Source organism: Bos indicus x Bos taurus, chromosome 19 (assembly GCF_003369695.1).
Source record: "Bos indicus x Bos taurus breed Angus x Brahman F1 hybrid chromosome 19, Bos_hybrid_MaternalHap_v2.0, whole genome shotgun sequence".
Taxonomy (NCBI): domain Eukaryota; kingdom Metazoa; phylum Chordata; class Mammalia; order Artiodactyla; family Bovidae; genus Bos; species Bos indicus x Bos taurus.
The window spans coordinates 39748509-39881316 of record NC_040094.1 but is presented as its reverse complement, the minus strand read 5'-3'; the positions used below and the strand labels follow the sequence as shown (position 1 = coordinate 39881316).

Below are 132808 nucleotides of genomic sequence, written 5' to 3'. Positions count from 1 at the left end.
TGGAAAAGACTCTGATGCTGGGAGGGATTGGGGGCAGGAGGAGAAGGGGACAACAGAGGACGAGATGGCTGGATGGCATCACTGACTCGATGGACGTGAGTCTCAGTGCACTCCGGGAGACGGTGATGGACAGGGAGGGCTGGCATGCTGCAATTCATGGGGTCGCAAAGAGTCGGACACGACTGAGCGACTGATTTGATCTGAATGTGATATCACTAAATGTAGACCTGAGAAGAGATGCACATAAAATTGGTTCTCCTGAGCTGGTACTAGGGTACCAGTCAGCTTCATCACACCACTAGAGAGAGGAACAAAGGTGATGAAAATGTCCTGTATCTTGTGCTGGTTCCAACATTTGTCAAAACTTTTCAAGCCATACCCTTAAAACGGATGCACTTTATTGCTTGCAAGTTATACTTTAAAAATTGACTATAATGTTTCAAATGAAGTATCAGCAAAGACCACAATGCCCAATAAGAAAGGACTGGTCACGTTATTGTCTATCTTCCTGACAGAATATGATGCAGCCATTCAAATAATTTATCAGATTTTAGCAACATGGCAAATGCTTTGCTATGTTTAGTGAAAAAGGCAAAATAGGAATTTTATTTTTAGCTTGTGTTCGCCTATGCAAATTCTGCAGGCAGAACGCTTGGCTTTTTTTTAAGTTAGTTTCTTTTGTATTTAAAAGCAGTAGATAGCAAAATGGTTTGAGTCCAGAATCTGCAGCTGCACTGCCTGGGTAGGCAAATCCCAGATGTTACTTTGCAGGTGGGTGACCTTGAGCAATTAACCAAACTACTTTTGAGTCTTGCTTTCTTGACTGTAAAAAGGGAATAACAGTTCCTACGTCACAGGGTTGTTCTGAAGATTAAATGAGTTAATACATGTAATGATCTTAGAATACTACAAAGAGCAAAGGCTTTATATAAAGATTAGCTATTACCCTCATGAGGCAATGATACTGTTTGGACAATAAACTATATGGAATACAGGCATTTATTAGATGTCAAGGAGCAGTGGTTCACAACTGCGGGGGTAGGAGAGCAATTTTTGCTACCAGGGGACAATTAGCAAGGTCTGCAGACATTTCAAGATTTTATTTATTTATGGTTGTGCTGAGTCTTCGTTGCTGCGTCTTCTCCAGTTGCGGCAAGTGGGGGCTACTCTCTGGTTGCGCTGCTTGGGCTTCTCATTATTTTGGTTTTCTCTTGTTGTGGAACTGGGGTTCAGTAGTTGCTGCTCACGGGCTCTACAGTGCTGGCTCAGTAAATGTGGCTCATGCACCCAGTTGTCCGTCCCGTGGCATGTGGGATCCTCCAGGACCAGGATCAAACCCATGTCTCCTGTACTGACAGGTGGATTCTTTACCACTGAGTTACCGGGGAAGCCCTGGAGAGATATCTGATGGTCAGAGATGGGGACGGGGGTGCAATACTGTAAGTTAGCTAAAAGATCCTGCAGTGCACAAGACCGCACCCCCACAAGAGAATTATTTGGCCCAAAATATTAATGGCTCCAAGGTTGATAAACCTTTAGTTATAGTCTAATAGAGGACAAAAGATACTACACTCCACCCGACGCAGGGATCCTGAAAACCCTTGTTAAATCTGAAGTGCTTACATTGGGAACATTTTTTGTTCTGGATGGGCTCCTGGATGGTGACTGGTCACCAGAAAGACCAAAACATAATTAGAAGCTCGGAATTTTCAGCCCTGCCTCTTACCTTCAACTTCTCTAAATAGGGGAGAGGGGATGGAAATGGAGTTAACAGTTGATCATGTCTACGTGAAAGTTGCTCAGTTGTGTACGACTCTCTGTGATTCCACGGGCTATACAGTTCATGGAACTCTCCAGGCCAGAATACTGGAGTGGGTAGACTATCCCTTCTCCAGCGGATCTTCCTGACCCAGGAATTGAATCAGGGTCTCCTGGATTGCAGGTGGATTCTTTACCAACTGAGCTATCAGCGAAGCGCGGTCTACATGAGGAAGCCCCTATAAAAATCCTAATAGTAAGGGGTTTGGGAGCTTCCAGAGAAGTGAATACACTCTAACAGCTCCTGTGTTCAGACCCTCCCAGACCTCCCCCTATGTATGGATCTCTTAATCTGTATCCTTTAAAAAAAATTTTTTTATTTCGCTGCACTGGGTCTTAGTCGTGGCGTGTACTACCTTCAGCTGCGGCATGTGGATCTAGTTCCCTGACGCAGAGTAGAACCTGGGCCCTGCATTGGAAGCATGGAGTCTTAGTCACTGGACCACCAGGGAAGTTCCTAAAAAAATAATTTTATTTAGTTTTGGCTGTGCTGGGTCTTTGTTGTTGCATGGGCTTTTCTCTAGTTTGCAGAGAGTGAGGGCTACTCTAGGTGTGGTTGCCAGGGCTTCTCATTTCAGTGGCTTCTCTTGTTGCAGACCACAGGTTTGCAACAGAGTTGTGGTTCCCACACTCTAGATCACAGGCTCAACAGTTGTGGTGCAGGGGCTTAGGTGGGATGTAGGATGTAGGGTCTTCTGCGGCATGTGGGATCTTCCAGGATCAGGGATTGAACCTGTGAACCACTAGGGAAGCCCCATCTGTATCCTTTATCATATCCTTTAATGCACTGGTAAATTTAAGTGTTGCCCTGAGTTCTGTGAGTCTCTCCAGCAAATTTAGAGATCCCAAGGAGGGGTCATGGAAGTCTCAGATTTGTAGCCAAGTCAGAAGTTGTGGGTAACCTGGGGGCCTACTACTTATGATCGACATTTGAAGTACGAGGTGATCTCGTGAGTTGCTGTGCTGTGCTCAGTCGTGTCTTGACTCCTTGTGACCCCATGGACTGTAGCCCGCCAGGCTCCTCTGTCCGCAGAATTTCCCACTCTGCCCATGAATACTGGAGTAGATTGCCATTCCTACTCCAGGGGATTTTCCTGACCAGGCAATTGAACCCATGTCTCCTGCGTCTCCTGCAGTGACAGGCAGATTCTTTATCACTACGCCACCTGGGAAGTAGCGCACCCTTAACCTGAGGGAGCTGACTCTATCTCCAGGTAGACAGCGTCCGAACTGAGTTAAATTGACCCTCACTGTCAGAGAATTGCTGGGGGGGGGTGGGTGGGGGTAGGGAGACTCCCACACATCTGGTATCAGAAACCTGTAAGAATAAAGGAGACACACAAGACAGTTCGCCTTTTCTTAAAACAATGAAGCATATAATCAAAATTGAGTATGTACTCAACCAAATAAAGAAAAAAAGAACAGAACATTAGAAGGGTGCTGGCCCAGAACACAGGATTCCCTGTAACACCTGGCCAGGAGGAGCAGCCTCAGTGAGCCTCAGGGTTTGTGATTCACTAGGCATACTGAGTGATTTTCAATTTTTACCTTATTTTATTGGTACATTTGTAAAAAGCTTAAGTCAACATTAAAAGCCTTTACTTACCTCTCCATCTGCATTCCAAGCATGAAAACCCAATTCGAGTCAGTTCAAATATGTTTAGTTCATATACTACTTTTTAACACAATTTGACAATGATATCAAGCAATTAAAAATTCTCAGAAGTACTTTTTTGGGGGGAGGAGCAGGGTTTACAAAAATGTTACATAGTAATACTTTGATTTTCATTTAAAACTGAACTATGTTGAGAAATACGCCAATATTTCACTGGTATTATAATTTGGGATTACAGGTGATTTCTGCTTAACTCTTCATGCCTTTTCAAATTTCTCCATTGAGAAGCATGTATTATTTTGATAACTAGGAAAAGAACAAAGGAGTCTCCCCTAGTGGCTCAGCGGTAAAGAACTGCCTGCCAATGCAGGAGACCCCTGGCCTGGGAAGATCCCACAGGCTGCCGGGCAACTAAGCCTGTGCGCCACAACTATTGAGCCCGTGCTCTGGAGCCTGGGAACCGCAACTACTGAAACCCATCACCCAGAGCCCATACTCTGCAACAAGGGAAGCTACCACCATGAGAAGCCCGTGCACCGCAATGAGGAGTAGCCTCTGCTCACTGCAACTAGAGAAAGTCCCAGCACAGTCATACAGAAATAGTTATAACAAAAACAGGAAGGAAATAATGGAGGACTGAAAATGAAAGGAGAAAGCAGCTGGGGGTGCGTGGTCTGTCTCCAGGCTCGCTCTCTGGTCAGCACGGGAGAGGGCAAGGGCAAGGCTCCACTTCCTGGAGACAGTCTGCTCTACGGCCCACCATCTCTCGGAGGCCCCGGCTCAGGATCCAGGAAGCTTTTACCTCTATATTCTTGCCTTTGTTCTTCTTCCTTCTTCGTCCCCAGGATTGAATCCCTTTCTGTTGGGGGTGGAAGGGATACAATTTTTTTTTTAAATCACCTATTTTGCAGAAAATTGTTGCTAGTGGCCTGGTTGTGCCAGGCGTTCCAGGGCCCTTGCCCTTGAGCATACAAATCTTTCTTCAGACTTTCCCCCTACCCATTTTCCTTGATTTTTAAAAACTAATTTTTCATCACAAAAATAATACCTGTTCACTGAAGAAAAACTGGAATTCACAGAAATAAAAAATGAATATAAAAATCATCTGTAATCTGCCAACCAGAGTTACCCATTATTAACATATGGTTTATACAGTCTCAGTCTTTTTCCTATTCAGATACACTGGTTTAATACAGGTTTAATACACTTCTCTTCTTGGAACAAAACAGGACATCTATATAATACTTGCAGAACTTTTTTTACTGAGGTATACCATGCCTACGTTCAGTGCAAAAAATGTGTTAACTCTTAAGTGTACCTCTTGAATTTTTCACATAAATAGCTACAATATTTTTACTTGCTTTCTGTACTTAGCAATCTATTATGAACATTGCCCATATTATTAGATGACCTTTAATGGCATACTTTTTCACGGCTAACTACAGTTACAACAGTCCACCACAGTAACGTACTGTAACTTATTTAACCACTCCGTCACTGCTGGGAATTCAGGTTGTCTTCCGTTAGCCCCTGCATTAGGTTCCTATCACTGCTGTAACAAATTACAAACTTAGCGGCTTACAGCAACACAAATTCATTCTTTTCCAGTGCTGAAAGAAGGTTCAGTGAGTCAGCAGATTTGTGTTCCTGGGGCTGCTGGTGCTCGAGTGATTAACATTTCACCTGCCAGTGCAGGGGGTGGGGGAGCTCAGATCCCTCAACCCTGGCAGTCAAAAAGCCGAAAGGTAAAATAAAAGCAATACTGTGACACATTCAATAAAGACTTTTTAAAAAAGAACTGTTTTCTTTTGGGAAGCTCTAGGGAGAATCTGTTCCTTGCTTCCTCCAGCTTTCAGAGGCTGCTGACATTCCCTGGCTCACGGCCCCACATCACTCAGGCCTTTACCTCTGCCATCACATCTCCTTTTCTGACACTCATCCTCCTATCTCCTTCTTCTAAGGACTGTGATTACAGTGGGTCCACTGAGACAATCCAGTTCCCACAATTAACCACAGCTGCAAAGTACCTCCTACCAGGTAAAGTAGCATTTTCCTGGGCTCCAGGGATAGCATCTGGACATCCTTTAGAGAAGACATTCAGATCACCACAGCTAAGGACACTCCCCTCCCCATTCTTTTTCTACTTCTGCTGTTCCTTCTCTTCTCCCTCTCACATTTAGTGCCCACTAGTTTTTAACACCATTTCCAGTCCCCAGATCTCTTTATTGCTTTTGTTTCCTATGTCCTCCAAGACATAACTTATTCTTGGGAGCTCGATGATTGTTTCTGATCTATTGATTTCTAACTTATTTCCCAAGCTCCAGCCTTTCTCCCAGATCCCAATCAAGAATATACAGTCTCTGGGAATCACCTGGCGGCCCAGAGGTTAGGACTTTGTGCTTCCAATACCACAGGCCCAGGTGTGTGTGTGCGCGCTATAGAGACAGAGACAGAGACAGAAAGAAAGAGAGAGAATGTAGTTTCCCTTGGTTGTCCCCTTATGACCTTAAAGACTAAATATTTCTGAAACTGGATACATGACCCCTCCCCCATCCTCTACCCCACCTTCCTGCACCAACTTGGCTCCCATATAGGATCTTGTTTTTAAAGTGACTACTCTCAAAAATACTTAAGGCTGAAGACTGAGGATTCGCCTTGCATTCTCTCTCCTATTTAATCAGTCAGTAAATCCCATCAATTATTTTGTGACTTAGCATTCCTCTAATATTCACCTAATATCTTGGCTATTGCTAAAGTGTGTAATCACACTTTCTCCCCATCAAAACCATACTGCTTTTATGGAGGTGGATTATCCTCTCCTCCAGGAAGTCCTCTGTGACTGCTTCTTCCTGGGATACCATCTCCCCACTTCTAAAGGAAAAAGCACATAATTAAGTGTCCACTATATGCTCAGATTTTTCAACCATTTTAAAATTTAAACTTTACTTATTTAAAAATATTTATTTGGCTGCACTGGGCATGCAGGATCTTTAGTTTCTGCATATGAACTTGTGGAATCTATTAATAGCTCCATGCACTAGACTCTGAGCTCCCAGTGCTCAGTCTTAGCCACTGAATCACCAAGGAAGTCCCTAAAACTTCATCTTTAAAGTAATGTTTTTAATGTATACAAATGAGGAAACTGAGAAGCTAAGTAACTATGCAAAGTAACAAAACTAGTAGATGGTAGAAGGTGAACCCCAGCCTGACCAACTCCAGTGCCAAGCTTTTTGCCTCTACTCCACCATCACCTCCTTGGCGTTAGTGCCCATGGTTCAAAACTTGACTATTCATTAAAAGCATCTGGGAAGGGTCTTCCCTGATGGTCCAATGGTTAAGAATCCACCTTCTAATGTAGGGAGGGGACACAGGTTTGATCTTGAGTGGGGAACCAAGATCCACATGCTGCGGGTGATAAGCCTGCATGCTGTTATCTAGAGAAAAGCCCCCAAATGCCACAATTACAGAAAAGCCTGCATGCCACAAGGACGACCCAACACAGTTCCCCTTACGCTCCCCCCCAAAAAATATCACCTGGGGAACTGATTCTTAAGTCCCATACCAGAGCTACTAATAAGATTCTCTGAAGGTGGAACCCAAAAATCTATTTTTAAAAATTTCTATACTCATCATATGACATATTACTTATTACTAACTAGGTATGCTTAACATACATGCCTTATCCCATCAACTAGTGGAGGAAATACTGTCCTATTCATCTCTGTGACCCATCCAGTACCGTTATAGAACAGGCACTGGAAAGTATCTGTTGGTGGTTGGAGTCCCCTGGTGGTCCAGTAGTGAAGACCCCACAGTTCTGCTGCAGAGGGCACAGGTTTGATCCCAGATCAGGGAAGATTTCGCTCCCCCCATCCCCGCCTGCCCCCCCCCCCAAATCCCTGCTGATTATTTACTTTTAAAAATATTTACTTTACGGCTGTGCTAGGTCTTCACTGGCATGCACAGGCTTTTCTCAAATTGTGGTGAGCGGGGGGCTATTCTCCAGTTGCAGTGTGCAAGTTTCTCGATGCGACAGCTTCTCTTGTTGTCTGTTGAGAAGCACGGGTTCTATGCACATGGGCTTCAGCACTCCAGAGCCTAGGCTTGGTAGTTGTGGCACACAGGCTTAGCTGCCCCTCAGCACATGGGATCCTCCTGAACCAGGGATCAAACCAGTGTCCCCTGCATTGCAAGGCAGATTCTTAGCCACTGGACCACCAGGGAAGCCCTCTGTTGGTTATTTATATGCTAAAAAATTATAAGGTACACTGTGAGGTATATTGTTACAAGAGTTCAGAGAATAATAGTAACAGTAATAGCTAGCGCTTACTGAAACCTCATCATATGCCAGGCCCTCACTGTTCTAAGAAATTCACAAGTATTAAACTTCTTAGGACTTTCCAATAATCCTATAAAGCAAGATCAGGACACAATCTGCAGGGTCCCTCGTTAAAAAATTATTAAGAATTTCAACATGGTGACAGGGGAGCATTAAACCATAGTGAGGGGCCAACATTTCTAGGCACACGTGTGACTGTACAGGTCTCACACCCATAAGCCAACCCTGGCTAAAACTATTATCCCCATTTTACAGATGAGAAAACTGAGACACAGGCATCAAATAAGCATTTCCAAGATCACAGTTAATAAGGGAAGATATAAATGTGCACTATCTTAGAGAAGGCTTCATTGCAATCTATTTATGAAGTTCTCCAATCCTTCAAGGTTCAGCTCAAAGACCCTTTGTCTACTAAGTATTCTCATAAGCCAGAAAAAAATTCTCCTCCTCCTCTGATATTTTAGCTCCACGACCACATCTGGTTTGCACGTTTCTTATGGACATCACATCCCCATGTCACATCTGAAATAACCTGGGAGGTGCGGGGTACATCTAAGAAATTCATGTATTGGAATGAATGGTCAAAGACACAAACTTGTGCGTGACTTGAGGACTGGGAGAGATGAGGAGGGAACGCCAAGCAGGCACAGGCCTAGGACGGAGAGCACTTCTGAAGGACGAAGAGATACAGCTGCCTCGATCAGTCCAACGGTACACATGGGTGCTAGTGTGGAGAACGCTGGAAGAGAGGATGAAGTGTAACATGTTATAAAGTGCCTTTAACAAAGCTAGACCGTCACTTCTCAAGGGCCGAAAGGATATGATGCATGTGCCCCTCTGAGGTCAGCCAGCTTTGCTTAGGAGGAAAAGGCATCAGGTCACTGTCTGACAGCTTCTCCCTTCGCAGCCAGTCGCCTCACATATAAGCTCTATGGGTTAGTGGGGAGACTGAGCCTGGAGTGCCATCTGATCCCATCCATTCACCAATTCACTTGTTTAACACATGTTGGTGAACATATTCCAGGATGAGATACTTGCACCGAGCACTCCACAGCTCCCATTCATGCTCAGTCCAGCCAGTGGTGTGCCAGTCTCCCATTTCACAGGTCTAAGGAATTAAGTAACTTGCTCAAAATTAGACAGCAGGAAATGGAAGAGTAAGACTGAAATCCAGTTTCTCTCTTTCATTTCAGAATTTGTTTATTGGATATGAATATTCCTGATATTCAAAAAGTTATAGAGAATAGCCTATTAAAACCCATGTACTCCATTCAGAGCAAGAGGTACAACCTGAAGCGCCTGTGGACCTCTCCACATTCTACTAAACCACACTGCCGCCAATTCCTCCTACTTGATTAACACTGCATGTGGCATCACCACCCAGAAATCTTCAATCAGTTTCCAAGTTCAGTACCATTTCTATTTCCACTATTATTTCCACCCTTCTCCATTTTACAAGTAACATCTTGTATCAGGATTATTACAATGGCCTTCTAATTGGTTTCCTTGCATCTGCTCTTCTACATTACAATCACCAACCTTTTTAAAACCTTTGAGTAGCTGCCTTTGGTCTTAGGATATAGACAAAAGCATCTGCATGGCATTCAAGGGTCTCAGATGGTCTTCCCCTACTCTGCACACTAGCTTTGTCGCCATCCCCTGTTCCCGATGTTTTGGGCATACTGGCCTTCTTGCAGCTCCTTATAATCCCCAAGCTCCCTCCCACTACAGGGTGTTTGCACACAGAGTTCCTCCCTTCTTCATCTGAGTAACTCTCTTCCCTTTCTCAGGTGAACTTTCTTTCCTTGAGCCTCCTGGCTGGGTCATTCTTTGATATCTCTCACTTTCACAACTTTACATTTATTTATGAGATTAACTGATTAAACTAATAGGCCTTTCCTAACAGGCCAAGGACCAAGAACCACTTGCTTACTACAAAATACACACTAAATAAACAATAGCTAATCTATATATAACATATATTATGCTGGCAGTGATCCTAGGACTTACCAACCCACTAAGACCTCCCAAAAGCTCTATGAAGCAGGTACAATTATTAGCCCCATTTTACATATAAGCAAAGTAAATCACACAAGCTAAGAAGTGGCAGAGGTGGTTCATGAACTCAGGCAGTAAATGAGTGCTAAGTGCCTCAGTAAATCTGCTGAATGCATGATAGTGCTGAGTGCTTTTGACAGGGACTACATAGCACCTATCTTAGTTCAACAAAAAAATCAGCTGGTTATGTTAAGGGTCTTATGTTTGACTGGAACTTTGCTACAAAACATTTATCTTCTTGGCATTTTATTCCAGCTACCTGAAAATCCGTTTGCCCTCACTGGTAGTATCATGAATCATGACTGATGCTGAGCAGAGGGGCAAACTGGTAAAAGGCCAGGAAAAAGTCGGCGGAACAGAACTGTGGATCATTTGTAACATGGGTAATCCTCACAAAGACAACTCAAAGGTTTTCACAGATGTCATCTCACTTAACCTTCACTGATTCCTAATAAAGTTACACCCACAGGGCAGTTCTGCATCAGCTGATTGATGAAGCAAAAGGCTGAGATCAGGACTGCTAAATCATCAGAAATTAACTAGTCACAGGATGGGTAAGGGAGAGTGTCCCCATACTTCCAGTTGCAGAAATGTGTTATTTCTGGCAGAGAAAGACCTCTTCTTCATTCTTAAGGGTTAAAGGTAGCTAGCTAATTTTCCTGATTCTTTTTTGGCTGCCCTACACCGCCTGTGGAGTGTCCAGTTCTCCCGACCAGGATTGAACCCAGGCCGTGGCAGTGAAAGCATTTAATTCTAACCGCTAGGCTAGCAGGAAACGTCCTAACTCTTGGCTGGAACTTCTCAGCAAGGAAGGTGTTGCTCTTAGGTTTTCCTAGTATGGCTACAGTAGGGGAAATTATCCCACAGGCTCAAGTTACATGGTAAAGAGCTCTATAAGCTAGCTACATCCAATTAACCCTAGGCCAAAACGGTGCAAATGTAACAATTCAGGAAATTCTTCACCCAGAGCCTCAACACCAATGTAAAGGAAGTCAAGAAACTGTACGCACCTTTTCTTTATGTGCATTTTGCTAGGGAAAAGTTTTCATTAGTTTCTTTCAGGGCTGTAACTAAAAAAGGCTAAGAACTTTATGCCTGTACACACATTCTTTCTGGTTCACGGAACCAGAACTTTACAATAGGAGCACCTTCGCAGGATGAAACATTTCTATTCCTTCAAGTACCTGATAGCTATGGATGCGGATCTAGGAGGAATCCCAATATCTAATCCACGTTAAGCTTGACCTTGTAACAGCACAGGCCTCAATCTAGAAGTAGGTCTAAAGGGACGGTATTAGCATTCACCTCCTTGGAGTGGCCTGTAAGGATAAGGACAGTTCGTGCTCGAATCCAGTCCCAATCAGGCGACTAATCGGCTGAGTAACCTTGGACAGGTTGCATACCCTCTCTGGGCTTCAGTTTCCACATCAGCAAATTGCAAGTTGAACCGCACGGTCTTCAAGGTCCTTCCCAGCAGAGAGCCTGGTACCAAGTAGGCCTAGCCATTAAAGCAGCTTCCTGTGGGCGCGGTGCAGGGCTTTAACGGTCCCCCCTCCCCCGCTCGAGCCCGCGAAACCCTCAACACGCCCCTCCGAGTGACGCCGCTTTCTCAACCGCAGCCTGGACACGGCTCCGCCTCTTTCCGGGGGCGTCCCGTCGTGCCCCGCGCCAGGCTTCTAAAGCGGTGGGTCGACTCCCGCCTTTCCGCGGCCCCGACCCCTAACTCCTCTCCCCAGTTTTGTCGGGTGCCTTATCCTATCAACGTCTAGTATCCCAGCCAATCACGCGGGTCCGGAGTCTTACCTTCGGTCCATCCTCCTCCCAGCGGCCAGCCGGCCCGAGCTCAAGGCCTTTAGCAGGCCAATCCAATCAGTGGCCGGCTCTAGCCGGCCTCACCCCAATGTCCCTCCTCTCGGCCAATCCGCGCGCCCCATTCTGCTGCCCGCCCAGCCAACCCCGGGCCTTGAAACCAGCGGGCAAATGGGCGCAGGGCGGCCCTTCAACGCTGACCGCCTGGCCAATTGGGGATTCCGCGTGGCCACGGCGGCAACCAATCGACATGGAGCGCGGTGCCGCCGCGGAGAGGTCCGGCCGAATATCCCTCCGCCTTCCTCCCTCCCTCTCTCTCCCTCCCTGCGAGCCGCCGTTCACTTACCGCCTCCCTTCCCTTCTTTCTCCCTCCGCCACCCGAGCACCAGCCGCGCTCTGAGCTGCCCCCGGGGTCCCTCCCCCGCCGTCAGAGGAGCAGCTGCCGCCGCCGCCAGCAGCAAATTAGGAAGAGGGAGGAAGGAAAGGAGGAAGGAAGGGGAGCTGGAGCGACTACCAAGAGGGAGCCGGTGAATGGGCTTGTGGTGACCCCCGCCCCCCACCCCACCCTCCCTTCCCACCCGACCCCCAACCCCCATCCCCAGTTAAGAGCCGCCGCCCGAGAGGCCGGGCCGTCGTCTTAGGAGGAGTCGCTGCCGCCACCACCTTCGCCATGGAGCTGATCACCATCCTCGAGAAGACCGTGTCTCCTGGTAGGACGCGGGGGCCGGGGGTCGGGCTGAGGTGATTGGGTGGGGGGAGGGGAAACCCTGGCCCCTCTGACCCTGGCCCTTTTCCCACTTTCCTTCCCCCCAGATCGGCTGGAACTGGAAGCGGCGCAGAAGTTCCTGGAGCGTGCGGCCGTGGAGAACCTGGTGCGTGCCACCCCACGGTCCCCCATCCCGTCTCCCCATCCCCTGCGTGCGGGCCTTCCCGCCCTCCCGGAGGCCCAGGCCTCGGGAACCCACCCCGCCCCATCCCGTCCCCCTCCCCCCCCGCCCCGGTCCAACCTAACCCCGCCATCGGGAAGCCGGTGGGTGTGTCCCGCCCCGGGCCCCGGCATCTAGCCAATGGCGCGGCGCGCCGGGGTGACTGCCGCCCAATCGGCGCGCGGCCTGAGGGCGGCGGTGCAGCAGGAGGGAGAAAGAGGGAGGGAGGGGAAGTTAGGTTGCGCCGCGCTGCGTGTTCAGCAAGGGTGGGGGTGGGGGAGCCGGGCCTAGGGGCCATGTGGAAGCTCCGAGCCCCGCTGCCCGCCCTGTTCGGATCAGGACCGGCTCTCTCCTTCCTGTCCCTTGGCCCCTATGATTTTCTACGTACTTGCAGAGCTCTACCTTTCCAGTCTCCCTTGATCTATGTTCATGGCCAGGCCTGCACCTGAATGCCTCTTAACCCATTCCGGCAATGTTTCTCCCTTTCTTGACTGGTTATTCCTCTCCCAGGTCCCCCCTTCCCCTCAATCAGTAGAGACTAAATCTGCACCCAGATAACAGGCTGAGGCCCATCCTTGAGATCGGGCCTGTTTCCAGAGGAAATCACAGAGGAAAGTTCCTCGTTTATCATATTTTCGAATTTAAGGGGTACAGGGAAAAATGAATGTTAAGCCCACTAGAGACTGGACCTCTCTATAAGAATTGTTAGATGGATTGGTTGAAACAGCCTGTGTGCCAGTGTATTCCCTCCTGCTGGGGGGATGGGGAGCAGAGAAAAGGCTCAGTGATACTAGACATGGTTTAAGGTAAATAACACTGTAACCAGATGTGTTCTTTTGTGTTATCTATGTAAAATAACACAAGCAAAAACAGTGACAAGGAGTATTTATATTTTATACAAGCGAGGCTTTTTTGTGTTTTGTGGGTTCCCCCCCCTTGTGTATGCTAGTTTTTGTTGCTCATCTTTTTATCCTTAACTTTGCATAGAAAAGATTTTTATCCACTAGTATGAAACCTTTGGTATATATATTTCTGTTTTCTGGTTTTGCTAAATTTGCAAGAAGCCTTTTCTTATTTCTAACATTTATTTTGTCTTGTTCCCAACGTTTCTAACATTCTTTAATTAATGAAAGTTTTAAGAATTATCTTCCACTGTGATTAAGGAACTTGTTAGTGGTAAGAAACTGTCTGCTTTTGGGTTTTCCTGTTAACTTTTCCATTGGAGAAAGCTTTTTGTGGGGAAGAGTAATGTGTATTAAGATACTTAAACCAAAGGAGTAGTTTTGGGGACCTCTGCAGTACAAAAGGTTGAGTGGATTTAAAAATCCACTGTGTTTAAACAACTCAAGACCAAAATGAATAGGAACCTTTAGTGTGGTAACCATAAAGTCATTTTCCTTTGACATTTTTATCCTTTCAGTTGCTCCCTATTTTTAAATATTTGTTATTGCTTTTTCCTTATATATATGTTTTACATTGTTATCCTCTTGCTGAAGCACTTAAAACTAAAGATAAGCCTCCTAAGTCTATTTTAGATTTAGAAGTACTTCCCTCTCTTATGCATGCTTTCATGGGATCAAAAGCTACCCTTGAATACCATTCTTTTTGGGCTAAGGTTTTTTAAAATCTAAATTAAACAACTTTACTTTCTACCCTATCATAACATATTAAGTTAATAAGTATAATTTACTGAGGTACCAGATACTATTCTAGGCATGTAGAAGAATCCTCTGACTACCAGTTTGTCAAACTTGTTTTAATTCTGGGGGATCTAATGTGAAGATTTGGGCACTAAGCTGTAACTCCTTGTTAAGTGCTGAGTCTGTGTGAGAAGATGGATGACTTCCTTATGTACCAAGTAATGTTTTTTTAGGAATCTTGAAGTAAATATTTTGGCATTTTTCTGAGACATTATGTTATGTCCTAAAATTTTTAGGTTTTCCCCAGTTTTTTTGGTGCTATTCTCAGTTGGTGAAATTCCTAAGAGGTATTTTATTCACATCTCTTAACAGCCCACTTTCCTTGTGGAACTGTCCAGAGTGCTGGCAAATCCAGGAAACAGTCAAGTTGCCAGAGTTGCAGCTGGTCTACAAATCAAGAACTCTTTGACATCTAAAGATCCAGATATTAAGGCACAATATCAGCAGAGGTGGCTAGCTATTGATGCTAATGCTCGACGGGAAGTCAAGAATTATGTAAGTAACTTTCATCTCCCTTTGGTCATATTAGCCTAGGGAATGTGGGTTCTTTTGTCATCTACTTGGGATAGGGCTGACAGTGTAATAATTGATTGGGGGACTTAAATTTGAAGATGAAAGTTGTATTTAAGTCTTTCTCATACAGTCTTTTTCCAAGTGATTCTTCCTTAGTTAACTAGCATGGAGCTTTTCTTGAACATCTACTGTAGATAATTCTCAATGTTTGGTGGGTTAGGCATGGCACTGTGTGGTCAGGAAGGGAATTAAATGATCTCTTGGGCCTTTCAAGCCCAAAGAGTTTATGAAATAAGGTTATGACTTTAATCTTGTTTTTATCTATTTAGCAAATTATGAGAAACTTTTAGAAGTATCTGGCTTTTTGTCAGTGTTTAAAAGAGTTAGCAAATGGGTGTTTTGTTTTGTTTTGTTTTTAAGGAAAATTGAATGTCCCTTGTTGCTGTCTGTGCATTATGGGGTTCTTTTGAGTTTTTTGTTGAATTAGAAATCCATAATTCTTGCCACAGCAGAGTATCAGAATATATGTATATATATGCTTTTTAAAAATTAGATCTTTAGTGGCCTGTCTTACATGAATAAGGTGCAAAGAGTAGTAAGTCAAGAATCTGTGCAGTCAGATGGGCCCTGCTATTTGATGGGAAGCCACTGGGAGGATTCCTGCGTCTGTACTTGTGCTGGTCATGGTTCTGCATATCATATTTTCTGTTTCCTGGTTCTGGGTGTCAGCATTAGGTAAATTAGTGCCCTTTGCAGCAGTAACTTGTTTCTAATTATGTACCTCTTTCTCCAGTCTTGCATGGAGGAACTGATGACAAAAAACTGGGTTACAAAAGCCAACTTATTTTGAATCTTCTTTGGAATATGTAGAGCTATTTCTATCCACTTGAGTTTGCTTATACAATAACATTTTAATCTTCTTCTCAGTAATTTGATATCAATGAAGTTCATCCCATTAATGACTGGAAATCTTGATATTTACTATTCAATTTCTCATTCTCCTCAAATTACACAGTGGTAAATGGGAGAAGACATGATCAGAACTGTAATTGGGGGTGGGGCACATCAATCTTAACCCCAGAATTTTTTTAAAATTTTGAGTAAGAATTTCTATCAGCATTATTGAGCTTTTGTGCATGAAAGGTAATAGCAGTTATTTAGGGCTTTTTTTCCTTTTCATAGCACATCTGGTAATACTCTCAGTGCTGGTGGTTATTTCTTTTTTTGAAATCTGGGTCTTGGACAGAGTTGAGAGCTAATTTCTTACTCCTCTTATTTCTGATAATTGAGTATTACCATTAGGGTCACCCTTGGTTAAGTAACTTTTAGTACTCAAGAGTTAGACATTTAGTTTTTAAATCACCTGAGGTAATATTAATAATGGTCTTTTGGAAGCAACTTAAAGGAGAAAAGATAAACACAGAGACTGGGATTCAGTATGCGTTCCATATGTACTAGGAGCTGGTGCAATACAATGTGAAGGCACCTAATGATTTCTTAGTCTGACTTGGATTAATACCTGTTCACCCCCTGCCCTTTTGGACAGTTCATCTCATTCCTGCTCCCTACCCATGTCTTTGACACACAGATTTTGTTAAAGTCCAGTCTAGCTCTGGTAGGCCTAGAGAGCAAAACCTTCATTTACAATCAGTCAGACTGTTTCTGAGCTGATGATATACCATGTAAGGGGGAAAGATAGGAGGGAGTTCATTATTATTAGCTACAAAGCAGGATACTAAGTGACCTGACCCAGTCAGCAGAGCTGGCCTGAATGTCTGGCAGCTACTCTTTGTCCTGTGTTCATGCCAGGAACAGTTAACTGTTTGCCTTTTTGAGTGGACGGGTGAGTCTTAGTGAGTTCATTGACTGAATTAGCTGATCATGGTAATGATTAACTCTGGGTCATTGTGGCTTCATTCTTTGTCTATACTTGTGCCTTTGCTACTTTCTTACCTTGTGTTGAAAATTGAGGTGAGGTCTCTGGCTTTGGAGATTCTATTTGGAAATAGGGGGTGGTTGGTTTCATTTCTAGGCTCTGGGGCAATGCTGATGCTGCTGCTCTTGGTGTTGAGGCCAGCTTCATTCCCAGCAGTTGGCCTATGCTATGTATGCCTTTTCCTGCTTTGCTATATTAAAGATAGTTCAGAGACTGATAGAAGATGTGTGCTGGTAGGCACAATGTTTTCAATAGTATTACGAATTGATATCTTCTGTCTTTGTGTGTGTGTGCCCCCGCACAGGTTTTGCAGACTTTGGGCACAGAAACGTACCGGCCTAGTTCTGCCTCGCAGTGTGTGGCTGGTATTGCTTGTGCAGAGATCCCAGTGAACCAGTGGCCAGAACTCATTCCTCAGCTGGTGGCCAATGTCACAAACCCCAACAGCACAGAGCACATGAAAGAGTCGACATTGGAAGCTATTGGTTACATTTGCCAAGATATAGTAAGTACTGTATCTAACTTATGTACTGCTGATTCCCTCTAGTTGTAACATGCATGGTATTAGAATTATTCTTTATCATCATGAAAAAAAAAAACAAGCTACTGCAATGTGTTTTGAAAGTAGGGCTACTTTATTTGTTAGACTTCTATATTTGGATAGTTAATTTATCCTCATATTGCTAATCATGCCCTAAAGGAAAGAGACTTTTAAGGGTCACAAACTCAAGATGAAAATCCCTGTTTGGAGAGGCATAGAATCTGCTTCCTCTCCTTGACCTAATCCCTTTCTGAACATCCTCAATGTAGCAGGGATGCCGTGTTACTTTTTCGATGACTATTTTACAGAAACAGTTTGCCAGCTTTTGCTGTTACTGGTTTAACCACTGGAGCCATGACACAGTATGTTAAATGCAGCACTTCTAGGACTCTTGCTGCTGAGATTACCACTTCTGGTATCGGGTTTTTTTTGTTTTTTGTTTTTTTTTCTATTTCTTCAGATTTTATTTGGTTTAGATACTAAGTCGTGTCCGACTCTTGCGATCCCATGGGCTGTAGCCCGCCAGGCTCCTCTGTCCGTAGGATTCTCCAGGCAGGAATACTGAAGTGGGTTGCCATTTCCTTCTCCATTGGTATCAGTTTTGATATACAGATCTGATGAAGCAAAGGAGTCCACAGCACCTGACTCCGTAGATGTGCCCAGGTGTTGATCCTTGGTCCTCATGTTCTGAAGCTTTACTTCAGTTGGTACAGATGGCCTGGAAGAAACACCACACTGCCATCTCCACGTGCACAGAACGGTGGGCAGGGGGAGCCAGCATTGCCTCATGCCCAGAGTCATTATGCTAAGAAGTCAGGAGATGAAGTTGATGAGTTTAACTTGTTCCAGTTCAAGTTTGGACTATCAGACCCTGGGATATTTTGTAGGTAGTTTGTCCTTAAATGGAAATGTTTGGGGAAAGATCAGAGAAAGTCTCATGATACTCTCTTGAATAGAAGGACTGCTGATTAGTCATGAGCTCAATTATTATATTCACTGCACTTCTGCTTGTTTCAGGACCCAGAGCAGCTACAGGATAAATCCAATGAGATTCTGACTGCCATAATCCAGGGGATGAGGAAAGAAGAGCCTAGTAATAATGTGAAGCTAGCAGCTACTAATGCACTCCTGAACTCACTGGAGTTCACCAAAGCAAACTTTGACAAAGAGGTAAGTGTCTTTTGATTAAAAAGTATAGGTTCAGAGGATGAGGCAGGGGAATTAAATGAAAGTTTTGTGTTGTTTTAAGGTTATGATTCAGAAAGTACTATCTTGTTTAGAAGTATTTATTTCCAGTCTAGTTAAGATTTGTGTTTTGTGAAACATGGCCATGGAGTAGGTGTTTGCCATTTCTCTTTGGCTTTTGGGAATAATGTGATCTAAAATGTTTCTAGGCTTAGGTTTTCCCTTTTGTAGTCCAAAGTGTGAGTATGCTTGGGGTTTGTTCTTTTTTTTAATTATGGAAATTAGGCTGTTTCGTACTTCCATAGGAAGGTGCTTTTGGAAATTAATACATAAATTCTATTTTGAAGAGTTGACTCATTGGAAAAGACTCTGATGCTGGGAGGGATTGGGGGCAGGAGGAGAAGGGGACGACAGAGGATGAGATGGCTGGATGGCATCACCAACTCGATGGACGTGAGTTTGAGTGAACTCCGGGAGTTGGTGATGGGCAGGGAAGCCTGGCGTGCTGCGATTCTTGGGGTCGCAAAGAGTCGGACACGACTGAGCGACTGAACTGAACTGATTTCCCTCTATTATTTATTTTTAGTTGTGTTAAAATGTACAATAAAATTAAGTTGACCATCTTAACTGTTTTTAAATGTATAGCTCAGTAGTGTTCAGTGTGTGCACGTTGTTTTGCAGCCAATCTCCAGAACTTTTTTCATCTTTCAAAACTGAAACGTGTTAATTCCCTGTTTTCCCCTTTCCAGTCACAGGCAACCAACTTTTCTACTTTTCTGTTCCTATGAGTCTGTTTACTATAGATAATTTATATTAGCAGAGTCATACAGGATTTGATTTGTCTTTGTGACTGGCTCATTTCATTTAGCATTATGTCTTGGGCTCATTCCTATTACAGCATGTGTCAGAATATCCTTTTTAAAACTGAATAATATTCCATTGTATTTGTTTGTTGATGGGCATTTGGTTTGCTTCCTTCTGCCTTCTGGCTATTGTGAATAGTGCTGCCATGTGTATGGGTATACAAATATGTCTTTGAGAAGTTGTTTTCTGTTCTTTTGGATATATTATCCAGAAGTGGAATTGCTGGATGATATGGTCTGAAAGCATTATGTATATTTCTTAACTCTTTAGTTGGGCTTTCTGGTTTTTTGGGGGGGCCTTAGATTGGACAAAGTTGGGATGTCTAAGAAACCAAAGCAAACTGCAGTTCTAATTGCTTGGAAAACTGGGTTTTTCCTTGTAGATATCAAAAGAGGATGGTAGCAAACAAAATTCATTAGTCTTCTATATTTTACCATATTTGATCTGGGTTTGTTTAAATTAAGAATTCTCTTTTAAATGCAAGGAAAGGAATTTTCCTGATGTATGATTTTTTTTTGTTTTAACCATCTTTATTTAAATCCTGTGACCTACATTTTCTTATCTGCTTCCTTCTTCAAGTCTTGTTTTAGTGAAGATCATTTGAGGGATTAAACGATTAGGGACCTCCTTAGAGGGCAGGTCAAATAGTAGACACCAGGACAAACACTAGAGTCCTCATAGTCCCATTGCTGTGTCCAGGAAAACCTGCAAACTTCTAATTCTCTTTATTTTTGTTCTTCTGCAGTCCGAAAGGCACTTTATTATGCAGGTAGTCTGTGAAGCCACACAGTGTCCAGATACGAGGGTAAGTGTGAGGTCATGTCTTCTATCTTTCCTAGGAAATGCTCACTCTAGCATAGTAGTTTGAAATATTGGAATCTGGTGACTTCAGAAATAGCGTTTGACGAATACTTTTATTAATAAAAGAATTTTTATTCAATATGTTGGAGAAGAGGGAAGAATAGTCTTTGGAAAGCTAACATGATGGAAGTTGCCACCCTCTTAAAAAAGATTTAAGGGAGAAATGGTTTGTGATCAGCCTTGCTACTTAATTGCTGTAGGGTTCAAGGGCCCGTTTTCTGTTATAGCCTTTGAAACAGCTTTTCTACTTCAGGAACCTAAACCTTGACCCTTGAAGCAGGTGGAAGTAACATCCAGTCTGAGGGCAATAGTGAGGAGTCCTGCCAAGGGTTCCACAGACACCTTTAAAGTAAAAAAGAAGGAGAGGAAGATATTACCCAAATATGCATCAGTTGACCCTATAGATTATTGACCCACTTAAGTGAAGCAGTTACTCATTTACCTTTGTCAGATTGCATTGTTATTAAACTAAGAAGTAAACGGTTTAATTTGATGTTTGCACAGGTACGAGTGGCTGCCTTACAGAATCTGGTGAAGATAATGTCCTTATATTATCAATACATGGAGACATATATGGGTCCTGCTCTTTTTGCAGTAAGTACTTCTGTTTTATGCAGTTGACCATATAGCTAATTGCAAAAGCCCCTTATTCTTAGATGCTGTTCTGTTGGTTCTGTAATTTTTTATTTAATGTTGTGAAATCAAGGAAATTCCTTGAGTATTAGATTTGAGTTCATCAGCAGTGTGCCAAGAAAACTTGTGCTAACTTTGTACTCATAAAAAGAGTGTATTTTAAAACTCTGTTTCTTCTTCCTGCCTTTCATTTCAGACCTAGCTTTCATAAATCTACATTTTTGAAACTTGAATATCTGTGGTTGTAGGAGGGGTCGAACTTGAACCAGCACTTATTTGGAACCTGGGGTATCTTGTTTTCTCTCTTAAGATCACAATTGAAGCAATGAAAAGTGACATTGATGAGGTGGCCCTACAAGGGATAGAATTCTGGTCCAACGTCTGCGATGAGGAAATGGATTTGGCCATTGAAGCTTCAGAGGTGAGCTGAGGGTTGATGTGGTGGGAGCTGTTATTCTGACTGGGTTTTGGGACTTATCTTTTTGGTGGATGTTACTTTTCTCCTCTGGGAGAGCTTTATTCTGGCTGGGGTTAGAAGGTATCTCCATTTGTAGAGATTTTGGGTTTGTTTTTTTTCACTAGCCAAAGCCATGAGGCATCTATTTTTACCAGTTGGGATTTGTTGTAAATATTAGTCCTGTGAACACAAGGGGGCAGCAGGCAGTCATATTTTAACCAGATGCTATCTGATGCTGAATTATTTTCTTTTGGAAGTCCTAATGCAAGGATGGGATGTATAATTGATAGCTTACCAACTCTGGTGAAGAAATTAGATGTGGAGAAAGGGGTTAGTTCTGCACTTGCAAATTAAAATTCTGGCTTTGTTTCCAACGTTAATTGTCTTTATGTCCTTCAGAAAGCACCGTCTTACTTTTGGCCTCCTTATGGGAGCTTAGTGCATCTCTTTATCCAAAGGTCAATTAGTGAAAAAAGAATAATTGTTTTTTTTTTTTTTTTGAATTTATTTATTTTATTTTATTTTATTTTTAAACTTTACAATATTGTATTAGTTTTGCCAAATATTGAAATGAATCCGAAAAGAATGTAATTCTTAAGATTGCCTTGATCCTTTAAAGTCCATTCTATGTATGGCCTAAAAGAATCTCACTGAAGTAGCTAGACAAAATGAATGCCTCCAAAGACCACTCACACTGCATGTTACCATGTGCTTCACATGTCTTGGCGGGGGGATGGAGCGCACCTCAAGGCATGCAGGATCTTCCCTAACCAGGGATGGAACCCATGCCACCTACAGTGGAAGCGTGGAGCCTTAACCATTGGACCGCCAGGGCAGTCTCCGTGTCCCTGTGTCTCTGTGCAGACCCGTGGGCAGCTCTCGCTGTGTGCCTTTATATGGTACACCTTCATCGTTTGTTTGCTGCCATCCGAATTTGCTATGTTTCTCTTCAGGCAGCAGAACAAGGACGGCCCCCTGAGCACACCAGCAAATTTTATGCCAAGGGAGCACTACAGTACCTGGTTCCAATCCTCACACAGACACTAACTAAACAGGTGAGTTACCCTCCAAATCTAGTCAAGTGAACTGTGAAGCCGTGGTAGTGGTTGGTTTGCTGTGGAACAGTTGGCATGAAGGAGCTCCACAATTCTGAAACAACTTGATGTTCTGTTATCCATGACTTCAAAGAGCTGAACTGGATCTCTAAGGTCCTTTAGGCTCTGAGTAGTTTGACCAGATAAAAGTAACAAGACTTCATGAAGAATGTGGGTTTAATGAGTAAATAGAGAAATTATCTGTTTTTTAAAAAACTATTTATTTTTGGCTCTGCTGGGTCTTTGTTGCTGCGCGCAGGCTTTCTCTAGTTGTGGAGAGTGCGGCTACTCTCTAGTTTTGGTGAGCTGGCTTCTCACTGCAGTGCCTTCCCTTGTTGCGGAGCACAGGCTCTAGGGCACGTGGGCTCTAGGGTGCTGCCCTTGTTGTAGCGCATGGGCTAGGTTACCCCACAGCCCGTGGGATCTCCCCGGACCAGGGATTGAAGGGTGTCCCCTGCATTACAAGGTAGGTTCTTAACCACTGGGCCACCAGGGACGCCCTGAGAAGTTACCTTCTAAGAAGTGTTCTTAGTTTCTGGTGTTCCTTTTTGGCTTTATGGTGTTCCTTTTGTTTTGGTATGGTGTTTAGAAAGATTCTGTCACTTCACCTGTTCTGGTACATGTGAACTGTACCAAAGAGCTGGCAGTGCTCTGAGGAAATAATGCTGTAACTGAGCACTGCAAAATTTCTGTGTATACAGGAATATAATTTGTTTTTAGGGAATTTCATGACTCTTAATATAGCAGTCTCAAAAGATAAGTAGAGATATATTCCTTTGAAATGGACAGGGTGTGCCCTTAAAGTTTCATCTCATCTTTCAGTTTTACAGTTGCTATTTTTATCTTTTGATCTTAGTATTTTTGCTTTTATATATTTTTGCTGTGCTTCTCATTTGGGAACAAACCATTCTTTAGGTATGTAATTTTCCGACACTGGATAAGTATAATTGTCTTAAATTACTCTGGTGTGAATGGCCACAATAAAAAACACCTTGATTTCCAGTTTCAAGGGAGATCCAAATGTAATCTTTTTTTTTTTTTTTAATGTAATCTTTTTTTAATTTTTGAAATATAACAATTACTGGCATACCAGAAGGCTCTGCCTACCAATGCCTTCTTCCTCTTCCCTCACCTTTATCTCCATAGGTCTTGACTGATTTTGAGCTTTATATTACTAGTCATTTAGCTTTCTTCTGTTCTGCCTTTTACTCGATGTATTTGAAATTGCATCTGTATTCCATGTAGTGGGAGTTTGTTCGTCTTGTTGTATAGTCGTGAGAAATAACCTTCCCTCTGTCTGCATCTTGTTTAACAGAGGTTGTGTTGACGAGTTTTTGTGGAGGAGATAAAGATAGGAAGGTTTTCTATTTTATTTACTTCCCCAAAGCTTAAGCTGTAATGATAATTGGGAGTACTATAATCAGAGGACCTTTTGAGTTGATGAGCTTCTTTGATCAAGAACTGAACTACCGCCACATTCTTTCACCAGGATGAAAATGATGACGATGACGACTGGAACCCCTGCAAAGCCGCAGGGGTGTGCCTCATGCTTCTGGCCACCTGCTGTGAAGATGACATTGTCCCACATGTCCTTCCCTTCATCAAAGAACACATCAAGAACCCTGACTGGCGGTACCGGGATGCAGCAGTGATGGCTTTTGGCTGCATCTTGGAAGGACCAGAGCCCAATCAACTCAAACCACTAGTTATACAGGTGAAGCTGAGGGAGCGCAGGGTGGAAAATGGGACGTTTATTGTTTAACCTTTTACTTGAAGATTTGTCTTTAAGAACAAAGCTGTAAATAGTCTTCCACAAAAGTCACTTCTAGATAGCTATTTGCTGTCAGTGAGGCATAAAATGTATTTCGTACTTAACTTTTATTACAAAAACCATATGACTTGAAAAATGGAGAAAAGGCCCCCAAAAAGGTTACCTTTAATTCTCTTGCCCAAGGATAACATTATTAATGCCTTGTATTTATCCTTGAAGGTTTTTTCTATGTGTGCGTACTAGAATGGAGGTCTTAACTGTATGAATACTTTTACAACTTGTTTTTTGTTGGTTTCTTTTTTCTTCACTAAATATTATAACACAAATAATTTTCCATGGTTTTTGATGATGTGAGTATTCAGTCCTCAGGACAAAATGACATGTAATGAAAAATCTTAATGAAAGTTTTGTTATTTATTTTGCTACAGCAAGTGACACAAGAGTGCATTTTAGTTGTTTAGTATATAGAACGCAACCTTTCAGGAATAGCTAAATGCCATTTCAGCTGCATCCTGGGATCTCTGCCTGAATAATTCAGTAAAGATGGCAGAACGTATTCATACCAAAGTCTTAATAAAACTGTACTGAGATTTGATGAAGAGAGAGGGACTTTCTGTGTTTCCAGTTTTTGTTATATTGTTGAATATTTGACAAGCATATCTTATAAAATGACAAAACTGTTTTGATAACTGAGTTAAAACCCATCCATCAGTATTTCCTCTTCTGAGGTGTTGGTCAGCATGAATTTCAATCTTTGTTTTGCTTTGCCAATAACTGTTATGTTTACAGGCTATATTTGTTTTGCTTTGCCAATAACTGTTATGTTTACAGGCTATGCCCACCTTAATAGAATTAATGAAAGACCCCAGTGTGGTTGTTCGAGATACAACCGCATGGACAGTGGGCAGAATCTGTGAACTGCTCCCTGAAGCCGCCATCAATGATGTCTACTTGACTCCCCTGCTGCAGTGTCTGATTGAGGGCCTCAGTGCTGAACCCAGAGTGGCTTCAAATGTGTGCTGGGTGAGGCATTTTCTTCCTGTTGAGATAAGGAGCTTGACTAAGCCATTGGCAAGGAAGTAGGAGGTGTGGGAGAGAAATGGATCTACCTCACTAGAAGGCTCTTTTGAATAGCATCTCCTTGCTAATTTCATCAATTAAAATGTGGGGGAGATGTAAGCTGCATGACCCAGAGGGAGCTGTTGACTCATGGTGACTGGTTTAGAACAGTCATGCTAACCCAGTGGGAAAACTCTCTGGACTTGGTTTTCTTTCTTTTCTTCAGTGGCTTGGGGACAAGAAATTTTAAGGTAGAGAGTTGCTGGCTACGAAAAGTACCATTGCTGAGAAGGGGGCATGAGGGAAGGAAGGTAGGCGGCCCAAGTGCTGAGTCAGTATAGGCTGAGTATAATTCGCTAGGGAACTTTGGGATTTGGGGGAGGAAGTTCAAATAAGGAAGGAGTGGGGTTGAAAGGCTTTCTGTGAGTGGAAAGAGAAGAAATGAAGTGGCAGGCATTCATGGTAGGTGAGAATACTGTACTGTTTAGAGAATGTTTCTCCTGTGGGCAGGAGAAATAAAATATAAATATAGATACATTTATTTAATTTTAAGGATACTTATAGATGTTGTCTTGAGATGACCTTGACAGGAAGAATTAAAGATTCACTGCCATTGATTTATTCTTAAATCAGTTGAAAAGTAACACTGCCCAGGGTATTAAGGGAAAATGAGGTGATCCTGGAATGGGGTTCTTTTCGGGACTAATTTAATGTTTACTCTGTCTGGGTTTAAGGCTTTCTCCAGTCTGGCTGAAGCTGCTTATGAAGCTGCAGATGTAGCTGATGATCAGGAAGAACCAGCTACCTATTGCTTATCTTCTTCTTTTGAACTCATAGTTCAGAAGCTCTTAGAGACCACAGACAGGTAACTGATACTATACAGAAATGAGTGGTGTTTTTGCATCCAACTCCTTTAACACTCTTTTTGTGGGCTGTCTAATATAAAAACATTGCGATAGGAGAAATGAAAAGAATCCTGGAGCTTCACTGCCTGGCTTATGGGATTTTAGTTCCCCAACCAGGGATTGAACCTGAACCCTTGGCAGTGAGAGCGTGGAGTCCTAACCACTGGTCCACCAGGGAATTCCCAAGATATCTTTTTCATAGCTTTTTGTGCAAACTACTCTATTGTCCACATGGGTTCTTCAACATTTTTGACTATTTTTCATATAATTTTAGCCCCTTCCTAAAAGGGCCATTCTAATTATCAGGTCTGGAAACCATATTGAACATAATCACTGGCTCAGAGATTGAAATTTTGGTTCCAGGCTGTATTGTTTGCCAAATTCAGATCAGGTCTGCAGCCATATTGGTTTTGGGGTTATTTTCAGTGAGATAATGTCTACATAAGAATGACTCTCTGTCCTTTCTCAGTTAAGACTTTGAGGGTTTTTTGCTGTGTTCCTTATAGACCTGATGGACACCAGAACAACCTGAGGAGTTCTGCATATGAATCGCTAATGGAAATTGTGAAAAACAGTGCCAAGGATTGTTACCCTGCGGTTCAGAAAACTACTCTGGTCATCATGGAACGACTGCAACAGGTGCTCCAGATGGAGGTGAGACTGAACACCTTCCTGATGGGAAGGGTGTGGTACTTTACACATAGCTCTATTTTCAAGACTGTTCTCTTGTTTTCAGTGTTTAAGTATATACGTTGTTAGAAAGACATAAGGCTCATACAAAAAATGTTGCAACTTCCAATTGCATTGCTTGCTACAGTTTATTCATATATGTGTTACACCATATATATACATAAGTTTTTTATTTACTTTCCATTAGAACTAGTAGAGATTATTTATCCACCAAAAATGGAAACATTTTTGGGAGGGCGTTTAGAGCCTTTTAGAAGGTGTTTATTCAGAACACGATCTTCTTTTCTTTGTAGTCACATATCCAGAGCACATCTGATAGGATCCAGTTCAATGACCTTCAGTCTTTACTCTGCGCAACTCTTCAGGTATGATGGTGCCTTATCACTTCATAGCACCAGGGAAAGATTGTGTCTCAGGATGACAAGTTCACGCACACACAGAACTCTGAAGATGATGTTGTGGGTGGTGATGGTCAGAGGCGCTTCTCAAAAGACATTCGTCCGATTAGGAGAGTTTCCCATTTTCCTTTTCTTGTCTGTCCGTAAAATTTGCCTTTTGTACAATACAATGCAATTTACCTTTTGTACAATGTAGGAAAGGAAACTCCTCCCATTTGTGATGGTCCTCCCAAACATGAAGTTTTTTGTATTAACAGCCTTTCGTTTTGGTTTTCATCAGGTTGTTCAAGTAGCCTGGTCAGATTTGGTTCCCAGCTATGGTTCACTGAGCTAAAAACAGAGCCTTGTGTTTTTGCCATCATCTTTTGAAGCAACTGCTATTGGAAACTGTATTATAATTGTACTATACAGATTATAAATGTATAATTTACTGATAATCACACTAGACTTTTTTTTCTGAGGAGAGACTGGGAAAATGTTACTCCAGTGTGATGGCATGGCTGAAGAGTTACTCCCTTTTTTACCTAAGAATAGGGAAACCTTGGAACTTGTCTAGTGCTTAGGGCAGGTACTAGGTTATAGAATTGAGTGATGCTAACTAGATCATCTTACCTATGACTCCCTTCTCCTTAAGTCTCCTTATGCCAGACTTAATTTTTTAAAACATGACTGTTAACAGGTCTTTCCTGATCCAGTGACATTAGTTGAAACAAAGCGTAAGGAGGGAGGTTTGAGGAATGTTGAATTGGGAAAAATCAGATTGGCTTTATCAAGACTTTCTTGACCACAATCTGTAAATGGGTTAGGCCATAGAAAGGGTTGCTTTATTGTTTTATGAGTAGCAATTTGCATATGACATGTCCTTCAAAGCTGAAATAATTTAACTGCCATTTCAATACAGCTAAATATGGAGGCAGATTTATCACATGTGATGGAAGATCCTCTGTGTTTGTTCTGAATTGGGAAATAGATGAGTTATTTAGATGTATGTTTTCTTGCAGTTGATTTGCACTTTCAAAACTTCAGAGCAAAAAAAGCTTTTCTCCCCAAAAAAGTTCTAGAGACTTAACTGATTAAAAAAAAAAAAAAAGACACAGTATGGTGTGCTGTTTGGAGGGTTTGGAATCAACAGATTCTGAACTTTTATTCATTTTACAGAATGTTCTCCGGAAGGTGCAACATCAAGATGCTTTGCAGATCTCTGATGTGGTCATGGCCTCCCTGTTAAGGATGTTCCAAAGCACAGCTGGGTCTGGGGGAGTGCAAGAGGATGCCCTAATGGCAGTTAGCACATTGGTGGAAGGTCAGTGAGCCACAATCAGGCAAGAAAATTTCTTTAGAATGCAAGAGAGTTTCAGTAGCCGTGAAGAATTTTTGACTGCAAAAAGCATAGTCCTGTCTTTTCACTTACGTGGTATCGAGTCAGTTCAAAGTTGGATTGAACATAAGTATAAATTTGTGTATAACTGCCTTGCCACTCTCCCTGAAGTGAATGGGAGCCAATTTGCAAGTCAGGCTGGCAGCTCTTTGGTGGGTAGAGGGAACTGTTATCTACCTCATGTTCCTCGGGTTCCTTTTCCCCCTGAAACTTCACTTGCTTTATTGAGCCTTGATGCCTGTAAAGGATGGAGGAGCAAAGGTTTATGTTTTCTTTTCTGGCACTTGGTACCTTCTGGTTTGGGTTTTAATGCTTTGGATCTAGGTTGAGACAATATGGTGCCTAGTATGGAATGGAGTGAAACACTGAGTTCTAGGAATTAATTGATTCTCTGATTGTTACATATCTTAACTATTCAGAATTGCTTTGGGGAAACCATATCTGACTTCAGAAACCAGGAGTGCATCTTCAGTGGTGGTCTATAAGGTGTATTATTAAGGCAGACTCATTTCTAGCATAAGGAGCCTATGTCCAGTCCGTCTGGCCCCTTGTGACCACCCTGGCAGGGTGCAGAAGTTAATTTTTGTTCCCAGAGTAGCTGAATTGAATATGAAACCCAGACAGCTTTTCTGACTGGCTTGTTACATAAGTCCTTGATAGAATTGCTTAAAGATCCTGTTTTATTAAGCTGGCTTCTGGGAACCCCTCGTGGCCTAGTGGTTAGGATTTGGTGCTTTCACTGCCATGGCCCATGTTCAATCCTTGGTCAGGGAACTGAAATCCCACAAGCCACATGGTGAGGCCAAAAAAACAAACTGGCTTCCAAAGAGTTCATGTTACAATCAGATGAAGAAGTGGAAGTCAGTATCACTAAATCAGCCAATTCATAATTAACCTTGACATTCCTTGAGAGCCATACCACTTTGTAGTTCCAACCAGAGTGAAATCTCACTCTGGAGATTTGGCATTATCTCCAGCAGTAATGAATTTAGCTTGTCCAAGATAGCAATAATGTCTTTATGATAAAATTGCTATTTAACTTGCATTTTACCCAGCCTTTTGACTGGAGTGCGTACATTTTGGGAGCGCTAAGATGGTTATTTTTGCTCACTTCTGTGATCCTGTGGTGCTAATAGATTGGGTTTTTTTACAGTGTTGGGTGGTGAATTCCTAAAGTACATGGAGGCCTTTAAACCCTTCTTGGGCATTGGATTGAAGAATTACGCTGAGTACCAGGTAAGCTGTGCTTTTCAAAAATAATATGTTTATGTCTTCATTTATACCTAGTAGGCATTACAGTGCAGAAATCTGGATCCTGTAACCCAGGTGGCGCTTCCCCATGTGTCATCCCATGTATCAGGGTTGAGCTACTTTGTTGCCATAAGTGTCTGAACTAAAAGTAGTCAGTAAGAAACTGGATATTAGACATACCAGACTAGCACCCTCAGAAAGGGTTTGTTTTCAATAAACCACCTGTCTCTGCCACCACCATCTCTGGTGAATATTGTCTTTTTTGTCCTTTCTTAATGGTAGTTTAAATAACCCTAGTTCTCTTTCTGCCATATTGGTTGTTAAAATGAACTAAGCTCAGGGAAGAAGGGTCTTTCCTTCTTTGACTCTAGGTTCATGTGGTAAAGGATCAGTAACTAGGTAAAAATCATGCCTTACCCCTGCAGGCAGCCTTTTCTGTTTCAGAGATGATCGACTTGATTCTTTGCAGGTTTGTTTGGCGGCTGTGGGCTTAGTGGGAGACTTATGCCGTGCCCTGCAATCCAACATCTTACCTTTCTGTGATGAGGTGATGCAGCTCTTACTGGAGAACTTGGGGGTGAGTGTCTATACACACAATCTTAGAAAGATGATTAAACATCAAGATCTGTGACAGAGAGTTTGGTATGTTCCAGAATGTTGGCTGTGGGCTTATGAAGGGAGTTGTTCATTTTCACAAGATGATTTTAACCTAAGGAAATAAAGGAATGCATGCTCAATGTATGGAACCTGAGAGGCGCAGGTGGGAACCTGTTAAGTGCAAAGGAAAAGTAAATATTATAATCTCTCCCTCTATCTAGAGATGACCACTGCTGATTTTTGTGTATGTCACTTACAGGTCTATACCCAATATATTAGTTGCTTATTGTTAAAAAAAAGCTCTTTGAGTCTTTGGACAGAACTGTTTTTTTTTCCTCCTTGTCAGAATGAAAATGTCCACAGGTCTGTGAAGCCACAGATTCTGTCAGTGTTTGGTGATATTGCCCTTGCTATTGGTGGAGAGTTTAAAAAATACCTAGAGGTTGTTTTGAATACTCTTCAGCAGGCCTCCCAGGCCCAAGTGGACAAGGTAAGCTTAAAGGTCTCTCTAAATCCAGCCCTGATTGGAGGAGCGGGACTTTTGACAAATGTACAACCAAAGACCATCAAATACAGTGATTCTGTTCTTTTTCTCTTGCAGTCAGACTATGACATGGTGGATTATCTGAATGAGCTACGGGAAGGCTGCTTGGAAGCCTATACCGGAATTGTCCAGGGATTGAAGGGAGACCAGGAGAACGTACACCGTTGAGTATACATTCCAGTTGACTTAGTCTAGTGTGCAGTTAGCCAGATGGACTGTGTGTTCATTGCATGGCTTACTTGTAAACTAGCACTTACTGCTTAAAAGAAGGGGAGGAGGAACAGTGCTCTAATGAAGAGAGTAGCTTTGGGGGAGGTTATAGACTTTTAGTTCTGACCACTGCTTCCTCAGCATGCTGCCCCTCCCCCCATCCAGTCATCTGAATTGAAGGATTGGGGGATTAGATTTCCTCTGTCACCTGATGTTTTTTGTTATTGACTGGGGAAATGTTGTACTTCACACTTCTGATATCATAGGCTTAAAGGAAAGATTCCACTTGTCCTTCTACATATATGTATACATACTTGTGTTTGTTAAGGAGTATCTACCTCGTCTGTTGACTTGAAGAATGAGGAAAAATAGTTTGGTGTAACTGTGTACGACTAGTTCTCTGGACCAAAGCCTCCATGATGGGGGTAGGGTATTTGGGAATTTTGAAACAGGGTGTATGCCTGCCAGGTGGAGGGCAACCTCATTAGACCTTCTCTTTCTTTTATAGCGGATGTGATGCTGGTACAGCCCCGAGTAGAATTTATTCTGTCTTTCATTGACCACATTGCTGGAGATGAGGATCATACAGACGGAGTAGTAGCTTGTGCTGCTGGACTGATAGGGTAGGTTATACCCTGCTTCTGATAGCTGAATAGAATTTCTCACAGAAAATGAGAAGACATGTTAAAAAGAATAATTTCTCCCACCAAACTCTAAGAAGTGAGCTCTCAAAGAAGTATAGAAGCAACATCAGATCTATGTCCATCTCATATTCTGATGTTGGTCAACAAATTACCTCTGTTTGGCCTCCTCTACTGAGGGTTTCTGAGGCATCATTAGAAGACAGAACATTGGTTTTGAGGAGCTCAAAGACTTGGAGTCTAGTTCTGATTTTACCATGAATTAGCTGTGGAACCTTGGGTAAGGTCATTCTATTTTTTTTTTACATCTCATTTTTGTAATCTGTTGAGGGCAGGTATTAGACTTACTTATGTTGAAAATTTCTTCTGGCTTTAAAAAGTAGGTAAATACCAAGAAACCTATAGCTAGTTTTGGATGGTTTTAAACATGATCTTGTTGTCGGGCCAAGAGCTCATTTTTAGGTGTGTTTATTTTGCACAGGGACTTGTGTACAGCATTTGGGAAGGATGTACTGAAATTAGTAGAAGCTAGGCCAATGATCCATGAACTGTTAACTGAAGGACGGAGATCGAAGACTAACAAAGCGAAAACCCTTGCTACATGGGCAACAAAAGAACTGAGGAAACTGAAGAACCAAGCTTGGTAAGAGCTTGTTTCCACTGCCCTCTTTCTTGTGCTTTCTTGGGGAGGAGGTACATTTTCTTTAGGCTTTCCTGACAAGGACTATCTTTTGGTGTTTTGTTTTGTATTATTTCCCATATAAGTGCTTCTGAGCCAGGACTTTGTTCCTCAGCCTTGAACTAGTGGAAGGGTCAGGCAGCCCATCTTTCTTTGAGCCAAGTATTTGGTGATAAAGGACAGAATTTATATGACTAGAATTCAGTGAAGTCCCCAAATCATTTTGGAACCTTAATAAAGTCATCGATAATAGCCTTTTCCCGTAAATCTTTTTTTTTTCTGCTATTTCTTTCCTCATGTTCTTTTCTTTCTTTACTGAAGTGCTTTTAGACATGGCTTTCTTTTACAAAAGATATCCAAAGTTGGAGTTGTCTGACCTCTGCTTTGAAATATAGCTTTGTTTTTCCCTCAGATACTCAGTTATCTTACATCGCAGATCTCAGGGCTTCCCGGGTGGCACTAGTGGTAAAGAACCCACCTGCATGCAGGAGACGCTAAGGATATGGGTTCGATCCCTAAGTTGGGAAGACCCCCTGGAGGAGGGCATGGCAACCCACTCCAGTATTCTTGCCTGGAGAATTCCATGGACAGAGTAGCCTGGTGGGCTACAGTCCATGGGGTCACAGAGTCAGACACGACTGAAGTGACTTAGCACACACACACATATCTCAGTAAAATTGGCCATTTTGAGTTTTATCTTTATAGTTTCCCACCCTTTGTAAGTGCTAATGAAAGCAGGTAGATGGCATATAGGGAACTAATAAAAATATAATCAGTCCTTGAAAAGTTGACATTCACTTCAGGTCTTTGAGCACTTAACTGTAGGAATCAGTGAGATGTTTGGCTCTATTGGCTATATGCAATCTCAAAAATTGACCTTTTTTCCATCTGTTTTTAGATCTGTTACCATTGGGATGATAACCTGAGACCCCCACTGGAAATCTCCAATCTTTTGAAAAACCCGGAAGTGAGGAGTGTGCACGGATGCTGAATGTTTGGGAAATGAGAGAATGAGTGAGTGAGGCTTGAAAACACACCATATTGAAAATCCTGCCACAGCAGCAGCTGCAGCCACCAACAGCAGTGCTGTTAGTGAGCTAAGTAAGCACTGACTTCCTAGAAAACCATAACGTCGGCCATCTTGGAAAAGAGAAAAACAGTGGATTTACTTGCTTATAAAAAGGAAGCTCTCTTCCCAGGAGAGGCTAGAACTAGCTTTTCTGTCTTTTGGCCGGTGCCGAGTGGAATGACTAGTTTGGGAGAGGAGGAGGGACTGGGTTCAGCTGTGGTGCTTTGTTGTAAAAGGCAGCCTGGCCTTTGCTACTGATGAGAAAGATGGAGCCTGAGCCTCAAGCCCACCTTTGGTGTACCTTTGCCACACGGTACTGGTACTGTATGCGTGCCGGCTAAAAGGAGGGTGCGGGATTCTTTACAGTCTGAGAATGAGTGTGTGTGAATGAGGCGGTATCCACATTCTCAACTTCAAGTCATTGCAGTTTCCTTTTCCCAGAAAAAAAAAAGGGGTTAGATGTTGCATTTCATAAAACTAACTGAAGTTCGGTCTACTGATGCAGCACAAGAGATGTAAGAGAAGAAAAAAAAAGGAAAGACGCTCTTTAGGTTTTGTTTTTTGGGTTTTTTCTTTTTCTTTTTTTTTAATTTTAGGGAAAACACTGACGAATGGTCAGAGCTCCCATCCTGATCTTTTCATCAAGGCGCCTTTCCTAATAATATGGTTCAACTGTGAATGTAGAAGTGGGGGGGGGGTGGGGGGAGAAAAAACAAACTCTGGAGTTAGAGGATATAGAAAAAATAAAAATACATTGTTACAAATAAAGAATGCAGACTTCAAAAGAAAGCCACAACCCAAACAAACCAAAATTTAAATACTCAGAATTGGCAGCACAAAAGAAAAGTTCCCTCCTGACGTGTATTGTGGTAGTCTGAACGCCCCCAGAAAATTGTGCCAAAGAGTTTAGAAAACAGACTAAAAACAAAACACATACAAACAGCAAACTTCAGGTAACTATTTTGGATTGCAAACAAGGATAAATTTAATGTTTATAAACAATCTGATAAAATAACCATTTGGAAACTGCTTGGCCTTCTGTTCTCATTTATTTGATTGATTATAATGAGGTATTGGTCTCTTGCTGCACATCAAAACCAAGTGATCAAAAGAATACATATGTGTGTGTGTGTATATATACACACACACACATATATACATTAGAACTCTTGTGATGAAAATGGCACTTGAAAAGGTTATATTTTTCCACTGAAGTTGAAGATTAATAAAATGGTGTCAAAACATTACCCTGGTCACACGCTTTAATATTTTTGTTTAAAGTGTGATGTGCTATGATAATGATAAATCAGACAATTTTTTTCCCTTTTACAAAGGAACAGGGCACCTTGAATTTTGGTTTTAGCCTCTTTCAGCAATAAGGAGGGATGTCGGTGAGCTTTGATCCCCTTTTGGTTTTGCAATTATTAGGAGTTTTTGCTGGCGTTTTGAATATGCTGCTTTCAAAAGCACCAAGGAAGATTTTAAATTGCTTCCTGGTATTTGGAGGATTAAAAAATAAGACCTTAACTTCCCACTTTTACTTCCATTCTAGCAAAAAATACGGGCTTACTTTTTTTCTCTCTGCCAACTCCCTGTTCAGGCCTTCCATTCATAAGTGGGATTGGCTCAGTTTAGCCCATCCATATGGCAGCATCTCTAATAGCTCTTGTACAGGGTATCAGATATTGTGCCTTTTGGTGCCAGGTTCAAAGTCAAGTGCCGATCTATGAACCAGTGTACAAAAAAAAAAAAAAAAAATCCAGGTGTCTGAAGGAAAGATGCTCCATTGTGAATAAAAAGCTCACACCAGCTCCTAAGCCCTATGAAGAGACCTGGCCTTCTAATGCCTTGTTTAAAATTTAGTTGTTCCTTGAGGGAAAGGATGATCTACTAACCATTCCTGATAAGGGTTGGTCAGGGCTTAGGGAGGGGGCAGGAATATTGGGGAGAAAAAAAATCTGATCATTCCTCAGTGCTACCCATTTCTGTCCTGTGTGGGCTGCTTAGCTAGACAGCAGGAGAATAAAGTACACCGAGAACCATAACGAAAACAAAACCTTCCGTGTGTTTTGTCATGTTTTGTTCCAGGGAAGCAGTTGACAAGTGCTGTTACTAATGCTTTCTCCCAGATCCGTTCAGTGATGGAGAGGAGGAAAGTGGGCTGGTTGGTTTGTGGTCTTGGTGCCTCGCAGTTTTCTTTGCACTGGTTATGCATTTATTATCCTCCTCTTTTCTAGTTACCTTTGGCTAGTAGGTCTTCCCACTGGGTATTTGTCCTTAATCAACTGTAACACCTAAGGCAACTGGATGCAAAATGCATTCTGTCCACTCACTGTCTGGGCCTTCCCCACTCTAGTCTTGGCACATTCCTTCAAGAATGTCATTACTGTCTGGTAAGATGTCAGTGAAATGTGAAGAAAATGGGCATCAGACTAGGCTTTGGTTTGCCACAAGTGGCAGCTGCCTGTATCAATTACATTTATTAATTTTGCTTTTCATTTCCCCAGTTCCTCCCAGCTCCCTTCTGTTGAAATGTTGAGATTTTGGCTGTCAGAGGCAACTGCAACATTGCCTTAGGGACTTGTGGAGGAGGGGAATTGCTCAGTGTAGTAGTTTCATTTTCAGAACCAAGTAATCTAGTCACTCTTGTATAAAAGTGTGTTGGTCCAAGTTGAAGAAAAATTCAAACTCCATCAGCTTTTGATAGCATCTTGGATTTTTAGACAACTTCAATCTGTAATTGGCATTCAGAATGCCCTTGGCATGCCAGTCTGTGATGGCAGTAAAAGACCTGTTAAAACACTTGAGCCCAACTTCATTAACCAAAACTGATACCACCACCTTTATCTTCTAAATAAAGTCCGCTTTATTTTTATTTTCAACATTTTGCTGCTTCATTTTTGGTTCTAGATGGTGTCACCTTTTTGGAGGTGAAATGAGCTGTTTGAAAGAAGCTGGTATGTATGGTGATAGATGTGTGAGTTGGGGAGAGGAAGGCCACATCTAAGGACAAGCTCTACTGTAGTACACTGGGAAATGAGTGAGGAACAGTTTGCTACAAATGAGGCAGTGAGAAAGAACTACGTGGAGGAGGTTTCCTGTCCAGAGAAATCTGAAACTGCTGGAGCCTGTCCTGTCTTGTGCATACTTTTCAGGCTAATGATCTGGTCTGTCTAATGGCTTATCCAAAAGTTGGATTTTTTAGTTTGCAGCGTGTACTTAATTTCTGCTTACACTCTTTCCCCACCTCTGCCCCCCTAGACCCGAAACTTACAGAGGAAAGAACACTAACTTGAGATTAAGAAACGGTCCTTTCTTTCACCCTGCGGTTTATTGGTGCAGTGAGATGCCTGCAGGCTACTTTATGGAAAAGTGCACTTTCTTACTTTATGTTGGGCGAGTAAAATGAGGGCTGACCTTCGTTTCCTACCTTAGCCTCCACGTGGCCTTTCACCATTTCTGACCGCACACCCGTCAGTAAGAAAGTTTTGACCATGCACACCCTATGTGTTGATAGATGATATGCCTGTGCTACTGTACCTGTACATTGTGTGATCATAAGACACAAAAACATTAAAAAGCAATCATATGAAAAATAAATATAAGTAGGAGTTCTAATATTTTTTTTCTGTACCCAACTTTGGAGATTACTGGGTTTTAGAGGATAACTTGTAATTCTTACTAGACTGCATTAAATTTTGAGTGATGGCAAGAACATTTCTCCATTGAAAGTATACTTGGAGCAAAGAATGGTATCTGTTCATTATCTAATGAGGAGGAGCTGCGTCCCCGAAGGATCTTCCCAACAGTCCTCCAGATAATTCCCCATTCCTATTGAACTCCCTTCTCAACTAACACTGAGAAAGGACATAAAAGTACAAGGTTAGTTGCACCTGGCCTCGTCAAGGATTCCAGCCTGACCTCTCTGGTGTGAAAAATTGTAAACGCTGAGATTTTTTATGTTTTATTATACCTTAATTCTCACAACCTTAGCAGAATGCTGTATGGGAGAATATACAGGCTTGAGGGGCAGAAAGGGTAATTTATCAGACCAAGGTCACAATGGAGCTCGAGTTCAAACCCTGGCCAGTCAGATGCCAAAAGGCAAGCTTTTCTCTGATTTGTCCTAGACGATCCTGTCCATCTTAGTGATATAAAACAAGGACCCATACTGTATGTATTTAAGATAGGCCATCCGTTTCCTTCACAGCACTATGTAAAGGTACATCTGTTGCTTATTTATTGCCAGATTTGCCAACTATAATGAAGGCTCCCAAATCTGGTGACCTTGACTGTTTTCCTCAGCCTAGGGCAGTGTCTGAAGTATAGTAGACCTTTATAAATATTTGTTGAACTAATGACTGAGGGAGTCTCTGAAATGGCATCACTTAGCCTTTGAAGGGCAGAGGCTTGGGCTTCTGGCTCTTACCCTCATTTGCTGGATGACTTCAGGCTAGCCTCTCAACCTTGGGTTAGAGAAATGGGAGCAGGATTAGTCAATAGTTAGTCATACAGTGTTCATTTTATGCACTTAACAAGATGCCAGGCTTGTAATAAGCATCTTAAATAAACTAATACAAGTAACCGTCATCAACCCTATAACAAAGACACCATTTTAGTCCCAGTTCACAGAGGAGAAAAGAAGTGCAGAAGGGGCAAGAACCTTGCCCAAAGACTGGTAAGCGAAGCAGTGCTGACTCCCCATGCTGCGCTTGTCCCGCTGGACTGTTGCAGACTGCTGTGCGAGGCTCAAGAATAAGCAGATGAGCCACTGCTCCCAGCAAGCTTACAGGTAACAAGCAGGGAGAGACATGGATGAAGGGGTTTCGGAATTAAACGATGAAGTCATTTTGCCTTGATTCTGAGGTCCACTGTGAACCATTTGTCAACTGTCAACCTCAGCTCAAGGATGGAGGCAGGAGGTGTGTGACATACTTCCTAAAGCCAACCTTACTCCCAGCTGGAGTTTGAACCTTCTCCTTGTACTTCTCTGTTTCACTTGCCCTCTGAGATAGAAGCTTTGGGGAACCAGGGCCGGGGAGCAGGGTGGATATTGGTGCATGGTGGCCCGAAAGTGCATTCCACCTCTGAATTACCCCTGTGCCATCAGCCAATCATGGGCAGTGCAGCCTGGGTAGGAGGCCTGAGCTGTTCCCTCTCCCAAATGCTCCTAGGCCGTAAGTTCCTGAGCTTAACTCTTGGTATGGAACATACCTTCTTGTTTGAAAGCAAAGTACGTCTCAGCTTTGGAGCCGGGCCTGAGCTCTGGATGCAGAGGGGCAGCCTGTCACCATCCTGAAGAAAAGAATTAAGAAATGGCTTCCTGTGAATTAGCTCTTCATTCCAATGAGCAATGCCTCCTACTTTCTGAGCCCTGCCCTTCGAAATATTCTGTCCTTAGAGTATAACCTTGTGCAAATTCTTCTTTTCTGATCGGGAGACTCCTCGTCTGCAAAATAGGGATCCCAATGAAGGAAAATAGAAAGTTCTAAGCACAGGATCTCAACATGCATTAATTAACTGATCAATAACTATCACTGAATTATGTGCCAGGCTCCAGGGATACAGTGGTGAATGAAGCAAATAAAACCTCCTTCCCATGGAGCTCACGTCTGCTGGACAGCACATAGTATTCAAAAATTCAGTAGAGGTATACCTCCCTCAACGGTATTGTGGATTCTGTTAATAGACCGTCCTGATAAAGAGACGATCATCTTGATAAACGAAGTCATACCAATTTTTTGGTTTCCCTGTGCATAAAAGTTACATTATACTGTAGTCAATTAAGTGTGCAACAGCAATATGTCTGAAAAAGAATGTACGTACCTTCATTTAAAAATAACGCTGTGGGAAAATTGGTGCCAATACACTTGATCGATGCAGGGTTGCCACAGACTTCCAATTTGTGAAAAACAGTATCTGGGAAGTGCAATAAAATGAAGTACAATAAAACAAGGTATGCCTATAGACTAATTTTTAATTGGGAGACAGCAGAAATGCACATAGTTGTGAAAAATATGAAGCACAAAATAGTTATAAACTTTGCACCCAAACCTTGCAGATTTGATTGGAGGATGTACGTTACCTCCACAGAAACGGGGATCTGGTGAAGGAATGAGTCTTGCCACCACTGTGCAAACAAACCCCTGATATGATGGAAGACTATCAGCTACAGTTGGAATCCCAGGATGGTTCTGGAGCAAACCCTAATCTTCTAGGGTCTAGAACGGGAGGGCTAAGGTGGCAACCGAATCCAGCATTGTCACATGTGTCTAATCAATTTTTCTGCCTGCCTGATTCTATTTGAGTCATCTGCATTTTATTTTGATTCAATCTTTTTGCCAGCTGCTAACACCACCGCCTCCATTTCAGGCAAGAATGGGACAGGAAAAATAGTGTTTCTCCAGAGCAAGAGTCCTGGGAGTGGGAGACAGTCCCCACCCTGATTTCCAAGGAGAAAACATGTTGGGGTGACTTGGGCCCTGCTTCTGTCTCTCCCATCAGTAACTCAGCCATCCACCACAGTCCCGCCTTTCCTCTCACCCCCCACTTTCCCCAGGACCTTGGGTTTTACCTTTTTCTGTCTCTATCATGATGAACCCTGATAATATGGGTTCTTAGAAGGGATTCAGACCAATCACCAGTTTTCTCAGGTGAGAGAGGTAACATCCAAAGTCACACAACTTCACCCACTTATTCAACCAGGAACACTCCTTCCTACCCTTTAAAGTTTAGCTTAAACATTACCTCATCAGAGGACCTTCTCTGACTACTTTATCTAAAGCAGATTCCCACCCCCCAAAAAATTATTCTTTATTGTTGCCCCTTGTGTCTTCTTACTCTTTATCACAATTTATAATTGTTTCATTTATTAAATTTTTTTTCCCATCTGACTCCTCTACTAGAACATAAGCTCCATGAGGGTAGGAGAGACAACAGGTGTTCAAGAAATCCTTGAATAAGTGTACAGTGAGCAGGTACTATCAGGGCAGCTGGGGATAAGGACGGATAAAATGCAGTTCCTGTTCTCAATGTCTGTCCAATACAAACAACAGAGCCAGAAATGGGGGGATGCTATGAAATTAGGTCTAGATTCCAAGGAGGTATTTTGGGGGCACCTGAACCAGGCATAATATCTGTTGGGCTTTTGCTACCAACTGCTTAGAATCCCAGATAAATCACTGGGCTGGCCCTGCCACGTGACTCAGGGCTGAACCTTGACCAGCTCAGAAGCATCAGGAGCTGACAACTAATCCTGTAGAGTGTGTGCTTAGACTATACCTGGGCCCATCACCCTTTCCAGTGAGAGGTCTGCCAGTCAGTTTCAGGTCCAGCTAATGGCCCAGTGCATGGTCATTAAGACCTCAGGCAACCGACTACATTTAAGCCCAGCCTCCAGTCTTTTGCCTGGTCTTCTAAGAGTTTTGGAAGAGAACCTGTACAGTCTGGATTAGTGGGGTCCCAGCTGGGTAGCCTTCATATCTAAAGGGCAGGTAGATTGTCCCACATGGCTCAGAAAAGAGCCAGTGTTCTGGACTGTAAAAGCCTAGCAGGAGAGACTGGAAGGGAAAACAGCAGGAAAAGGAGGTAGAAAGCCAGTCAGAATCCCTTTCTTTGAAACGAAGGAGTACAGAGCCTCTGCTGGCTCTTCTGGGAGGAGTTCACCCTTCAGTCCACTCTTCTCCCTACAGTGGGGCAAAATGGGAGCTGCTGCTGCTGCTTCTCAAAGCTCACAGCAAGCAAGAAACCTTTTTTCCTGTCCTTTCCACATTCACCACCTCTTCCTCCAGTAGCCAAAAACGTAGGCTCAGGTTCCCAGCAGCCTGAACCTTCTCTCCAGATGTGAGGCTTCAAGCTAAATACTGAACCCATCCAAAGCCCCTGACTTACCCTATACCCTGCTTCCAGGGTTGGCTTGTCAGGAGTTAGCCAGAGTCCTCCAGAATTTCCCAGATCATTCCCTACTGCAGCCAGGCTGATCATGCCTCTGCCCACGTTTTTTAATCCATCAGGGAATAACCAAAAAGATTTTAACACTCGAGAGGAGACAAGTCACAGATCACCTTTAGTTCCTATCCCCATTCCTCTTCTACAGTTGTCCAGGTCAGGAATTATCGCCAATTTAATTCAGAGGGGTTAAGTAACTTGCCTAAGGTCACACAGTGGGGAAGGGACAAAAACTTGTGACTCCTGCCCAGCAGTTTGGCAGGTGCTCAAGTACTCTTTGTGGAAAGGGTGAAATCTGTTTGTTCATTTCGCTGGCCTGTGGGTGCCTCTGTGTGTTGGGGGAGGGGGTTGTGTGTGAGAGAGGGAAGCTGTTCTCCTTCCTAATAAACTTCTCTCTTCAGTTCATTCTCATTTCCAAAGTTACTGATTTAACTCTAATCTGACTGAACCCTACGGTTACTGTATTTATTATCAGAACAATGCCCCCTCCCCGAAGAGCAATGAAGAGTAGGTCTAATGTTTTCCTTCTCAAAAGAGCAAAGACCAAAACAATCCAATAAAGAATCTCACTTTCCCATAAAATATACATCCTCAAAGCAAATCCCAACGCACCACCCGAGTCCCTACGCTGTCCGCAGACGCCCCCACACACCCGCCACGCCACACTGCGTGGGGAGGCGTCGGGGAGGGGGCGCGGAGCGCGGGCCGCGCGGCAGGGAGCCGGTGGGCGCCGGGCGCGCAGCCAGGCTGGGCCGCACGGCGGGGGCCGGCCGCCCCTCGCCACGTGGTGGTGGCCGCGGCAGGGTCCGTGGCGCCTTCCCAGCCAGAGAAACCCGGAGCAGCCGGGGAGGAGGAGGCGGCGGCGGCGGCGGCGGCGGCGGCGGCGGAGGAGGAGCGGGGCGGGAGCGAGGGAGGGGGGGCTGGGGGGAGGGGTGGGGGGTGGGGAGAGACCCGGCGGCGGCGACAGGGCGAGAGCGGAGCGCGGTGCCAGGGGGGTGGGGGCACCGGTGCCCGTCTGGGGAGGGAGCAGGCGGAGGGGGTAAGCTGCGATTACCAGCAGGAACCGGCAGCAGCTGTGAGTCCCGGCAGGGCTGGGCTGGGGGGAGGGGAGCGGCGCCTAGGGTCGGCCCCCGGGGGTCGCGGGGTGGGCTGGAGAAGAGGTTGGCCCGCAGCTGGTCCAGGGTAGCAGGGAGGGGAAGGGTCCGGCGTCGGCCGTTCGCATTCTCTTTTTCCCCCCTCCTCTGCCGCTTCTCAGGCCGCACCGCTTCCGGAGCCCCTTCCCCGGCCCCGGGAGGTGGACTAGGGGCCCGGGGCTCGGCGGCAGTGGGGGAGGGGGCTGCCTGGTCTCGGCCTCTGAGAGGGGAGGGGCGACAATTTCTGTCGGCCGAGCAAAAGGGGTTTAAAGGGCGGCTCTTAAAGGGGCCGCAGAAGGGGCCCGGGCCGAGGAGGCACCCCTTCCCCATCCGCCTGTCGTCGCGCTCGCGCGGGGCCGCTGGGCCGAAGGGAGAGAATGCAGAGGAAGCAAACGCGGGTCGCGATCGCCCAGGCGGCAGAGCCCCAGCTCGTGGGGTTGGGCTCGAGGTGGCCGGCCGGGGGTCGGGGGTGTGGTGAGCGCTGGTGAGCGGAGCTGGGGGAGAGGGGATAGGCTTGGAGAGGAGAGGGTTAAAGGTGGGGCCAGCCCTACAAACACGCGCACACACTTCTTACTCAGACCCGGTCACACGCGTTTCCCTGGCACTTAATGCGGGGCGGTGTTGGGGCCTGGGCCCGAGCCCTCTCCATCCAAGGCTTTTGCTGCCCGGCTTTGGGAGGTCGCGGACCCCACTGCCTCAATTCACACCTCGGGAGCCCCCTGTCTTACGCGCACACATGCTCCGGCGCGCGCGCACACCTCGGACATTCCCATAGTGCCTCACGTGACACACGGCCCCGAACGTGCCCACCCTTCACACACGCTCACGCACGCGTGCACACACAAACACTCACGGCCTCCCGGTCACTTCTCCCAACATCCGACCCCCGCCTGCATCCCCGCTTAAGGCGCTCATTGACTATGACACACCTACACTCATTCACAGACACACACACTCCCCCCACACATGCCAGCCACAGACACACATTCATAAACAGGGCCAGGAGAAGTACACACGCCCCCCCTCGCCTACTCTTTCGGGAGCCCTGAGTCATTCCTGTCCCCTCCCAGGGCTCCCCACTTCCCTGTGTGCAGGCACAGAGGCTGGGCTTAGGAGTTCTTTGTCTGCCCTCTTCACCTGAGCCCCGAGGCCTCTCCCAGAGCCCCTTTCCCCTCTGTGTTCCCTCAGACACAGCCGAGGACTTCCTGTGGGTCCCTGGTCAGGGGTGAGGAGGGCCTGGAGGGTTGCCACAAACCCAGTGTGAGTTGGGGAGGCGCTTCCTTTTCCTGAACTCTGGGATCCTACAGGAGGAAGTTGGGCGGGGGCCCAGCAGAGGATGTGCTGACAGTGGTGGGGCTGACCCTCCCAGAAGCACCGGGCCTTCCTTAGGGAGGAGCCAGGGGTGCCTGAGGCCTGGCATGAGGAGCTTGTCAGAGAGGTATTTGGGGAAGTGAGGCCTGGGGTGGGGAGGGGGCTGAGGAGCAAGTCAAGGCAGGCCTCATCTGGGCCCCCTGTGCTGGGAAGGCAGCGCTCTCCTGTCCACAGGTCTCCCTGAGTTCCAGAAAGAGTCCTTCTCTGCTTCTGGCTTCGCTTACTTGTCCCTATTTGTCACCGCTCCCTCTGTCCCCCGCAAGTCTTACTTGATTCTGGTCCCAGCCCCTTCCCCAGGGCAGCAGAGAAGAGAAGATGGGTCTGGGAGGGAGCTGTGAGACACAGGGGCAGGACCAGGCTGCATCTCAGCTGGCCATAGAGCTCCTCAGGCCAGGACAAGGGGTGTTGGGACAAGCTCTGGGCCCCCTCCCCACCGTTGCTCCTGCTCTCCCAGGAGGCCCAGGGCGGGCTGTGGCCCAGGCCCTTGCCATGGAGTCCATGTTTGAGGATGACATCAGCATCCTGACCCAGGAGGCCCTGGGGCCCAGTGAGGTGTGGCTGGATGCCCCTGGAGACCCCTCGCTGGGAGAGGACATGTGCTCTGCCTCCCACTTTGCCCTGATCACAGCCTACGGAGACATCAAGGAGAGGCTGGGGGGCCTGGAGAGGGAGAATGCCACCCTCCGCCGCCGCCTCAAAGTCTACGAGATTAAGGTCAGAACCTGGGTGTGATGGGGGTCTGACTGTGTGTGTGGCAGGGGAGGGGGCTGCTGGAGATCCAGCAGAGACTCCAGGGATCTGAAAGAGGGGTCTTGGGCACTCGAGGATCCCTCGTGAGGGTTGTGGCTGCTCTAGATGGATGGGGACTCCGGAGAGCCCAGCACCAATCAGGAAGGGATCGGGAGGGATCCTCTTAGGAGCGCTAGACCTTAGATCTAAAAAAGATCTGGTTGGTGGGAACCGCTTCCTGGGCCATGGGAATTAGGATGAACAGATCCCACTGGAACTGGGAGGGAGAGGCTAGAACTCTGAGTCAGGTTATGGGATGGGGACACAGCTAGGCTGAAGCTCTTCTGAGGGCCTACCTCATTTGCAGTACCCACTGATCAGTGACTTTGGGGAGGAGCACGGTTTCTCTCTATATGAAATCAAGGATGGTTCCCTGCTGGAGGTGGAGAAAGTCAGCCTGCAGCAACGGCTCAACCAGTTCCAGCATGAGGTGAGCCCTCCCCGAGTCTTTGTTCCAATCCACCTCTGATAATCCCCAACCCCAGCCTCTGGCCTTCCGTCTCTTTGATCATAGATGGCCATGGTCCTCCACAGTACCAGCTTCAAGTCCGCCTGCCCCTCCACTGGGTGCTGGCAGTGGGGGTGGGAGGCACAGGGTGCTGCTCTGCCCTCAAGTCAAGGTAGGCCTGACTCTGGCTGCCCTCTACCCTCTCTGTGCCTCATCCAGTTGCAGAAAAACAAGGAGCAGGAAGAACAGCTTGGGGAGATGATCCAGGCTTACGAGAAGCTCTGCGTAGAGAAGAGTGACCTGGAGACGGAGCTGGGGGAGATGGTGAGGTCCAAGGAGCCTGGGTGCTTGAGGGTGTGACCTTGGCTGTGTGCTTGTGGTATGCACTCCGCGTGTTCATGTCTGTCTGTGAGTGTCCACGTCTGGTGAGTGGGGTTGTGGGTGTCATGCAAGTTGTGAGCAGCTCTGTGTACATCCTGACTATGCAGTGACAGAAGATGACTATGTGAGTAGCCCTGTAGAACACTGTGAGTCTGTGTGTATGTTTGGGTCTCATGCTGGGTTGACCCTCTGCCTATAGCACTGTGCTGGAAGGCTGTATGGGTGAGGGCAGAGGGGACTGGAGGTGTTTGTGACTGCTGGGATGGGCCTTGGCCTGTGTGTGATTCTACGTCACAGTATGGCCATGCAGGTGAGCAAGTGGGCAGGTGTCAATCAGGAGACGTGGTCTCTTACTGACTCCTAGCTATGACCTGGGTCAAGTCACTTAGCCTCTGTCCTGCCTCTGAGAAGTGGGGCAAATAATAACAACCTTGCTGAGCTGTTATGGGACATTCATGTAAAAATGCTTTGACTTAACCGTATTTACATGGCACTTACCTGTGTGCCAGGCATAATTCTTATCTCTTCAGGTATATTTACTGATTTTAATCCTTGTAACAAACTGACCTCAGAGGTAGGTGTGGTTAGCCCCATATTACAGATGAGGTACACAAAGCCCAGAGTAGTTATGTCACATATACAAATGGAAGCTTTTATGCTCTTGAGGGGGTGGCAGTGTACAGACAGGGGGCTGAGTGTTTTTAGAAGTGTTTCTCTGTGTTAGAGACAGGGAAGAGGCATTAACTGTGACCTTGCAAGGGGCAGAAACATCTGCATTGCAGTTGATGGGAGGGACCTTGTACTCATGGCCACTTGGAGAGTGGAGTTGGGATATGTGACCTGGGGCCTCCGCTCAGTTTAGAGGGGTGATGGATACCCAGACGTGGGGAAGTCCTGGGTTTAGGGAGCCCATTGGGGTGCCCTGGCCTGGTGCAGACCCTCACCCTCTTTTCTCCCGCTATAGCGGGCCCTGGTGGAGACTCACCTGCGGCAGATCTGTGGTTTGGAGCAGCAGCTGCGGCAGCAGCAAGGCCTCCGGGATGTAGACTTTCCCAGCCTGAGCCCCCCGCCCGCCCCTGCCCCGCCCTGTGCTGATCTGGACCTTCACTACTTGGCACTGAGAGGGGGATCCAGCTTGAGTCACGGTGAGCTCTCAGTGACCCCTGATTTCCATACTCCAAAGTCCCCCCAGCCAGCCCCCCATTTCAACCCTATTGGACACCTCCAGGGTTTCAGATTGTTAGTCAACGCCGCATTCAATTCAGTTCAGTTACTCAGTTGTGTCCGACTCTTTGTGACCCCATGGACTACAGTATGCCAGGCTTCCCTGTCCTTCACCGTCTCCCAGAGCTTGCTCAGACTCATGTCCTTCGAGTCGGTGATGCCATCCAACCATCTCATCCTTTTGTCGTCCCCTTCTTCTCCTGCCTTCAGTCTTTCCTAGCATGAGGGGCTTTTCCAATGAATCGTTCTTGCATCAGGTGGCCAAAGTATTAGAGCTTCAGCTTCAGCATCAGTCCTTCCAGTGAATATTCAGGACTGATTTCCTTTAAGATTGACTGGTTTGAGCTCCTTGGAGTCCAAGGGACTCTCTCAAGAATCTTCTCCAACGCCACAGTTCAAAAGCATCAGTTCTTCGGCGCTCAACTTATACTGTCTTAAATTTCTCCCATAATCACCTCATCCCTCCTTAACCAACTGTGCCCTCACCTCACGTTATTACTCCAGCTTCTCCCAACTGACATCTCGCCCTTAAATCCTTCATTCACAGCCTCCTCCTGCAATTCCTATATATGCCAGCAGAGGGCGGCCCCACCCAGAGTCCCCCTGCTTGTCTTTGGTTGCGATTAGGAGAGGCCCCTAAGGATGCTTGCGGACGAAGAGTCCGACCAGGGAAACTCTTCCAAAGCCCATTTTGTCTCTCCCCTGACCTCCAGGAAGGTTAGAAAATGCAACTCAGCCCATCGTTGCCCTCTGCTCTCAGTAGAGGTTTATCTGTCATCCTGGGGTGGCTGCCGTCTGGCTGTCTCTCTTGGAACCCTCATGCTGCAGTTTTCACCTGTTTCACTTTGTGTTAATCTGGGAGTGGGTGGAGGGTACCCAGCAGCTGGTTCCAGCGTGACATTGTCCTTTCCTCTGCAGCAGGCTGGCCAGGCGCCACGCCGAGTATGAGTGAGCTGGAGCGGCGGCGGCTGGAAGAGGCTCTGGAGGCTGCCCAGGGAGAGGCCCGAGGGGCTCAGCTTCGGGAGGAGCAGCTCCAGGCCGAGTGTGAGCGGCTGCAGGGGGAGCTGAAGCAGCTGCAGGAGACCCGGGCCCAGGTAAAAGCGGGGGCACCAACCCCAGGCCCCTGCTCTGGCACCTGTGGAGCTCTGTGGAGTGCTGGGAGCTGCTGGAAAGAACTCTTACAGAGATCTGGGGTTTTCTCACTGAGTACAGACCCGCCCTGGGAATGGTAAAGAAGGGAGGTCCAGGCCAGTGAGGTTGGGGTCTGACTGCTCCATCTTTCCCTTAGGATCTAGCCTCCAACCAGTCGGAGCGGGACATGGCGTGGGTGAAAAGAGTTGGGGATGATCAGTAAGTCACTTTGTAATCCTCTTCCTCTTAACCTCTGCAACCCAGGGGGTGGCATTTTCCAGGTTCCCTCTTTGGTTCACTCCTCCCCCTCCACATTGTTTGGGGGAACCTCTCTTCCAAGCAGTCAGGGCTGTGTTTTGGGTTGCTTGTGTGGCTCTGCGTCTTTCACAGGGAAGGAGGCGAGGTTCTGGCATGCTCAGGTTCTAGGAGGTTCCCTTTGCTTTCTCTGGCACCCAGGCCTGTGTCTTGTCGAGGTGTCGGGTTGAGAGAGACTTTCTCGGCAGCTTTGCTGCTGTGTTGTGTCCTCTGGTGAGTTTTGGGTCTCTCTGGGACTCATTTGCTATCCCAGTAACAAGGCCCAGCCAGTTGGGTTAACCAGCTTCTCCCTGACGAGGAGGAAGGAGATGATGGTCTCTTTCAGGATTGTGGTATCTTGTTTCCTACCTCAGGAGAGATAAAGCTAAGACTTAGGAGAGGACAGACTTCCTTGAGTTCCTGTAGCAGCAACTCAGGAATTAGAACATATTAGGCTGGGGTGATCCTTGGGGATCCTGCCATTAAAGAGAAGCAGCAGTAGGTGGGAAGGGCGCTGTGTCAGCAGGGCGCCGAGTAGCGGGGCCTCTGGGGCAGCACTGGGCAGCCAGGGAGAGGGTGCACGCAGCCTGGCAGCAGTGAGCCTGGTGCCTCTCACATCCGCACCCGAACTCCTCCTCTCCCACTTTCTGAGAAATAGAGCACAAACCTCCTTCCGCCTAAGCCTTCCCCCTACAAGATGAGGAGTATGATGCAGACTCCCTCCTTTCATTGGTGGGGAAGACTGAGGCCTGGAGAGGGCAGGAGCTGACCCTCCAGCACACACACACCCGGCTCTGGGACCCCCTGGGCCTCCTCACCTTCCTCCCTGCTTCTGGTCAGTCGGGTACGCTCACCTCCCCCTGCACCCTGGGGTGAGGACCTGGGTGGAGCTGTGATAGCTGGGGAGTGAGAACCTAGTTTGTGGGACTAATGGGTGGGACTCCTCACTGTTAGGGGCCTCTGCAGAGAGGGTCCACCCTAGCTTGTGGCTGGCGCTCAGAGCCTGTCCTAGCCTGTATGCCCAGACCCGGAAAACACACATACACACACATGTTCTAGAATCCTAGCTTGCCCCTAAAGTCACACTGTAGCTCCCTTTATGGCTCACTGAATCCACCTCCCTCCCAGAAGACCAGTAGAGAAGCCTCCCTCAATAGGTTGAACCCAGAGAGAGGATTTTTTTTTTGGCTGGAGTCTGAACTCCAGGCTTCGGATCTCAGGGACCCCTCCTGGGATGCTGAGTGGCTCAGCTCTGCTGATTTCACCTCGCTGGCCCCAGGTTTCCCTCACAGGCTCAGCGGTCCATCACTGCTGAGGAATGTGAGAGGAAGGTGATGTGGGGGAGGCCGAGAAGAGGTGGCACGTCCCCAGGGGCCAAGTGAGTGGGAAAGAGAGACTCCCTCCCACAGATGCCTCTGGAGGTCGTGCCATCCATGCCACTCATCCTGGCCAGAACAGCCCCTGTTCCTCCCCCCTACAGGGCACCTATGCTCATCCTGTCCCTTAGCCAGAGGGAGCTGGGCTCTGCTCCGGGCTGGTCCTACCAGAGGTGACCTCCAGCTCCTCCCCCGGGTCTCCATGGTTTGGACTCTGCCTCACAGCCTCCCGGACGTCTGCCCCTGGAGCCAGCCAGGCCCTGCCTGCCCAGCTTGACAGTTCCTTTCAGGCCAAGCATCTCTGGACAGCCCCAGCTTGGCAAGAGTTAATTCTCAGAGGAAGTCCTCACTCCCCCGGTAGTTTTATTTTCTTATAAGCTCAGCTCCTTTTAGTAATAAGCTGCTTCCCGAGTGCTCCCTCCCCTGTCCTCCCACCTGGGGAGGCCTCTGTCACGTGCTCTGAGCTCCTTTCCCCGCGCCAGCCCCTCCTTCTACTTCTGCCTGACCCTTCAGGTGCGTGGGAATTTTACATGTGGGCCTTCCAGGAGAGGATAGCCGAGGTGGGTTATCTGGATGGAGGTGTGAAGGTGGAAGAGAGGGCCACCAAGGTTCCTGAGTCCAGCCCACGCCTCCGTGGGAACTCATTGTATCCCAAGAGGTGCTCCCCTCCTTGGCGTAGATGCCTCCAGGGTGGTCGTCACGTTTACCGTGGGAGTCCTGGCTGTTCACATAGCCTTCCCCGCACTGCCGCTGCCTCTATTAGCTCCCCTCTGTGAGGCCACCCGGTGCTGAGGGGCCAGGCCTGGAGGCAGGCCCAGCCCCAAGGTTTCCAGTCTCCCCTATCCCAACCCCTGGTTCACAAGACCATCGTCAGTGTTCCTCTGACAATGGGCACCCAGACCAGATCGCCACCCTCCAAATCTGACCTCGGGGCAAGATTTCCCGGCCATTTGGTCAGCGCAGCGTCTGGTGGTCAGTGCCCAGGGGAAGGGCCACTGAAGGTGACCCACCTTCAGTGACCACGGGCTAAAGGCAATAATGAAGGAAGAGAAGGGAGTGGAGACCAGAAGGGTCCCAGCCAAGCGAGAAGTGCAGACCCATGGCCCCCTCCTCTGGCCTACTCAGGGTCTCAGATCCTGAGTGCGGCCTTCCTGGGGGTGTGGCTAGCACTGAGGGTGGAAGGGCGACTGTGGAGAGGGGGCTTCTAGAAGGGGCTTAGTGAGGGGGTGCAGGACCAGTGAAGGAGGGGGCTCATCCACGAGGGGAGCACCTGTGAGAAGATGGGGGTTCAGTATGAGCGATGAGGGGGAAAACTACAGGCCTTTTTCCCCAACATGGGGGGCTCAAGCTTGCAGCCTGGGTGCTTTTCCGCCCACCCCCCCCCCACCCCTCTCTCCGCCCACAAGCCTCTGCGTGGGCTTGCGGTTAGTGGTAGGGGAGAAGTGTGAACTCAGAGAGAGAGGATGGAAACTCTGCACAGAGGTCAAGGGCAGTGTAGGGGGGTCAGGACGGAAGTCGGAGACCCCCGTGTACCCTGAGCTCAGTCTCATGCCCCAGAGCCAGCGGGCCCAGGGCCTCCCCCTTCACGCTTCTCACCCTCCCTACTTCCTTTCTTTCAAATTTCCTTCAGCCCGGACGCCCGGCCCACAGGACTGAAGCCCTGAGCACTTGCAGCCTCGGGGCTCCCCAAGGGTGGGGAGGGGTTCTGAAGGCCGGGGGCCCACCACGCCCACCTAACTGTGGTCTGAGGGGTTGGTGGGCTTTGAACCACCTCTGACCCTCTCCTTGCCAGGGAGGCAGAGAGCAGCTCTTACCCACGCTCTCTCCCTCGATGAGGAACACCACATCCTCCCCTCATTCAAACCAAACTCATTGAGCTGGTATCTCCTTAAATGGATCAAAACTGGTTTCCCCTTTTCACCTCCCATCTCCAAGGCGTTTCCCCGAGTCCTCATTCCAGCAGACACCGTGCGAGGCAGTTTACCTGTAAAATCTCATTTGAGTCTCACCAAAGACCATGTGACAGTGCTGTCCCCTGAGCAAATCAGAGAAACTAAGTGCAAATACCAAGCAGGTCCTGAAACGATGGGGTAATAGCACTTCTGTGGTATTTTTATGGTTCAAATTCTTGTACAGGTCGGAGGTCCTTACACGAGGAGCAGCCCGATTTGTTGACTGATCACTTTTGAAAGTGAAAGGAGGGCCTATTAATAATTCTGCCAGGTGACTCCTGTCAACCAGGACAGCCCTGGGCAAACTGGGATCTGTGGGCCCCCAGCCTGGAGGAGGACTCTGATTCCAACCCTGCTGTGAAACTGCTCCATTAGCTGCATCTGGGGAGGCTTTCTAGACACAAAGATCTGGCTGAGCTGGAAGCGTGGCAGGGGCTGCCATGAAGAGCCGGGCTCTGTGGACCGCAAGTCATAGCTGGTCGAGGAGAGTGAAGGGGCTCAAGGCGCCTGAAAGGAAGTGGTAGATCGCTGGGTTGTTGCAAGCGACTTCCTCCTCCCCCCAGCCCGCAACCTCAAGTCCGCTCCACGGCCCGGTGCCTGTGGTCCCCTCCCTGAGGGTCAGGCCGGGCGGGAAGACTAGTGCTGGGTGTGCCTGTGGGTAGTGGAAAGTTTGGTCCTTAAATGCCCCCGCAAGGGTGAGGTGGCTGGGGGGCAGCGGGGGCAGCTATGGGCAAGGATGGAGGAGCTGGGAATGCTGAATTTCTGTTTTCCTCCTGATTGTGTCAGTCAGGGATTCTGACCACATGACCAGCTCTGATCCTGATCCCATCCCTGCCTGTAACCCCTATCCCTCATCCTGACCCCAACTCAGTCTCTAGTCCTGACGGAAGATGATCTTATCAGACCCTGACTCCAGCCTTAATCCTGACCTCGAGCCCGTCCCTAGTTCTAATCCCATGACCCAGTGCTAGCCTGAATCTTGACCCTGCCACATCTGCATCCTCATGGAGGCTCCAGCGCATCACAGGGCACGCAGTGAACCAGGAAGACACTGCACTCAGAAGCCCGTGTGTCTCCCAGCTGGTTTGGGGCAGAAAGAGGCCTTCTACAGAGGCAGATGCTTAGGTCTCTAACCTTTCTCATCTCTGTTGCTTTATCAATAACAGTGAAGATGATTGTTTCCACATGAGTTTTTGAACTCCCTGAATTATTTGTGGAAAGAAAGAATGAAAGGATAAGCCAACAGAGGGTGGAATCGTGTACAGGGGCTCGGAGCCCTCTTGCCTGCCAGCACTGCCATTTGCACTCTGGCTTCTCCAAAGGTGCCAGCTCAGCAGGCTGAGGTGCCAAGAGCCTGTTTGAGTCTCTGCTTTGTGCCACTGCTGCTCTGTGACCTTGAGCTGGCGTCTTAATATAAACTCTGTTCTTCCACTTCCACACGTGACGAGCACCTTGCTCTCCCCTCCCCGGGCAGGGCTGGTGATGCTCAGGGATCCCAGGCCACTTTGGACGTCCCCAGCCTCTTTCTCCTCCTCTTAGCCTTCTGCTGCCTTCCCACCTATCCTTTCCCCCTTCCCTGATCCTTTTGGAAGGCAGTTGATAGCTGAGTAGTCAGTAGCCTCGACTTCAGCGTCCTGGAGACCAGAGCTCCCGTTCCAGCAACTCCACTATTACTAGGTTTTATGACTTTGGTCAACTGACTTAACCTCTGTAAGCTTCGGTTTTCTCATCTGTAACATGGAGGTAACAAGCCGGCCAACACTGCAGGGTTGTCCTGAAGATTAAGTTCTTAGCACAATGCCTGGCCTCTGATAAGGGCTCATACAGATTATGATTCTTTTCTGGATGCTTCCCAAGTTCTGAGAGACTCAGACGGAACTTCTCCTCCATAATTTAAGCAATGAGGAAGCACCCAGATGCAGGCATCTGCTGCTGTTCACCTGACCCAGCCTTCCCAAACAGCCGTGATGGTGGAAAATAGCGCTCAGGTGTGGGCCAGGAAGCGGAATGTATATTCAGGTGCACGCATGCAACTGTTGGTTGTGTTGTGAAGTTGAGATTTTTTTTCCACTGAATTGGCAGTGTTTTCTAACGTGAGTCATTCGGGTCGTTAGCGTACTTAGCAGCCCGGGCCTGCGAATCTTGAGGTAGGTAGTCACCCAATGCAGGAAGAAGGTCTCACAGCGCCTTGGAGCATCAGGTCTGGTCCCCCTAACCTTGCCCAGGGTCTCAGAGGCAGTTTCGAGGGCTGCCTGGAGCTCCTGCAGGACACGGGGCAGCGGGGCAGGGGCGGGGGCAGAGCTGGAGGAGGGGCTGGGCGTCCTGGGCTAGAGCCTTCTCCCTTCCATTTCCTGCTGCCTTGTCTATTTTGCTGCGAGGAGGGTGCCAGGAACTCGGGGCTGGAAACTGGGGTAGCTCCTGACAAGAGGAGGAAGGCAGGAAGAGGAGAGATGGGGCCTGGCAACTGAGTGTGGCAGGTGAGATCTCTGAGGCAGGGTGTGAAGGCGACGACCTGTATCTGTCACCTGAGATACGCAGTGAAAGCAGATGGGGAGAGAAACTGGCTGCTCGGTCAGAGGGGATGTTCCATCTGTGCCCTACCCAGAGCCCCCTCCTGCCCTCACCACTGGGGGGTTAGCATGATTGTCTGGAAGGCCCCCAGTCTGAGGGAAGAGATGCAGCTCTTACCCTCAGATCCCCTTGGTTTGAAGTGGGGAGCCTTCCACTGGGAAGTCCCCAATTTACTATGGGCCATAGACTGGACCTTTCAGTCTGATGAAGGTGATACCATTCCTTCCCGTAGACCTGTGCTAGAGGAGGAGGGTGGGGGACATAGGACACCCAAGGGCTGAGATAAGATGGGACAGAGGCTGCAGCACCTTGGCAAAGGCTCCCCAAAGGACTCCTTCCCTCTGTTCCTGTCCACCATCAGACTGGTAGAGGGCACTCTCCCTCCCTAAGAAATGGGGTTGTTCCCCAGAATCCCAGCCTGTTTGCAGTAATTTGGCTTTGGCCCAGATGAGTTAAAAATAGCTTTGTTGTGGGAGGGCTCCCCCTCCACCCAGCTCTGCCCCAGGATTAGTAAGAGAACAAGGCGAGAGCGAGGGAGTTCAGTCACCATCTATCCGCTGCACCTCGGCTTTTCCTGCCCTCTGAAGCCCTAACCTCACGACTTCCCGTCCTCTTCTCCGGGGTTGGTCAGACACACACACACACACACTCACACACACCCACTCACTCACTCACTCACCCTGTTCCTCACTCATCACACTGGTCTCACACCTCCCTTTGCTCCCTCCCATTCACATGTATCCTCTCTTACATGTCCCGTTACCATGAGATGAGAGCACGGCCCTCTCCTTGCTTCCCAGCTACTGGGGCAACCCCCCCGCCCCCCGCCTCCCCGAGACAAAATCCCTCTGGAGTGGCCAAGCTTCTCTCTGCCATTTCCCCTCCAGCTCCAACTTCCACAAAGTTCAGAGTCCCTTCTGGATTGGGTGAGGGGGCAAGATCTGGGGAAACAATATCCCCTGCCTCCCAGGCTCTGTCCAGGCCCAGATCAGAGATGAAGGCGGTGACCCAAGGCCATGGCACAGTCTCCTGTGATGTCAGGATGGGCTCCCTGGAGGTGTGCAGACTAGGGTGGGAGAGAGAGGAGGGGCAGTGCTCAGAATGGTAACTTTCATTCAGCAATTCTGGGTCAAAGGGACCCAAAGAGAAAGGGAGAGAAAAGGAAGTGGTTGAAGTCTTTGCTGAGTCTGTTCCAGCTCCATGAGGGTGGGTGCCCTGGAGGCCTGAGCAGGAAGTGGGAGGGAAAAAAGGGAAGAGGGACTTCCCTGGTGGTCTAGTGGTTAAGATTCCACACTTCCACAGTAAGAGGCACAGGTTCAATTCTTGGCCAGGGAACTAAGATCTTGTATGCTGCATGGCCTGGCAAAAAAGAGGGAAAAAAAAAGGGAACAAGAAAGAAAAATGATAAAAGAGGCTCAATTCAATATTGACTTACTGAACAGCTACCGGGTACCAGATCCTGGACAAGATGCTGGGAATACGAACACAGTGATGATAATCTCTGTGTCTGAGGAACTCCAAGTGAAGTTCCAGAAGAAGGCAACTTGTTAGGTGCTTAACGTGAGTGGTGCCCCCTGGAGGTGTGCTGGGCACAATAGCTGTTCACAGAGATCTCCAGGTAAAGGGCTCCCTGGTGGTCCTGGGAGTTGCAAGGCTGAAAGGAGCAAAGCAGTGGACCTAGGCGTACTTGGGTTCAAGTGTATCAGTCGGCACCTCTGCCAAGCCAGGAGGCCATGTCTTCACTTACAGAATGGGGCTCTTCATAGGCTGTGCAACAGCGGTCTCTAATCTTCCAAAGGTGAGAACTCCTCTGGCCCCCGCCCCCATACGCAGATTGTACTTCACTATTAGTATGAGTACTTTGAGAAAACTCATAGCAACAAAAGCTACTATAAATTCAGTGCAGCTTTTGGATGAATCTGTGTTTTGTCACCACAGTTTCTGCACAGATTAGAAACACATTCACACATACCTGTATGAGATGTGTTCAGGCCACAGACAGTGCTCAGTGAATACACAGATTCAGGGAGCCCTTGAAATCACTGAGCGCTCCAGCCCCCACCCATTGTCTTGGGAACCACTGACCTAGCCCCAGGTAAGGTGTAGGGAACCCCCTGGAAGAGGTTCCCCTTTGAGGTGGCCCTTAATGCCCAAGAGAATTTCTGCAGTGGGGGTAGGAGGGTCTGGGAGGGGAGGGCCAGATGCCAGGGCAGAGGCCGTTCTTCCTCCACAGCTGTGACAGTAAACCCACTTCCCTTCTCCTCTTACCCACTCTCTGCCCTCTGACCTCAGGGTCAGGGCAGGCTGTGGTCAAGCCTTGACCCGGGTGACTGGGTGTCCTTCAGGGTGAATTTGGCGCTGGCTTACACGGAGCTGACAGAGGAGCTGGGCCGGCTTCGGGAGCTGAGTTCGCTGCAGGGGAGGATTCTGAGGACGCTGCTGCAGGAGCAGGCCCGGAGTGGCGGTGAGAGGACCAGAGGGCAGAGGGCAGCAGTGGCCACCCTCCACTTCCTTCCCCGGTGCCCCGGCCTGTTCCACTCGGGAGGAGAGTGGGTGGGCACTGGTGGCTGGCAAGGCCCGGGCTCCCCAGTCCTGACGTCCTCTATCCTCACCCCTGTCACCTGACGTGTTCCGTTTCTCTTCTAGGCCAGAGGCACTCGCCGCTGTCGCAGCGCCACTCCCCGGCCCCCCAGTGCCCCTCGCACTCCCCGCCGGCCCGCGCGGCGCCCCCATGCCCCCCGTGCCAGTCCCCTGTCCCCCAGCGCCGGTCTCCTGGGCCCCCCTGCCCCTCGCCCCAGCAGCGCCGCTCTCCGGCCTCGCCCTCCTGTCCGTCGCCCGTCCCGCAGCGGCGCTCGCCGGTGCCGCTGCCGTGTCAGTCCCCCAGCCCGCAGCGCCGCTCCCCCGGGCCCCCCACCTGCCCGGCCCCGCAGCCCCGGCCTCCGCCGCCCCCGCCGCCCGGGGAGAGGACGCTGGCCGAGCGAGCCTACGCCAAGCCGCCCAGCCACCATGTGAAGGCTGGCTTCCAGGGCCGGCGCAGCTACTCAGAGATGGCGGAGGGCGCGGGCTACGCGGGCGCCTCCCCGCCCTGGCTGCAAGCCGAGGCGGCCACGCTGCCCAAGCCGCGGGCCTACGGCGGCGAGCTCTACGGCCCCGGCCGGCCCCTCAGTCCGCGGCGCGCCTTCGAGAGCATCCGCCTGCGCTTCGAGAAGCAGCCGTCGGAGGAGGAGGAGTGGGCCGTGCCCGCCAGTCCGCCCAGCCCGGAGGCCGGCGCCATCCGCTGCGCCTCGTTCTGCGCGGGCTTCCCGGTCCCCGAGTCGCCGGCCGCCACCGCCTATGCCCACGCCGAGCACGCGCAGTCCTGGCCGTCCATTAACGTAAGTGCACTCTGGCCAGTCGACCCGGGAGCCCCGCCCTCGGCTTCGCACCGAATGATGGGCGGGGCTACCTTCCTTTGACTCCACGCTCCTCCCCCGGACGGCGCGTCCCCCTCTCTCTCCAGTGGCGTTTTCTTGGCTTGAATTGGGACCGCACTCTAAAACTTGTTCAGTTTCATGGTTAAAGATCCAGTCTTAAGAGCAACAGTCCTTGCTTTGATTCTGGACTTCAACACTTAATAGCTTTGGGACCTCGGGCAGCTTCTTTATCTTCTTCGGCCCTCAGTTTTCTCATCTGGAAAATGAGGACAATGACTTATTATCTGATTCCATTAGAGAATTCTCAAGAGGGAGGCGGTGAACCCAAAGCACTCTGCACAGTGCCTGGCCCAATAGTAAACATCTATTAATTGGTGGTGGAGGCCATGCTGACACTGGTCTTGGGTCCCGACAGGGACAGCCCTGCTCATTCAGTTCTGTTTATCAGGCCTCAGAGCCCCTGCCCTTTTCTGTCTAGAAGACAACCGTTTCTCAGGGCTGTATCGTTTCACAGAAATAGTGAGTTTCCTGGATGTCAGAGCCAACCCTTGCCACCTGGAAGGACCAAAATACATTCCAGAGTCAGACGAAGTTATTTCGGGGCTGTACATTGTTAGGGTTATCCGTTGCTCTGAGTTACCAGGGAGCTGTGTCCGAGTATTCTGAGGGCATGTCTGGGTCTTGGCTCCCCTCATTGCTGCAGATATCCTGGCAGGCTGAGCATACCTACCTCCCTGTTCAGCACCACCTGGGGACACCATGCCCAGGATTGGGAGAGTGGGTGCTTAACTGGTGGAAAGTGGTTAGGGAGGAGGAGGAAGGGGGTGATGTAGGAGAAGTGCCCAGACGCCTTCTCATGCCACAGCGCTCCCTGTCTTGAGTCCTAGGAAAGGGCAAGCTGGAAAGTGGGGACTGTGAAGGATGGATGTGGACCATAAACAACTCCTTTCTCTCCCCACAGCTGCTGATGGAGACAGTGGGCTCCGATATTCTCAGCTGCCCCCTCTGCCAGCTGGGTTTCCCAGTCGGGTACCCAGATGATGCCCTCATCAAACACATTGACTCCCACCTGGAGAACAGCAAGATCTAGGGTGCCTCCCCCCACCCACTGGCAGTTTCTCCTCCTTCTCCCATCACCCCCAAACACTCACTCACTTTGAATGCTGCATGAATCTCGTGGGGGGCCCCTGCCCCTTGCGACCCCCAGATACCTCCACTAGCTACTGAGTCAATGTGTGTGCCGTCTTCCCTGGTCCAGGCACCACTCAGCCCTGACTCTTCCTGGGAGGTCAGCCAAGGCTCTCCCCAGCTCCCTGGCTACTGCTGGGGAGGTGGGAAGGGCTGGGATGGGGAGGGGCGTATCCTACCCAGCCTCTCCTTCTGCCTTTCTGTTCTCAAACAGTTGAATCCAAGAAGGTGTCTAGTGCTTGGGCCTGGGAGAGAGGAGGGTATCAGAAGACTCCAGAAGCTCCCCCAGCCCCTACCCAGATGGCCACCTTTCTCAGGCTGTGCTCTGTCCCGGGAGTGCCTCCCTGTGGGGTCCCAGAGCCTGCCCTGCACACTGATGCCGGTTCCTCCATCCCCTGGCCAGGTTGGAGCTCGTGGCATGGGCCCCCCCAATGGGGGAAGGAGGCATCTTGTTTCTTGCCGTTCCCTGCAGGCCAGCCCTGTTTTCCCCCTCAGCCCACCCTGGGGAATAGGGAGGGTGGGAGAGGAGAGGGAGGACCCTAAAGGACTCGGAGCATCTGGCCCCAAGAGTCTGCCCTGAGGCACCATGACCCTCAGGCCGGTGAACCATCTGTGTCTGCCTCCCAGGCCCATGCCCTTCTTCTGGAGCCCCCAGCATCAAGGCGCAGGTTGTTAAGGCAGATGCGTCCCCCCAACCTGACCCCACTCAAGCCCCGACACCACAGGTGCCCTGGAGCCCAGGTGTGACTCAGCCTCTGATAGCTGGGTGGATGTCATCAGCCCAGCCTCCCAGGCCAGAACCTGAGGATGGGCCCAGGGTGCTGTGGAGATCAACTTCAAAAGAGCTAACCCCCTTCCCACACCCCAGCGACCCACATTCCCTCTGTGAAATCTACCTCAGAGTCGTACCCTCAGAAGGACGGGTAAGCAGGAGGCCAGGGGGTCCCCAGGGCTGAGGTGGGGAGCTTCCCAGGCAAGAGCCTGCTGCCCCACGATGAATCCACTCTCCTCCACTGCAAGCCTCTCCCAGGCCTCAGCCCGGGCGGGGGCAGTGGGTGCTGCTGTCAGTGCATGTACCATTCTGATCCAACGCTTCCAGGTCCCCCACCTCCTCACACCCCTCCCCTCCTCCTCAGTGCAGGGGAGGGTGGGGGTGTGTCGGGGCGGGCAAGGGGTCGAGGACTCCAGGGACACATGGCATTGTACCTTGAGTGTCCCCCTAGGGAGGGGAAACAGGGAAGGGGGACTGGAAAGGGGAGGTGGGGCCCCTGAGCTCTCTGAACAAGTTGAAAGTCCAAATAAAACTTACCTGTTCCATCTGCTCTTGGTCTGTGCTCTCTGTGGCTGGGGGAGGGAGAGAACGAACCCTTATAGGCGGAAGGTCTTGGAAACTGTCTCAAGTAACCACAACCACAGGAGGGCAAGTAGGGGATGCTTAGGGCCCTCATGTTCCCAGGTGGTTCTGGAGACGCAGGCATGCGAGTGGCTACAGGTGACTTGTGATGTGGACTTTATTTGGAACAGATGGGGAGCAGCAGAGGGCGTCTTCGTGACCAGCCCTGAGCAGGTGTCAGGGACTCGTGAATTTTCCCTCCCAGCAGGTCTGGCAGGTAGAGGTTCTGTAGCCTGAGGATTCATTTACCCGTAGCACTGTTTTTTTCTTTTTCATCAAATGATTTCTCATGCCAGGAACCAGACTGGAGCCTCAAAAAGGAAGGAACATTTATTTGGGTTCCATGTCCTTGTGGGTCAGAGAGCGGGGAGCGGCTCAGCGGCTGCCTTGAAAAGTACCATAGCCTGGGAGGTCAGAGCCAGGTCGTGAACCCGTGACTTCTGCCCCAGCTTGGGCCGTGCCCTCTTGTCTGCGGAAAGGGCCTGAGCTACTTACTCATCAAATCTTGGTGCCTTTCATTTCCATGTGACACTTTTTGGCCAAGGATTCACTTGAAAGCAAAAGGCAGGAGCCATTGCTCACTGAAGACCCAAGGTCCAGCTCCAGACCTGGGGTTTACATCCCTCCCCGTTCCGTGCCAATGTGCAGCCCCCACAGGGAGACTTCCCTGCTCCTCTGTTGCAGTTGACAACTATAGCTGCTAAAAGCTTATCCAACCCTGATTTCATCTGCAGCCAAGTCCTGACTGCCAGGGAAGGCAAGAACAGACATCCCCATGGGACATGGCTTCTTACAAGCCCTGTGAGAGAGGGTTCTGGAATCTCTGGCACATGAGTTCCCCTGATTTCTCCCACTTCATGGAAGAGGTTTTCTTTCTGCCATGGATGAAGGCAGCACCCAGGTATCTGGGTTTTGTTTGGATCCCTGGAAGCATTTGCTAGAAGGACACGAGAAAATTAGGGGTGGTAAAAAGACACAAAGCAAAGAGAAATGCCAGCCATTGAAAAGAAGGGCAAAGGATGACCTGGAAATGAGCTGTGTGGGGCATGGCTTGTGTAACCTCACCTGGTCCTTGGGCATATGTCTGAAGGGGTGAGGAAACCCAGCTACCCACAACCTGGACACTCCTGTCACGGGGCGGGGGGTGAGTATGGCAACGTCAGGTGCAGATTCCAGCAACATGTCTCCTCCATCTCTAAGGACGTGGGAAAGGGCTCAGATGCAGGACGGGAAGCTGCTTGAGGCTGGAAGGGAAGGGGAGGAAGGAAGAAAAAGCTAGTGTTTCCCCAGCCCAGTTCCTCTAGACGTGCAGCCTTTAACTTAATGGCTGCCCAAAGGAGAGGACTAGGGGCTGGGGAGCCCTGCCAACACTCATACTTCTCTTCCCAATGGGATCTGGGCTGCGATCAGACATGAGGACACTCGTTACTCTATGGGAGTAATTCAGGGACCCCAGGGCCTGAGAGAGTGGGAGGCAGAGGGGTCTGGATCTCTGGGCTCCTGGAGAGGTGAGGAGGGTGGGACAACTTGCACAGGAGCAAAGCGGGGGAAGACCCTATGGAGGCTGGAGATGACACCTGGGAACCCACTCACTTTCACCAGCACAGACGGGGAGCTGGACTTGGGGAGGAGGGGGTCAGTGGCAGGGAGGAGTCACAGACTCCAAGCCATCTGTGGCCTCACCTCCAAGTGCCCGAGGAAAGGCCGGCACCCAACATCCCAGCTTCAGCCCCACTGCCCTCTGTCTCTCCTTCATCCACCAGCTGCCCTGTGGGCCTCCCGGCCTCATCTTTGATTTCCTCCGCCAGAGCTACCAGCCTACAGCCACCCTGCCCCTCTCCTGGGTCCCTGTAGAAGCTGTGCCAGGCGATCAGCTGAGGAATTAAGAGCTTCTATCAGAAGCTGCTGCTGCTGGTGTGTGTGTATGTGAGAGGCGGGGGATGGGGGGGTTGGGGGGGTGGGAAGCTGATCGCTAGCAAATGGGAGGGGTGTGTGGGTGAGTCAGCCGTGTTAATGAGAAACACCACACCCCGCTGATTAGGACTAATGAGGAGGAACAGAGAGGGGTGGGGGTTTCAGTCAGTGATATCTTGACAGGGTTGCTTGCTCCCCCAGTCCCATTTCTCCCTTAGCCAGGGCAAAGAACAGAGCCACTTTGGCTACTGCAGGAAGAATGGAGGTTAGACACAGCGATGAACCACCTGGGGCGAGGCGGTCCTTACTGAGAAGGGGTTGAACCAGGAGTCTGGGCAGAGACCGCATTCAGGGGAACCGTGAGAGATCCAGTATGATCCTGTTCCTGCCCCTCCTCTAATCTCTCTGTTGATTCAGTCCAGAGAAATTTCTGGCACTCAGAGCTGTGCCTCCTGGTTGCCTCAGTGCCTTTTGAAATCTAATGGACCTCTGCAGAGGGCCCTGGTTAAGGGGGTGCTGCGGACAGGACTCCGGGCTGTGCCCTTCCTATCGGCAGCCTGGTTTGAGGCATTGACTGTCTATGCAGATGTTAATAACCCAAGGGGGCCTGGCAGGACTGAGGGCGGGAGGGGTTGGGGTAGGGGAAGGCCTGTGGGCATCCGCTGAAGGCCCTCGTGGTAGCTTCCCTGTCCTTGTGGCAGAGGCAGAGGCCCCTAGAACCCGCAGCGTCACCCTGCCCCTCCATGCCGACTCAGCTGAGGGCAAAGGCCCCAGGCGTGCCCGGCCTGTGTTCCAATCCGCTGTGAGTGCAGGCCTAGGGGAAGGGAGGGCAGAGGAGGGCTGGGAGGGGGACAGGATGGGTGTCGGCCAGCACCTCCAACACCTCCTCATTTGCATTACCACTGACACCCTTCTTGACCAAGAAAATGGAGCCAGAAATAACAAGGGGGAAGGTGATTCCCTGGGGGGACCTTTGAGGTTCTCTTTCCTTGCTCCAACACTCCCAGTGCTGAGGGCAAGAGGGCAGCCACCCCCTCCCATCATTCGCCGGCCCCTGGTGGGGAAATGTACTTATATTTGCTGCTCCCTCCGCAGATTGGGCAGTCACCCCGTCCCAGCCACCCCCCTCCCTTGGCCCCAAGCACCCCAGCCTGGCCCCTTTCTTGGGAGCCCACACCACCTCCCTCCTTTCCTCTGAGAACCCTCTCCCTGGAGCCCCTCACACAGCTGTGCTGACCCCAGCTCTGCCCAGCTGCGTTGTTCTCTTCAGTCCGTCCTGCCTCCCCTCTCAGACTAGGCGTTTCCCAGAGCAGGGCCCAGACGTCTCCTGCCAACCTCGAGAGAACATTCTGCCTGAGAAATAATCCCAACACTAGCAAGGGAGCTTGTGAGTAGATTCTAGAAATGGTGAGAGGTAGACCAGAGGTGTTACCCTGGCCCTAGGGTCATAAGGTGGGAGGGAGCGGGCACACCCAGCTCCATTGGAAGAGGCCTCTGTCCACCTCTACTTGGAGGTATTGCCAATTGTCAGCTCTCTGTCCTCTGCGATCCTTGGAGAAAAGGGCCAGGACTGTTATTTTGACTTACTTCTCCACTGCCCCAGGGTCTACCACACAGACCCCCCACGAACACACTTGGTGCCCAGTTGACATGCAATGAATTTACTTCTGTCCCGGAGAGGGCAGGGAAGGATGCGGCAGTCACAGCTTGGAGGCGGGAGATGGTGAACGGTGAACGGACGGGCCAAGTAGAGGGATATGGGACCCTCCGCCAAAGGGTCCTGGGACCTGGAAGAGCCCACAGTGAGGGTGGAAGCAGAACAGAAGGGCCTGGCAGGGAAACCAGGTCGCGAGAGACAGCCGCAAGAGCTGTGAACACACTGCGAGAAGGAGTGAAGGATGAGCTGAGAACTACCCCCACTCCCCCTCCAGAGATGCTATTTTGGAGGGAGAGAATATATGCAGTGCAGGGGGCAGGAGGGGGAGTATGCCAGCTTCCACAGGGGTCAGCGGGACCACCCGCTGCCTGCACTCTCCCCTCTCCCGGCCAGGGCCAGCCGTCTTCACTGGCCTTGGAACCCCTTCCCGGCTCCCACCCCCACCCAGCACTTCCCTCCCCACTGGGAAATCTTGCTCCTTTGAGCACAGGAGGAGAAAGAATGAGCTTGAAGATTTGCAGCTGGCTTCTTGGCACCTGCCTGAGGGTCCCCTGGGTCCTCAGACCTAGGGAGATGCTTCTATTTCCATTCCTGCCTTGGAATGAAAACATGGCATGTACAGTGGGGCCCGGGGTGGGGCAGGCACTGCAGACTGCTCAGGGGGCCTGCACACTTCTCGCCTCCAGCTCTGTACTTAGGAGCTCGGCACAGATCCCCTTCTAGCAGCAAACAGGGAGTGAATCTGGTGTTAAAAGAGACCAGGGCAGAGGCCCCTTCCAGGGCCAGCTGGGTTCACCCACAAGAGGCCCAGCCCCTCTGGGTGGAAGCCCCTATCTTGCCCCTTTGAACCAAGGAGGCTGGACAGGGGTCGGTGTCAAGTAGAGCCTTGCTTGGCATGAAGGGAAATTCCTGTGCCCCAGATCAACCTCTCTGAGGGGCCCTGACTCATTTTGGGATGAAGGCTCCAATGCCCTGCGGGTTTCTGTGTCAGCAGGGCGTGTAGAGAGCTCTGGGGACAAGGGGAGACTTTTGTTTTCGTTTTTGGAGCCTTGACTTTTTTACTGCCTGAGAGCACAGCTTCAGCTAAAGGAGCAAGATTGCCCAAGATGGGAAGATGCTGGGCACGGCCGCAGCAGAAGGACCGTTAAGTTAGACTTTAGGAAGAACTTCCTATGAAGACACATTTCCTAGAGGAACCGAGGGAACCAGTGCCCTGAATGTTTTCCACGGTGAATCCCTCTATCCCTCGGAGGCTGGGAGTTCAGGCCGGCATCGAGGTAGTGCAGGCCGGAGGCAGATAGAAGAGAGGAATGACCCACTTCCAGGGCGGGGACTGAAGGCCCCAGAGAGGAGGGATGAGCGTGGGTTCAGGCATCAGAAGACATATGGCCCCACACCAGACAAGGTGAGGGACTGGAGTGAGAAGATCACAGGTGTGAAAGCTGTCTCTCATCTTGGTCCCTCTCCCACTGTCCGAGCAACATGCTCTTCTTCTTCTGGCCTTTGCAGACCAGGGAGGGAACGAGAGGAGAGGAAAGCAGCCATGGTGAACAGGCTGCTTCCCCTGTGCCTGGGGTAGGAGGCCTGCAGGACTTCTTGGCCGGGGTGGGGGAGATGGGATTGTGCAGCCAAACTCCCTGGGGCAGAGGAGCTGGGGGCGGTCAGAAGAGGGGCACGGGGATGCAGGAGCCTGTGTTATTATTCTGTCCGGGGCCCCCTGCTCCAGAGGGATGCCCAGTCCAGGCTTTCAGCCCACAATGAGTAGATGGATGGGGCCAACTGAATGATCATCAGGTCCTTCCCCCTTCCTGGGGCCCATGACCTTGTGAGTGTCGCAGGAGCTGAACTCTCTTACCCTCACCCCCGACAGCAAAAGCAATCTGTGGATGGGAGGTGGGGGAGGAGGAGATGGTGTGGAGATAGGTCACCCAGAAGCATGGGTGAGGGGCAGGGAAGGGGAGAGTGCCCCCTGGTGCTGGCCTTTATGGTGTGCCCAGCACACGCAGAGAGCTCACCTGGGGGATCAGAGAGCCCCCTGCCTCCCCTGGCATTCCACTCCCTCTGGGCATGGCAGGTGGTTAAGCCTGAGGACAGAGTGGGGCCTGAGCAGGACTTGGCACAGGGGGTCTCTGAGCTCAGGGATTTGCGTGTCTCTGATCTCAGGCGCGGCTAGTCCCCTACAGTCGGCGCACATGGGTCTCTTCCCCATGCTGGTCCTCCAGGCTCACCCCGTCACACATAGCCCCAGATACACCCTCTTCCAAAGACCCAACTGCACACACACACACACCCTTCCTCACTTACGAGGCTCCCAGTGACACCCATCTGCAGTCATGCTTCTCCCAACACGCATGCACACAGAGTCTCACAGGACCACAGTGCCACACAATATATCCCAGGTGCCACGGGGACATGGACATGCACTGCCATGCTTTCGCACATGACCCATGCGGACCCCGGGAACAGTGTCCACTAACACATGCGCATGCTCTAGGCTTTGCAGTTGACCCCAATGCCCAGTGGTGTGCCGGTGCATGTTCAACAAGCAGCCCTCCAGCTTGAGCTGCCACTGGGATGGCGCTGAGCACTGGGGAGAGACCCACACAATCACCTCCTGCGAGCTGGTGCAGCCAGCTCCAGCCCACCACTCCACAATCCTTTGTAGAAATCACATGATAAATCTTAGCTACAGATGGGCAGCCCCCAGGAGTGCTGCACCTGGGCAGCAGTGACTCATTAGGGCAGCTTCTTTCCCCGTTGGGGGGCCTCCCCTTCCCTAGCTTCTCCCACACACAACCCCCCTGCTCCTGTGCAGACCTCACTTCCTGTCCCAAGTGTGGAGGGTGATGGTCCCCCCACCCACCAAAGGTAATTCAGGCAGGCTTCCTGGAGGAAGAGGGCAAGGAAATGCTGCATGTTTTCAGGAAAGCGCGAAATCTCTGTGCCCAGCTGCTTCTGATCTGCATCTGTCCCCTTGCTTCTGGCCAACCCCTCGTTGCCTGATTCTTCTCCCTGGTCATCAGGACCAGGAGTTGATCATATTAAAAGCTGAGAAGGGAGAAAGTTTGCACCCTGTGGGGCAGTGGCTGGAGGTGCCCAGAGCCTGTTCTGACAGTGAGGAAGGACCTCTCGTTCGACTCAAGCTCTGGAAATGTTGCATCACTTCTCAGAGCTTTTGCTCCCCAATTAGGAAAAAAAAAGGAAGGGACTGAACCGGATGGTTTTAATTTCCCTCTTGGCTCTGACATTTTGGCATTCTATATTGCTGAGATTCCTCTAAAATCTACTCCCTTATTGCTAATCCAGATCTTTTCCCAGCTCATGAAGGAAGTGATCAGATGTGGTTTGAGGTTGGATGAGGGGAAGCAGTGAGTGCCACAGCCCAAGGAGGTGCAGGCTGGGTCTGGGCATCCATAGGTTTGGATCTGCAGCCTGGCAGGCCATATTCATTTGCGGGAACCTTCCAGCAGCCTCTGTTCACTTTGCTATGGCTCCTGAACTATTCCTGCCTCACACACACATATTAGAGGAAAAGGGGAGGGAGACAGAAGAGAGAGGGAGGGAAGAAGGAAGGGAAGGGAAAAAGGAAGGAAGGAAAGAAGAAAGAAGAGAGAAGGAAGGAAAAGGAAAGGAAAGAAAAACAAAATGAAACAAAAAGGAAAGAAAAAAAAGGGTTCACCTTGGATCCAGGAAGCAGCCAGCCTGACCAGTCAAGTTGCTGGGGGGACGTGGAGAAGATGGGGGAGGGCGGTGTTCCTGGTTGTTATGAACCCTTGCCCTGTGAATCTGTGAGGTGGGGGCAGTTCTGTGCCTTCCTGGGCTTGGACTGAGTTGTGCCAAGGCAGAGTAGAGTGCCCCCACTCTGCCCCATCAGTGCCCCAGACAGGGGCTGGGGTCCAGCAGGCAGCCCACTCCTCCACCCAGGCCTCCTGCCACTGCACTGCTGCTCCTTCTGAAAACAATTGAAACCACAAAATTGGCTTGTGGTTGGGTGAATATCAGTCACTGCTATTCAGCTTGGCTTCCTAGGATGACTAAGGGGGTTGTAAGCCCCTTCTATGAGCCCCCAAGATTTTCAGAGGCAAACTTGGAAAAGTGGTTTCTTTTGGAGGTTTTTGCTGGAAGCTGAGCTCCCAGGTGGCATGGCTGTAGTCACTGTATCCAGCGTGACTGTGGGCCCGAGGTCTCGGGTGATCACCGGGTGGAGGGAGCTGTTATTCCTGGGCTGCCTCACGCAGCAGCTGAGAGAAGACAGGGGCTGAGGGTGAGGCCACTAAGTCCCCAGCAAGTCTCCCTTCAACCAGCCTGGGATTCCAGTTCCTATTCTCAAGGGAGCCAAGAGCCAAGATGCTGCTGCAGGTATGACTGGCCACAGTGGGTCCCATGGGCAGGGCCTGGGTGCTGGGGCTGGGACCAGAGTCCTCAGTTGGCGTTCTCCCACCTCCCTCCCAGGTGGCTGTGTGACCTGCAGATAGTCCCCTCCACTCTCTGCGCCAAGTTCTGCTGGTGGTCTTTCAGGCAGGGTGCTGCAGATGGGAGAAGCCGGGCTGAAATGGGAATGCCTAGCCCCTAGTCAGTGCCATCTGGAGTTTGATGGTCTGGAGTTTGACAGGGCCTAACTCTCCATCCTTCTCAGAGTCAGGAAGAGACAATCCAGGTCATCCTGTGTGTGGGCTGGAGGTGTGTGGGTAACAGAGTTGCTGTCTTTCTTTTGGATGTTGACACTCTTGGCCCCTTTGCTGACCTCCTCCTTCCTGCACCAAAGGAGGAGGTTGCATTCCCTCCTCTCAATGTTGTGTTTTGTAAAGTGGTGTAAAAGCATCCTTTCGAAAGTTTTGCTATTTTTATTGATCTGTAACATCTCAGAGGAAGAAGTGTGCTTGCCATGCAAATCCGTGTCAAGACTAATCTCCAGTCTCCTTCCCCCTTGCCACCCCTCCCCCCTTGCCACCCACCCCCAGCCTCACCACAAAGAATGTGGGAAATGCCGGCTGAGCCTGAGTATCCTCCAGAAACCCATTTGGGCTTCGAAAAAGAAAAAAAAAAGAACTCGATCTGGAAAGCAGGTTTAAGTGACTCTATCACTAAGCCTCGATTTCCCCTTCTTGACAAGAAAGACTTGCATTCTTTCCGCGCTGACCGCTTGTGCATCTGTGATGCCCGTGAAAAAGAAAAGGCAACCCTTTCCTTGACCCCTGCTGCCGAAGCGCCCACGGTCCCCGCCGCAGTTCTGCTCCCAGTGCCCCGCCCCCCGCCCCAGTTCGGCCCTTCGATCTCTTTCTGACTGTCCACTGTCTCAGTTTCTCTCTCCGGCTTTCATTCTCTGTCTCTCCATCTCTCTTCCTGTTTCACTCCCTCGTTCTCCCCGCCCCGCCCCCGGCCTGCGGGTGGACGCACGTGAGTCCTAGATTGCCTACTCAGACTTTTCTAACTGCCCCCTCCCCGGGATTCAATTTCTCCAAACTCATCCTGCCCTCATCCGGGTTCATGAGCTTCGTGTCTCTTTGAGCCTCTGACTAGGTGGAAAGGTTGAAGGTCTGCAGGACCTAGCTGTCACCTGTCGGGACCAGCTAAGGACTGAGGATCCCTGGTGGGACCAAGAAGGATCCGTTTTTCTGCGAAGGGAGGGGCCTACCTCCTCACTGAATCCCTGAATACCTCATCCTTTGGGGAAGCTCAAGGAGGACAGGCTTCTCACTTAAGGAGAGGGAGGGAATATGGTTAATACCCAGGCTGCAACGAGTGGGGTCCATATGGACCAGACTTGTGATTCTGGGAGGTCTGGAAAGTACATGGTGGACAAGGAACATGTGAATAACATACATGTGGAAAAACCCTGTGTCACTCACAGACACACCAGTGGCATGACATCTCCCCTCCTTCACCCCACGCTCACCCTTGGGGATTAAGGAGCCCACCCCCAATACCAGCTGTACAAGTGCTTTAAGTGTGCATACACACACATACCATGCTCTTGCACTCACACACACATCCGACTAGCTAGAAGAGCAGGACGGAGGAGCTGGGCTGAATGAGGGGAGGGGAGGGGAGGGACAGGAAGGCAGGGTAGCCCCACCCCCGCCCCATGCCCCATGCCCACCGTCCGCCTCCTGCCTCCCGGTAACTGGCGAGGTCTCTGCCCCCTTGACTTTTCCCAGCTTCGAGGAAATACCTCCCTTTAGGGGAAAGCGAGATCGTGAGGGGAAGCAGGGGAAGCACTGACTCGGGCAGAGGCATGAGCCTGATTTTCCAGTCTGGGGCGGGGCGGAGCGAGGTGGCACAGGGGACGCCCGGGTGATGGGGCCTGACTCAGAGCCAGAACCACAGATCTCGTCCGCTATATTGTCGTCGGGGAACAAGAAGCCACCAGGTTTATAAGAAACTGCGATTCATCTCTGCCCCCTTCCACCCCTCTGCAAGGGATCACAGTTAGACTCGAGGAAGAACTTACAGTGTAGGGGAGGAAAGGACTGTCTCGGTTGATCTTTTTGGAAGGCTTCCCTGGGTTTGTTAAGGAAGGGTGGGGCGTTTCAGGGGGTCTAGATCTGGAGAAGAGTCTGAGGCCCACGATTTCCCCACATGAGCTGTCAGAGGAAGCCCCCTCCTCCCTCCTAGCCAAGAATAGGAGCTCTTAAGCCCCACTTGCTGTCCCAGAGCTACTGAAGCTACAGCAGCGGCTTAAAGGGGTTCCCAGAATCCCAGGCCATCCAGGAGGCATGGAGAGGGGTGGAGCAACTGTCAGCTCCAGCCAGCTCTGTGCCCCACTCATGGGGGCACATGCCACTGGCCTTGCTTCTCACGTCTCCAGGTAAGAAGCAAGATGAAAAGTGAGCACAGATTCTATTAGCAGAAGGGCAGAGCTGAGGTGTGATGAACCTCGGAGTGGGCAGAGAGTGGGAGGCAGCACTGCCTGGCAGGCAGTGGCGCCCTCCTCCCATCTCTAAGAGCTGCCCAGGCCTCCTCCACAGTCAGACAGAATCACCAAACGGCTTGGATGTGTGGCAGTGGGCCCGGTGTTCAGGGGCTGGGAGTTCAGAAAAGTGAGGAAGGTCCCTGCTCCCGCCTCTAGAAACCTGCGCCTGGAAATCAGAACTTCTGGCTTCTTCCATCTGGACCTGATTTCCTCTACTGCTGCCATGCCCAGCCTGGCCTGGGCTGTGTGGCTGAGCCAGTCCCTGGCCCTTTAGTTCCTCAGTCCTGCTCTCAGTCCTTGCCCCATAAGTGGGATGGGCTTTTCTGAGTGATGGAGCTCAGTTCTGCAGGTCATCAGATAGGACACTAGAAATGATTTCCCAAAGACAGAGAAACACACACTGGGGGTGACCTGGGGTGGCCCTAAGGTCTTGCCTTTCTCCAGAGGGAGGGAAGGACTCTGAGCCAGAGTTGTTTGAGTAGGATCCTTGTGAGCAGAGAAGGATAGGGGATAAAAATAGCTGAGAGCCTAGGGAAATCAAATCACCCTCTGAGCATCAGTTTCCTCATCTGTAAAATGAAGAACGATAGTATCCTCTTTACAGGTGAGGTCATGGGAAGGGCACTGTGCAAGCATAAGGGTTCAGTGTGGGGTCACCCACAAGGTACTTAACCTCTCTATGCCTCTGTTTTCCTGTCTGCAAAATGGGTACAGTGATCCCTGCCCCACTGACCTGCGGTGTTGTGGAGCTTAATGAAATCAAGAGTGTGAATTGCCTGAGCGTGTTCTCTTTTTTCACTCTCTGTGCCCCCAAGCAGCAGTGGGATCATCAGGAAGAACTTGGGTTTTTCCAATTTCCAACTTGCTGGGCATAAACAGACGAGACAAAGCACAAACTGGACTCAAAAGCACAAAAGCAGTTATGTCCACAAGAGCGGGAGCCCGAGGACCCTGGTACACAGTTCATTCCTGGGGCCCTGAGCCTTGGGTGGTGATTCGGGGTCAGTGTGCACGTGTGTGTGTATGTATGTGTGTGTGTGTGAAATGCAAAGACCATGGGCCCAGTATCTCAATCCCCAGCCATTGGTCCAGTTGCTGAGAACTTGCCTAGCCATAGCCATCACTCCCCAACCCAGAGAACATGTCAGGTTCTGGTGCCAGTGGTTGGAAAGAAATGGAGGCAGGCATGAGGTGGGCAGGCTAAAAGCAGTCACACCAGCTTCACGACCCCTGTGTTTGGAGATGAGGGTCCAGGGGCTTCCAGCTGCCCATGGCTCTGGTAGAAAGATGTTAGCAGGATGCCTTGTGACACTTCCTGGGTAACTGAGGAGGGTGGGCAGCAGCCAACAGGCTCCCGGGGGAATCTCAGACTACTGTGTCAGAGCAGATATGCGTCTGGTATCGTAAGTGGGGTTAAACTCAAGGTCAGACGTAGCCAATCCATTTCCGTGCCAACATGGCCTTGGGTGCCCTCCATTGCAGTGGCTGGGACCCAGGTGTCCACTCAGCTGGAGATGACTCTGCTCCTGCCTGCTCTGTTCCTCTCCCCGGACTTCCGCTGGCTGGCTGCTGGATTTCTGCCTGTGCCTGGGATTTAGGAGAATGGAGCACAGCACAGAGGGCCAAGGCCTCAGCTCTCCTCCCAAGTTGCGGGTGCTAATCTTTCCAAGATCTCCAAGTTGGGGGACCTCAGAAAGGGAAATGAGACTGAGCTGCAGTATAAAGGGCTGTGGGCAGACAACTTCTCAGCCTTAAGTGGATGAGGTAGGAGGTGACTCTAAACTGCTTACAGAGGGAGTGCTCCAAGGTGTCTCAGGGCTTTGTATTATACAGTCCAGACTTGGTCACTCAGCCTTTGCCGGTGAAATGATGGAAGATGAACCTGTCCCGGGTTCCTGGGTCTCCTACCTCACTCCTCCCTGCTCCCTCCTTATGCCATTCCCAAGCCACTGTTAGGTTTCATGGAGTTGAGAAGGAGGAAAGGAGAGAAAAGAAAGCCAAGAGAATAGGCTAGAGGGCCAAAGTGGACCCCAAGCAGGATGCAGAGTTGGCAAGAACAAAGAGCACAGTGGTAAATGAATTTGTTCAGATGGGCAAGAAATGAGGGATAAGTCAGCAAGCTGCTTTTGCAGAGGGGGACAGAGCAGAGGGTAAGGACAGGCAGAGGGTAAGGAGGACTTCCAAAGTGGGCAGTGGTCTTAGTGTTTCTGGAATAGGATGTGTATATATATATAGTGCGTGTGGTAGGGCCAAACAGAGGAAGAGCTCTATCTTCCTGCCTTTGAGGAGGAAGACCACGTGCAGCAGGAAGGCCAGAAGGCAGACTGCAGGTAGGACTTCAGAGTGTCCCCGTGAGACAGGGATGAGGGAGACAGAGGGCCATTGCTGGGCCTGCAGCCTCCTTGTCCCCACTCCCAGCACTCCCACCCCTGCAAACAGTCCTCAGCGCCGCCCCCCCACCCCATTTTGGCCTGCAGCCCTGGGGAAGATGCATGGCATTCTCACTACGGACCCAATGCCGGCTGCGGCTTCTTCCCTCTGACCTATTTTTTAATCATCTGATGGGATCCCCCGCCCAACAAACCAAAGCCTTGGCCCCCTGGGCCCGTCAGCTCCACCGCGTGTCAAAACTGCCCCTGTCACTTTGCGTTGGTTTCTCAGTCCAGCCAGCCCCTCCCCCAGGGCCTGAGAGCCAGGGCTAATTACCCAGCTGCTGAGCCCCCAACCCCTCCCTGTCCCTCCACCCTCAGCCCCAACAGAGGGGCCCCAGGACCGCTGGGAGGAGAATCCTCACCCTCCCGCTGTGCAGCAGGAAGTCCTTCCTGCTATCTCACCCACATTCCCCTCTCTGTCCTGCTGGAGCAGAGGGACAGACACAGAGGATGTTGGTATTGGAAGGGACCTTGGGAGACCCCTCAGGGAACAGACAAGGGCAACCAGTCTCTTGTCCTGGGTTTAGGGAAGTCTTCTGCCTCCCCCTGGCTCGAGAGGATGGGCTCTACTGACTGTTTCATTTTACAGAGCAGAAAAGTGAGGCACAATAGGGAAAGCACCTAGCCCGAGGTCATCGGGAGTTAGTGGGGGAGCTGTGGTCAGAACCCTTCTGCCTTTCCATTTCTTTCTGAGTCTTCCTCACCTAACATCTGTCTCAGTTTCTGTGCATCTCTACCCTCGTCCCACACCAGAAGGGTCCCTACCAAGTCTCTCTCTCCCTTGTGCACTGGCCGGGAAGAGCTCTAGCCTGGTTTTTCGGCAGGCTCCAGCCTGGCTTCAGGCAACGTTCAAGAATGGGGTTTGTCCCCTCACCTCCTCCCCCTACTACCACCTGTGCCCCCCTTTTCCCTTTCTCTCTGGTCCATCCCAGGTCCAGCCCCTAAGTCTGCCTCATCTAGTCCCCACCCCCACAGTGTTAACCAGATGGACAAGCCAAAGGGCCTCGGGCCAGAGACAGGCCCAGAGCAGACTCGCAGATGGGGGCCCAGTCCCAGACAGACAGACTGACGTGCAGCAGGCACACTGAGACCTAGAGAGACCTCAAGGCACTGACAGAGACGTGGAGACACAGAGGTGTTTGCAAATTCAGCCCTGGAGTAAGCAGATGGACGGACACCACGAGAGTGACAAGGAAACTATTCTCAGGACAAGCACCCCAAGACTTTACAGATCCCAGAGCTAGGGGTGGGTGTGAAGAAAACAGGGCCAGCCAGGCAGGAACACAGGGGACCCCAAGAGACCCAGAATCAGATAGATATAGCAGAGAAGAAACTCAGAGACTCAGAGGCCCTGAGAGACCAATAGGGTCACGGGGCAAACAGGGATACATACGGCTCACAGGAAGCCAGGCGAGGGCCTTGGAGAGCGAGGGGCCAGGCAGGGGCTGTTTGGCTGTCCTGTGGCCAGAGGCCCTGGGGAGTGGCCTTCCAGAGGCCTGGCCTGGCAGAGGCCTGACAGTGCCAAGGGATTGTACGGTCTCCAAAGGCACAAGATGGGGAGCAGAGAGGAGCCTGGCTGTGGAGGGGTTAACCCCTGGCCCGCATCCCACTACTTGGCTCTTTCTTGTCTGCACGCCCCCCCCCCAACACCAGCTCCCTTTAACCAAAGCCCTGGGTATCCCCCCCCAACCCCAACTCCTGGTAACCGGACTCTGCTTCCTGCCTGAGATTAAGGGCCTGTCTGCTGAGATTCCCCAGGAAGGGGAGGGACACACTCTCTCCCCAGGGCCTCCCTGAAGCTCAGGACTGCCCACTCATAGCCTGGTATGCCCCAAGATGTTGCTCAAGCACCCAACATCTTGAGGTCCCTTCAAGAGGGGGCAGGAACCCTAGCCTGGGAATGCAGTGGAGGTGGGGTGCTCTGTGGGGGTGTGTGTGTGGGGGTGTGGGTCTAGTGTGAAGAGCTGGGGCCCCGGGTGACAGCAGTTAGAGACAGAAGAGCTGATCCAAGATAGGATGCCCCCAGGGGAGGCCTGAAATACAGGAGAACCCGGTGTGGCCTGGAGCTAGAGGGTAAGGCTTCCCAGCCTTGCAGGGTGTAGGGGGTGGGGAAGGGGAACCAGCCTGGAAGTTAGAACCCAGAGCCCTTGACCTTGATCAGTGTTGAGCCCACACTGATCACTTGGTGCTGGGTGCTGGGGACTCGGAACTCCCGCAGCTGTCATGGGGAAGGGCTTCTACAGGTGCTTGTTACTCCCCTTCTGCCCTCCCTGGCTGTTAATCTGATGGTTCCGGCCATGCTATCTGAAGGACTGGCAGTCTGGGCCCAGAGCGGGAGGAGGTTCAGAACAGGTGCGGGTGAGCAGAGCAGATGCCCAAGGAGCTCAGGGAGGCTGCGTGTGGAACACGAGAAGGGGGTGAGGCTGCAGGGATGTGTCTAGTGTTGCTGTGTGTTTGTGTGTGTGCATGTGCTTGCTCACACATGGGTGCTGTTCATCGTATGTGCACGGGCTGGAATGCTTCAAGCCTGCATCTGAAGAGCAAATGCACTGAGGGGCTCGAGAACTCCGATCCCAAGGTCACCTCTCTAGGAGTTCTTTGGAGGCAGAGGCTGAGCCTAATTTATCTCTGTGACCCTGAGTCCCTGGGGTCTGGCCTGTCCTGGTTTCCAGGGAATGGTGTATGGGTGTCCGGAGGGGAAGACTGTCCTTCCTGGGATGGGATCTTACAGAGAGGTTCTCTTTGGGCCCAGGGCCCTAGTGGAGACTGAGGTCTGGATTTGAAAGGCCTTTTGTGGGGAAGCAGTGGATGCCAGGGGAGGGAAGGGAACTGCGGGCAGTTTGGAGGAGGAGGGGAGGAGGCACTTTAGCACAGCTGGTGCCTCTGCTCTGCTCTGGCCTCGGGGCAGAACCCCATGGCCTTCACGCTGCCTCACACCTCACTTGAGACCTGGTCATCCTGACAGAAAGTCTTTTAGCTCCATTTACTGACGAGGAAGCCAGGGAGGTGAAGATCCTTGAACAGACCACACAGCCAGTTGGAATCGGGGCTCTAAGTCAGTTAACACCATTTCCGTTGCCACAAGTCTCTCTCCCGGGCCTGTCTTCTTTTCAGATCTCCCTCTCCTGGCCTGAGACTTTCTCATGGAGTCATGCTCTGGGTTTCAGACTTTGTGGTCCCTGTCCTGCTCCATCTCTGCCTCTCTCAGAAACCCAGCCCAGCCCCCTCTCACTGTGCTCTCCCCTGTTCCTGTCCTGCCTCTTCCTCAGCATGCTGCCCTCCCTGCTTCACTCATCTACCCTCTCACAGCCTCTCAGGTTACGCCCAGCAGGGTGGAGGCAGAAATCCTAGTGTCCTAATATGTTAGGTCTCTACCAACAGCCACCCCCTGTGACTGCCCCGTGGGCCGTTCAGCACCCTACCCTGGCACCATGCAGCATGAGCCCATTCAAGAGCCTTCCAGGTCCTGGGAGTGCTAAGTATCCACACCTTGTAAGGAGAGGACACAGGTGATGGTCAGATTCTGAGGTTAGGAATTGCCTGGTCCTGGCACTTCGATAAGAAAATGTGCTCAATGCCTGTAGCAGCCATCCTCGACCATCACACAGTCTTCCAGGTGCCGAGCGGCACACAACAAGCAGGGTCAGGGCACAGGCTTTCTCAGGTTGGGATGTGATTTGGAGGTAGAATGGCAAAACGGGAGTGGGCCTGAGAGTGGGATGCATGGACTCCGGGGGGGCCCAGCATCACCTGGACAGATACTGGAGAACCAGCCACAGACCCGGGAATCAGAATCTGCAGAGGTAGGTCTGAGGAATTCACATTGTAAAGCGTCCAGGCACCACCTGTGATGCATAGTCATGGCAGGTGCTATGTGGCATCAGAGGAGCCAAGCTCCTTTTTGAGTCTTGACAGGAAATGGCTTGAAAAGAAGCCTTGTATACAGACAGAACAGGGTGAAGAAAACCACTGTCCAGGTTGGTGAGATATGGGGCAATTTACTTTTCTGTTTTCCAAACCTTTTCTGATGTGATCATACGACTGTTCATTTATTACGATTGTTCTCCCTCAAAATGGGAAGGCAACACTCTTGTGGGAAGAGCACTGGATCAGGAATCAAGAGATGGGGGTTCTAGCCCTGGTTCTGCCACAAGTGGGGTGTGAGAGTTTGGTAAGTTGTTCATTTTCCCACATTTCCCATCCAGCCTGTCTTGTGACGTTTGATGTTTGTTGGAGACAGTGTCTCTCCCATCCTGGAGACATACCCTGTCCTTTGCTCCTGCCCTACCCGGACCAGCCTTCTGGATGATCAGTGGGTAGATTCATGAGAGAGGGGCTGGGATGAGCAGCAGTGGAAGTGAGCGGATCCCAAGGGGCCCTGTATCCTACTCCACCTCCCCCACCTCTCCAGTCCTGGGGCCTGGGAAGAGGATGAGGTGGCGAGGGGAGGAGGAGGTGTCACTGCCAGGGTTCTTCTTCTCACCCAAGCTGGCAGAGAGGAGGGACTGGCAGTGGTGACACCAGGGCTACTCAGCCCCCACTTTTCACAGGCACTTTCTTTTTTGGGTGGAAGGAATTGGAGGGAGTGAGTGAGGAACCTGGGGCTGATGAACCGGGTTGTAAGACCCTCTAACAGTTCATCAGGTTACACAAAGACTGCCTCCTGCCACCCTTTTCCTCCAGGAACATGTCCCCAGGTCCACCTGATTCTGAGATTCATAATCCCTCCTGCCCCCAAAGCTGGGCAGGGGCTTAGGTTCTTCTGTTCAGGGGTAGGGGGATGGATCACTTCACCCGAGGATGAGCATGGAGAGGAGGAGGGGGAGAGACAGGGAGGAACAGGGCCCCACTTGGCCCTCCACAGCCAAGCACTTAGCGAGAATGTCTCCCAGAAGAGGTATCAGCATTCCACAGCCTCATGTCTCCTGGGGAAACCAGTCATTCAAGGAAGACTTACTAAAATCTTTCATGTTTCCCCAAAAGTAGCCAAGGGTCTCAAGATCACCCTGTCTTTCAAGCAATGCAGCCCACATGGAACAACAGGCAGAAACTTCCCCCTTCCGTAAGGATGGAGAAGGTGGGTAATGGGCCAGGAGGAGGCCGGTCCCGGGTTCTGGTGCTGCGGTGTGCTGGCCTCCGTGCTCAGAGGATGTGCTCAGGCTCTTTCCTCCCCACTCCCTGGGTCATGCCCGCCTCCTGGGGTCCCCAGCTTTGCCTTCACCTGCCAACCTGCCTCTTGGTTCAGCTCTAGTTGGGAGCAGAGAGTCCCCATGGGCCCCTGAGGGTGAAGCCCTGTTGAGTTGGGACAGGGATGCAGAGATGGGGCCAGCTCCCACGGGAGAACTGAGGAGGGCTCAGGTGGAAGGGGAGAGAGAAGAGGTTAACCTTTAACATGATGAAAATGTTAGGGTATTTTTCAAAACACTCTTACAAATGTAAATCTTTATATGTTGACATGTGAAAAATTCCATTACACCTTGTTGAGTGAAAAAACATTACAAAGCGTGTATATATGTATGTATGGTGTGTGTGTGTGTGTGCATAAGACAAACCAAGAGGGAGTGTGCAAGGAATGATGTCTGGGGTGTTCAGCAAAATTGTAATCCTATTTGCCTCTGGGGGATGGAATTTGGAGTGATATATACAGTCCTATTTTTACTTCTTTGTACTGCTTAAATTTTCTATATGAGTGTGTTTTATCTTTATTCACAGGAAAACTCCCAATGAAGATATTTTCAATCTGGGGAAAAACAATCATCATAAAAGGAATATAACTACATTAGTCAACAGAAAAGGAAAACAGAGAAAGACAAGCCCCCAGAGTCCTACCACCAAGGCAGCCCTTCAGAACATGTGGTGGGTTTCCTTCCTGTCAGCCGGCTCTGGGTCTGTTCAAAGCTGCTTTTCCATCCAGGTATAATAATAGACTGTAAAGTGCCGCCCAGGTGTCCCCTCTCATGTAAGGCTCACAGGCCCTCTGAAAAATGCATCAGTTTGTTTTCTGTAGCCTAGGGGACTTGAGGCTGACTTTCAGGCAAAGGCAGTGACTTGCCCAGATCACATTTACCTGAGTGGTGGTCAGAGCCAGTCCTGGGACTCTGAGCACTGGCAGTCCACTGCTGCTTCCAGTGCTCATGGCTGACACACCCACACGCAAACCCTCAGCTGCTGCTGTGCAGTTCGCTTGATGGAACTCTTCTTGCTGCCCACCAGATCCCATGTCTGCCCTAGGGCTGAAGGAACAGATTCATGGGACACAGCCCCCTTGGGCCTCTGGCAAAGAGGAAGAGCGCAACACTTCACACAAAGCCACTCAGCACGGAGCCTGGGCACATAGCGAGTATCAGTGAACATCTGTCACATGGCCATGGACGAAGCAGCTCGGAGCCTGCGAGTAAGCCCATCTGGGTCATCACCGAAGGCTTCCCGTAGGAGGGAGCCTTTGAGTTGAAGCTTCAAGGACGGGTGGAATTTCCATGAGGGTCCAGAGGAGAGAAATAGTCTGGCGTTTCACGTGGAGGGGTTGACTCTCCCATAAAGCATAAAGTCTTTGAGCGTGAACTACAAGGCGCATCGGAGACTCGCTGCTCTGCACGGTGGGGGCCCTACAGTCCTCACCAACCGTGTAGAATTTGCCGAGTTATTAGCCAGGAGGGGCGGGGTGAGGCGGGGCGGGGCCGAAGTGGCGGGGTGGTGGGGGGGGGGTGACCGAGAGAGCTTCATAAAGCCACAGCAAAGGCGCCGCGACGCTAGTGACAGCGGCCCGCTGGAGAGGGAGCCCGGGAGCTGCCGCGCGCCCGCCAAACGCGGGCGCAGGACCCAGGCGTCCGAGCCCGGGCTCCGGTGGGGCCCCGCCCCTCCCCCAGCCCCAGGGCCCCCGCCCCGCCCCCCGCCCACTTCTGCCCAGCCGACCCCCGCGCCCGCCCCCGCGCGGAGAGGGGCCGGTCCTCGACGGCCCGCGGGAAGGTGCCAGCCCGCCCCGGATGGGCATCGTGGAGCTAGGCTGCGGAGACATGCTAACGGGCACCGAGCCGATGCCGGCGAGCGACGAGGGCCGGGCGCCAGGCGCCGACCCGCAGAACCGCTACTACTACCCGGAGCCGGGCGCGCAGGACGCGACCGACCGTCGCGGGGGTGCCAGCCTGGGGGCGCCCTACGCCGGGGGCGCCCTGGTGCCCGCCCCGCCAGGCCGCTACCTCGGAGCCTACTCCTACCCGCCCCGGCCCCAGGCCGCCGGCTTCCCCGGGGCGAGCGAGCCCTTCCCGCCGACGCCGGGCGCCGAGGGCTACCAGCCCGGGGACGCCTACTCGGCTCCGGACCCGCGCGCCACACTCTACCCGGGGCCGCGCGAGGACTATATACTGCCGCCGGGGCTGGAGGTGTCGGGGAAGCTGAGAGTTGCGCTCAACAACCACCTGTTGTGGTCCAAGTTTAATCAGCACCAGACGGAGATGATCATCACCAAGCAGGGACGGTGAGTGAGGCGCGCGCCGGAGCGCCGAGCGATGGGAGCCCCTTCGTCCTGCCTGCCCTGACCGAGACGCGCTTCTTTTTTTTCTGTCGAGACTTTGCTAGTGTCTCCGTGTCCCTCACAGCTTTGGCTCAGGCCTTGAGGGGAAGGAGGGAGTTGAGGTGGGGACAGTCTGGGGGTTGTTTACTCTCAAGACATTGCACCGACAGGCGCAAACCAAAACCCATGAGTGATGAAGGAGAGAGACACAGGGAGCCATGGTCCTGGTTTAGGGCGAGGGTGCCTATGGTTTCCCCAGGCACTAGTGTGCCGCTCTCTGCCTGAGTGGGGGACACCCAGGGCGCAGGGGGAGTGTGAGCTGTGGGTCTGACAGAGCAGGGCACCTCTTCGCCCCTACGTGCTGGGAAACCGAGGGGACGGCAGAGTCTTGCAGTGGAGCGGGCAACAAACCAGCCCTCATCTCAGGGGCTCTCTGTGCCCACCTCTCCCAGCGCCCTTGCTGCTGTTGTATACAGGTCAGCTCCGGGGGAGGGAGACGTGTAAAACTGGGATTTGGTGACATGGAGACGTAGTCGCCAAGTTTCCTTTCCGGTAGTTACTTTGAGATCATGTGTCTGGTGTGTGCGTGTGGTGGGGGGAGGGAGATGGTAGAGTGGGAGAGGACACAGATTCCTTCCCCACACGGTCCCTGCCTGAGGGCACAGATGTCAATGGGCCTGAGCAGGTGAAGCTACCTCAAGGGTCCCAGCTGGCAGCCGGTCCCACTCTCTGGACCCTTCAAGGCCTGTCCCCGAAAGCCTGCCCTACCCTGATTCAGACATTCAGTCCACCCTGGGGAACCCCTGGTTCCGTGGCTCAGGCTCCCCTGAGCCCAGTGTGTGCAGGGTAGGGTTTTGGGGCCAAGGGTGCTGCTTCCGGAGAGAGTCTCCTACGTGGGGAAAGAAAGAGAAACTTGCAGCTTGTGTGTTATTTGTGTAGCAAACTCCACTCTGAGTGGGCCCTGACTGTGTCTGGTGGGTGAGAGTGTGCAGCCACCCTTCCCAAGGGGGCTTTGTGTGGCTAGAGAACTACTGAGGGCCTCTGTGTGGAGTGACTGTGTCATCAGTGGACCCGAGAGGTGTTGAAGAGCAGATAGGAAGTGTGGGGCTCGGGAAGGGAGAGGGGAGAGGCCATGCTGGGCCAGAGGGTTGACATTCATTCAAGCAGCACCCTCGGCCCCAAACCCTACCCTGTATGCACTGGGCTCAGGGCAGCCTGAGCCATAGAACTAGATCCCTCAGGGTAGACTGAATATCTGGGCATTGCTGGAACATTTTTCCGTCCTGATGAATGATTTCTGTGGGATGGCTTGGGATTGAGGGACCTGTCCACCAATCACAATGGGCTTCAAGTTGCTGAACTGTTCTTTCTCAGGGATGAACCCAGGAAAGACGGCATTTTCTTTTATGGCCTGGCCTTCATCTTCTAGGCCATTTGATAATTCCTCTCTGCTCCCCCAACCCTAGCCTCCTTCTGGGTACACCTAGGCACAGCCCAGGCTTCTAGGCTGTCATGTCTAAATTGGAGGGAACCCAGAAGATCCTGTTCTGTCTTCTTCCTGGACATACAGGGAAATGGAGCTAGAGACAGTAAAAGAGACTTTTCTGAGGTCACATAGCACATCCATTGCTGGCAGAACTGGCACCAGCTCCCAGATGGTATGTGCCTGTGTTTCTTTCTCTGCTCCCCCAAGACCAGGAGTAAAAACAGCCACCAACACTGTCCGAAGGCCTCGATGCATTCATCGTGCTTTCACTTCCATTATTTCACTGCGCTAGGTAGGCCAAGCAGCCTCCCCGTCTGCAGCTGAGGGCGCTGAGGCGCGGGGGGCTGATGGGTTTCGCTTGGTCACACGGCAGACCCAAACTCAAGCCTCCACTCCGTTGAGTGGTCAGGAAGCTTCCCTCCCCGGGGCCTGCTGGGGTCTCCCCACAGACTTGTGGCCAGGCCCCTGCCCCTCCAGTCTTGAGGGCTGGGGTGGACAGAGCTTCAGCAGAACTTCAGGGATCTGGGGGTGCAGGACTGGCTGTGGGTCTTAGGGTACGGTACAGTCCATATTGCTGTACTGGTTGTCTCCTTTACATCTACAACCTCCTCTTTGCTTTACATTCCTGCTGAATAATCCTCCTTGACAATTGTGTTGTCTCTCTTTCATTTTTTTTAATTTTAATTTTTTATCTTTTGGCTGTCCTGCACTCGTGTGCAGTGTGTGGGATCTTAGTTCCCTAACTAGGGATTGAACCTGAGCCCCCTGCCTAGGCAGCTTGGAGTCTTACCTACTGAATCACCAGGGAAGTCCCTTGTTGTCTCTCTTTTATTTAAACCCACACACTTAATTTCCTTTATTATGAAAAATTCCAATATATACAAAACTGAAGAGAAACATGTAACAGATCTCCACCTACCCATTACCTAGCTGTGGATACTAGTCCAATCCTGTTTCTGCTTTTCCTTTCTCTGTTAACGTCCATACCTCTGGTCTGAAACTATGTTAGTGATAGCGTAATTAGTAAGTAAATCCTAGACACTGTATTACTTCATCCTTAAGTAGTTATCTGTGCACCTCTAAAAATGGGTTTTTAAAAAGAAACGCAATACCATTAGCAAACCTGAAAAGAAATTCTTAAATATCATAAAATTTCCCTGATTGTTTTGTATGCTTGCGCGCGCTCCAGTTTTGCAATCCTCACGCTTTCAATCCGTCCTGACGGACTGCTTCGGACACTTTGTGGGTTGGAGCTGTTGGAAGGGGACAGTGGCCTCTCACCATTTCCCTTGAGGCCTCCTCTTGGATCGGGCCTCAGGGGCCCCAGGGTGGGGTGGAGGAGACCGAGGACACGCGGCCCCCAGTTCGGCACCCGGGTCTGTGAACTTAGGCTCCAGTGATCTGGGAAGTCGGCGGCCATTTCCTTCTGCTACTGGCTTCTGAAAAGTAAGACGGGCTCAGAAAACAGCTCCCTTTCTGTCCTCCTGCCCTGGCAGACTGGCTTGTCCCTCCATGGTTTCCAGTGATCTGTCAGTCACCACCACATCACCCACGACTTTCTTCCTTTTTGAAAAATCCTTCCAGCAGGCCCACCCACAGCCCTGTAGCCTTTCGCCTTGGGGCTGACTCACTCCCTCCCTCCCAGATTCTTCCTCTCCTACCCACCCTAGACCCACCCCGCAGTGTGGACTGGACACACAGTCATGCGCTCCTCCACGGCAGGAATGGGATGGGGAGAGGGCTGGGGGTGGTTCTGGGGTCCAGAGACTGAGCCAGGCGGCTCAGATGGGACTGGGAGGGGAAATGGACAATAGGAAGATGGACTGGCCGACTGGAGGGTTTGGAGTTCAAGTTTATGAGTTTGTGGTCTGATAAGCGCACTCATGTTGCCCGGCCTCATGTTGTTTCTGGGAGGCAGCCTGTCTGATAGTCAATGGTAGACATTCTCAGCAGAGGAAGAGCTAGGCGGCTGTCTCTGTGTGTGGGTGTGTGGGTGTGCAGTAATTGCCGGCAATCCCCACTTTTCTGGGTGTGATTAGTTGATTATTATAATTAAGATAACTCCATTGTTAAGCAGCTCTATTTGTATTTGTGTATGTATGTGCGAGGTTAGGGCTTGGTAAAACAATTTCAGTCCCGCATTATCCTTGATCGCAGGCCTCAGCCCTTTGGTGTTCTCTTCTCTACATTCCAACTCCAAGAACTTTTTAGATCTTTAAAAAGTATTTTTAGCTTTAAGCCTGCTTTAATTTGGGCCGATGGGCTTCATTTCTCGTGGGATAGGTGAAAATGGTTTTGCTTTTTCTCTTCCCCTGTTTGCTGGTGGCCGTCTGATTTCTGTTCAATGGATCCGAGGTTAGTGGGAGGAGGCCCTCCCTTGATGCTCAGGTGCGTTTTGCATTTGGATCCCTAAAGACATTGCCGGAAGATGCTCCTCAGACTTCCCTGGCAGTCCAGTAGTTAAGACTCCAAACTTCCACTGCAGGGATCATGGGGGTTTGATCCCTGGTTGGGGAAAATCCCCACTCCCCGTGGAGCATGGCAAAAAAAAAAAAAAAAAACCCTCCTCAAAAGTGGTTTCAATTTACACCCCCACAGATAGTGGAGGAAAGGACCGATTATCCTGCAGGTTCAATAGCAATTAGGTATTATCAATTTTGAAACATTTTGGGAACATGCCTGATGAAAGTGTTAGTCATTCAGTCATGTCCAACTCTTTGCAACCCCATGAACTGTAGCCCACCAGGCTCCTCTGTTTATGGGATTTTCCAGGCAAGAATACTGGAGTGGGTTGCCGTTTCCTTCTCCAGGGGATCTTCTCGAGCGGGGAATCAAACCCAACTCTCTTGCATTGCAGGCAGATTCTTTACCGTCTGAGCCACCAGGGAAGCCCAGACTGATAAAAACCATCTCCTTTACATTTGTGCCTAATAACTGCGAATTGGAGCATTGTCGGAAGTGTTCAGGATGGGGAAGGGGTACAATGACTCGGCGAATCATTTCAAGGTGGATGGTCCTTAAGGAGTGGTGAGCTGTCTTTTCTAGGGCCTCAGATTGGCACCAGACTCCCTTTTCCTTCTCAGCAAAGCGTCATGTAAATCAAGGGCTATTTTGGAATCCCAGCTGGTGGTGAGTCTAGATTTTTAGGGTGAAGTTGAGACCTCCCTTCTCCTCTCCCTCTCCCCTACCCTGCCCCAGTCTTCTTGTGTCTCCTGCTTTTCCCTCTACTAGTAAGAAGCAGGAGGAGACGGTGGAGACTATAGCATGTGCCCGCCATCGGGAGACTCCAGCTCTGTGCTTCCACCAAGAAGCCATCACCAAACTTCTCTGAGCCTCATTTTCTTCAGATATAAAATTGGAAAAAAAACATGTTGTACCTCAAAGGACTTTTTCAGTGAACTGGCTGCTGCATAAGTAGAGGCACAATGAATAAGTTCCCTTCTCTCTCTTTATTACTACATGTCTGGATAGGAACTGGGTACAATATAGGAGGCATGAATGACCTGACCACTGTTGCAAAATGAGTTAGTGGTAGCGATGGGTTGAAAATATTCTCTCACTCTCGATTGCTCAAAGCCTCATCCCTAACTTTGATTTCTCCAGTTGACTGGCACGCTAAGCTCCTGGGACCCAAGGCCTCAAACCGGAACTCTGGACTCTTGCTTGTGGTTCTTCAGCCAGGCCAGAGTGTTTTGATCATTCTGGGCCTGGGAGAAGGTGGGATGAGGGTGGGAAAGGGGAGATAGTGAGCTGAGTTGCACATCTTTCAAACTTCTTAACGGCTCTGAGAGGAAAAATGGACAGGAATTGTTATCTCCATTTATAGGTGAAGAAAGTGAGGTTTGGTTTAGGAATTAACTTATCCAAGGCCATAGGGCCAGTAAATTTCTTTTTTCTCAGCCCAGGAGAGTCTGGGGAAGGCAGGAATGTGACAGTACTCTCCCGGGAGATCTTTCCAAGGTTATTAGGGATGTTGCTCTAGGACCCTCTGGGGACTGTGTGTGTGTGTGTGTGTGTGTGTGTGTGTGTGCACGTGCATGAACGTGCATGCTCAGTTGTGTCCAGTTCTTTGCGATCCTATGGACTGTAGACTGGGATCCACCTGAAAGTGTTCTTTGGCCCCTGGAACTCAATCCCCCAGGTTTCCTGACTCATGGACCAGTGCCTTTCTTCCCACCCTGCAGGGCTTCTTGTAGGAGGAGGAGAGAAGTGTGTGTGGGAATGAAAAGCAATTCTGATGAGGGTTTGACTCTGCCATCTTAAAAAGTCTGCTCTTCCTCCTTGAGTTAGAAGAGACAGGCTAAGCCGGAGAGGCGGTGGTGATGGTAGAGGTGCTGGTTGTAGTGATGGTGGTGATGGGAGTTGTGATCATTGAGGTGTTCCTTATAGTGATGCTGGTGATGGTGGAGGTGTTGGTTGTAGTAATGGTGATGTTGATAGTGGAGGTATTGGTTGTAATGATGGTGGTGGTGGTGGAGGTGCTGGTTGTACTGATGTGGTGTTGGGGTTGGGGGAGTGATAGTGGAGGTAATGATCGTAGTGGTGGTAGTAATGGTGATGGTGATGCTGGAGGTGCTGGTTGTAGTGATGTTGGTGATGGGGTGGTGATGGTGGAGGTGATGGAGATGGTTGTGTACGGCAGTGCTTAGTCCTCTGAATCTGTTACTCAGCACAATAGCACAGCATCCCAAATCCAACTTCCTCCACTTTTCCTGGGAACCAGGACTTTGATCATGAGAACTGTGCTCAATAGAGTCCCTCATCCAGGTGGATAGAAAGCTCAGGCTAGGACTTCAGCTACTTCTCTGAAGATCCAGGCCTGGAGCAGGTGGCACTGCAGACGTCAGGCCCAGGAGGACGGGGTAGGGAAAGCCTGCGGGTGTCCGCTCTGGGGCTAGGTGTGTGTTAGCACCCTGAGAGCCGCAGCGAGAGGATGGATGACAGTCTGAGGCCAGACCAGGGTTGGGGGAACTCAGAGATGAAGACCTACTAGGAACAGCCTGTGCTGGGGCTGGCTTGTGGCTTTGCTCCCCTCCAGGGAGCAAACTAAGGCTAGAGACGGGTGTGCAGCTAATGTTAGCAACTGACACTCAAAAAGAAAAAAAATTTTATGAAGAAGGAAATGGCAACCCACTCCAGTAATCTTGCCTGGAAAACACCATGGACAGAGGAGCCTGGCAGGCTACAGTCCATGGGATCACAAGAGTCAGACACGACTTAGTGACTAAACCATCCACCACTACAAAGTGAATATATGCCTAAAGATAATATGTGAAAAGGATATTTGCCATATACTAGCTAGTTTTTTGGTGGGAGGGTGGGAGTCAAGGAAGACTTGGGGTTATTTTTTCATCAACTTCCATTTTATACTTATTTATAATGGTCATTATTTTTACTAATACTGTAAAACTATGAAAATGAATAAAATACTAAAAGTTTCATATAAAAAAAAAGAAAAAAAATTTTAAAAGCCCTGCTTCCTAGTGTTTGCTGATTTCCATGGTAAATACCCCTATAATGGCTGCTTGCAAGCTGCCCACATGTTATCACTGAACTTGGAGTTGGGAAGAGACGTGAGGCGGCAAATATTACCTAGTATATCTCCACTATACCGATAAACAATCTCAAAAGCAGAGATAATAGTAGAGTGTAGTAAAAAATATTGAGAAGTGATTTTTTTGAGTATTTATTACCTTGACTTGTAATATATTTCATGGCAGTTTATATGATTTAATTTTTATTGATATTTATTTTTGGTTGTGCTGGGTCTTCATTGCTGCACGGGCTTTCTCTAGTTGCCACCAGCGGGGACTGCTTCTCTAATTTCTGTAAGCAGCTTCTCATTGCAATGACTTCCCTTGTTGTGGAGCTCAGGCTCTAGAGCTCGAAGGACTTAATAGTTGTGGCTCATGGGCTTAATTGCCCTATGGCATGTGGAATCTTCCCCGACCAGGGATCGAACCATGTCCCCTGCATTGGCAGGTGGATTCTTAACCACTGGACCACCAGGGAAGTCCTGATTTAATTTTTAATTGTTGCTAACACCTGGCTGGCAGACTTCCTGGACTTCCCCAGCTGGCTCTGGTGAGGACGGGAGCCGGCTCCAGCACACCGCTGATGGGCCTCCTTTGCATAGGGAACGGCCGTCTGGGGGACTGGGGACTGATGATATTGGTGGGTCTCTCTGTTCTCCCCAGGCGGATGTTCCCATTCCTGTCATTTACTGTGGCTGGCCTGGAGCCCAACAGCCATTACCGGATGTATGTGGACGTGGTCTTGGTGGACCAGCACCACTGGCGTTATCAGAGCGGCAAGTGGGTGCAATGTGGAAAGGCCGAGGGCAGCATGCCAGGTACGTGCCTCCTTGGGAACCGGGGGCATGATTTTTCTCTAAGACTGTGCGCCCCCTGGTGGAGCCAAGAGGAACCCCCAACCCCCTGCCTCTGACTCCTAGGATTTAGTTCTCTAGTTCCACCCCACCCCATCCACTCCACCCAACCCCATCCCTTCCCCTCCCACTTCTCACTTTCATTCTGTCATCTCTTCTACTTTGCTCTATCCTGTCTTCAGCTCGGTCCTCTGCCCACACCTCCCCCATCCTGCCCCCGCTGTCCTCCCCCTCCTTCCTTCTTGCCGCGCCTCTCGGAACAGGCAAAGGAAGCCCCACATGACCAGGGACCTGGTCCCAGGGGCTGCATGCCAAAAAGATTAACTGTCCACAGGGAACCGCCAGTATGTCCATCCAGATTCCCCCAACACCGGAGCCCACTGGATGCGCCAGGAGGTGTCATTCGGGAAACTAAAGCTCACGAACAACAAGGGGGCTTCCAACAATGCGACCCAGGTGGGACGCCTCCCCTCGGGAAAGCCCCCCACCTTTCCCTGTCCCTGAGGCCACAGTGGGTCCTGCAGGCTGATTCTGTTCTATGAGAGTGACTTCTCTCCCTCTCTGACTCTGGTTCTTTTCCACCCACTTTGAGAGGAAGCTGAATCTCAAGGCAGACAGGGGTCACATTTAGGCCAACGTGGGCCAACCCAGCCTGGGGGTTTCTTCACCAAATCCCGGCTGTGCTCGCTAGTATTGGGTACAGAGTCAGTACTGGTGGTCTTAGGGAGCGGGTGCAGAGTTTCTTTGAGTTGAGCAAGCCTATTAAAGGTGCCCTTATTCCCTGAGAAGCCCTGTTTGTGCTAATACTTTGGTCACAGTGGACATCTGGAGATAGGAAAGGAGGCAAGAGAATAGCACTGGTGCCCTGAGGAGGTTCAGGACGGAGGTTGGAGACTTGGGAAAAGTTACATGTTGGCAGGGCAGAAGAATGGTCACAATGACTTCAGGGCCCTTTGTGGCTTGGCCATAGGGTGGACCATAGGTGGGGTGGGGGAGGGGAGGGTTCCTTTGCACTCCCTCCTCCCACGCTCACAGCCGTCTCACCCCCCTCAGATGATCGTGCTTCAGTCCCTCCATAAATACCAGCCCCGGCTGCACATTGTCGAAGTCAACGATGGAGAGCCGGAGGCGGCCTGCAACACGCACGTCTTCACTTTCCAAGAAACCCAGTTCATCGCCGTGACCGCCTACCAGAATGCCGAGGTGAGGGCTGCCTGGGCGAGGGTAGGCTGAGCCTGAGTGGGTTGGGTGGGAAGAAGGGAAGAACAGGGCCCCTTGACTTCTTGGGAGTGAATTTGGAAGTTCCTCAGCCTCAGACTCAGCACTCAGATGACTCTGTTTCCCTTCTCTCTAGATTACTCAGCTGAAAATTGATAATAACCCTTTTGCCAAAGGATTCCGGGAGAACTTTGAGTCGTAAGTGCCCCTGGGTTCAACTCGTGTTGACAGAGGCCTTCCTTGTCTGTCTGGGACTGGGACTCCAGACAAGTGCTCAGTCCCCTCTCTGCCTCTGCGGTGGGGAAGTGTGCGGTGGGTGCAAAAGGCAGCGGGCAGGTCAGGAAGGAGGTATGGGGAGGGTCGTGCAGCAGGCAGGCTCCTAACTGACCAGTTCTACTCATGACCCCCTGTCTTTTGCCCCCTGTTTTTTTTTAAAGCATGTATGCATCCGTTGACACCAGCGTCCCCTCCCCGCCTGGACCCAACTGTCAACTGCTTGGGGGAGACCATTATTCTCCTCTCCTCCCCAACCAGTATCCCATCTCCAGCCGTTTCTACCCCGACCTTCCTGGCCAGGCCAAGGATGTGGTTCCCCAGACTTACTGGCTGGGAGCCCCCCGGGACCACAGCTATGAGGCCGAGTTTCGAGCTGTCAGCATGAAGCCTGCATTCCTGCCCTCCGCGCCCGGGCCCACCATGTCCTACTACCGAAGCCAGGAAGTCCTGGCACCTGGAGCGGGCTGGCCTGTGGCCCCCCAGTACCCTCCCAAGGTGGGCCCAGCCAACTGGTTCCGCTCCATGCGAACTCTGCCCATGGAACCTGGCCCTGGAGCCTCAGAGGGGCGGGGGCCAGAGGAGCAGGGCTCCCCCTCCCTGTGGACTGATATCACCCCACTCCGGCCAGAGTCCAGCAACTCGGGACTGGGCGAAGGAGACTCTAAGAGGAGGCGTGTGTCCCCCTATCCTTCCAGTGGTGACAGCTCCTCCCCTGCAGGGGCCCCTTCTCCTTTCGATAAGGACACTGAAGCCCAGTTTTATAACTATTTTCCCAATTGAGCAGATGACGTGAAAGGAACAGGAAGAACGTCGTTAGGTTGGTGACACCAACCACACCACAAACTCAGGACTGAGCCGTCCCCAGCCTTTTCTGTCCCCAGCCTTTTGTAGTTGGTTGAGGAAGAGGGGGGCCAAGAAGGATTCTGAGGTTCACCTGCTGTCTCCTGGCCCACAGGGAAACCTGCGAGGACTGTCCTCTGCCCCTTCCTCTGCCCCAACTACAGTCATATACCTGGTGCTGCTTCTGGCTGTGGGTTCCCAGCTGGAGAACATAAAATGGACCACGGAAGGTCTGGGACACAAAAGAGCTTCCTCTCTTCTGCGGGTTGGGGTTGGGGGTGGGGATATCAGGGTCAAGTGGGATGGCCCGGCTGGAGACTCAGATCTCTCACTCTGTAGAGTAACTGTCAGCATTTCCATTTGTGTGTGTGTTAATCCCTGATATGGAAATAAAGACATGTGGATTTTGTAAGTCAGCTAGCCAGGGTCAGGGAGAGGACCCGAGTGACTTTGAACAACTGGCCTGAGCCCCACCCTCAGTGGAGTCCCGGGGAAGGGGCTGGCAAGGGGGTGGGGATTGTGCATGACTCAAGAAGCAAAGTCTTGAGATTTCCCAAGTGGCTCGGTGGTGAAGAATCTGCCTGACAGTGCAGAAGACATGGGTTTAATCCTTGATCCAGGAAGATCCCATATGCCATGGAGCAACTAAGCCCCTGCACCACAACTATTGAGCCTGTGTTCTGGAGCCCGGGAGCTGAAAATACTGAGCCCATGTGCCGCAACTACTGAAGCCAGTGAGCCCTAGAGCCTGTGCTCGGAAACAAAAGACGCCTCCTCAACGAGAAACCCACATACCACAGCTAGAGAGTAGCCCCGCAAGTAGAGAAAAGCTCCGCACAGCATTGAAGACCCAGCACAGCCAAAAATAAATAAATAAAATAATTTTTTTTATTTTAAAAAGGAAGCACTGACTTGCCAAGGGGACAGGGGGTTGTATGTAAGGATGCATTTTTCTTTTTTGGGGAACAGGGGAGGCTATTTATTGTACAGAGAGTGGTGTCCAGATATAGTACTTTTGTCTTCATCACTTTCTGGAAATAAACGCAAAACTGTCAAGCGTGTCCTGCTTTGGTACCTGGATGGGGGGACACAGGTGGGGACTCTACTGGGAACTGCAGCTGTATCCGAACTGTTCTCTCTGCTCTAGAACAGAACTTGAAATTCCGAAGACCCTCCTAGAAACTAGAGGTGATTTCATTCAGGGGATAAACTGAATTAGAGCAATTCTACATGTCCTGCCTTGGTGCTCAGGTTGACGGCTGATGCCACCTCTTAAGGTACCTTGGGATACCCTGACTGTAGAGCAGGGTGCGAGGGCAAGACCAGAGGATGGGGGCTCTGCAGAAAAAGATGACACTTGATTTTTCCGTGCATTTCTGGCAGCTTGGGATCTCCATCTTCATCTTGGGATTGTTCAAAGATTGAGGAGTAAACGTAAATAGGACCACATGAAATTGCTGTTTTCGCAGGTCAAGAACAGCCAAATATTGGCAGTTTCATTTTATACAACCTAGTATATGTAATGAGTTTAGAACAGTGCCAGAAAAATAGTAAGCCCTCAAGGCATGGACAGAGGAGCCTGGTGGGCTGCAGTCCATGGGGTCGCTAAGTTGGACACGGCTGAGCAACTTCACTTTCACTTTTCACTTTCATGCATTGGAGAAGGAAAGGGCAACCCACTCCAGTGTTCTTGCCTGGAGAGTCCCAGGGACAGGGGAGCCTGGTGGGCTTCCATCTATGGGGTCGCACAGAGTTGGGCACGACTGATGCGACTTAGCAGCAGCAACAGCAGTGTATGTAATGAGTTTAGAACAGTGCCAGAAAAGTAGTAAGCCCTCAAGGTGTAAACTATTGTTATTGTCAATATTATCATCCTCTAGCTGGTTTTCTCTCTCCTTGCACACGTACTGAGTTGTGGTTGTAAAATGATACATGCTTCTTTTAAAGAATTAAAGCATTGTGGAAAAGTATGAAGACAACAATAAATTATCTTAAATCTTACCACCCATGAATAATTATCACCAACAATAGATGGATTGGATAGACAGAAATATATTTATGATATTGGAATCATACTGAAAATGCTTTTTTTTCTTAATGAAAACTATTGAATTTTCATTAACAGAAGTTAATGATAATGATAATAACAACCCACCAAGCAAACCATCAAGAACTCCCAAACTCTCAAATGAGTGAAGACAATTGCTGAACTCAAAATAAGTCTTCCTTCAAGATGAGAAATATTTCCTGAAAGAGCATGCAAAGGTTAAAAAAGGAGCTTATGGGAAACAGTAAAAGGTCAGAGTTACTATATTTGCCTCACCCCAGTCCAGAGTATACCCAATTCTAATGTGGGAACAATGTTACAGGCTTTGGGGTGTTGTTCCAGTTCTGTTTAGAGCCTGGAAAATTTTGCTTGTTTCATAGTTCACATTGACTCTTTTACTGGTTTCTGCCCAGAGGTAATTTTCATCATCAGTCAGAAGAAGGAAAAGATAAGGAGACAGTCATATACTTGGTTCCATCTTCTTTGGATTTGGAAGTGCATCTTTTTAAAATGACATGAGGAAGTCAGCCATACTGCACTCTGTGAATACAGATTAATTCTCCACTTGCCCTACCCCTTGCCTCTCACTCTTTGGAGTTAATGATATTAAGCTGAGCTTATTTCTTTTCTTGGGAACTCTGGTGGGTAGTTACAAGACTTTTCTCCCTCACTCTTTTTAAATGGTTTTGGTTTGCTTTGTCAGACATGAAGTGAAAGGAGTTGTGATCAGGTCATAGTCTTCTGTCTTCTTCTAGAAGTCTGGTTACAGATGTTTTGATGCTTTGTTATTTGACTCACAAAAGTTCATTACTAGTATTTCTTCACTGTTAGATGAACCTTCCCAAATATTATATATTTTCCAAAATATATTTATTGATTTTACTGAATATGTATGAATTCACATACACAGAGTTTTTAGTCAATGTAATGCATTTTACCTTATCAGTCTGACTACCCTGGTGATCCAGTGGTTAGGACTCCACACTTCCAATGCAGGGGGCTTGGGTTCAATCCCTGGTTGGGGAGCTAAGACCCCCACATGCCATGCATAATATATGAGAGCTGAACGTGACTGAGGATGCACAGTCACACATATATATGGTGGTGGGAGTTAGGCCCTAAGTAGTGTCCAACTTCTTGCGACCCCAAGGACTGTGGCCCACCAGGCTCCTCTGTCCATGGGGTTTCCCAGGCAAGAATACTGGAGTAGGTTGCCATTTCCTTCTGCAGGGGATCTTACTGAGCCAGGGATCGAACTCACATCTCCTGCGTCTCCTGCTTGGCAGGCAGATTCTTTACCACAGTACCACCTGGGAAGCCCTATGTATATTGTTGTTGAGTCACTAAGTCATGTTCGACTCTTTGTGACCCCATGACCTGCAGCACACCAGGCTTCCCTGTCCTTCACTATCTCCCAGAGTTTCCTCAAATTCGTGCCCATTGAGTCAGTGATGCTATCTAACCATCTCATCCTCTGCAGCTCTCTTCTCCTTTTGTCATCAGTCTTTCCCAGCATCAAGGTCTTTTCCAATGAGTCAGCTCTTTGCATCAGGTGACCAAAGTATTGGAGCTTCAGCTTCAGCATCAGTCCTTCCAGTGAATATTCAGGATTGATTTCCTAAGGTTGACTGATTTGATTTCCTTGTAGTCCAAGGGACTCTCAAGAGTCTTTTCCAGCACCACAGTTCAAAAGCATCAATTCTTTGGTGCTCAGCTTTCTCTTTGGTCCAACTTTCACATCCGTATGTGACTCCTGGAAAAACCATAGCTTTGACTATACGGACCTTTGTCAGCAAAGTGATATCTTTGAATATACTCTAGGTATGTCAAAGCTTTCCTTCCAAGGAAATCTTTAAATTTCATGGCTGCCGTCACTGTCTGCAGTGATTTTGAAGCTCAATAAAACAAAATCTGTCACTGCTTCCACTTTTTCCCCTTATATGTGCATGAAGTGATGGGATCAGATGCTATGATAACCAGCTTTTTCATTCTCCTCTTTCAGCCTCATCAAGAGGCTCTTCAGTTTATCTTCACCTTCTGCCATTAGAGTGATGTCATCTGTATATCTGAGGTTGTTGATATTTCTCCTAGCAATCTTTATTCCAGCTTGTGATTCATCCAGCCCAGCATTTCACATGATGTGTGTGTGTATGTGTGTGTGTGTGTGTGTGTGTGTATATATGTATGTATGTATGCACGTGTGCTAAGTTGCTTCAGTCGTGTCCAACTCTGTGCGACCCTATGAACTGTAGCCCACCAGGCTTCTTTGTCCATGGGATTCTCCAGGCAAAAATACTGGAATAGATTGCCATGCCCTCCTCCAGGGGATCTTCCCAACCCAGGGATGGAACCCGCATCTCCTGCATTGACAGGCGTGTTCTTTACCACTAGCGCCACCTGGGAAGCCTCTATTAATTTGCTAATTTTTGCTGTGTTTTTATTTGATTTCATCTAGTAAGTTTTCTTTTTTCTTTTTTTAAATTTTTATTTATTTTTTTAGTAAGTTTTCTTTTTTAGTTGATAATGTTTTAGTTTCATTTTTGTTGTAGTTATGTCTCTCTTAAGCAGCAACCTAATAAATTTAAAAATAATCTTTTTATAATTTTATTTTAAATGTTTGTTTATTTTTGGCTATGCTGGATCTTCATTGCTGCATGGGCTTTTCTCTAGTTGGGGTGAGTGGGGGCGACTCTGAAGTTGCAGTTCAAGGGCTTCTCATTGTAGTAGCTTCTCTTGTTGCAGACCACAGGCTCTAGGGCTTGTGGGCTTCTGTAGTTGTGGCTCCCAGGCTTTAGAGAACAGGCTCAGTGGTTGTGGCCCACGGGCTTAGTTGCTCTGAGGCATATGGGATCTTCCTGGATCAGGGATCCAACCCATGTCTCCTGCATTAACAAGTGGATTCTTTACCACTGAACCACCAGAGAAGCCTATAAAATCAAATTTTAGGACTCAAAATATTTTCTATTTATTTATAAATATAATGATCACATTAACTCACCACACAACTTAAGGACTAAAACACTAATAACATCATAGCTAGCTATATATTACCCCATCCTATCTCCTGTCTTTTCCTTATAGATAACCAGAACCTTGAATCTTGGGCTTCCCTGGTGGCTCAGTGGTAAAGAATCTGCCTGCAAGGCAGGAGACCAGGGTTCGATCCTTGGTTTGGGAAGGTCCCATGGAGGAGGGCATGGAAACCCATTCTAGTACTCTTGCCTGGAGAATTCCATGGGCAGAGGAGCCTGGAGGACTACAGTCCATAGGGTTGCACAGTGTTGGACACAACTGAAGTGACTAAGCAGCTAGCAGCAACCTTGAATTTTATGTTCATCCTTTTCTTGCTTTTTAAAATTAACACTTTATATATCTAATTATTATGTTATTTAGCTTTTTGTTGTTTTGAACTTTATAATATGTATATGTATATATCTTTATATTATCTTTTTATGCAAGAACATGGAATATTTCTTCCTTCCTTTATTTATTTATTTAAAAATTTTTTGGCCATGCTACGGAACAAGTGGGATCTTAGTTCCTCAACCAGGGATCAAACCCTTGCCTTCTCCAGTGGAAGTGCAAGGTCTTAGCCAGTGGACTGCCAGAAAAGTCCCTCTTTGTTTATTTAGATCTATCTAATACATCATTTACATCATTAAGATCTATCTCTCAGTAAAGCTTTATAATTTCTAAGTATAGATTTGAATATCTTTTATTAGATTTAGTCTTAGGTATTAAGTTTTTTTCTCTGTAAAAAGCATCTTTTAAAAATATATATTTCCTAATTGTTACTGGTGTGTAGAATTATAATTAATTTTTGTATGCTGATGATAAGATCCAGCCATCTTGCTAAGCTCATGATTTTTTAGTGGTTTTCTATAAATTCATTACTTTCTCTGTGGGCAACCTGGTTATTTCAAATAATGAGAATGTTATTCTCCTTTCCCTCCTTTTGAATCATTATCCTTCTAATGTCTTCTTCTTATCCTATTGTACTGGCCAGAATTACAAGTGCTGGTTCCTTGCCTTCGGGAGAATGATTTCCCCCTATGTACTTCACTTTTCCCCTTAATGCTGGTTTGCTATTTCTGTTACCTAGTTCTCTCATTTTAGTGGTATCTCTAGACATTTTAGATACACGTTTAATCTAACAACTTAATGTTGAATGATATTCTGCCGTCCATTCTGGTCAATAAAACAATTTTAGATCACTGTTGTTCAGTCTAAGTCATGTCTGACTCTTTGTGAAAGTCGCTCAGTCGTGTTTGACTCTTTGTGACCCAATGGACTGTAGCCTGCAAGCCTCCTCTTTCCATGGAATTCTCCAGGCAAGCGTACTCCCTTCACCATGGAATCTTCCCAACCCAGGGATTGAACCCAGGTCTCCTGCATTGCGGACAGATTCTTTACTGTCTGAGCCACCAAGAAAGCTCTAACAATACTGGGGTGGGTAGCCTGTCTTCTCCAAGGGATCTCCCCAACCCAGGAATCAAACCAGGGTTTTCTGCAATGCAGGCAGAATCTTTACCAACTGAGCTACCAGGCAAGCCCGACTCTTTGCCACCCCACAAACTGCAGCACACCAAGCTTCCCTGTCCTTAACTATTTCCCGGAGTTTGCTCAAACTCATGTTTAGATCACTCCAGCTCTGCTCTTACCCCTCTAATTCACTATTGCCTTTGGCCCCCAACTTACTGGTTTTGAACATTTCATTGTGTAGTTTTCATTCCCCACAGATTAGACTCCTGTATTATTTTACTGAGACAGTACTTGTTTGGGCTTACTTTTATGTTACTATTCATCTTGCTCATTTTTCCTTTTAGCATTTCTACCTTTTTCTGGGATTATTTTCCTACTTCTTGAGCTAACTCCTTTATATGTTCTTTTAGAGAGAGTCTCTTTGTAAACTCCACATGTGCTTGTTTCTTATAAAAATGCTTGGTTTTACCTGCACTAATAAATGAGGTTTGCTGAGAAGATGATTTTAAATGCTTAGTAATTTTCTTCTTATCATTTAATACAAGTTATTCCACCGTTTTCTAGCTTCTGTAGCTGTTTGTGAAATCGGATGCTATTCTAATTGCTATTCTTTCATAGGTCATCTTTTTCTTTCTGCTTTCTAGATCTTCTATTTATGTTTGATGTCCAAAATATTCACTATAATGTTACAAGTTATAAATTCATTTTTCTTGCTCATATTTAGGATATTTTGTGCTTCCTGGATCTGTGCGCTCATGGTTTTCATCAGTTCTGAAAGTTCTCAGTCAACTATAATTTTCTAGTTAAAATACAGTTGATTTGTATTATTTCATTATCCCCTTAAATATTGCTTCATTCCATTCTCTTTAATTTCACCCTTTGGGACTTCAATCAGATAGATGTCAGACATTTTTATTCTATTATTATTCATGCCACACCACTCTCTTATTATATTTTTCCTTCGCCTTTCTTTGCTGAATTCTGGATAAATTACTGGGATATATTTTTAAGTTAAAGTCTACTTTCAACTATATCAAACATGCTGATTGATTAGCCCATCCATTGAGGGCTTTTTTTCCCCACAGTTTACAAAAGACTTTTCATAAGTATTTTATATCTCCATTGCTTTACTTCAAAGTTATACTTTGTGTTTTTATAGGTTCTATTTTTTCCAATCTGTACAATCCTGATGATTTTCTGTTTTATAATTTCCTTATAATTGCCTTTGTTGTTTCTGTAAACATTCTGTACACAGTCATTCTGTATTCTATATTTGAAATTTTCAACATCTGCTGTCTTGGTGGGGGTGGTGGTAGGGATAGTGACTAAATATGTTGTTTCCTCAGGTCCTCACTCATAGTGTGTTTGCCTTCTTGCACGCTTGATGGCCTTTGTAAGGTCATGTTTGACTTTTAAACCATGCAAATCTGATCAGACTAACTTGGGGAAACTTTCTTACACAGGTGTTGCCTCTCACTCAACAGATGTGGAACACCAAGTAGCAGCTGGACTTTTCTTTCCAGCAATAAAGTTCTATTTCTTGGCTAAGGGCTCCAAAAGAGTGAGACAGAAGCTTCCAGACCACTAAGAGCCAAGCCTGAGACTGGGACGGTGTCACTTACACTGCATTCTATTGGTTAAGACCAGAACTTGTACAAGAGGAAGGGGAACTATTTCTTCTCAGGGTGGGAAAGTAACATGTGGTGCCTAGTTGTTCTCTTGGAATCTTTCCTTCACCATCAGTCTGAGAACTCCTTTCTTGTCTCTCTGGTGTTGGATCTCCTGTTTCCTGGATCGCGTCTTTCCATTTCATTGTTTATTTTGTTATTTTACTGAAGGGCATTTTTTATTCTGAAGGAGTTTTATGATGCACAGGAGGTAAAACTAACAAGTTCAACATGTCTGAAAACATCTTTATTTCACTTGCATGTCTGGTTGGTGGCTTGGCTGGATATAAAAGCCTCAGTTGGGAATAATTTTCTCTCGAAATTGCCAAGGCATGTTTCCATTTTCTTTCAGTTTTCAGTATTGCTCTGAAGAAGTCTGATGCCATTTCAATTCATGATCCTTTGTGTTGGGTTTTTGGATCCTCTCTTTATCCCCAGGGTTTTGAACATTCTAGATTATATGTGTTGGTTGGAAGCCTTTTTTTGGTCTTTTATTCTGGGGCATTCAATGAGACTTACCAATTCAGAGACTCTGTTCTTCATTCTTAGAAAATTTCCCTTTTATCCATTCTTTTTTCGTTTCTCAATGTCTTAATCATATGGTAGATATCCAAGGTGATTCTCTAATTTTATTTCCTAACTTTGATCGTTTTTCTTTCTATTAGTATTTCAAGTGAGTTTCTAGTCTTTATCTTCTGATTCTGTTATTGACTTTAAATTTTCTCTTATCTTGTTTTGAATTCTACAAACTCTCTCTTGTCTTCCAAATGTTTTTATAGCACCCTATATTTCTCTTATGGGTAAAATATCTTTTTATATCGCTATGGAAGATGGAGTTTTTCCCCTTGCCTCTTGCAATGTATCTTTTTTTTTTCAAAACTCTTTTTCTGCTTATTTATTTTAGACTCTCTTTTTCATATGGGAGGCTTTGCTCAAATATTTAGTAATCCTTGACTGTGTTTGAGAACAAAGCACTATAAAGATAATAATTTTAGAAAGAAGCAGGCACTGAAGCTTACATGAAAGTGCTTGTGTGTTCATGTTTAGTAGCTAAGTCATGTCTGATTCTTGCAACGCCATGGACTGTAGCCCGCCAGGCTCCTTCTCTCCATGGGATTCTCCAGGCAAGAATACTGGAGTGGGTTGCCATGCCCTCCTCCAGGGGATCTTCCCAAACCAGGGATCGAACCCAGGTCTCCCACATTGCAGGTGGATTCTTTACCGTCTGAGCCACCAGGGAAGCCCTTCTTAAGGGTTATTGGTTGGTAAATCAGTTCACCCTTGTTGATTTTGTTTGAAGGCATTTCAGGTGTGGCTACATTTCAGTTTGTTGCTCCATCTTGCTTAATCAGATACTGGACTGCAAGGAGATCAAACCCGTCAATCGTAAAGGAAATCAGTCCCAAATATTCGTTGGAAGGACTGATGCTGAAGCTGAAGCTCCAGTACTTTGGCCACCTGATGTGAAGAACTGACTCACTGGAAAAGACCTTGATGTTGGGAAAGATTGAAGGCAGGAGGAGAAGACGACGACAGGACGACATGGCTGGATGGCATCACCGACTCAATGGACATGAGTTTGGGTAAACTCTGGGAGTTGGTGATGGGCAGGGAAGCCTGGCATGCTGCAGTCCATGGTGTCACAAAGAGTCGGACATGACTGAGCGACTGAACTTGGATTCCTCTATTTTCTATATTCCCAAAATTTGCTGAAATTTATTGTCTGCTTCCTTTACCTCTGTTGCTTCTGTGGTTTCATACATTAGGAAAATTCTTCTATTATCATTTTGGTAATCAATACAAAAATTTAATTTAAATATAGTTGATGTACAATATTATGTTAGTTTCAGATGTACTACAGAACAATTTGACATTTACATATATTATGAAATGATGGCCACAATAAGTCTAGTAACCATCTGCCCCTAAAGTTATTACAATATTATTGACCATATTTCTGTGCTGTATATTTCCATGATTTGTCTGATATGTAATTGGAGATTTCTGCCTTTTAATCTCCTTCATCTATTTTCTCCACTCTCTACCCTCTCCCTTCTGGCAACCATCTGTTTTTTTCTCTGCATCTGAATCTGTTTTTGCTTCGTTTTATTTTGTTTATTTTGCTTTTAGTTTCCACATATAAGTGAGATAATGTAACATTGTCTTTCTCTGTCTAATTTCACTTAGCATTGCTGCTGTTGTTGCTCAGTTGCTCAGTCATGTCCGACTCTTTGCTAACCCATGGACTTCAGCATGCCAGGCTTCCCTGTCCTTCACTATCTCCTGGAGCTTGTTCAAACTCATGCTTCCTGAGTCGATGATGCCATCCAACCATCTCATCCTCTGTTGTCCCCTTCTCCTCTCACCTTCAATCTTTCCCAGCATCAGGGTCTTTTCCAATGAGTCGGTTCTTCCCATCAGGTGGCCAAACTATTTGAGTTTCAGCTTCAGCATCAGTCCTTCCAATGAATATTCAGGACTGATTTCCTTTATGATTGACTGGTTTGATCTCCTTGCAGTCCAAGGAACACTCAAGGGTCTTCTCTAACACCACAGTTCAAAAGCATCAATTCTTCAGTGCTCAGCTTTCTTTATGGCCCAACTCTCATATCCATATGTGACTACTGGAAAAACCATAGCTTGGACTAGATGGACCTTTGTCAGCAAAATAATGTCTGTTTTATAACATGTTGTCTAGTTTGGTCATAGTTTTTCTTCGAAGGAGCAAGAGTCTTTTAATTTCATGGTTGCAGTCACCATCTGCAGTGATTTTGGAGCCCAAGAAAAGAAAGTTTGCAATGTTTCCATTGTTTCCCTATCTATTTGCCATGAAGTGATGGGACCAGATGCCATGATCTTCATTTTTTGAATGTTGAGTATTAAGCCAGCTTTTCCACACTCCTCTTTCATTTTCATAAAAGGCTCATTTGTTCCTCTTCATTTTCTGCCATAAGGGTGGTGTCATATGCATATCTAAGGTTATTGATATTTCTCCCCGCAATCTTGATTCCAGCTTGTGCTTATTCCAGCCCAGCGTTTCTCATGCTGCACTCTGCATATAAGTTAAATAAGCAGGGTGACAATAGACAGTCTTGACCTACTCCTTTCCCCATTTGGAACCAGTCCGTCGTTGTTCCATGTCCAGTTCTAACTGTTGCTTCTTGATCGGCATACAGAGTTCTCAGGAGGCAGGTAAGTTGGTCTGGTATTTCCATCTCCTAAAGAATTTTCCAGAATAGCATTGAAACATGTATATTATCATATTTGAAACAGATCACCAGTCCAGGTTCGATGCATGAGACAGGGTGCTCAGGGCTGGTTCACTGGGATGACCCTGAGGGATGAGATGGTGGGAGAGATGGGAGGCAGGTTCAGGATGGTGAACACATGTACACCCTTGGCTGATTCATGTCAATGTATGGCAAAAACCACTACAATATTCTAAAGTAATTAGCCTCCAATTAAAATAATTAAATTTTTAAAAATTCGTGTAGCAAAAAAAAGAAGAAAAAAGAATTTTCCACAGTTTGTTGTGGTCCACACAGTCAAAGGCTTTGGTGTAATCAATAGAGCAGAAATAGATGTTTTTCTGAACTCTCTTGCTTTTTCTATGATCCAACGGATGTTGGCAATTTGATCTCTGGTTCCTCTGCCTTTTCTAAATCCAGCCTGAACATCTGGAAGTTCTCGGTTCACATGCTGTTGAAGCTTAGCTTGGGGAATTTTGAACATTACTTTGCTAATGTATGAGATGAGTGCAACTGTGCAGTAGTTTGAGCATTCTTTGGCATTGCGTTTCTTTGGGACTGGAATGAAAACTGACCTTTTCCAGTCCTGTGGCCACTGCTGAGTTTTCCAAATTCGCTGGCATGTTGAGTGCAGCACTTTACCAGCATCATCTTTTAGGATTTGAAATAGCTCAACTGGAATTCCATCACCTCCACTAGCTTTGTTCGTAGTGATGCTTCCTTGTGAAGTCAAGGCCCACTTGACTTCACAGTCCAGGATGTCTGGCTGTAGGTGAGTGATCACATCGTCGTGGTTATCTGGGTCATTCCAATCTTTTTTGTATAGTTCTTCTGTATATTATTGCCACCTCTTCTTAATATCTTCTACTTCTGTTAGGTCCATACTATTTCTGTCCTTTATTGTATCCATCTTTGCATGAAATGTTCCCTTGATATCTCTAATTTTCTTGAAGAGATCTCTAGTCTTTTTCCATTCTATTGTTTTCCTCTATTTCTTTGCATTGATCACTGAGGAAGACTTTCTTATCTCTCCTTGCTATTCTTTGGAACTCTGAATTCAGATGGGTGTATCTTTCCTTTTCTCCTTTACCTTTAGCTTCTCTCCTTTTCTCAGCTATTTGTAAGGCCTCCTCAGACAACCATTTTGCCTTTTTGCATTTTTCTTGGCAATGGTCTTGATCACTGCCTCCTGTACATAGTTCTTCAGATACTCTGTCCATCAGATCTAATCCCTTGAATCTATTTGTCACTTCCACTGTATAATCATAAGGGATTTGATTTAGGTCATACCTGAATGGTCCAATGGTTTTCCCTACTTTCTTCAGTTTAAGTCTGAATTTTGCAATATCTGAGCCACAGTCAGCTACTGGTCTTGTTTTTGCTGATTGTATAGAGCTTTTCCATTTTTGGCTGCAAATAATATAATCAATCTGATTTCAGTATTGACCATCTGGTGATATCCATGTGTAGAGTTGTCTCTTGTGTTGTTGGAAGAGGGTGTTTGCTATGACCAGTGCGTACTCTTGGCAAAACTGTTAGCCTTTGCTCTGCTTCATTTTGTACTCTAAGACCAAACTTGCCTGTTACTCCAGTATCACTTAACTTCCTACTTTTGCATTCCAGTCCCCTATGATGAAAAGGACATCTTTTTTTGGTGTTAGTTCTAGAAGGTCTTGTAGGTCTTCATAGAACTGTTCAACTTCAGCTTCTTTGGCATTAGTGGTTGGGGCATAGACTTGGATTACTGTGATATTGAGTGGTTTGCCTTGGAAACAGAGATCATTGAGTCATTTTGGAGACTGTGCCCAAGTACTACATTTCAGACTCTCTTGTTAACTATGAGGGTTACTCCCTTTCTTCTAAGGGATTCTTGCCCACAGTAGTAGATATAATGGTCATCTGAATTAAATTCACCCATTCTGGTCCATTTTAGTTCACTGATTCCTAAAATGTCGATGCTCACTCTTGCCATTTCCTGTCTGACCACTTCCAATTTACCTTGATTCATGAACCTAACACCACCACTAAGGTCCGTCTAGTCAAGGCTATGGTTTTTCCAGTGGTCATGTATGGATGTGAGAGTTGGACTATAAAGAAAGCTGAGTGCAGAACAATTGATGCTTTTGAACTGTGGTGTTGGAGAAGACTCTTGAGAGTCCCTTGGACAGCAAGGAGATCCAACCAGTCCATCCTAAAGGAGATCAGTCCTGGGTGTTCATTGGAAGGACTGATGTTGAAGCTGAAACTCCAGTGCTTTGGCCACCTGATGCGAAGAGCTGACTCATTTGAAAAGACCCTGATGCTGGGAAAGATTGAGGGCAGGAGGAGAAGGGGATGACAGAGGATGAGATGGTTGGATGGCATCACTGACTCAATGGACATGAGTTTAGGTAAACTCCGAGAGCTTGTGATGGACATGGAGGCCTGGCGTGCTGTGGTTCATGGGGTCACAAAGAGTCAGACACGACTGAGTGACTGAGCTGAACTGAATGGACCTAACATTCCAGGTTTGTATGCAATATTGTTCTTTACAGCATCAGGCTTTACTAGTCACATCCACAACTGGGTGTTATTTTCACTTTGGCTCAGACTCTTCGTTAAATCTGGAGCTTTTTTCCAGTTGCATATTGGGCATCTACCAACCTGGGGAGTTCATCTTTCAGCGTCATATCTTTTTGCTTTTTCATATTGTTCATGGGCTTCTCAAGGCAAGAATACTGAAGTGGTTTGCCATTCCCTTCTCCAGTAGCCCAGGTTTTGTCAGAACTCTCCACCGTGACCCGTCCATCTTGGGTGGCCCTACACAGCATGGTTCATAGTTTCATTGAGTTAGACGGGGCTGTGATCCATGTGATCAGTTTGGTTAGTTTTCTGTGATTGTACTTTGATGTACTCTGTAGAAAAGTTAAATAAGCAGGGTGACAGTATACAGCCTTGACGTACTCCTTTCCCAATTTGGAACAGTCCATTGTTCTAGTTAGAACTGTCTGGTTCTAACTGTTGCTTCTTGTCCTGCATACAGGTTTCTCAAGATGCATGTAAGGTGGTCTGGTATTCCCATCTCTTTAAGAATGTTCCACAGTTTGTTGTGATCCACACAGTCAAAGGATTTAGTGTAATCAATGAAGCAGAAGTAGGTGTTCTTCTGAAAAATTCCTGCTTTTTCTGTGATTCACCAGATGTTGGCAATTTGATTTCTGGTTCCTCTGCCTTTTCTAAATCCCGGTTGTTCATCTGTAAGTTCTCAGTTGTCATACTGTTCACTTAGCGTAATACCCTCTAGATCCATACGTGTTGTCAGAAATGTCAAGATTTCATTTTTAATGGTCAGATAATATTCCATTGCATAAATATACCACATCTTTATTCATTCATTTATTGATGGGCACTTAGATTGCTCCCATATCTTGGTTATTGTAAATAGTGTTCCAGTGAAAGTTGGCATGCATGTATCTTTTCAAATAAGTGTTGTTGCCTTCTTTGGGTAAATATCTAAAAATGAAATTGCTGAATCCTATGGAAGTTCAATTTTTAAAAGTTTTTAAAAGAGCCTCCCTACTGTTTTCCATAGTGACTGCACCAATTAACAATGTCACCAACAGTGCACAAGTTCTTTTTTCTCCACATCCTCACCAGCACTTGTTATTTATTGTCTTTTTGATGAAAGCCACTCTGACATGTGTGAGATAGTATCTCACTGTGGTTTTGATTTGCATTTCTCTGATGATTAGTGATCTTTTTATATCTGTTGGTTGTTTGTATGCCTTCTTTGGAAAAATGTCTATTCAAATCTCTGCCAAATTTAAAATTGGCTGTTTTATTGCTGTTGAGTTGTATGAGTTCTTTCCATATTTTGAGTATCATCAGATATATCATTTGTAAATATCTTTGCCCATTCAGTAGACTTCCTTTTTGTTTTGTTGATACTTTCCTTTGCTGTGCAAAAGCTTTTTAGTTTGGTGTAGTACCATTTGTTTATTTTTGCTTTTGTTTCTCTTGCCTGAGAAAACATATCCAAAAAGGCATTTCCAAGATAGATGTCAAAAAGCATACTGTCTATATTTTCTTTTTCTTAACAGCTTTATTGAATATAATTGAAGTAAAATAAATGGCACATATTTAAATTATACAGTTTGTAAAGTTTTGACATACATATATATCCATGAAACCATTACCACAATCAAGATAAAGAACACATCCATCATCCCCAAAAGTTCTCTTGTTCCTTTTTGTGGAGGGGAAGCTTTTTGTATATATATATTTTTTAATTTATTTGTTTTTAATTAAAGGATAATTGTTTTATGATATTGTATCAGTTTCTGCCATACATCAGCGTGAATCAACCATTGGTATGTGTATGTCCCCTGCCTATGTTTTCTTCTAGGAGTTTTATGGTTTTTAGGTTTTATATTTAAGTCTTTAACCTATTTTGAGTTTGTTTTTGTATATGGTATGAAAAATTAGTCCAGTTTGATTCTTTTGCATGTTCAGTTTTCCCAACACCATTTATTCAGGAGGTTGTCTTTTCCCCATTGTATAGTCTTGTCTCCTTTGTCATATATTAATTGGCCATATAATTGCAGGTTTATTTCTGGACTCTCAAATCTATTCCCTTGATCTATGTGTGTGTGTGTGTTGTGCCAGTACCATACTTTTTTGATTACTGTAGTTTTGTAATATAGTTTGAAATCAGACAGCATGATACCTCTAACTTTGTTTTTCTTTCTCAATAGTGTCTTTTGTATTTCCATACAAATTTTAGAATTATTTATTCTAATTCTGTGAAAAACGTCATTGGTATTTTGATAGGACTTGCATTGAATCTAAGATTTCCTTGGGGAGTGGCATTTTAGCAATATTAATTCTTCCAGTTCATAAACATGATTTATCTTTCCACTTGTTTGTATAGTCTTCAATTTCTTTCATCAGTGTCTTAGTACATTGTATAATTTCTCTATTAGTACAGTTTCTTTCATCCGTGTCTGAGTACAAGTTTTTTACTTCCTGCTCGTGCTGAGTCACTTTAGTCATGTTTGACTCTTTTTGACCCAATGAGCTGTAGCCCAGCAGGCTCCTTTGTCCATGGGATTTCCCTGACAAGAATACTGGAGTGGGCTGCCATTTCCTCTTCCAAGGGATCTTCCCAACCCAGGGATTGAAGCTGCGTCTCCTGCATTGCAAGCAGATTCTTTACCCGTTGAGCCACTTGGGAAGCCCTCTTTTACTTCCTAAGTTAGATTTACTCCTAGGTATTTTATTCTTTTTATTGCAGTTATTAGTGGAGTTGTTTTCTTTATTTTGCTAATAGTGCATTGTTAATATATAAAAATACAGTAGATTTGTGTGTATTAATCTTGTATCCTGCAACCTTACTGAAATCATTTATTAGTTCTAATAGTTTTTTTTTGGTGGGGTCTTTAAGATTTTCTCTATTTGATATCATGTCATGTGCAAACAGTGACAATTTGCATTCCTTTTATTACTTTATATTGTCTGATTGCTAAGGCTATGACTTTTAATACTATATTGAATAAAAGTGGACATCTTTGTCTTATTCCTGATCTTAAAGAAAATGCTTTCAGCTTTTGACCTTTAGGTTTGATGTTGGCTGTAGATTTGTCATACATGGCTTTTTTTAATGTTAAGGTGTGTTTCCTCTGAACCCACTTTGTTGAGAGTTTTAATCATAAATGGATGTTGAATATTGTCAAGAGCTTTTCCTTAATCTATGGAGATGGTCATATAGTTTGTATTCTTTAATTTGTTAGTGTGGTGTATCATACTGATTGGTTTGCATATACTGAACCACTTCTGCATCATATACCATGGCCAAGTGTATAATCTCATTTAACTATGGTGTATGATCCTTTTAATGTATCATTGAATTTAGGTTGTTAATATTTTGTTGAGGACTTTTACATGATATTGGCCTGTAAATTTTTTTGTCCCTGTGTGTGTGGTATCTTTGTCTGGTTATGGTATCAGGGTGATGCTGGCCTTATAGAGTGAGTCTGGAAGCATTCTTTCCTCTTCAAATTTTTCTAAGAGAAAGATAAATGTTAACTCTTCTTTAAATGTTTTGTAGAATTCACTTATTAACTGTCTGGTCTTGGATTTTTGTTTTTTGGGTGTTGTTTTATTACTGATTCAATGTTTTATTCAATGATTCAATATGTTTTATTTCATACCTGGTAATTGGTCTGTTTGTATTTTCTATTTCTTCTTAACTCAGTCTTGGGAGATTATTATTTTAGGAATTTATCCATTACTTCTAGATTGTTCATTTTATAGGCATATAATTGTTTGTAGTGATCTCTTACAATCCTTTGTATTTCTGTGGTGTTGAAATGAAACTTCTCTTTCATTTCTGATTTTATCTATTTGGGGCCGCTCTCTTTTTTTCCTTGATGAGTCTAGGTAAATGCTTGTCAGTTTGTTTATCTTTTCAAAGAAACTGCTGTTATTTCATTGATCTTTTCTACCATTTTTTTTTGTCTCTATTTCATGTATTTCTGCTTTGATCTTATTTCTTTCCTTTTACTAACTTTGGGTTTTGTTTGTTCTTATTTTTCTAGTTCCTTTAGGCATAAAGTAAGGTCGTTTTTTTTTTAAGTTTATTTCTTATCTAAGGTAGGCTTGTATCATTATAAACATCCCTCTTAGAAGTGCTTTTACCATGTGCCATAGATTTTGGATTGTTGTGTTTCCATTTTTATTTGTCTGCAGGTATTTTTAAAACTCTTCTTTGATTTCTTCAGTGACCCATTGGTTATTTAGTAGTGTATTGTGTAGCCTCCATGTTTGTGCTTTTTCTTTGCAGTTTTTTTCTTTGGTTGATTTCTAGTCTCAAGCCATTGTGAGTGGGAAAGATGCTTGGCATGATATGATTTAAATCTTCTTAAATATATTGAGACTTGTTTTGGGGCTTAGGATATATTATATATTCATATCTTTATATATTGGACTTCCCTGGTGGCTCAGATGGTAAAGCATATGTCTACAATGCAGAAGACCGGGGTTCGATCCCTGGGTCGGGAAGATCCCCTGGAGAAGGAAATGGCAATCCACTCCAGCACTATTGCCTGGAAAATCCCATAGACAGAGGAGCCTGGTAGGCTACAGTCCATGGGGTTGCAAAGAGTTGGCTCCCTGCTGCATCTCATCATCAACTTAAAATATTCATATCTTTATATATATGATTATTTTAAGTTGATGATCTCTTCAGTTCAAACTCATTCTAAGCTTGTTACTGAAACTCCAACTAAAAATTTTAATTTATCTACTTAGAAGATAATTGTAATATATAGTGGAACTATGTATAATTTTGTTCTGTAGTTTCCAAATTTCCTTAAATGTGTTATTATACTTTCATAATTTAAAAAATTAAAAAAAAATTTTAATCACATGCTAAAACCCTGCATTTTTACCTCCCCCACCACATTTAATGTTTTTGATGTCATTTTAAAATATCGTTTTGTTTTGTATATCCCTTAACTACTTACTGTGGATATAGGTGATTTTAGACTACTTTTGTCCTTTAGTAAGTGGTTGATCTACTACCTTTACTGTATGCTTGTCCTTACCTATGAGATTTTTCCTTCCATTATTTTCATATTTTTAGTTATGGTCTTTTCCCTTCCACTTAGAGAAGTTTTCTAAACATTTCTTATAAAGCCAGTTTAGTACTGCTAAACTTTTTAAGTTTCTGATTGTCTGTTAGACTCTTCAAATCTGGATGATAGCCTTGTCATGTAGAGTATTCTTGGTTTAAGTTTTTTCCTTTTAGTACTTTGAAATATGTCATGCCACTCCCTCCAGCCTGCAAAGTTTCTGCTGAAAAGTCAGATGATAGTCTTACGGTAATTCTCTTGTATGTATTATAACTAATTGCTTTTCTTTTGATGGTTTTAAGATTCTCTCTTTACCTGTAATCTTTGCCATTTTAATTTTAATGTCTTGATCTAAATCTCTTTGGGTTCATCTTATTTGGAACTCTCTGTGCTTTCTGGACCAAGATGTTTGTTTCCTTTTCTAGGTTAGAGAAGTTTTCAGCTATTATTTCTTCAAATAAGTGTTCTGCCTCGTTTTCTCTTTTTTTCTCCAACTGGGACTCCTCTAATGTAAATGTCAGTACACTTGATGTTATACCATTTGTCTCTTAGACTATTTTCATTTTAAAAAAATTCTTATTTTCATTTTTTCTGTTCAATTTGAGTGATTTCCACTGGTCTCTTCCAGTATCCTGATCTGTTCCTCTGTATCACCTAACCTACTGTCAGTTTCTTCTAGTGAAATTTTTTATTTGTTACTGTAGTCTTCAGCTCTGTTTGGTTTCTCCTTGTATTTTTCAAGTCTTTGTTAAAATTCTCACTGTGTTCACCCATTCATCCATTCTTTTCCTGAATTTGTTGAGCATCCTTACAATCATTACCTTGAACTCTTTTTTTTTTAATTTAAAAATTATTTACTTATTTGATTGCACTGGGTCTTAGCTGTAGCACGTGGTATCTTCAATCTCCATTGCACCGTGTGAGAACTTTAGTTGCAGCATGCAGGATCTTTCGTTGCAGCAGGTGAATTCTTAGTTACAGCATGCGGGATCTAGTTCCCTGATCAGGGATTGAACCCAGGCCCCCTGCATTGGGAATGTAGGGTCTTAACCACTGGACCACCAGGTAAGTCCCATCTTAAACTCTTTATTGGGTAGATCACCTATCTCCACTTCACTTAGTTCTTTGTCTCAGGTTTTGTCTTATTCATTTGGAACATATTCCTCTGTCTCCTCATTTTGCCTAAGTCTGTTTATTTCTATGTATTAGGTAAGTTGACTACATTTCCTGGATTTGGAGAAGTGAGCCCTATAGAAGGCATCCTATGGGGCTGAGCGGCACACTCCCCTCTGGTCACCAAAGGTGTAGTACTGCTTCTGTGTTCTGTGCGGTCCTTTCTGTTGTGGTGGGACTGACTACTGTGGGCAAGTTGGCAGGCAGCCCTCAGCAGGGCTGGCTGGCTGGCCCTGCCGTGTGCAGTGGCTCCAGGCATGCTGGCTGACAGGGCTGTGTCCTGGTGCAGCTGGCTGTGTATCTCAGGGGTCCTGGAGTCGGTGCCAGCCCACTGGTGGGTGGGTTCATGTCCTAGGGTGATGAGCTTATGTCCCAAGGTGGCTGGATGTGGAGTAAGGGAATGATGAAAATCACAAAATTGACAAAGGAGAAATATTTTTAAAATTTTTAAAAATATTTTGCTTAAAAATTTTAAATATTTATTTTAAATTGATTGTGAGATGAATGGAGAGAGTAGCAAGAAATATGTTTTTAATTCTAAAAAAATTTTTTAAATAGGCTATGAAATGAGGTCCCTCTGTCATGCTTGACATTGTTGGGGTTTTTTTTCCCCATGGCTAGAGGTTTATAATTGGTATTAATCTGCTCAAAGAAACTTTGATTCTACTGAATTTTTGTTGCTTTTTTTTATGCTTTAGTTCACTAACTTTTGTTTTAATCATTAATACATCCTTTTATTTTCCTCAGATTTAATTTTTTCCTCTCTTTTAGCTTCTGAAGAGGACAGTTAGCAACCTGCTCCATATTTAAGGTTGTTATTGTTATTTCTGTTTTAAGTGTTCATTCTAAGGGAGCATTGTCACATTGGGGGCCAAAGCTAATATACAGTTTTTAAACTAAATACTCTTCATTGAGTATGAATAGAAACTTATAAACCTTTCACTCTTTGTAAGCTGGCCTTTTATCCCCCTTATCAGGAAAGTTTTATTTAATTTTGTCTCTGACTACGTCTCATCCAGCATGTATTTGCTTTTCAGGAACATCTGTCATTCTTTGACTTGATCTCTACTCTCTGTTTCTCTCCCTGTGACTTTATTTTCATCTTTTAAACTTTATGTTCTGTACTCTGAGATTTCCAAGTTTATCTCAGTTGTTGTTGTTCAGTCACTCAGTTATATCCAACTCTTTGTGACCTCATCGACTGCAGCACGCCAGGCTTCCCTGTCTTTCACTATCTCCTGGAGTTTGCTCAAATTCATGTCGGCTGGGTCGGTGATGCCATCCAATCATCTCATCCTGTATCGTCCCCTTCTCCTCCTGCCCTCAATTTTCCCCAGCCTCAGGTCTTCTCCAATGAGTCAGTTCTTCGCATCAGTTGGCCAAAGTATTGGAGCTTCAGCATCAGTCCTTCCAATGAATATTCAGGGTAGATTTCCTTTAGGATTGACTGCTTTGACCTCCTTGCAGTTCAAGAGACTCTCAAGAGTCTTATCCAGAACCACAACTCGAAAGCATCAGTTCATCAGGGCTTAGCCTTCTTTATGATCCAATTCTCACATCCATACATAACTCTGGAAAAACCATGTCTGTGACTATGTGAACCTGTACTTATAATTTACATGAATGCCTTTGTGAATGTGTATGGTTATGGCTACGTCTTTATATGTTATTTTATGAGAGTTGATAATGGCAACACTTCTAAATAGCTGGATATAAAAGTAACTGCCGGGCTGAAGATGTGAAACTACACTAAACACTAGTCTAGCCTTTTCTCAGACTTAGCAAAGCTCAGCCTGTTTGAGTTACTTATATGTAGATTACCAATGGTTTCTCCAAGTGGGGAAAGGGGACACAGGAAATGCATCAAGAAATATCTAAAAAAGTATAACTGCCTGTGCTCATATTCTTGTATGACAAGTATCCTTCTGTGATGAAAGAGAAATTGTGGCACAGATATGTGGTTGAATCACATCCAAACACACAAACCAGTATGATCATATACTACACTGATTCAGTTTTCCCACAGTTCAGTCGTGCTCCTTAGAGCCTTCACTGAGAGTTTAAATTCTGATATTAGATTTGTTTCCCTTTTTAATTTTGTGTTATCTATCTTCCTCTTATCCTTGGATAAAAAGTCTCTCCTACCAGATTTCTTTTACTTAATTGACGATGCTGATAGTTCCCTGGAATTTTCTTTTGGACCTTGAAATGGCAAGATAATTGAGTGAGGCAACTGACTAATTAGGATTATTAGCTACAAATAAGTTAAATGAGTAGTTGAACAATAAAGGTTAGATATGTGTCTTTAGATTATACTCCTCCTTTACGCAGACTCTAACCACAACCCCTTCCCTCCAGGGATAAGACCCTGAAGGCCATGTTTATATAGCGTGATCCTGCCTTCCCATCATAGCTGGTTGGAAGAGGAATTGATGCATCAAGGAACTGGAGTTGAGAATTACTAGTTACTTTGGAGTACAGCTTGATTTAGATTGTGTAGACTGCAATGCAACAACGCAGCCAATTATATGAAAATACAAAGAATGCAGTTGGTAGAGACAGGAGCGAAAGAAGATGTGCAAAGAGATACAGAAATAAAGGATGAGAGAGGGAGTGAGAGCAAGACAGGAGCGAAAGAAGATGTGCAAAGAGATACAGAAATAAAGGATGAAAGAGGGAGTGAGAGCAAGACAGGAGCGAAAGAAGATGTGCAAAGAGATACAGAAATAAAGGATGAGAGAGGGAGTGAGAGCAAGAGCAAGGGTGAGTGAGAAAGAATTTCCTTGTTCCAGTTCCTTGCAAGGTCCCCTTGAACTTCCTTTCTTTGTCCTCTGAGCCACATCCGTGTGCTAACAACAATTTTCTTTTAGTGTGGAGCAGGATTCTGGGACTAAGAGAACATTGATTAAGACATCCCTCCCTAGTCATAATATGCAAATTGTATCATTGTGAGTAAGAGGATGAAAAAGATGTTTCACATTCTGTTCCCATAGTGGGAGGTTGTGTATCCAGTTCATCCCAAAATGATATCAAGAGGATTAGGAAGCAAGATGAAAAAGTGTGGGGGTGGGTTAGAATGAGGGGATAGAGACCACATCCTCATTTACCCCTGTGGAAATGATTTGCTGATTCCTCAGAAAGTTGACAGCCCCTTTCCTAGGACTTGTGAAGTATTGAGGTACAGGTTCCATATGAGGAGCAAAAGCTTGTGAAGCTTAGCTAGTAGCCAATTCCTGATCATGGAGTTAAAGGTGAGAGCCAGCAATGAAAACTTTTCGCTTGGTGATGAGGACCCCAACCGTAGGCTGAAATGTAGAGTCATACCCAAGGTCTGCCTGCTCCTCTTGTTCAATACCAGCCAGAGAAACCTAGCGCTGCAGGTCAGTGAGAAAGCAGTGGGCGTACATTTCGGATGGATGCTGTGACTCTGGAGGAACAGCAGGTTACCCTTTAAAAAGGAAGACTGTGAGATTCATCTGGATGGGAATCAAGCCTGTGGGACTGACAGCAGGTTGGCAGGGATCAAGGGCACTCTCCAAGGTGGCCCTTGAATATCACCAGGGCCAAGGAGTTTTCTTGGATGCTATATTCTGTAACAGCTTTATTCTTTAAAAATGTTATACTATGAAAAATTCAAACATACAACAAATGCTTCAGATTCCACCATTATTGATATTTTCCCATATTTTTTCCATCTTTCCTTTTCATATGTGTTTAAAATTATGAACATTAGGATATTTCACCTCCAAATATTTCAGTTGGCATCTCTTAAAAACAAGAACACTCTCTTACATAACCAGAATGCCATTATCACACTGACAAAATCAACAATAATTCTTAATAAGTTCCCATACTAAGTCTTTGTCCCCCAAATGTATTTCATGATTGATTTGCCTGCACTGCTCCCAGAGTCAACATCTTTCATTTGATTGGTTCCTCTTAAAAATGTTTTAATATGGAAGAGTTCCCCCACTTTTTCTTTCATACTATTGACTCTCTAAGAAGCCAGATCAGTATCCCACCTTCTGGATCTGACCAGTTGATTTTCATGGTATCATTTAACTTGTTCTTCTTTCACCTTCATTTCATGCAAATATATATTTGTATATAATACAGTAGAATATAGTATAATATATAACACAGTTACATATATGGAGAGAGAGAGAGAGTCTATCACATTAGAACGCAGTCTGCTTGTCCAGCTAGAACGTTTTGATCAACTTTTTGATCAACTTTGTAAATGAAATTTAGGCAGAGTCTGGGGTCATATCTTCAACAATTGTTGCTGTTCAGTCTCTCAGTCATGTCCCAGTCTTTGTGACCCCATGGACTGCAGCACACCAGGCTTCCCTGTCCTTCACCATCTCCCAGAGTTTGCTCAAACTCATGTCCACTGAGTTAGTAATGCCATACAATCATCTCATCCTATGTTGTCCCCTTCTCCTCCTGCCCTCCATCTTTCCTAGCATCAGGGTCTTTTCCAATGAGTTGGTTCTTCACATCAGGTGGCCAAAGTATTGGAGCTTCAGCTTCAGCATCAGTCCTTCCAATGAATATTCAGGACTGATTTCCTTTATGATTGACTGGTTTGATCTCCTTGCTGTCCAAGGGATTCTCAAGAGTCTTCTCCAGCACCACAGTTCGAAGGCATCAATTATTCAGCACTCAGCCTTTTTTATTGTCCAGATCCCACATCCATATATGACTACTGGGAAAACCATGGCTTTGACTATATGGACCTTTGTCACCAAAATAATGTCTCTGCTTCTTAATACGCTGTCAAGGTTTGTCATGGCTTTTCTTCCAAGGAGTAAGCGTCTTTTAATTTCATGGCTGCAGTCACCATCCACAGTGATTTTAGAGCCCAAGAAAATAAAGTCTGTCACTGTTTCCATTGTTTCCCCATCTATTTTCCAAGAAGTGATAGGACCAAATGCCATGATCTTAGTTTTTTCAATGTTGTTTTAAGCCAGCTTTTTCACTCTCTTCTTTCACCTTCATCAAGAGGCTCTTTAATTCCCTTTCACTTTCTGCCATAAAGGAGGTATCATCTGCATATCTGAGGTTATTGATATTTCTCCCAGCAGTCTTGATTCCAGCTTGTGCTTCATCCAGCCCAGCATTTCACATGAGGTACTCTGCATATAAGTTAAATAAGCAAGGTGTCAATAAATAGCATTGATGTACTCCTTTCCCAATTTTGAACCAGTCCGTTGTTCCATGTCTGGTTCTATTGCTTCTTGACCTGAATACAGGTTTTGCAGCTGGCAGATAAGATGGTCTGGTACTCCCATCTCTTTAAGAATTTTCCACAGATTGGGATGTGTCCTCTAATCATGCCCAGAGGTGGGCCACCTACTCCCTCTAAAATTAGAGGTCTCCAAAGGAAAAGAAATATGTTGTTTTCTTTGAACCGCTTAAGTTTGAGATCTCTGTTACAGCAGCTTAACCTGTCCTAATCAATACATCCCCCACTAAGTTATCAGGGGAAATACGTGCATAAAAGATAACATTCATTATCATAGAACCATTTGTTGACTAGTCCTTTAGTTCATCATTTATTTGCAATGCTGTCCTTATCATATATCACACTGAAAGTTATACATGGGTATCTTTCTGGATATTTTCTTTTTAAAAATTCATCTATTTGCCCATTACTATTAATAACCTCAGATATGCAGATGACACCGCACTTATGGCAGAAAGTGAAGAACTAAAGAGCCTCTTGAAAGTGAGAGAGGAGTGTGAAAAAGTTGGCTTAAAATTCAACATTCAGGAAACTAAGATCATGGCATCTGGTCCCATCAGTTCAGTTCAGTTCAGTTGCTCAGTCGTGTCCGACTCTTTGCGACCCCATGAACCACAGCACTGCAGTTCCCATCACTTCACAGCAAATAGATGCGGAAACAATGGAAACAGTGACAGACTTTATTTTGGGGGGCTCCAAAATTACTGCAGATGGTGTCTGCAACCATGAAATTAAAGATGTTTGCTCCTTGGAAGAAAGGTTATGACCAACCCAGATAGCATATTAAAAAGCAGAGACATTACTTTGCCAACAAAGATCCATCTAGTCAAAGCTTTGATTTTTCCAGTACGGATGGATGTATGGATGTGAGAGTTGGACCATAAAGAAAGCTGAGCACCAAAGAATTGATGCTTTTGAACTGTTGTGCTGGAGAACACTCTTGAGAGTTCCTTGGACTGCAAGGAGATCCAACCAGTCCATCCTAGAGGAAATCAGTCCTGAATCATTGGAAGGACTGATGCTGAAGCTGAAACTCCAGTACTTTGGTGACCTGATGCAAAGAACTGACTCATTTGAAAAGACCCTGATGCTGGGAATGATTGAAGGTAAGTGGAGAAGGGGTCGACAGAGGATGAGATGGTTGGATGGCATCACCGACTCAACGGATATGAGTTTGAGTAACCTCTGGGAGTTGGTGGTGGACAGGAAAGCTTGGCATAGTGCAGTCCATGGGGTTGCAAAGAGTTGGACACGACTGTGACTGAAATGATTCAATAACACACTTTAAATGACATTTTACTTTGAGATAATTGTAGATTCATATGCAGTTGTACCTGGAGGAGGGCATGGCAACCTACTCCAGTGTTCTTGCCTGGAAAATCCCCATGTACAGAGGAGCCCACTGGGCTACACAGTCCATGGGATCACAAAGAGTTGGACATATGTTTGTAATTGTTATCAAATGTTTTATCAGTATATAATTTCCTTCTATGTCTCTTGTAACTTTTAACAAAATTTTAAATTCTACTTTGTCTGACAATAGTGTAGACACTACAGCTCTCTTTTGGTTACTGTTTGCATGGACTTATCTTTTTCATCCTTTCACCTCAACCTCTTCATTGTCCTTGTATCTAAAATTAATCTCTTGAGGATGAGCAAATAGATAGATCATATTTTTTCACTCCGTCTGCCAATCTCTGTTGTGTAATTGGTGTATTTAGATCGTTTAGACCATGTCTTCTTTTCTATAAATTTCTCTCTCAAGCACTGCTCTATCTCATGAATTTTGATATGTCTTTTAACTTTCATTTAGTTCAGTGCATTTTAAAAACTTCCTTTGAGACTTCCTCTTTGATGCATGGATTATTTAGACATATGTTATTTAGTTTCCAAGTGTTTGGAGATTTTCTTGTTTTCTTTCTGTTATTGATTTCTGGTTTGATTTCACTGTGGTTTAGAACATATTCTACTTGATTTCAATTCTTAAAAAAAAAATTGACTTTGTTTTATGACCCAGGATGTGGTCTCTCTTAGTATATGTTTTGTGGGCACTTGAAAAGAATATGTATCCTGCTGTTGTTGAGTAGAGTGTTCTATAAATGTCAATTAGATCCTGTTGGTAGATGGTATACTTAAGTTCTGTATACTCGATTTTCTCTCTAGTTGTTCTATCAGTTGTAGAGAGAGTGACGTTGAAGTAGCCAGTTTAATTGTGGACTTGTCTATTTCTTCTTTCAGTTATATAATTTTATTTCCTTCATCCACTTTTCTTCCAGGTTTATTGAGATGTAATCGACATAAAGCACTGTATAAGTTTAAGCTGCGCAGCATAATGATCTGACTTAACATACATCATGAAATGATTACCACAATAAGTTTAATGAAGTATCTGTCACCTCGTATAAATATCAAATTAAAGAAGTAGGAAAAAACAGTTTTCCTTTGTGATGAGAACTCTTAGGATTTTACATTCTTAGCAACTTTCACATATAGCATACATCTATGGGTTATATTTATCATGACACAAGTTACACAGCTAGTCGTTATTTGTCTTATGACTGAAAGTTTGTAACTCTTAACCATTCATCCAATTTCCCCCTCCCCCACATCCCACTTCTGCTAATCACAAATCTCATCTCTTTTTGTACGAGCTTGATTGTCTTTGAAGTATAATTGACCTACAACACTGAGTTAGTTCCTGGTATACAACACAGTGATTTGCAATTTCTATACATTTCAAAATGATCACCACAGTAAGTCTAGTTCCCATCTGTCACCGTCCACAGATATTACATAGTTATTAACTCCATTGGCCACATTGTGCACTTCATACCCATGACTCATTTATTTTGCAGCTAGAAGTTTGTACCTCTTAATCTCCCTCACCTATCTCTCTCCTTCCCCTACCCACCTCCACTCTGGCAGCCATCTGTTTGTTCTCCGTAGCCATGACTCTGTTTCTGTTTTGTTCTGTGTGTTCATTTGTTTTGTTTTCTAGATTCCACATATAAGTGAAATCATACGGTGTTTGCCTTTCTCTGTCTGCTTATTTCACTTAGAATAATACCTCTTTAGACCCATCCAAATTGGCACAAATGACAAGATTTCATTTTTTTATGCCTAGGTAATACTCCATTGTACATGTATACCATATCTTCACTATCCATTCAGCTCTTGATAGGCAGTTAGGTTGCTTCCGCATCGTGGTTATTGTAAATAATGCTGCAATGAACATAGAGATGCATATATCTTTTCAAATTAATGTTTTTCCGTTCAGTGTTTGATTCGTTCTTTGTTTTTTTGATTCAGCTCTGTTCTTTGGTGCATACACATTTCCAGTAGCTATGTTTTGTGATAGACTGACCCTTTTATCTCTGCTTGGTAGTTTTCTTTGCTTTGATGTTACTGTAGCCATGCCTGCTTTCTTTTGATGTTTTCATGATGTATCTTTCTTCATCCTTTTATTTTCAGTCTGTCAACAGCGTTATATTTGGTGAGTTTCTTATAGACAGCATATGCAGTTGACACTTGAACAATGCAGGCTTGAACTGTGTGGGTCCACTTACTTGTGGATTTTTTTTTCAATAAATCCTTATAATTAATTGAATCAATGGATGTGGAACTGCAGATATGGAGGGCTTACTATGGGACTTGAACAGTCATGAACTTTGGTATTGATAGCACGTCCTGAAACCAATCCCCCACGTTGTTCAACAGTCAGTCTAGTTAGCCCATATTTTTTCATTCACTCTGCCACACTGTCTTCTACTTGGTGTATTTATACCAGGGGTTCTAACCCCCAGGCCGCTGGTCTGTGGCCCCTTAGGAACTGGGTCTCACAGTAGGAAGTGAGTGGTTGTTTTCCACAACACTGGTCCCTGGTGCCAAAAAGGTTGGGGACCACAGATTTATATTATTCACATTTAATGTAATAACTGATACGTTATGGATTACGTCTGCCATTGTTCCACTTGTTTGTTTTGGTTTTAGGATTGTTTTCTCTGTATTTCATTTCTTTGCTTTCTTTCTCTTGCCTTCCTGTAGGTTACTTGAACATATTTTAGAATTTCATTTTGATTCGTCTGTACCATTTTTGAACATATCTCTTTGTATATTTTGGTAGTTGCTAGTTATTGCACTATATGTTACGTATATCTAGTCACAATCCGCTAGTGCTGTCATTTTGCCAGTTAGAATGAAAAACAGAAAACTTGCCACCCTTTATGTCCCTTTACCTTCCCCGTATTTAGTATAATTGTCTTAAATATCTCCTCCATGTACATTTAGTACATTAGACAGTTTTATAATTTTTGCTTCAAGCATCAAACATAATTTAGAAAACCCAAGAGAAGAAGGAAAGTTTGCTGAATGTACTCACATATTTTTAAATTATTTATCCATTTATATTTTGGCTGTACTTGTCTTTGCTGCTGCGCCGGTTTTTCTCTCGTTCCGGCAAGCGGGAGCAGCTCTCTGGTTGCGGTGTGTGGACTCCTCGTTGTGGCGGTTCCTTGTTGCAGAGGCCAGGCTCTAGGGTGCACGGGCTTCTGTAGTTCCCAGTAGCTGCGGCTCCCAGGCTCTAGAGCACAGGTTCAGTAGCTGTGGCCCCCGGGCTTAGGTGCCCTGAGGCACGTGGACTTTTCCAAGATCAGGATCAAACCTGTGTTTTCTTCAATGGCAGGCTTATTCTTTACCACCAAGCCATCAGGGTAGCCCAAACTTACTTATATTTTTGTTTTTCATGTTCTTCTTTATTTTCTGATGCTCCAAAATTCTTTTTTTTTTTATAGTTTCATTTATATTTAGAGAATTTTCTTCAGTCTTTTTTTTTTTTTTTAAGGGTAAGTCTGCTGGTAGCAAATTCTGTTAGTTCTTCTTCATCAGAGAGTGTCTTGATTTCCTCCTCATTCCTGAAGGACATTTTTGCTAAATATAGGATTCTGGGCTGACACTGCTTTTCTTTCAGCACTTGGAAAACATGCCCCTTCTTTCTGGACTCCAGGTTCATGATGAGAAACCCACTGCCATTCAAGTTGATTTTCCCTTATAGGAAAGACGTCATTTCTCTCTCACTGGTTTAAAGACGTTGTTTTTGTCTAGTTTTCAGAAGTTTGACTGTGAAGTACCTTGATGCTGATTTCTTTGAGTTTTCCTATTTGGAGTTCATTCAGCTTCTTGAATCTGTAGGTTTATATATTTTGCCAAATCTGAGACGTTTTCAGCTGTCATTTCTTTGCGTACTTTTAAAATCCTACCTTCTTTCTCCTTTCTTTGAGACTCTGATGACAGGAGTGTTAGAGATCTTTTATTATAGTCCCTCCAGTCCTTGAGACTCTATTCAGTTTTATTTTGTCTGTTTTCTCTCTGTTGTATTTATTTTTCAATCTTCTAGTTCACTTGTTTTCCCCTCTTATTCCTTCCATTTTGCTATTGAATGCATCAGCCAAGTTTTAACATTTCCGCTATTACATGTCTCAATTTTATTGGTTCTTCATGTCTCCTATTTCTTTGCTGAAACTCTATTTCTTTGATGAGGCTTCATATTTATTTCATTTGTTTGTTTCAAGCATGTTTATTGAAGCATTTTTAAAACTCCTGGCGGCTTTACAATCATGGTCACATAGCATTAACATACCTGTTGTCTATGTCGGCATGATTTTCTTTTTTCCATTCAGTTTGAGAACTTCTCGATCTTGATGTAAGTGACTTTTTCCTGAAATCTGTACACTTTGAGTATTATGTTATGATACTCTGGATCTTATTTAAACCTCCTGTTTTAGCTAACATTCTCTGACACTGCTCCAGCAATAAAAGTGTTGACACGCCCTCCTAATTGCCAGGTGGAAGTGGAAGTCCAGATTCTTCACATCGTCTCCACTGACGCTGAGGAGTGGGAGACCGCCCTCAGTGGCGATGAAAGTCCTGACCCCTTATTCAGCCTTCCCTTGACTTCAGTAGGTGGGGGGAAGAAGAGTCAGTTGCCTCCTTACAGTCTGGCAGGCCTGGGTCTTGACTCCTCACTTGCTCTTTGCTGGCGTGTATGGAGATTAGGTCAGTTTCTGCTGTTGTTCATTTGGGGGGATATTTTGGTAGTGTTTGGCTGCAGTAAAGTGGTTATTGTTCAAATTTTGTCTGTATTGCTAAGCTGCCCTTTTCCTGATCGTTTAACTAGAGAGAGTAGGTTTTCACAGGGTTTGCTTATTTTTTTGTGGCCTGTTGGTGTTTCCAGATTGCTGGCTCAAGACCCAGTCTGGGATATATGGAGCAAAAAGGAAACCCACAGAACTCACCTCTGTGTTATTTTTCAGGTCACAAGGTCCCTATGACAGTCCACCTTCTTCTCTCCACCTTTCAGAGTTTTTTTACATTGTTTTATGTAAAAGATCCAGGGTTTTCAGTTGCACTTAGCAGTAGGAAGAGGGGGAAATATGTCTACTGCATTTACTTGGAAACTGAACCATCCCCAAGAGTACACTTTTTTTTTTTGGCTGTGCTGGTCTTCGTTGGGGCACATGGGGCTCTTTGTTGCAGCGCAGGCTTTCTCTAGTTGCCGTCAGCAGGGGCTATACGCTGGTTGTGATACTCAGGCTTCTCATTGTGTTGGCTTCTTTTGTTGCGGAGCACCCGTGTCCCCTGCATTGACAGGCAGATCTTAACCACTGGACCACCAGGGAATCCCCCCAAAAAGACATGTCTAATTACTGTAGTTTTATATTAGTTTTGATTTGATAGCAACACCTCCTTCATTAGTTTTCTCTTTAAAGAGTTGTCTTGGTTATACTTGTGCTTTTCTCTTCCTGATTAACTTTAGAATCAGTGCTTTCAATTCCCTTTTTAATAATCCCACTGGGATTTTGATTGGGATTATATAAAATTATAGATTAATTGAAGATGGTATACACTGCATTAGAATATTAACTTGTTGCATCTGAGATCAAAATCTATTTTTGCTCTTGCTGTATTTTATGTTCTGCTTTGAAGATCCATAGTTTTCTTGAACACTTTTCATTAAATGTATCCTTACAGTTTCAGGTGTTTTTAAAGTTGTAAATGAGATGTTATTAACTAGCAAGTTCTAACTGGTAAATGTGAGTGCATGTAGAAGCATTGTTTTCTACTCAATCTTTTTATGAATTTTTTCAGTGTTTTCCTTTTTCTCTACTAAACATCCCCTTCCCCATTTCTTCTGGTAACAGACACTGGAGTGCATATATAATCCAGTACAAGTTGATCACAGCATCTTACACTCCTGGATGACAGATGTACACACGACCCAAGACAAACCAATCAAACCCCTTCCTGGTATTTTTTATGGTTGTCCTTGACAGGAAGGAGGTCTGTTTCTTCTCTGATCATGCAGTTGTCAGGTACAATCCTGGATGCCATGGGTGGCCAATGTTCTCTAACTTGCTTAGAGAAAGCCACCCTTACTTGGAAGACAATGAAGCTGAAACAGAATAGGAAAGGGAGAGAAAGTACTTCTCAACTGAGAAAGAGAGCAGTATTTCATCCCTGTTTATGATATATCCCTGCCCTTCCCATCCCACGAGCCAAAAAGCCCTCTCTTCATTAAATTACTTTGAGTGAGGTTGCTTTACATGCAACTAAAAGAATCTTGACCATGAAGAACTGGTACAAGAAGTGGGGTGTTGTATGACACAGAATTAAAAACGTGGACCTGGCCAAGAGGTGTGGAAAGCAGTAATAAACCATTCTTTCTAATCTCATTATCTTCATGGAAGTGGATCAGCTTGTCTAACCATCTCCTGCTATATTTTAGGGCTCAGACTATGTGCCCAATGCTGTTGGAATTATTGGAGATTTCATTAAAAATAATATTTTTATTAGATACTGAATGTGATGACTACTTATGGCCTTCATGTGGTGCTGTGTGAGTGCTAAGTTGCTTCAGTCGTGTCCAGCTGTTTGTTGCCCTGTGGACTATAGCCCACCAGGCTCCTCTGTCCATGGAATTCTTCAGGCAAGAATACTGGAGTGGGTTTCCATGCCCCCCCTCCAGGGGATCTTCCCAACCCAGGGATCGAACCCCCATCTCCTGCATTGCAGGTGGATTCTTTACTGCTGAGCCACCAGAGAAGCCCTCAGATGGTGCTACAAGATACCAAATATCTATCTTCTAAACTGGACCATCAGAGGAGGTTGTATAATTAAGATTTGTTAATACAGATCTAACCAATGATCTAAGTCCAATCATCTAACATCACTTAGAGACAGTTGTGAGCTACCTATAACTGCGAAAGCAGAATTTTATTTTCAGTGGTAAAGTTAAGAGTACTCAGAAGAAACAATCCATTGTAATCATAACCTGATTTTTTTTCTTCATCTTTTTATTCTGTTTCCTCAGCGTTGGATGACTCTCCTCATAGTCCCAACAGCTCTCATGGCTGACAGCAGCTCCTGGGGCTACAAGCTTCCTTGTTTAATATCATCAAGAAAGAACACATCTATGTCCCAGCATTTTCAGCAAGAGTCCTCTGATTAGTTCTGCCTGGACTGCCCATCCCTGAGCAATCATTTTGGTGAGAGAGATGGGGACATACTGGTGGCACCTCCCCAGACTTAGAGGTAGGAAACAACCCCTGATTAAATCTCTTGACTGAGAATGAGAAGGGGAAAGCTAGTTCCCTCAAAGGAGTTTTAAGATCTCAGTCACAAAAAGGATACTGGGCTGTGACCCCCAGATGACCATATGCCAAGGAAGAATCTTGACCTAAGGCCTAGATGGATAGTCAGAGCACCCCAAGCCTGTTGCTAAGAGATAAGCCACAAGAAGTGGGTTCAGAAACAGGTTTCATGACTGGGCAGGATATCTGACATTGGTTACTTGCACATGGCATCCCTAGGAACTGAACTGGCAGACAGCCAACTTGGATTTCAGGGAGTTATGTCACTAGAGAAATCCCAAGCCTGGCAAACAGAGGCCTCTGACTGCTTGACCCTGGGATAATTCCAACTCTAACTATGTCAGCAAGAAGTGGAGCACTTGAGCAAGACACCTCCAGAGAGAGGAATGCTCTTTACACTCCTCGCAGGGTCTGGCCATGGAGGACAGTGGGCAAGATAATCCAGGCAGTGGACAAAATCAGGGGTGATCAGACTTGCTAAGATAAACCCTATTTCACTGGCAGGAAAATAAGACCTCGCAGATCCCATCCTTCTGCCTGTGGCATTTTCCAGACTGAAGACCGCTGTCTGTTATTCCCCCCATTCTTTTAAAAAATATACACTAAAAGTTTTTTTTTAACAAAAATAATAAGTGCTCACTTTTATAACACCAGATAATATAGTAAGTTATAAAGAAAGTGAAAAGTTAAAGTTAGTCACTCAGTCGTGTTTTTGACTCTTTGCAACCCCTTGGACTGTAGCCCACCAGGCTCCTCTGTCCATGGGATTCTCCAAGCAAGAATACTGGAGTGGATAGCCATTTCCTTCTCCAGGAGATCTTCCCCACTCAGGGATCTAACCTAGGTCTCCTGCACTATAGGCAGATTCTTTTCCATCTGAGCCACCAGGGAAGTCCCCAGTAAGTTATAAAGTGAAATTTAATCTGTCCCCAGACCCTCCTCCTTTGGGAGTGCCTACACCCTGAGGTTTACATCGTTAAGAGTTAAGTCTCTATCCTTCAGAAATTTTCCTGTGCACATCTACACTGTACCTAGAAAGTAAAATTGAAAATTTAAAGTCTTCCTTCATCAATTCTGAGGCCCATTCCCCAGAAGTAATCATCTTCCATCATTTCTCCTTTTATCTTTCTATGGTGCCAGAAAATATGCTAATATCTCTGTATTTAATTCATCAAGTTTAAACATTATCTCCTGACTCCCTGCAATGAAAGGTGATGAATTTAGTTTGCTTTCACTGTTTCCTGTCTTTCCCTGATCCTTACCAGTCAGCTATTTATTTACTTCTATTACTTATTTTTAGGGCTTTAAATAATACATTTAAACATCTATTTCCTGACTTCTCTTTGAGTTGTTGTCTGTACAAAAATGATTTCACTTTATTCTCACACTTGATTGATACGCTGGCTGTAATTTCCTCTCAACATCAGTCTGAATCAGGTTTAGTGCTGTAAATAAGAGAACTAAAATAGCAGTGCTTCAAACAAGTTGAAGTTTATTTTTTCTCTCATGTAAAAGCCAGCAGGGGACTAGGCTCCTCCCAGTTTTCTGGCACACATTTGATGTGGTTGTTGTTCTCATGGTCCAAGATAATGGCTTCTTATTGGCTTTCCAGGCAGCAGGATGGATAGAGGAAGGTGAGAAGGAGGAAGGAAGGCACGGCTGAAATTCACTCACATGGCCGAACAGCATCAAGGGAGCCTGGAAACATAAACTTGATTCTGGGTGACTCTATGTACAGCTGAACACCCAAGGTTCTATCATGAAGGGAGAGTGGGGGAGCAGACGCTGGGGACACCTAGCAGTCTAGTCATGCCCCTGCCCTCTGCAGGCTTTGCCCTACCTTCTCCTTGCATGGGGGCTTGCTGATGAGATGTCTGTTAACAATCTAGTTTTCATTCCTTTGCAGGTAATCTGTTCTTTCCCCTAGAAAGTTTCCAGTGAGAGAGAATTACATCTGCAGAGGCCTTGGGACCTGAGAGCACAAACTATGTTCTCACCACGTGCCGCTGACCTGCTTGTCCTTTTCTCAGACATTTTCCTTCTTGCTTCCTCTGTGTCCACCCACTCAGCCAGCGTGGGTGTTCACAGCTTTCCTCTCACTCTCCCTGAGTGACAGCATCCTCCCGTGGCTTTTGCTACCACCCACTGGGATGAATTCCAAATTTATATCCCCAACATAAGCCTTTTTCTCAACCTCTAGATCCAAAACAACACACTCATCTCCTGGTCTCTCCACCTGATCGGCTCACGGGCCACCAGACTCTTCATTGTCGCTTCCCTTTCTGCCCTTTGCTAATTTCTTGTTCATCTTTCCTAATTCAGTTGAGGGGCAACTTTTGGAGGCATGTGCTTTCTGGTTTATTTCTGTCTGTGTTGGGTGCTCCTCTCTTGGATTCCCAAAGTCTCTGGAGAGTCCCTGTGTCTCCTCATTATCGTGATAATTTCCAACCATCGAACCCTTATCTGGATGGGAGTTATCTGATGGTAGAGACAGGACCTTATCTCTGAATTCCCAGCAGCTAGAGTGTTTGGCAGACAAAAATGGAAATGACTTATTTTTTTTTTTGGGTGATTATCTCCTCCTGATAACAGAACCCCCTTTTTTTCAGGAAACCTCCTCCTTTACTCCATGTGGTCCTGAGGAGCTGTGAGTGGGGGGTGCTTCTTCTAGAGAGGTGAACATGTGACCCAGCCCAGGTTAATTACAGTCTCAGCAACAGTGATTAGACCAATGGGTGTTACTGACTGAGCAGGACCAATGAGACCCTCCCTTGGGATTGATATACAGACACAGGAAGGAGGTCTTCTCCATGTTGGGAGTGCTGCCTGAGATAACACAGACATGGGGCTCTGGGTGGCCACCTTCCCTCCATGAGAAGGGGTCTCTGCTGAGCAGAGCCAAGCAGAGATGGAGACGAACCACAGGCGGGCAGGATGGGGCTCTGATCGCTTCCTTCTCTTCTTTAGGCTCTCGCAGTGCCATCCCCAGTCATGTGAACCAACAAATCTCCCTTTTGTTTAAGGTGGTTTGAGTGGGTCTCTACCACTTGAGCCAAAAGAGTTCTGACTAATAAAGAACTTCATAAAAGTTTAATGAAAACTTTAATAAACCAGTGGACCAGTGCCTCTCTCGCCCACGGGCTCTCTCTGAGCATGGCGAGTTGCCTCCTCATCTATGCTCCTTGGCAAGGTCGATACCACCCCTTGCCTGCACTTCTGATGCCAATTCTAAACTCCTCAGCCTGGCGAGTGATCTGACCCCAGCTGCCCGGCCAGTCTCCTGTCTTCCTCTGAGACAGGCTCTGTGCCAGCCAAATGCTCACAGTCCTACACTTGCTCTGCCGCTTTCAACTGCTGCATCTTTGCCTGAGCCTCTGAGCCTCAGCCTGGAATGCTGCCCTCCCCGTGAATCCCAATGCACCCTCCAAGACCAGTCTCAAGTGGCACCTCCTTCAAAGCCTTCCTGCCCCTCCCCCAAGCAGAGTCCAGCCCTCTTTTCTGCAGCAGTCGCCTCCACTGTCCACCTGTCACACTGAACTGCAGCTGTCGTTTACTCACCCATCCTTCCTGTACTAGCCAGAGTTCCTAAAGGGGAGTGAGCTGCTCTTTATCCACCTCCATGCCCCCATCTCCCATCACCCACAGCACATTGTCAAGTAACACGTGGTAAGTGAGTGGAGCTCTTAGGAAGAAGGTTCATTTCCTTCTCTGTTCAGTGATAGAGAGGGAGTTCCTCTGACCGCATACACCTCCAGGTTTCAGAAGAGCGCTGGGTCTTGTGATCTCTCCCTGGGACCCTCTCCATGCCAAAAGGGTAGGGAGTGGGAAGGCAGTGTGAATGCCATCTGACTGGCCTGTGTCTACACTGGCTTCTGGTTCAGGACCATGTTGCCCTGGAGAACTCTGACTCTCCCTGAGTTTTGCAGAACTTTGAGTAGCCTGCCTCCTCCCAGAACCAACAAGGTCAGAGAAGGAAGGTTCTTGGGAATCTCCTGGCACTCCATTCACAGAGCAGGACACGATCTGTGAGGGGTGTCAGGTGAGCTTTGGGGGAGTCAGAGAAGGAGCCTGGGGACATTCTTTACTTTGCAGCACACACATCCACTGGCTATGCCTGTGTCACTGGGTGAGGCTTCCCAAACGATGAGAGACAGCATGGTGGACTTTGGAATTCAGCGTTGCTGTGTGACTTTAGGCAAGTTACTTAACTTCTCTGTGCCGCAATTTCTTCATCTGTAAAAGAAGAAGTAGTACTTACTTCATGAGTAAGCTGTGAGGAGGGATGTATGAGTTGATATTTGTAAAGCATATAGTAAGCGCTATGTAAACACTTGTTTAGACTATATTAGGGTTTCATGTCTTGAAATCCAAACATAGGACCCTAGAACCCTTTTTGTCCTTAATAGAGAGACCGCCCCCCCATCCCCCAAATGGTCTGTGAGTGCATAGGCTAGAGGGTGGAAATGGTCATGAAACTACTCAACATTTGGAGAATGGAAAAGGTCTAGTGAATTTCCTCAAGTATCCACAAGAGGGCACCCAATTTCCTGAAAGAGCCCACTCCATATGGAGAGCCTGACTGGGACTTAACGGCCTGTGAAGGTTCAGCCCAGTGGTGATAAAGGACTCATACAGAATTATCTCCAAACTCAGGCTGTGTGCATCTCAATACTCAGCACCTCTTACTCCTCAGAGACCCAGTTATCCTCCACCTTTAGCGCTGTCCCTGAACCTGCTACCCTGAGGTCTGTATATTTGGGAAAGGGAGTGTCAGGTGCCTGGATTCATGGCTTGTCTCATCCCCACCCCACCCCCCCGGGAAGTCAGATCCCTCCACTAAGTTCACCCACCAGGCCCTCAAAATTGTTCATAGCCTTATGCCATCACAGACCCCTCACCCACCCCACCACCTCCCCCAGCTAACTGAGCCTGGCAGGAGTCTGGGCTGGGTCACGTGAGTCCAGCTCTGCTCCTCGCAGTCCCTGGTCTTCCAGGGATAGCATAAGTGGAGGGATTGTGAGGTGGTGAGACCAGAGACTTTCCTTGGCCTGGCGCTGGCTGAGATGGTGAGGGTTGGGATGGAGAGCTTAGGCCCAGGGTCTGATTCAGCAGAGAAGTCGGGACCCAATGGGACGCCATTGCTCCTGCATCCCTGTGGTAAAGGGTAGAAAAGGTGGGATGTAGGGAAGGGAAGTCCCACAGACTCACCCTCTCCACCTCTCTTCCTCTGCACAGTTCAGGTCCAGGGTCACCTTTCCTGCAGCCAACTCTGAGGGGATGCAGCCTTCGGGTGCCCAGTCAGGGTAAAATCACTTCCAGCCCCTCCCTGCTTCACAACAAAGGAAGCCAGGGGCAGAGGAAATGACACTGGCTTTACAGGAAAACTGGGTTCTATGCCTGACACCGTCATCGACTGCTGTCGCCTTTCTCGGTCTCCGTTTCCTCATCTGTAACGTGGGGATAAGTATGCCATGCAGCTCAGGCGATGGTGTGGCAGACTGGCTCCTGAAGAAGACGTATTTAGATCTTCGAAGGCTGGAAGAAACAGGGATCCTGACAACTGCAGGTGGGAACAAAAACCACTTCCTAAAATTCCCTAACAGCTGAAACAGAGCAAGTGGTGACCTGAGGTCTCTCTCAAAAATGGGGTCCTCACCATCAGTCCGAGAGGGAACACAGCATCCCTGTGTCTGTTAGCCTGATCCCCTCTCCAATTAAGGAGCCTCAGGCTGTGAGGAGCCCCTGACGCACCTGCGTCAGACACTCCAGGCTTAAAGGGGCCAGAAAGTCCTGGAAGGGCAGCGCATCCTAGTCTGATAAAGATGAAGGTTAAGGGAGCAGAAATGGGCACCTGCCCCAGGCATCACCTTCACTTTCACCTTCTTCTTCACCTGTGGCATAGACCCGGGGTGGCCGGGGTGGGAGGAGGCCCCGACGCCTGTGGACACCCAGCTTCTCAGGAGCAATGGTGGCAGGGCTGCGCTGCTCAGCTTGGCCGCTCGGGTGTAGCTGGGGCCATGGCCGCGGGGCGGAGCCCGAGGAAGGGAGACGGAGAACGCATGGCCCTGGCAGGGCAGGAGGGAGCGGAGCTCCGAGTCCGCGGTCGCCTCGGCGCTTCCCTGGGGGCTGCGGGGCTCTGGGCGCGCAGGAGACCGCGAGTCCGCGAGGGCGGCCGGAGTCTCCGCGCCCTCCCTCCGCGCACAGGATCGCGGGTCCCCCGGCCCAACGTGCTCAGCGGGCGCTGCGGAACCCGGGACCGCGCCTCCGCCGGCGGCGCTCCCCCTGCAGAGAGGGCAGGCCCCTCGGAGTTACCAAGCGGATGCGGAGGTTGCAGGATGACGAAAAGGCACCTGGGTCCTGTGAATTAAAGGTGTACATTGTATACTGTGGGGGACCAGCAGCTCACACAATTCTCTCACCCTCTTTTGAAAATATAATAAACCATTTCGAGGAAAAGGCACATTTATTGTAATATGACAACTAATCAAATAACATTAGGAAAGAAAGTAGAACCCGGGAAGATGAGTGCCTGTTCCTGCTCCCTCTGTCCCCAGGCCTGCTTTGTGGTCACATGGTAAAAGCCTGGTGATTCCCCATGAGGGTTTGGAGGACAGGCCCTCAGACCCCTAAAGCTGAGGTGCTGGAGGGGAGACCCCAGAGCAGGCTGGTGCAGACGGAAGCCATCATCCCAGTGCCATTACCATCTGAGATTCCAGGAGGACAGGGGCCCTGAGGGCCTGGGGAAAGACTGGACTCTTTGGTGGAGCCTGGAGCAAAGACTTGCAGGCCAAGCAAGCTGAAGGGTCCTGCCCAGACATGGCCACCACTGACCCAGCCGCTCTGTCAGGCTGAACTGCTCTCCTCACACCCTCCCCTAGGAGTCTGAGAGCCCAAAGGCTTCCTCTAACCTCCTCAGGCAGTAAGACACTCTTCTGTCTACATCAACCCTCAGAGCTGAGGAAATTTCCAGGAACTGACCAGCAAACAGAGAAACCACAGGGTTTGGTGAGTGTGGGCAAAGTAAGATCACAGGTCACTTAAGATGACTCAATAGTTCAAGTGAGAGAGCGTGTTAGGAGGGCCCCCTGGGAAGGCTGCACCAGTGAAGGGGACCCCTAGGCTACCCAAGCCTGAACCATCCTCCAGGGTCTGTGGCAAGGACTGGGGATGAGAGCAGACACCCGTGGGTCAGCCAGGGTCACCCAAACCTCTGTGTTTTGGGGCCCTGAATGGTGGGCCCCTTTCAGACTGGCAAATCTGGGCTTCTGCCATGCTTTGGGTATGGCTGAGTGTGTAAGGAATGCCCATCCTCCCCCTCCCCCGTGGCATTCAGGAGAGCAGCCTCCCTCAGACCTTTGGAAAGGTTGAGCGCCTGCCTTGCAAGGTCTCAGCACTTTCAGCCCCTGGGGCCTCCTACTCTGTGTAAGCTCTAACCTGCCCTTCAAGGCAGAACTCCTTTAGGAAGCCTCCACCGAGGATTATTATCCACCACATTCCAGGTGCCCCAGCCTGGCCTGGCTCAGGAGAGAGCTTCAGTAAGACCTGGGTTCAATCCTTGGTTGGGAAGATCCCCTGGAGGAGGAAATGGCAACCCACTCCAGTGTTCTTGCCTGTAGAATCCCATGGATAGAGGAACCTGGCGGGTTACAGGCCATGGGGACACGACTAAGCAACTACGCACAGCACAGCATGATGGTGCTTGTAGAGATGTGAGTTTTTCACTCTGCACACTAACAGTAATAAGTCCCACGACACGGGCTCCCTCCTGCTCTTGTGATCTGAGGGAGGAGTGGACATCCTCCCCAGGACAGGCCCCCACTCAGTCATGGGCAGCTAAATAAGCAGATGACTGCACATCTCAGCTCACTGTTCCTAATTAAGTACTTAGCAGTTCCATCTTAT

General features: G+C 47.2%; 3 protein-coding genes and 1 long non-coding RNA gene across 9 annotated transcripts; 3 read left to right on the top strand and 1 right to left on the bottom strand.

Annotated features, from left to right (window-relative positions):
* The first annotated feature begins 11952 nt into the window (after nucleotides 1-11952).
* KPNB1 (karyopherin subunit beta 1) lies at nucleotides 11953-36423 on the top strand. The gene is made up of 22 exons (XM_027519659.1): nucleotides 11953-12349; nucleotides 12453-12511; nucleotides 14578-14760; nucleotides 17019-17219; nucleotides 18273-18425; nucleotides 20050-20109; nucleotides 20670-20759; nucleotides 21109-21219; nucleotides 22209-22310; nucleotides 23839-24063; nucleotides 24952-25143; nucleotides 25914-26044; nucleotides 26591-26738; nucleotides 27068-27139; nucleotides 28331-28475; nucleotides 29704-29786; nucleotides 30271-30378; nucleotides 30745-30888; nucleotides 31000-31105; nucleotides 31661-31775; nucleotides 32275-32436; nucleotides 33371-36423. Coding segments are annotated over exons 1-22 (2631 nt in total). The 5' UTR covers nucleotides 11953-12309; the 3' UTR covers nucleotides 33372-36423.
* LOC113878507 lies at nucleotides 30372-42659 on the bottom strand. Of its 2 annotated transcripts, XR_003507005.1 has the most exons (5): nucleotides 42543-42659; nucleotides 41432-41528; nucleotides 39368-39460; nucleotides 38756-38836; nucleotides 30372-30510 (listed from the first exon to the last, which is right to left on the bottom strand). It is a non-coding gene; the product is annotated as an uncharacterized LOC113878507 (long non-coding RNA). The 2 variants fall into 2 exon arrangements; XR_003507004.1 differs by lacking the exon at nucleotides 42543-42659 and having other exon boundaries at nucleotides 41432-42366.
* On the top strand, nucleotides 42456-60081 carry TBKBP1 (TBK1 binding protein 1). Of its 5 annotated transcripts, none has more exons than XM_027519662.1 (10): nucleotides 42456-42563; nucleotides 44447-44706; nucleotides 45089-45211; nucleotides 45449-45553; nucleotides 46575-46755; nucleotides 47753-47928; nucleotides 48123-48184; nucleotides 56504-56622; nucleotides 56805-57532; nucleotides 58533-60081. In XM_027519662.1, the coding sequence occupies exons 2-10, from the start codon at nucleotides 44482-44484 to the stop codon at nucleotides 58659-58661; spliced, it is 1848 nt and encodes a 615-aa protein (XP_027375463.1). In that variant the 5' UTR covers nucleotides 42456-42563; nucleotides 44447-44481; the 3' UTR covers nucleotides 58662-60081. The 5 variants fall into 5 exon arrangements, with proteins under 5 accessions (XP_027375463.1, XP_027375465.1, XP_027375464.1 ...); XM_027519664.1 differs by lacking the exon at nucleotides 42456-42563 and adding an exon at nucleotides 42690-43105; XM_027519663.1 differs by lacking the exon at nucleotides 42456-42563 and adding an exon at nucleotides 43112-44059.
* A 19881-nt stretch (nucleotides 60082-79962) lies between these two features.
* On the top strand, nucleotides 79963-91842 carry TBX21 (T-box 21). The gene is made up of 6 exons (XM_027519056.1): nucleotides 79963-80542; nucleotides 88262-88416; nucleotides 88787-88908; nucleotides 89506-89655; nucleotides 89807-89868; nucleotides 90108-91842. The coding sequence occupies exons 1-6, from the start codon at nucleotides 80052-80054 to the stop codon at nucleotides 90724-90726; spliced, it is 1599 nt and encodes a 532-aa protein (XP_027374857.1). The 5' UTR covers nucleotides 79963-80051; the 3' UTR covers nucleotides 90727-91842.
* The last annotated feature ends 40966 nt before the right edge of the window (nucleotides 91843-132808 follow it).

Excerpts from the sequence above, each read along its gene's own strand:
- KPNB1 (XM_027519659.1), top strand. The coding sequence starts at position 12,310 with ATGGAGCTGATCACCATCCTCGAGAAGACCGTGTCTCCTG. Across the intron at positions 17,220-18,272 it reads GTTACATTTGCCAAGATATA|GACCCAGAGCAGCTACAGGA; the intron begins GTAAGTACTGTA and ends TGCTTGTTTCAG. Across the intron at positions 27,140-28,330 it reads TACTCTGCGCAACTCTTCAG|AATGTTCTCCGGAAGGTGCA; the intron begins GTATGATGGTGC and ends TTCATTTTACAG.
- TBKBP1 (XM_027519660.1), top strand. The coding sequence starts at position 44,308 with ATGGGTCTGGGAGGGAGCTGTGAGACACAGGGGCAGGACCAGGCTGCA. Across the intron at positions 48,185-56,503 it reads AAAAGAGTTGGGGATGATCA|GGTGAATTTGGCGCTGGCTT; the intron begins GTAAGTCACTTT and ends GGTGTCCTTCAG. Across the intron at positions 56,623-56,804 it reads GGAGCAGGCCCGGAGTGGCG|GCCAGAGGCACTCGCCGCTG; the intron begins GTGAGAGGACCA and ends TTTCTCTTCTAG.
- TBX21 (XM_027519056.1), top strand. The coding sequence starts at position 80,052 with ATGGGCATCGTGGAGCTAGGCTGCGGAGACATGCTAACGGGCACCGAG. Across the intron at positions 89,656-89,806 it reads CCGCCTACCAGAATGCCGAG|ATTACTCAGCTGAAAATTGA; the intron begins GTGAGGGCTGCC and ends CCTTCTCTCTAG. Across the intron at positions 89,869-90,107 it reads TTCCGGGAGAACTTTGAGTC|CATGTATGCATCCGTTGACA; the intron begins GTAAGTGCCCCT and ends TTTTTTTTAAAG.